At 57.6% G+C, this 130,878-nt stretch overlaps 8 protein-coding genes across 21 annotated transcripts; 6 read left to right on the top strand and 2 right to left on the bottom strand.

The window, feature by feature from the left end:
* The first annotated feature begins 3,477 nt into the window (after positions 1 to 3,477).
* Positions 3,478 to 15,519, top strand: PELP1 (proline, glutamate and leucine rich protein 1). The gene is made up of 17 exons (XM_029055304.2): positions 3,478 to 3,753; positions 6,327 to 6,391; positions 7,757 to 7,862; positions 8,628 to 8,777; positions 8,988 to 9,059; positions 10,096 to 10,155; positions 10,337 to 10,487; positions 10,643 to 10,772; positions 10,913 to 11,000; positions 11,309 to 11,397; positions 11,946 to 12,062; positions 12,438 to 12,585; positions 12,734 to 12,899; positions 13,133 to 13,188; positions 13,326 to 13,532; positions 13,823 to 15,235; positions 15,383 to 15,519. The coding sequence occupies exons 1-17, from the start codon at positions 3,520 to 3,522 to the stop codon at positions 15,464 to 15,466; spliced, it is 3,336 nt and encodes a 1,111-aa protein (XP_028911137.1). The 5' UTR covers positions 3,478 to 3,519; the 3' UTR covers positions 15,467 to 15,519.
* A 705-nt stretch (positions 15,520 to 16,224) lies between these two features.
* On the top strand, positions 16,225 to 37,916 carry LOC100079469 (polyunsaturated fatty acid lipoxygenase ALOX12-like). Its single transcript, XM_029055565.1, has 14 exons — positions 16,225 to 16,359; positions 18,805 to 19,009; positions 25,106 to 25,187; positions 25,478 to 25,600; positions 25,731 to 25,834; positions 27,359 to 27,519; positions 28,276 to 28,419; positions 29,187 to 29,396; positions 33,339 to 33,425; positions 34,196 to 34,365; positions 34,967 to 35,088; positions 36,538 to 36,638; positions 37,283 to 37,453; positions 37,558 to 37,916. The coding sequence occupies exons 1-14, from the start codon at positions 16,225 to 16,227 to the stop codon at positions 37,735 to 37,737; spliced, it is 1,995 nt and encodes a 664-aa protein (XP_028911398.1). The 3' UTR covers positions 37,738 to 37,916.
* A 1,568-nt stretch (positions 37,917 to 39,484) lies between these two features.
* Positions 39,485 to 42,768, top strand: RNASEK (ribonuclease K). Its single transcript, XM_029055424.2, has 3 exons — positions 39,485 to 39,739; positions 42,002 to 42,081; positions 42,200 to 42,768. The coding sequence occupies exons 1-3, from the start codon at positions 39,662 to 39,664 to the stop codon at positions 42,339 to 42,341; spliced, it is 300 nt and encodes a 99-aa protein (XP_028911257.1). The 5' UTR covers positions 39,485 to 39,661; the 3' UTR covers positions 42,342 to 42,768.
* Positions 42,769 to 45,127: 2,359 nt separating this feature from the next.
* On the top strand, positions 45,128 to 48,559 carry CX5H17orf49 (chromosome X5 C17orf49 homolog). 5 transcript variants are annotated; one of them, XM_029055406.2, is made up of 6 exons: positions 45,128 to 45,236; positions 45,566 to 45,660; positions 46,969 to 47,070; positions 47,628 to 47,803; positions 47,966 to 48,070; positions 48,272 to 48,559. In XM_029055406.2, the coding sequence occupies exons 1-6, from the start codon at positions 45,216 to 45,218 to the stop codon at positions 48,343 to 48,345; spliced, it is 573 nt and encodes a 190-aa protein (XP_028911239.1). In that variant the 5' UTR covers positions 45,128 to 45,215; the 3' UTR covers positions 48,346 to 48,559. The 5 variants fall into 5 exon arrangements, with proteins under 5 accessions (XP_028911239.1, XP_028911242.1, XP_028911238.1 ...); XM_029055405.2 differs by having other exon boundaries at positions 45,140 to 45,254; XM_029055407.2 differs by having other exon boundaries at positions 45,142 to 45,254; positions 48,276 to 48,559.
* Positions 48,560 to 54,832: 6,273 nt separating this feature from the next.
* BCL6B (BCL6B transcription repressor) lies at positions 54,833 to 64,926 on the top strand. Its single transcript, XM_029055349.2, has 8 exons — positions 54,833 to 55,094; positions 55,985 to 56,221; positions 57,100 to 57,444; positions 58,260 to 58,333; positions 59,366 to 59,536; positions 59,667 to 59,797; positions 60,559 to 60,696; positions 62,169 to 64,926. The coding sequence occupies exons 1-8, from the start codon at positions 54,916 to 54,918 to the stop codon at positions 62,286 to 62,288; spliced, it is 1,395 nt and encodes a 464-aa protein (XP_028911182.2). The 5' UTR covers positions 54,833 to 54,915; the 3' UTR covers positions 62,289 to 64,926.
* Positions 64,927 to 71,644: 6,718 nt separating this feature from the next.
* Positions 71,645 to 80,171, top strand: LOC100091925 (monocarboxylate transporter 13-like). Its single transcript, XM_029055350.2, has 4 exons — positions 71,645 to 71,860; positions 72,040 to 72,183; positions 75,384 to 76,127; positions 79,518 to 80,171. Exons 1-4 carry the CDS (start codon positions 71,662 to 71,664, stop codon positions 79,751 to 79,753), a joined length of 1,323 nt encoding a protein of 440 aa, XP_028911183.1. The 5' UTR covers positions 71,645 to 71,661; the 3' UTR covers positions 79,754 to 80,171.
* A 1,969-nt stretch (positions 80,172 to 82,140) lies between these two features.
* ASGR1 (asialoglycoprotein receptor 1) lies at positions 82,141 to 87,779 on the bottom strand. Of its 5 annotated transcripts, none has more exons than XM_029055361.2 (10): positions 87,605 to 87,779; positions 87,268 to 87,366; positions 86,723 to 86,890; positions 86,062 to 86,157; positions 85,654 to 85,749; positions 84,814 to 84,885; positions 84,260 to 84,346; positions 83,797 to 83,948; positions 83,058 to 83,164; positions 82,141 to 82,744 (listed from the first exon to the last, which is right to left on the bottom strand). In XM_029055361.2, the coding sequence occupies exons 2-10, from the start codon at positions 87,332 to 87,334 to the stop codon at positions 82,588 to 82,590; spliced, it is 1,002 nt and encodes a 333-aa protein (XP_028911194.1). In that variant the 5' UTR covers positions 87,335 to 87,366; positions 87,605 to 87,779; the 3' UTR covers positions 82,141 to 82,587. The 5 variants fall into 5 exon arrangements, with proteins under 5 accessions (XP_028911194.1, XP_028911197.1, XP_028911196.1 ...); XM_029055364.2 differs by having other exon boundaries at positions 86,723 to 86,839; positions 87,268 to 87,343; XM_029055363.2 differs by having other exon boundaries at positions 87,609 to 87,779.
* Positions 87,780 to 93,649: 5,870 nt separating this feature from the next.
* On the bottom strand, positions 93,650 to 125,200 carry DLG4 (discs large MAGUK scaffold protein 4). 6 transcript variants are annotated; one of them, XM_029055314.2, is made up of 21 exons: positions 125,181 to 125,200; positions 111,390 to 111,554; positions 106,832 to 106,885; positions 106,617 to 106,667; positions 106,304 to 106,428; positions 105,867 to 106,036; positions 105,031 to 105,167; positions 102,537 to 102,681; positions 102,108 to 102,246; positions 100,999 to 101,155; positions 100,049 to 100,151; positions 99,628 to 99,742; positions 98,272 to 98,448; positions 97,447 to 97,483; positions 97,201 to 97,228; positions 96,955 to 96,993; positions 96,769 to 96,870; positions 96,255 to 96,427; positions 95,825 to 95,934; positions 94,413 to 94,504; positions 93,650 to 94,287 (listed from the first exon to the last, which is right to left on the bottom strand). In XM_029055314.2, exons 4-21 carry the CDS (start codon positions 106,644 to 106,646, stop codon positions 94,181 to 94,183), a joined length of 1,986 nt encoding a protein of 661 aa, XP_028911147.1. In that variant the 5' UTR covers positions 106,647 to 106,667; positions 106,832 to 106,885; positions 111,390 to 111,554; positions 125,181 to 125,200; the 3' UTR covers positions 93,650 to 94,180. The 6 variants fall into 6 exon arrangements, with proteins under 6 accessions (XP_028911147.1, XP_028911149.1, XP_028911150.1 ...); XM_029055316.1 differs by lacking the exon at positions 125,181 to 125,200 and adding an exon at positions 123,570 to 123,671 and having other exon boundaries at positions 96,955 to 97,002; XM_029055317.1 differs by lacking the exon at positions 125,181 to 125,200 and adding an exon at positions 123,570 to 123,671 and having other exon boundaries at positions 96,955 to 97,002; positions 111,489 to 111,554.
* Between the last annotated feature and the right edge of the window lie 5,678 nt (positions 125,201 to 130,878).

Raw genomic sequence — 130,878 nt, 5'->3', positions numbered from 1 at the left:
CCCTTCCCTCCCTCTCCCCTCCTCTTCTCTTTCCTCCTTCCCTCCTCCTCCCCTCAGCCCTCCTTATTTCCCCTCCCTCCTTCCCTCCTCCCTCTTTCCCTCCCTCCCCTCATCCCCAGTTTACCCATTCCTTCCCTGGGTGACCCGGAGGCTGGGGCAGGGTCCCCGTGGGGAGGGGGTTGTGACCTGGTCCCTGGGCAGCCCCTCCACTGTCCATGTGGGGAACACCTTTCCAACATCATTATTATTATTATTATTATCTAGGGGGGAGGGGGTTGAGTCCATGACATTGCCGGGACTACAGAGTCCCAGCCACCCTCGGGTAGCAGTGTTCGCCCAATCCTCCTCTCATTCTCTTTTGCCTCTCTTCCCCTTTCCACCCCCTCCGCACCCTATTTGTGCCTCAGTTATCTCATCTGTAAAGTGGGGATTATGACTGTGAGCCCCACGTAGGACATGGACTCTGTCCAACCTGGTTATCTTGTATCTACCCAAGCACTTAGAACAGTGCCTGGCACATAGTAAGCGCTTAACAGATACTATATAAAACAATTATTAGGGCTGTAGGCTCTTGGGAGAGAAGGGGTTTCTAAAGACCTGCAGCTTGAAGTAATCCCATCTCCCCAGGGTCCTGGAGACCAGCGATCTGCCCGAGGCCTCGGGTGCCCTGGGAAATGTTGTTGACGAGGGCCTCGGATCCAGACGGGTCTGGACAGGAACCCCGACAGAGCCAGCGGGACTTTCCCTCCAGCCTCTCCCTCAGCTTCCTTAGCTTCCAGCCGACGTGGGACAACGTGCCTGGCCGTGAGACAGCTCTGAGGAGGGGTCAGCGGCGGGGTGGACTAGCACCCCATCCCGGCAGCAGAATCGACCCCACCTCCCCCTTCCCAGAATTCATTCAATAGTATTTGTGAGTGCTTCCTGGGCGCAGAGTGCTGCAGTAAACGCTTGGGAGAGTACAATGTAACCACAAACAGACACCTTCCCAGCCCACAATGAGCTCACAGTCACTGGACATTCTTTGGAGTGCATCTGGGAGTAGACTTAACACCGTGGCGATGGGTGCACAGATGAGAGGCAAGGGGCATTCTCCCACACACTCTCATCACCCTGGGTCCCCCTTCTCAATAATAATAATTATTAATAATAACAGTAGCTAATAATAATAATACCACGGTATTTATTAAGTACTTCCCTCTAGACCGTAAACTCACTGTGAGTAGCCAACGCGTCTGTCACATTGCACATGGTAAGCGTTCAGTAAAGACAATTGAATGATTGAATGAGTGAATCAAGTCTACGGGCTGAGCTGATATTGGAAGATTAGAAGCTGGGTCTCCTGACCTCTAGGCCCTGGGGCTTTCCACTAGGCTACACTGCCAGACAATCGTTCAATGGTATGTATTGAGTACTTATCATCTGCAGAACACTGGATAAAGGGCCTGGGAAAGTACAACAGAACTGGTAGACATGACCCCTGCCCTCAGAGAGCTTCCAGTCTATAGTCTACTGCCTCCATCCCCTTAGGATTTATGAATATATCAGTTTTCATAAATACTCCACTTATTTTTCCAACCCCTTATTTATACCAGTTGGAAAAATAATGATAATAACTGTGGCTTTTTTATGGTATTTAATACCTTACTCCATGCCAGGCACTGTACTAAGCACTGGGGTAGACACAAGATAATCAGATTGGACCCAATTCATGTCCCATCTGGGGCTCGTAGTCTCAGTGTGTGCAGAGCACAGTACTGAGCGCTTGGGAGAGAATAATAGAATAATAAACAGGCACATTTGATTTCACAGCCCTAGTTTCACCCTTGAGCCAACTGAAAATGAAGCAGAGTGTAACCAGATTTGTTGGTCTCCACAGTCCTCTTAGACCATCAGTTAGGTGGTTTTCCAGGCTCCCCCATGCCTATTAGTTGGTGGTTTCCCGGCTCCCCTTAGACCATCAGTTTTCTGGTTTCCAGGCCCACCCAATCCCACCTCAGTCCAGGGGTTTCCATATTTCTGACTCTTCTCAGTTTGATGGTGCCCGGCTTTCCCCTAACAAACAATATCTGTGGTATTTGTTAAGCAAGTACTATATGCCAAGCACTAGGGTAGACACAAGATAATCAGATCTGGCACAGTCCCTGTGTCACATGGAGCTCACATTCTAAGGGGAAGAAGAATTTTTTGTTCCCAATCAATCAGTGGTATTCATTGAGCACTTATAAGTGCAGAGCACTGAACTAAACCCTTGGGAGAGAACCTTAGTTTGGGTAATCCCTGCCCACAAGGAACTGAGAGTCTCAAGAGAGAGACAGACATTATAAAGTACAGATATGCACATAAGGGGTTGAGGGGGTGGAGGGTGGGGTGAATATTAAGTACCCAAAGGGTACAGATCCAGAGGGCACAGGTGACTGGAAGGGAGAGGGAGTAGGGTAAACGAGGGCTGAGTCAGGGAAGGTTGCTTGGAAATGTGATTTTATTAAGACTTTGAAGGTGGGGAAAGCAGTAATCTGTTGGGTGTGAAGGGGAAGAGAGTTCCAGGCCAGACCTTAGGTGACAGGTCAGAGGCGAGACTGGTGAGATCGAGGTAGGGTGGCATTAGAGGAGAGAAGTGGGCAGGCTGGGTGGTGGTAGGAGATAAGGCATGGTGATTGAGTGCATTAAAGCAGCATGGCTGAGTGGAAAGAGCCAGGGCTTGGGAGTCAGAGGTCGTGGGTTCTAATCCCGGCTCCGCTGTTTGCCAGCTGTGTCCAGCTGTGTGACTTTGGGGAAGTCACTTCTCTGTGCCTCAGTAACCTCATCTGTAAAATGGGGATTAAAACTGTGAGCCCCACGTGGGACAACCTGGTCACCTTGTATCCCCCAGCGCTTAGAACAGTGCTTTGCACATACTAAGCGCTTAACTAATACCACCATTATTTAAAGACAATGCTGAGGAGTTTCCATTTGATGCAGGGGTGGATGGGCAACGACCGGAGGTTCTTGAGGAGTGGGGAGCTGTGGACCGATGGGGTTTTTTTGGTAGAAAAATGATCCGGGCAGCAGAGTCAAGGATGCACTGACAAGGCGGGATGCGGGGAGGGCAGCGAGGAGGCTGCTGGGAAATGGTCAGGGCTTGGCAACGTGATGGCAGTTTGGATGGAGGGGAAAGAAATGTCGTGAAGCCGTTGCCCCCCATTCCACAGATGAAGAAAACGCGGCCCAGAGAAATGTAATGACTTGCCCCAAGTCGCAGAGCGGGCATGAGGCGGAGTCGGGATTAGAACCCAGGCCCTCCGTCTCCTCCTCAGCGCCACCCCACCTCCTCCTAACTGTGGCGCCTGCGCGCTCGCCCCACGCCCCCCTCAGTGCGCATGCCCCTCCAACCTCTCTCCCCCCGCCCTCGGGTCCTTCCCCGGTGCGCATGCTCCGTGGCGCCGAAGCCCCCCCCCCGGGCGCGCGCCCCCTCCCACGCGGCCCCGTCGCGGCGTGAAGACGTCAGCGCCGTGCGCCAACGGCTGAGGTAGCGAGGGAGAGATGGCGGCGGCAGTGCTGAGCGGAGCTCCCGCGGCGGCCGGGAACGGGACCCCTGCTGGGGGCAGCCCGGGCTCGCGGCTCTGCCAGGTGCTTCTGGACAGTGTGTCGGGGCTGCTGCAGCCGCGGCCCAGCGACACCCCGGCCTCCCCGTCCGGGGCCGGGCCGCCCAAGGCCCCGCTGGTGCCGGGACTCGTGCGTCTGCTGCGCCTGCACGGGACGGTGGGCGGGGCTCAGGTGAGCGCGCGCTGGGGGGCGGGGCCCCTGGAGGGGGCGGGGCCTCGGCGGCCCAACGTAAGGGGCGGAGGGAGAGCGCCCCCCCTCGGGCGATGAGGTCGAAGCGGCTTGTTGAGCGCTTACTATGGGCCAAGCCCTGGTCTAAACCCCGGGCTAGATGCAGTCATATTTATTGAGCGCTTACTATGTGCAGAGCACTGTACTAAGCGCTTGGAATGTACAGCTGGGAAACAGTCCCCTGCCCAATGACGGGCATGGTGTGGAGGATGCAGCCCGGGCCTGGGAGGCAGAAAGTCCTGGGTTCTAATCCCCGCTCCGCCACTTGTCTGCCCTGCGACCTCGGGCAAGTCACTGCTCTGTGCTCCAGGTACCTCATCGGAAAAAATGGGGTTGAAGAGTGCGAGCCCAATGTGGGACAGGGACTGAGTCCGACCTGATCGACTTCCATCTGTGCCCGCGCTTAAAACGGTGCTTGGCATGTAGTAAGCGCTTACCAAGTTCCATAATGAATTTACTAATACAATACTAATAGTTCCTGGCCCACGTGGGGCTCGCACTTTCAATCCCTATTTTATAGATGAAGGGCTGAGGCCCAGAAAAGTGAAGTGACTGGCCCAAGGGCACACATCAGATAAATGGCGGGGCCGGGATTAGAACCCACGACCATCTGACTCCCAGGCCCAGGTTCTATCCACGAGGGCCGCCCTTCCATCCCTTCTCCCCCAAATCAACCTGGTCTCCCTTCCTAGCAAGACAGAGCTTGGGCCCCTGGTTTCCAGGCACAACTCTGCCAATCAGTCAGGCCCTGGGCCTCAGTTACCTCATCTGTAAAATGAGGATTGAGCCTGTGAGCCTTTTATGGGATAGGGACTGTGTCCAAGCTGATTACTTGTATCTGCCCCAGCGTTTAGTACAGTGCTTGGCACAGAGTAAGCACCTAGTAAATACCATTTAAAAAAAGGAACCTGTGGCCTAGAGGGGAAGGCACTTGTCACTTTTAACTTCTCTGTGCCCCAGTTTCCTCATGTGTAAAATGTGGCGATTAAATTTAATCCCCCCAATTTAGACTGTCAGCCCCGTGTGGGACAGGTACTGTGTCAGACCTAATTAGTGTCTACCCCAGTGCTTAGAACAGTGCTTGACTTAGAGTAAGAGCTTATAGAGCGCTAAAAAAAAAAGTACCCCCAAATAAAAGCGTATAGATGGCTGTGTACATAAGTGCTGTAGGAGTCATGTCATCCCTCGAGACCTGTGGTACGGAGAGTGAAGGAAACACCCCCAGTTGTGAGATTCAGCCAGGGAGGGTTGTGGGCCTAGAGAGGTCATATGCCCAAGCAGAGTCTTGCTGGTGTGATCGTACCATCTGGAAACTCCTTGTGGTCAGGGAACACATCTACCGACTCTGTTGTTTTGGATTCTTCCAAGTACTTAGTATAGTGCTTTGCACCCAGTAAGCACTCAAATATAATTGACTATTGAGCACTTACTATATACAGGGCATCATCAGCAATGGTATTTATTGAGCGCTTACTATGCTTCAAGTGCTAGAGAAGATGCAACATTAGCAGATTGGACACAATCCTGGTCCCACAAGGAGTTTACGCTCTCAAAGGGAAGTGAACCGTAATTTTGTCCCCATTTTACAGGTGAGGAAACAGACCCAGGAAAGTGAAATAAACCACCCAAGATCACACAGCAGGCAAATGCCTGAAAGGGGATTAGGATCTAGGCCCCTCTACCATTCAGGCCCGGCCTCTCCCCATCAGGCTTCTGTGAGGTTTATGGAAAGTGATTTGATTTCAGCAGGGCTTTGAAGATGGTGGGGAGAAGGGGAGAGGCGATGGTCAGTCAGATATGAAAGGGGAAGGTGTGAGGAAGGGATTGTGGGCAGAGAGAGTATTGTCCGCCTGCCCCCTTCCTCCCTCACAAGGGCAAAGAAGGGGTGTGAGGGAAAAATCAGGCAACAGATGCCAAAGCCCTGCCCAGCAATCACAGCACTCAGAGAATCAATCGAATTTATTGAGTGTTTACTGTGTGCAGAGCTTACTGTACTAAGCCCTTGGGAGAGGTCAGTACAACAGAGTTGGTAGACACATTCCCTGCCCCCAGAGAGCTTGCAGTCTAGAGGGAGAGAGAGAGACATTAATAGAAATAAATGATGGATGTGGACGTAAGTGCTGTGGGGCTGGGCGGGGGGATGAATAAAGGGAGCAAGTCAGGGCGACGCGAAAGGGAGTGGGAGATGAGGAAAGGCGAGCTTAGTCAGGGAAGACCTCATGGAGGAACCGTGTCTCCAATAAGCCTTGGGCGGGGGGGGCTGGTGATCAGTTGGATGTGATGTCGGGGGGTAGAGGGGAGGTCCCAGGCCAGACGTGGGCGAGGGACGGCGGTGAGGTAGTCGAGATGGAGGTCTAGTAAGTAGGTTGGCATTAGAGGAGCAAAGCGGGCGAGCTGGGCCACAGAGCAGCGAGGGGAGGTAAGAAGGGGCAGGGTGATAGAGTGCCTTAAAGTGGACCGCTGAGGAGAAATGACAGCATCAGCACAGTTGACTCAGGACCTCTCCCTCCCTACAGAACCAGACTGCAGTCGGGACCCTGATCGGCCTCAGCTCCAGCCGGCTCAGCTCCATCAAGACCCGGTAGGTTCTTTCACCCCGCTGGCTGCGGCGATCGAGCGTCCCCTCGGGACCGAGCGCTGGACTGATGGCTGGGGGGGACAGGGCGGCCTTGATCTCGGGGGACCTCTGCCCCTGGAGGGCTCTCAGTCTAGTCCCGGAGTTAGACTCGAGAAGAATTTGCAGGTAGGAGGGAGGAGGAAGAAGGGCGAGAGACGTGAGCGAGTATTTAATCAATCAGTCGTCTTTATCGAGCACTCACCGTGGGCAGAGCACTGAACTGAGCACCGGGGAGAGAAGATATGAGACATGTTCCCTGCCCAGTACCAGCTTACAATCTAGAGGAGCGGGAAGAGACGAGGCAGACGTTCATTTCAGGGCTACCGGTGTACACGTCTACCAACTGTTATATTCCCAAGAGCTTAGTACGGTGCTCCGCACACAGTAAGCGCTTGGTAAATGCCATCGACTGGTTGATAGGTGACACATGGAAGCCTGAAGTAATTGTGGGGGGAGGGGATAGTGAGGTGAGAGATTTATCAGGGAGGGCCTCCTGGAGGCGGTGTGATTCCAGAAGGGCCTTGAAGGTGGGCTAAGCGGCGAGGAGGCCGGGGGGAGTACCAGGCAGGGGGAAGGGAGGGAGCAAGATACCGGGAGTGGGGGCGTGGGGGCGAGGTGGAGAACCATGAGTTCCAGAGAGCAGGTGAGGAGTAGTGAGAGAAGAGAGTGGGAAAGTAGGAAGGAGAAAGCAACTGGAGACCTTTGAGGCCGGTGTGGTCGGGAAGCTTCCGCTTGAGGCGGAGAGAAGTGGGCCGAGCTAGGGAGCAGAGCGCCGTTTTAGAAAGTGACAGCAGGGGAGGGGCGGTCCCCAGAGGGGAGAGCCCGGGAGCAGTCAGGCTGGCCACAGCAAGTGCCAGGTCTGGCACGCCGGCCTGTTTGGCCACAGAGGAAGGAGCCGGAGCCCTGAAGTGCTCCGGAGGAAATCCGGAAGGATTTAGCCCACTGGACCCTGTGGGTGGGGGGTTGGGGGGCAGGGAGTGTTTGGAGTCGAGGAGAACAGGCCGCTTCCCCCGTGGCTTCGGAAGCGGCGGCCATCGTGAAGGCAGGGGCGGGGGGAGGCCCGGAGGCATGGGTTTGGAGCAGAGGGGCCCGAGGGACGTCCACATGGAGGGCCCCGGGTCCCACCTCGGTCTGAGCTGGGAAGGAGAAGGGTTGTGAGGAGGCTGGGGGGGAGGGGGCGGATTTTCTGGCCCAGTGAGGGACGATTAGGAAGGAGAAGCCGCATCCCCTCGTGGGAAGGTGGAGGGCAGAGGCTCGCTCTTCTCAGGAGATGGTGGGAGAAGGGGCTGTCACCCCCTCCTCTCACCTCCCTCCCCGGTCCCCGGGCAGGTTTGAAGGGCTGTGCCTGCTGTCCCTACTGGTGGGAGAGAGCCCCACGGAGGTGTTCCAGCAACACTGCGTGTCCTGGCTCCGAAGCATCCAGCACATCCTACAGGTCCGCCGCCCTCCTGCCCACCTGGAGGATCATGGGGCTTTTCCCTTCGGCCTCACCCCACCCCTTCCGGCAGCGATTGAGCGCACCCCGTCCTCTTCACCTTAGTTGCCCGTCATCCACCGGACCCCCTCCCAGCTGCTGCAGGCCCCACTTTGTTTCTCCCCGTTCCCGGGCCCCCTCCCTCCTCCTTCAGAACGTCACCTGCTCTCCCGGCCCCCCAAACCTGGCCCTCGGTTCCTCGGGGGCCAGACACAGCTGCCCTCTCAGCTCCTGGTGGGCAGGGAATATGTCTGTTATATTGTTTTATTGTCCTCTACCAAGGGCTTAGTACAGTACTCCTCACACGGTAAGCGCTCAATAAATACGATTGACTGGCTGACTAAATGGGGCCCACTGGGAGATACTCAGGGCTCCCCTCCAGAGGGCCCTGGGCCACTCGACTGGGGTCCAACAGGTCAGGAGCCCCCCCTCAGGAGAGAGGCCCAGCTGCTCCACCGCCAGCCTAGCATCACAGACTGTCTGAGCCCAGCCGGGCTGACCGGGCATGGCTTCCAGAAGCTTGGACCCCAAGGGACTCACGAGAGGCTGCCCCTTCCCTGACCTGTCCCCACCCCCTGTGGGACTGGGCAGGGGGCCGGGGGGAAGCGGGAGAGGAGAGGTGTGCTCCTGGGCCCCCACCCCCATGCTCACACGGGCATGCCTCCACACACGCGTGCACACACACACACACACGGATTCTGACACGCAGCCTCCCTGCGTGTTCAGTCCCAGGACCCAGTGCTGACTGTGGAGCTGGCGGTGGCTGTGCTCAAAGACCTGCTGTGCTACTCATCCCAGCTGCCCGAACTGGCCCGTGACATTTCCATGAACCACCTGCCTGGCCTGCTCACCTCCCTGCTCGGCCTCAAGCCTGAGGTAACCGGACGGACCGACAGGCACACACATGTACACACCCAGCACGGCTCGGGGACCAAACAGGGAGGGCGAGATGGCGGGGGCTGGGGCAGGGTCTGAAATAGGAGGATTATGGGGGAGTCGGGGTTGAGGAGGGAAAGGCTTGGGGTGGGGCTCCGCCCCTTCCACCTCTGTGTCATCTCTCCCCCCCCCCCCCCCCCCCCCATGTAGTGTGAGCTGTCAGCGTTGGAGGGCATGAAGGCCTGCATGACCCATTATCCCCGGGCCTGCGGCTCCTTGCGGGTGAGTCGGGGGGCTCCCTGTGGGTGAGTCTGGGAGTGAGATGTGGGAGGGTCCGGACGCTGAGGCCAGAGCTCTTCCTTTTCTTCTCCCCGTTGATCTTCCCTGCCCTGGAGGGATTGACAGGGCAGACGGGGCCACAGCCATCTGGTTGTCCATCGAGCCTCAGCACTAGCCACGCGTCAGGCTGCAGTGGGCCAGGGGCGCGGGGATGGTCCGGAGACCCAAACTTTGATTTCTCATGTGAGCCGCCGGGGCCTGCCTGCCTGCCTCCCTGCCTCCCCGCCGGCTCTCCATCCCCCCACCTCCCCTCCACCACCCATGTCTTCTGGATCTGGAGAGCCACTCCTCCCTCACCTCTGGACTGGCAGGGCCCAGAAAACCCCATGGAGGGCAGCCCCTCCTCCCCCCAGCCTGCTGGCTAACCACCCAGTGACACACAGGAAGTTCTTCCCTCCGACCGCGACCACAGGGCCCCAGAGGCAGCTGGGGACACTCAGTGCAGCGCCTCCTCCTTTCATCCTCCTCCCCCTGAGCCCCGGGAGCCGCACGAAACCACCCGTGGAATGAGTCTCCCCAGAGCCCCCTGGGAACAGAGGGTCGAGCTTGACAGGAGCCGTCCTCAGTGCCTGGCACCCATCTCTGGGGGTGTCTGTAAGCCTCTTGGCATTCCCACTGACTCTGGGGAGCCCGTCCACACCTGGCCTCTGGTGGCGGGGTGACTCCTCCCCTCTGCTCCCTGCCCTGTGAAGGGCTGACTGAAGGACAAGCACGGAGGAGGGCACAAGCCCTCCCCACTCATCCCAGGGGGCTGACCGGATGTGAAGGGGGCGCACACCCGGCCTTGACCTGATAGCGCTGACCGTCACATGGGGAGTCGGGGGGGAGCCCAGTATGCCCCGGAGACCCCAGGGGCAGAGGCCGCGAGACCCACTCGGTCGGATAGCGGCCGCGGTCCCCGCTCCCCACGGGACCCAGGAGCCTTGGGCACTGTCGAAAATGGTGCTCCCTTCATCACCACCTCCCTTCCCCCCATCAGGGCAAGCTGGCCTCCTTCTTCTTGGCCCGTGTGGACACACTGAACCCCCCACTGCAGCAGGTAGCCTTGCCGGGGCCGGGGGTGGAGGGCAGGAGGCCCGTCCTACTCCCCGGGGGGAGGGTGTCCTGGGCTCAGCTCCCTTTTTGCTCCCAGCCTTGTCCATCAGTGCCTGGCACAGAGCTGGAGTGGGCGCCCAGGTTGACGTGCCCGTCTTCCTCCCCCTTCCTCCCGCCCCCGGCAGCTGGCATGTGAATGCTACGCTCGCCTCCCGGCCCTGGGGGCTGGCTTCTCCCAGGGTCTGAAGCACACCGAGAGCTGGGAGCAGGAGCTCCACTGCCTTCTGGCCTCGCTGCACTGCCTGCTGGGGGCGCTGTTCGACGGGGCCGAGCCCGGTACGAGTGAGCCTGAGGCGGGGGCCGCACACGGCGGGGCGGGGGGTCCGGCGGGAGTTGGGGGTGGCCGGACAGAGCGGCGCTAGTTGCCCTGACGATTGTCCCTCCATATGTCTGTCCGTCCGTGTCCCCCGGCCCCTCTCCCCCCGGCCCAGCTCCGCTGCAGTATGAGGGGCCCGGAATGGCGCTGCTGCCGCCACCGGCCGAGACCGCCGAGGCCCACGGGCTCCTACGGCTCTGGCAGCAGTTCTCCGGCCTGGCCCGCTGCCTGGGCCTGCTCCTCAGGTGGGCGAGGGGCCCGGCCCCAAGGGAGGGGGCGGGCCGGGGTGGGGCCTGGGGAGACCGGGAAGGGGGGGTGCTGCTTTCCCCCCTCCCCATTCTGACTTAGCCCCCTCTCCCTGCCACCCTCATCCGCCCCTGGGCAGCTCGGAGTTTGGCGCCCCGGTGTCCATCCCCGTGCAGGACGTACTGGACCTTATCTGCCGGACCCTCAACATCCACAGCAAGAACATTGTGAGTTCAGCCCCCTCTGCCCCCCCCATCCCCAGGGCCAGAGCTCTCTGCCAGGCCCAGGTGGGGCTGGGGGGGTGGTGGGGGCAGGGCAACCACCTTTAGGGAAGCCCCCTGTGGCTCAGAGTCCAGCCCATCCCTCGTTGCTGGACCCTGACCCATCTCCGCTCCTCCTTTGCCCTCTACTCCTTTGGTTGGCCAATGGCTCCCCTCCTTAGGAGGGCTCACTTCCCCCTGCCCTCACCCTGACTCTAGGTCCCCGCTGTCCCCCCGCCGCCCTGACCCCGGGTCCCCGCTCTCTGTCCCCCAAGACGTTTATGGGGGACGGGCCCCTGAAGCTGCTGCTGCTGCCCTGGCTGCACCTGGAGGCCCTGGAGCTGCTTTCCACCCTCATCCTGGCGTGAGTGACGGGGCCATGGCCGGGGTACCCTGGGAGCGGGCGTGGAGGGCACTGGGTGGGGGCGCAGGCTGAGCCGAGGCATTCCTGCCAGCAGCCGACACCGGAGCTCTGGCCGCGGAGGGGTTGGCCGCACCAGCCACTTCCACTGTGGCGTAAGGGGCCCCTCCGGGACTCTGGAAATGGCGCCCATCAATCAGCAGCCCTGTGGCCCATCAGCTGGACGACACCCTCCGGGACGCCCCCCCCCCCCCCCCCCAAAATCCTTCCCCCAGCCCTCGAGCGGGAGGTGGAACTTGAGACCGGGGGCGGGCCAGGAAGCAGGTGGTCAAACTGGGAACTGCCTAATTTCCATCAGTCGATCAGTCAATGGGTGCGATTTATGGAACGCTTAATGTGTGTGCCGGGCACTGGACTAAGCACTTGGGAAAATACAACACAGCAGAGTCCATAGTCGCATTCCCTTCCCATAAGCCCCCTCATAGCTGCCCTCCCCCCCCCACCCAAATCCCCGGGCTCCCCCCCACCCCCCACCTCCCACTCCCCCGCAGGTGCGGCGCTCGGCTGGTGCGGTTCGGCGGGTTGCTCTGTCGCCTTCTTCCCCAGGTCCTCAACGCGTGGAGCCCCGGGCGGGACTGTCTCATCCCGGGCCAGGAGAGACCCTACTGGTGAGGGGACCGGTGGGGGGCACGGGGTGGTGGGGCAGGGAGAGGGGAGGGCGGTCCGAGCCAGACGGGACCATCAGAGCAGGCACAGTCCCTTTCTCGCCCCGGCCTCATAGTCCAGGAAGGAGCCCTGGGAGGCTTGCTCCCATTTCCCAGGTGAGAAAAGCCCAGAGAGGTGCAGCGACCGGTCCAGGGTCCGGTGGACCTGTCTGTCCCACCACCCCCAGCGCAGGCCAGCGGCCGAGCCGGGACCTCTGGTGCTACTTGGTCGCTCTGCCTCTCCGGGAGTGGGGAGCGGAGAGGAGGAGCCGGGGTTGGGGGCGCGGGGACGGCGACCTCCGGCCGTGCCCTGACACGCCCCCTCCCCCCACCCCGTAGCGCCGTGCGGGCCAAGACGTACGCGGTGCTGGAGCTGTGGGTGCAGGTGTGCGGAGCCGGGGCCGGGGTGCTCCAGGGCGGGGCCCAGGCCGACACCTTGCTCTCCCACCTGCTGAGTGACATCGCCCTCCCAGCAGAAGCCCTCAAGGTGACACCCCCTCACCCCCCGCTCACACTCCTGCCCCCTACTCTCCCCCCTCTTCTCCTCACTGCCCCTCCTCTCCTTCCTCTTCCCTGTCCCATTCCCCACCCATCCTCTCCTTCGTTCATCCCTCCCTCCCCCACCGCTTCCACAGCTACGGGCCAGCCGAGGGGTCCCCGACGGTGGGCTGCAGGTGGGAAAGCCCAGTGCCCCCAAGAAGCCGAAGCTGGATGTGGGGGAGGTGGGGGCCGGAGCCGCCCCCATCCACCGTAAAGGGGACGGAAACGCCAACAGCGACGTCTGCACTGCCGCCCTCCGAGGTGCCCGTGGATGGGGAGACCCGGTGGGGGTGGGGTGCAGGGCGCAGAGGCTGACGGGATGGGGGTTGGGGACGGCGGGGGTGAGGCTGAGCCGGGGATGGGGGGGACCAGATGCTGTGCGGTCCGCCTCTGCTTCCAGCCCTCCCTCTCCTGCGTCTGGTCCCTTGGGCGGGGATGGGGGAGGGCGGGGGGCTGTGCCGGGCTCTTCCTGACCACCTCTCACCCCCACACAGCCCTGAGCTGCACCATCCTCATGTGCGGACCTCTCGTCAAGGAGGAGACCCACCGGGTGAGAACCCCGAGGCGGGGCGGGCCGGGAGAGGGGGTGCGGGCCCGTGGGAAGCTCCGGGTAGGTGCGACGGCAGGGATGGGCCCCGGGGGGAGGGGCCCGGGACCGTCTGGCAACCGTATCCCCTCTCCCCGCAGCGTCTCCACGAGCTGGTGCTGCCCCTGTTGATGGGGGCGAGCGAGGCGGGCGGGGGCGGGGGCAACCCCTACACCAGCGCCCTGTGCCGCCGCGAGCTGTTCCGCCTGCTGCTCGCCCTGCTCCTGGCGCCCGCCCCGCGGTGCCCGCCGCCCCTGCACTGCGCCCTGCGCGCCTTCTCCCTTGGACAGAGGGATCCCAACATCCAGGTACCGGCCAGTCCCTCCCCAACCCCCACCCCGATCTTCCCGTCTCTGGGGCTGTGCCCATCTAGCTCGCTATCTGTCCATCTCTGCATCTCTCTGGTCATCCGCATCTCTCCTTTGTGGTCTAGACCCTTGCTCCTTGACCGTTTTTCATCTCATTTCTCTCGTCTCCTGTCCTCCGCCTGGCTCCTCTCCTGTTCTCAGTGCCTCCCTCACCCCCACTCCATCCCCTCGCCCCCCCTTCCCTCAACTAACTGGCTGCCCCCCCCCCCCCCCGGCCCCAATCCCCACAGGTCTCCTCCTTCTGCTCTGAAGCCATCGTCACCTGTGCCGCTCTGGTCCACCCACGGGCCCCCCCGCTCCCTCCTCCCATGCCCCCTGGCTGCCCGGCTCCGACCTCGACCCCGCCCGAGCCTCCCTCGCCCTTCCGGGCGCCCCCCTTCCACCCGGCCCCTCCTCCCGGCCCCCGGGCCCCACCCCCTCCCAGCAACCACCTGGGCCTGGCGCTGCCCGGCCTGGTGTCTGCGCCCCCGCGCCTCCTCCCGGGCCCCGAGAACCACCGCGACGAGCAGCCCCCCGCGGCACCGCCGCCCCCACCCGCCAGTGCCCCCGCCTCGCCCCCCCCGCCTGCTCCCGAAGAGGCCTTCGGGGGCCGCGCCCCCCGCCCTGCCTTCGTCCACTACGAGAAGGAGGAGGCGTCGGACGTGGAGATCTCGCTGGAGAGCGATTCGGACGACAGCGTCGTGATCGTGCCCGAGGGCCTCCTGCTGCTGCCCCCAACCCACCCCGCTTCGCCCGTCGCCCCCCAGCCCGCCACCGCTGCCCCCTCTCCCCCGCCGCCCCCGCCACCGCCCCCCCCGCCGCCGCCGCCCCCGCCTCAGGACGAGCCGGAGGAGCTGGCGCCGGCCACCCCCGGACCCCCACCCCCGCCGGCCCCGGCCTCCCTGCCGGGACCCCCGCAGCTGGTGGCCGAAGGCGCCCCCGGCGGGCTGGAGGAGAACCTGACCATCATCAACATCAACAGCAGCGACGAGGAGGACGAGGATGAGGAGGAAGAGGAGGAAGAAGAGGACGAGGAGGAGGAAGAGGACGAGGAGGAGTTCCCGGAAGAGGAAGAAGAGGAGTACTTGGAGGAGGAGGAGGAGGAAGAGGAGGAGGAAGAGGAGGAGGAAGGGGAAGAGTTCGAAGAGGAGGAAGGGGAGCTGGAGGAGGAGGAGGAGGAAGAAGAGGAGGAGGAGGAGGAAGAGGAGCTGGAGGAGGTGGACTTTGGCTCAGACGCAGGGCCCCCGGTCCCCTCCGCGTCCCCCCCGGCCAAGCCCAGCGCCCCCCCTTCCCCACCCAAGATCCAGCCCGAACCGGGGCTGCTGATGGAGGTGGAGGAGCAGGGCGCCGCGGAGGAGGACGAGGAGGACGAGGAGGACGAAGATGAGGAGGAAGGGCGGGGGCAGCCCGTGGCAGAGGGGAGACCCCCGCCTCCGTCACCCCCCATCCCAGAGGGGCCCGAGGCTCCGCCGGAAGCCAACGGGGAGAAGGAGAGCGGGGTCCCCACCTCCCCGCCGCTCCTCCCCCCGGAGGGGCCGGACCCCGAGCCCCCGGCCCCCACCCTGCCCAGAGAGGACCCCGAGGGAGTGGCGGCCACCGACGAGGCCCTCCCGGAGGATCCCGCGGCCCGGGAGCCGGCGGCCCCTTCCGCCCCCAAGCTGGAGGTGAGGGCAGGGGTCCGGGGGGTCCGGGGAAGAGGGGTTGAGGACCCGGAGAGAGTGAGCGTGCACGTGTCCGGCCTCTCCAGCCACCTCTCCCGAGGCTGCCGCGCGACCCCCCCCCCACTCGCCTTCCGCCTCTCCCCCCCGCAGGAGCCGGACCCCACGGCCGCCATGTTGGCTGACTTCATCGACTGCCCTCCGGATGAGGAGAAGCTGCCAGAACCCAGCTCCTAGCCCCCTCCCCCCACCCCCTCCCCCAATAAAGAGCGTCTCTGTGTCCACCTGGGGCTATGTGTGTGTGTGTCCTTGTCTGTCGGTGTGCTGTGCGTGTCTTCTCTGTGTGTGGCCTTGGCTCCCAGCAGCCCCTGGGGGCGGCGATGTTGGTTCTGGTTGGTTGGCATCTCCCCCCTTGCCTCTGCCTTTGCCCCTGCCCTTCCCGCCCCCCCTCTGCCGTTTCCTCCTGGATTATCTCCCCGGCCGGGCCCTTCCTGGCCCGCCACAGCCCTGCCGCCCTTCCCGCTGCCCGGTCTGGCCCTTGTCTCTTGGGGCCTCCCTCCTAACCTCCTGCCCTCCTGCCCTCCTCCTTCCCCCCTCCCCGAGAGCGTGCTCTCCCATCCCTGGGCCTGCCTGGCCTCCCTGTTGGCCGTGACCCCGTCCCTGGGCCCTGCCGAGCCTGCTTCTCCCCTCGTCCCTCCCCGGCCCCAATGGCCCGTGCCCCCGCCCCCAGCCGCTGCCCGTGCCCGGTCCGCCCGCCCGCCCGCCGCAGGTCTCGGCCCGTCCCGGGGCGCGGCCGGTCGGTCTCGGGGAGGAGACTCGGGAGTGTGGGAACCCCGGGACGGGACGGGCAGGACCGGGGGCCTGAGACGGGGGCGAGCAGGAGCCGGGGGAGGGCGGGGAGGGGGGAGGGGAGGGGCCGGCGGGGGGCGGGGCCGGGCCGTCCCCGGTTTAATCTGCGGGTGCCGGCGCGGAGAAGCGGGGCTCTCGGAGGCGGGATGGGCCGGTATCGGGTCCGCGTGGCCACCGGGGCCGTGACCTTCGCGGGCTCCACCAACCGAGTGTCGGTCTGGCTGGTCGGGGAGCGGGGCGAGGCCGCCCTGGGGCTGCGGCTGCGGCCGACCAGGGGCCAGGTCAGCCGGGGGGGGCACCGGGCCGGGGGGGGCACGGCGGAGGGCCGGCGGGGGGCGGTCCGGCGCCGCGGGACGGGCCACCCCCGCAGCCGGGACGAGGCCACGGCCCGGGGGACCCCCCGCCCAAGCTCCGCGGGGTGGGCGGGGAGGCGGAAAGGTCCCCCCGGGCACCCCGGAGGGCGGTGGGCGAGGGGCCGGAGGGGTGGGGGGCACCCAAGGCCCGAGCTCTACTGGTGGTCCGAGGAGCGGCACCACGAGGAACAGCAGGACTGTGTGCCAAGCACTGTACTAAGCGCTTGGGAGAAGACAATTTAGCAGTAGACACATTCCTGCCCACACCGACCTCACGGACTCGAATCCAGCAGCAGTAGTAGCGGTAATAGGAATGGCTCCCCCACTCCCCCTTCATATCAGACAGACACGACTCTTCTTCTTCAAAACCTTATCGAAAGGCCCATCTCCTCCAAGGAGCCTTCCTGACTAAGCCCCCTTTTCCTCTTCTCCCACTCCCCTCTGGTCGCCCTGACTTGCTCCCTTTATTCTCCCCCGCACCCCACAGCGCTTGGGTTGACATCTGTCATTTATTTATTTCTAGTCATCTCTCTCTCCCCCTCTAGGCCGTAAGCTCCTTTTGGGCCGGGAATGTGTCTGCTTTTGTTATACTGGGCTCTCCCAAGCGCTTAGTACAGTGCTCTGTGCACAGTAAACAATCAATGATGGACGGAGAAGCAGCGTGGCTCAGTGGAAAGAGCACGGGCTTTGGAGTCAGGGCTCATGAGTTCGAATCCCAGCTCTGCCACTTGTCGGCTGTGTGACTGTGGGCAAGTCACTTAACTTCTCTGTGCCTCAGTTCCCTCATCTGTAAAATGGGGATTAAGACTGTGAGCCCCACGTGGGACAACCTGATTCCCCTATGTCTACCCCAGCGCTTAGAACAGTGCTCAGCACATAGTAAGCGCTTAACAAATACCAACATTATTATTATTAGAAGTAGTAGTAGGCGTAATCATAGTAGAAGCAGCAGCAGCAGTGATGGCATCTATTGAGAGTTTAGCAGTTGTAGTAATAATAATTATGGTATTTGTTAAGCGCTTACTATGTGCCAGGCGCTTTAAGCGCTGGTGCAGATACAAGCTAATAAGGTTGGACACAGCCAACAGTAATAGTAGCAGTGATGGTTTTTATTAAGAGCTTTCTCTGTCCAGAGCCCTGAAGACAAGGTACCCCAGGCCAGTCCGTCTGTCCCAGTTTTCCAGCGCGCTAGCTCCGAGGGTTCTTTGCGCTCTACAACCGAGCAGCAGCAGTGTGTGTGTAGGGGGGGTCTTCCTGAAAAGTCACCTCAGGGCAGATCATCCACCCCACCTGAACCCCTTTCCCCCTACCTCCTTTCCCCACCTCGGTCGCAGGGGAGGGATCAACTGGCAGGAGGACGGGGTATACCCGGAGACCGTTATTTAGGGAAGGGGAGAGGGGGTTCGGTCATTCCTTCAATCGTAATTATTGAACACTTCCCATATGCAGACCGCTGTACTGAGCGCTGGGGAGAGCATGATACAACAGTAAACACTGAGCTCACAGTCCAGAGGAGGAGGCAGACGTGAATATGAAGACATAAATGATGGAGATGGACATAAACGCTGTGGGGCCGGGAGAGGGGATGAATAAAGGGACCCAGTCAGGGCGACGCCAAAGGGAGCTGGAGATGAGGAAAGGGAAGGCCTCTTGGAGGAGATGGGCCTTCAGTAGGCCTTTAAGGGGGGTAGTTAATTGTCTGTGGGATATGAGGAGGGAGGGCGATCCAGGCCAGGGGCAGGACTTGGGCGAGAGGTCGGCGGTGAGGTAGACGAGACGGAGGGACAGTGAGAAGGTTGGCATTAGAGGAGCGGAGTGTGTGGGCTGGGTTGGAGTAGGAGAGGAGAGAGGTGAGATAGGAGGGGGCCAAGTCACGGGCTGCTTTAGGGGGACACTCAGCTGAGGGCATCGAGGCAGCACCTTGGACCCTTGCAGCCTGGCTTAATGGTACAAGACCGGGCTTGGGAGTCAGAGGTCGTGGGTTCCAATCCCGACTCCGCCACTTGTCAGCTGTGTGACTTTGGGCAAGTCACTTCACTTCTCTGGGCCTCAGTTCCCTCATCTGTACCCGTTGACCTTGTATCCACCCCAGCGCTTAGAACAGTGATCGGCACATAGTAAGCTCTTAACAAATACCACGATGATGATGATGATGATGATGATGATGATGATTTCCCAGAGTCCGGCTCAGCCGCCGTTCCGGACAGACACCGTCCCCGCGCTTCTCCCCACACCGGATGTCTCTGGGGCCCAGGAGCCCCCTTTCCCAGCCCTTTCCCAGGGCCTCAGGGGCCCGGGGCCTCCAGTCCCGGGGTCCCCTCCCTCCCTCCTTCCCTCCCGCTCCCGGTGATGTCGGGCCCCTCTCCTCCTCAGGTCGAAGATTTTGAATGGGAGACCCCCGGCTCCCTGGGCCCGCTGCTGTTCGTACGCCTGCGCAAGGAGCGCCTCCTGGTGGACGACGCCTGGTTCTGCAACTACGTGTCCGTGTGGGGCCCGGAGGCCGGCCCGGAGGAGGCCACCTTCCCCTGTTACCGATGGGTGTCCGGCGAGGCCGAGCTCAGCCTGCCCGAGGGCACCGGTGAGGCCCCGGGAGCGGAGCGGGGGGAGGGAAGGGAGAGAGGGAAGACAGGATCTTGTACCATTAAGCTAGGGAAGGTCAGGGGAAGTGGAAGGATGGGAAGGTGGGGAAGGTGAGAGGGGTCAGTGGAAGGACTGGAGGATGTGGGGAGGGAGGAGAGGCGTTCTCCATCTCGACCGTCTCCTGCCTCTGGCCTGAAACACCCTTCATATCCGACAAACGATGACTCTCCCCGACTTCAAAGCCTTATTGAAGGCCCATCTCCTCCAAGTGGCCTTCCCTGACTAAGCCCCACTTTCCCCTTCTCCCACTCCCTTCTGAGTCATCTTGACTTGCTCCTTTTATTCATCCCCCCTCCCAGCCCCACAGCACTTATGTCCATCTCTGTCATTTCTTTATTTCTATTCATGTCCGTCTCCCCCTCTTGACTGTAAACTCGTTGCGGGCAGGGAATGTGTCGGTTATATATGATTATATCGTACTCTCCCAAGCGCTTAGTACAGTGCTCTACACTCAGTAAGCACTCAATAAATATGACTCATTGACTGGCTGAGTCCCTAGGATTGGTGACAACGTGGTCTAGTGAAGAGAGCATGGTCCTGAGAGTCAGAAAGACCTGGGATCTAATCCCAGTTCCTTGGGCAAGTCACTTCACTTCTCTGTGCCTCACCTACCTCATCTGTAAAATAGGGATTCAAATTCAACCCTACTCCCTCCTTCTTACACTGTGAGCCTCAGGTGGGACGTGGGACTACGTCCAACCTGATTAGCTGGTATCCTCCTTTGTGCTTAGAACGGGGCTTGGCACTAGTAAGCACTTAACAAGTACCATCAATCAATCAGTCAATCAGTGGGGTGCAGGGAGGGAGCCTGGGGTCAGGAAGGACAGGTAAAGGTAGGCTGAGCCCAGACAAGGTGTGTGTGTGTGTGTGTGGAGGGGGGAGGGAGCAGTTAAAGGAGACTGCGGGGGAAGGAAGGGGCCTTGAGGAAAGGAGGGGGATTGGATTGATTGATGATTGGGGAAGAACTGGGGACCAGTGGTGCTGTGTTGGAGGGCAGGTTAGGGGAGGGTAAAGAGGGCAGGGTGGGTAGATGAAGAGGATAGGGGGAGAGCATGGGCAGGGGTGGGGCGAGAGGGTTGCAGAAGAGCAGAGGGAAGGGTGGGAGTCGGGAGAGGGAGCCAATGGAGAAGACAGGTCATTGGGAACAAGGGAAGACAGGGAGGTGGTTAAGGGTGGGGTAGGTGAAAGGATGCAGGTCATAAGGTGGGGACCAATGAGGGGCAGAATGAGAAGAGGTAGGGGAGGCTGGGGACAAGGGAGTGACAGGGGAGGAGAGGCTGGGGACAAGGGGGAGTGATGGGAAGAAGAGGCAAGTGATTCTGGGGACAAGGGAGAGTGGCAGGTGAGGCTGGGGACAACAGGGAGTGATGGGAACAAGAGGCAGGTGATTCCGAGAACAAAAGGGAGTGACAGGTGAGGCTGGGGACCACAGGGAGGGATGGGAACAAGAGGCAGGTGATTCCGAGAACAAAAGGGAGTGACAGGTGAGGCTGGGGACCACAGGGAGGGATGGAGAGAAGAGGCAGATAAGGGTGGGGACAAAGGGGAGTGACAAGCGAGGCTGGGGACAAGGGGGAGTGTCAGGAGAAGAGACAAGTAAGAGCTGGGGACGATGGGGAGTGATGGGAACAAGAAGCATTCATTCATTCATTCACTGGAGGTGAACCTTCAGTAGGGCTTTGAAGGGGGGAAGTGTAATCGTTTGGTGGATTTGAGGAGGGAGGGTGTTCCAGGCTAGGGGTAGAACTGGGGCCAGGGGTCGACAGTGGGAAAGGCAAGGATGAGACACAGTGAGAAGGTTAGCACCAGAGGAGCAGAATGTGCAGGCTGGGCTCTAGGAGCGAAGGGAGGTGAGGTAGGAGGGGGCAAGGTGATGGAGAGCTTTGAAGCCAAGAGTGAGGAGTTTTTGTTTAATTCGGAGGTTGATAGGCAACCACTGGAGATTTTTGAGGTTGCCCAGAACGTTTCTGTAGAAAGATAATCTGGGCAGCAGAGTGAAGTATGAACTGAAGTGGGGAGAGTCAGGAGGTTGGGAGGCTGAAAGAGGTGATTCTGGAGACCAGGAGAAGTGACAGGTGAGATTGGCGGTAACAGGGAGTGATGGGAACAAAAGGCAGGTAAGGTTGGGGGCAAAGGAGAATAACAGGTGAGGCTGGGGAACACAGGGAGGGATGGGAACAAGAGGCAGGTGAGGCTGGGGACAAAGGGGAGTGACAGGGGAGAAGAGGCAGGTGATTCTGGAGACCAAGGGGAGTGACAGGTGAGGCTGGGGGCAAGGGAAAGTGATGGGGAGGAGAGGCAGGTAAGGGTGGGGACAAAGGGGAGTGTCAGGTGAGGTTGGGGACAACAGGGAGTGAAAGGGGAGGAAACTGGAAGCTCCTTGTGGGCAGAGAATGTGTCTGTTTATTTCTCTAGTGTTCTCTCCCAAACGCTTAGTAGTCCGCTCTGCGCCCAGTGCTCAATAAAAACGATGGACTGAATGAATGAATGAAAGACAAATGAGGGCAGGGGACAGGAGGAAGTAACTTGAGGCTGGGGACAATGGGGAGTGATGGAGAGAAGAGGCAGGTGACTCTGGGGACAAGGGGGAGTGACAGGGGAGGCTGAGGACAAGAAGGAGTGACAGGTGAGGCTGGGAACAAGGGGGAGTGACAACAGAGAAAAGGCAGATGAAGCTGGAGGGTTTCCAAGGCAGCGGAAAAGTGTTGGAGAAATTAAAGATCGCTCCGGATATCGTTTCCTCACTTCTCTTCAACGTTCTCCTCCCCCCGTCACCCCCCTCCCCAGTTTGCCTCCCAACTCATTGTGACTTTTTGGAAGAGAAAGGAACAGTATTGACTTGTACAGACAGAATCAGGAAGAACAGTTTTGTGAAAACTCAAAGAGTCTTAGGGAAATCAATATTGATTCTAGATAAGTGAGACTGTACAAAGCTCATCAACATGAACGGGAAGGGAGAGAAGCAGCATGGGCCTGGGAGTCAGAAGGTCATGGGTTCTAATCCTGGTTCCGCCACATGTCTGCTGTGACTTTAAGCAAGTTGTTTCATTTCTCTGGGTCTCAGTTACCTCATCTGTAAAATGGGGATTGAGGCCCTGAGCCCCATGTGGGACAGGGACTGTGCCCAACCCGATTTGTTTGTATGCACTCCAGGGCTTAGTACAGTGCTTGGCACATAGTAAGTGCATAACAAATACCATAATTATTATTTGAACACAGGCCCTGGCTAAGGAGGGGTGGGAGAAGAGAAAACCATGGAGAAATTCAGTTCTCAAGAAAAATAAAGTTACCAGCAAGTGTGAAGAGAAGGAGTGAGATATAATGGTTAGAGCCCAAGCCTGGGAATCAGGAGACTTGGATTCTCATTCTGGCTCTGCCACTTGCTTGCTGCATGACCTGGGGCAAGTCACTTAACTTTTTTGGTCCCATTTCCCCATCTATGAAAAATGGGGATTCAATACCTGTTCAGCCTCCCCATTAGACTGTGACCCCCAACATAGGATAGTAGTAATAGTAATAGATGCAGCGTGACTTAGTGGAAAGAGACCGGGCTTGGGAGTCAGAGGTCATGGGTTCTAATTCTGGCTCCGCCCCTTGTCAGCTGTGTGAACTTGGTCAAGTCACTTAACTTCTCTATGCCTCAGTTACCTCATCTATAAAATGGGGATTAAGACTGTGACCCCCACATGGGACAATCTGATTACCTTATATCTATCCCAGCACTCAGAACAGTGCTTGGCACAAAGTAAGTGCTTAACAAATACCATTATTATTATTATTATTACTATGTGCTAAGCAGTATACTGAGCACTGAGGTAGATCAAGATCATCAGCTCCTACCTGGGGCTCGCAGTCTAAGTAGGAGGGAGAAGAGGGATTGAAACCCCATTTTACAGATGAGGAAACTGCTGCAAAGAGAACTGAAGGGATTTGCCCAAGGTGATGGTAATGATGTTTATATTTGTTAAGCACTTACTATGTGCCAGGCACTGTACTAATCGCTGGGGTAGACACAAGCTAATCAGGTTAGACACAGTCCCTGACCCACATGGGGCTCCTAATCTTAATCCCTATTTTACAGAGGAGGGAACTGAGGCCCAGAGAAGTGAAGTGACTTGTCTCACAGCATACAAGTGCTGAAGCCAGGATGAGAAACCAAGTTCTTCCAACTCCCAGGCTGGGGCTCTACCCATTAAGCTGCACTGGCCTTCCTAGCCTTCCCTTCCATGACCATTCTGGAATATTGGCCCAGGCTCTCCCAACCCAGGGAGGCTTTGAGCCTGTGGGAATGAGAGCGAGGAAGCGTTTCCCTCTGCTTGTTTGAACCGATCCTACCCCACCCCGTCAGCTTCGGGGGCAGGTGTGTTTGTGTGTGTGTGTGTGTGCGTGTGCGTGTGTGTGTATGTGTGTGTTGTGGGGCGGCGGGGGTGCCACCTCCCGCTGGGAAGGGATTGGGTGTCCGCCCTGCCTCTGCCCGCTGGAACCATCTTGACCTCAATCCCATTCTGGCGGGACCTCCTCCTGGCTCAGGGCTCAGTCTGGACCACCCCCATCCACCCCTGCCACCCCCAGTGGGGGCGGGGAGGGGATCGAGCCAGACCAGGGGGCAGACTGCGGGCGGGGGAGGGGTGGCGCGGGCGAGCGAGTTGGAAAATAGTATTAATAATGGTATTTGTTAAGCGCTTACTATGTGCCAGCACATTTCTCCCCGCTTCTAGACTGTAAGCCCAGTGTGAGCAGGAATTGTCTCTCTTTACTGCCGAATTGTACTTTCCAAGCACCGCACAAAGAGCTCAATTAATACGATTGAATGAATGAGTGAACAAGCAAATTGGGTTGGACACAGTCCCTGTCCCACATGGGGCTCACACTCAATCCCCATTTTATAGATGAGGGAATTGAGACACAGAAGAGTTAAGTGATTGCCCAAAGTCACACAGCAGAAAAGTGGTGGAGACGGGATTAGAACCCATGACCTTCTGACTCTTGGGCCTGGGCTCTGTCCACTACTCCAGGGAAGCAGCATGGCCTAGTGGCTAGAGCCTGGGCTTGGGAGTCAGAGGACCTGGTTCTAGTTCGGGTTTCACCTCTGGTCTGCTGTGGGACCTTGTACAAGACAGTCAGTCAACTGTATTTTTTGAGTGCTTACTGTGTGCAGAGCAAGCGCTTGGGAAAGCACAATATAACAATACACAGACACATTTCCTGCCCACAGTGCATTTTCCTTGTCTATAATTATTATTCACATAATTATTATGTATTATTGTCTATGCCTCAGTTTCCTCATCTGTTAAATTGGGATTTAATACCTGTTCTCCCTCCTACTTGGACTACGAGCCCTATGTAGAACAGGGACTCTGTTCAACCTGATTATCTTGTATCCACCCCAGCTTTTAGAACAGTGCTTGTCACATAGTAAGCACTTAACAAGTACAATGATTAATCAATGTTATTTATTGAGCGCTTAGTATGTTCAAAGCACTGTACTAAGCGCTTGGGAGAATACGATACGACAGAACTAGCGGACATAACAAACTTACAATCTAGATTAATCAGTCAATGCTATTCAGTGCTTCACTGTGTGCAGAGAACTCATTCACTGTACTAAACACTTGGGAGAATGCAATAAAACAGAATTAGTGGACATTACAAATGTACAATCTAGATTAATTAATCAATCAATGTTATTTATTGAATGCTTTACTATATGTGGATCACGGTACTAAGTACTTGGGAGAATACAATGCAGCAGAATTAGTGGACATAAACTTATAGTCTAAATTAATTAATCAATCAGTGCTATTTGAGTGCTTTATTGTGTGCAGAGCACTGTAATAACCAATTAATTGCTTGCTAATTAATTAGGGAAGCAGATGGAGAGAACTGGTTAAGGTGGCAGAGAGGCCAGGTGGGCAGTAGAGAGACAGTGAGGATGGAAATAAAGGTGATATAGATTGGGGGTGTGTGGTGGGCAAGATCCCAGGTGTAACCCTCTCCCCCCGCTACCATCTCCCCCCCGCCCCCATTCCTACAGCCCGGACCAGAGGAGCCGATCCCAGGGGCCTCTTCCACAAGCACCGGGAAATGGAGCTGGAAGAGAGACAGAAGTTGTACCGGTGACACTTCCTCCCTCCTTCCCCCAGCTCAGGACTCACCTGATCTGATCCCTCCCTGCTACCTCCCCCTGAACTCCCCACTACAGCTCCTCACCCAACTCTCCACATCCATTCCCTGGCCTCTGACCCTCACCCCCAGTCCCTCACCCAGCTCTCTGCCCCCCTCAACCTCTCCACCTCCACTTCCTGACCTCTGACTCTAACCCCTCAGCCCCTCACTCAACTCTCTGACCCCCCTCAACCCCCTCCGCTCACTTCTGACCTCTGACCCTCACCCCCCACCCTTTCAGCTGGGCATCGTGGAAGAAGGGGCTGCCGCTGATCGTGAGCGCCACCTCAGAGCGGGACCTGCCAGCCGACGCAAAGTTCCACGAGGAGAAGAGGAGAGACTTCGAGGGTTCGCTGAGGCGGGGGTGAGCCCAGTGGGTTGGGTGGGGGATGGGAGGGTGGGTGCCCCCGGGAGGACCCCGAGGTCAGCGGGGGCCAGGAGAGAGGGGAGCCCGAGTCTGGGACCGGCCCCTCACCGCAACACCGCCCCTCCAGACTGATGGAACTCTCCCTGAAGCGCCTGGTCACCGCCATCAGTTCCTGGAATCATCTGGAAGATTTTAACCGAATCTTCTGGGGGCCCCAAAGTCCCTTGTCTGGTCAGTGACCCCCTTCCTCTCACCACCCTCTACCTCCCCTAATTCCCACCTCTTCAGCCACTAATTCCGCCGCCCACCTAGGCCCAAACACCAGAACCAATCAACCAGTTAATGAGTATTGTTTATGGAACACAGAGCACTGTGCAGAGCACTGTCCTAGGTGCTTTGGAGAACACTGTGGAAAAGCAACATGGTCTAGTGGAAAGAGCCCGGGTTCTGGAGTCAGTGGAGACCTGGGTTCTAATCCCGGCTCTGCCGCCTGCTTGCTGGGTGGCCTTCGGCAATTCACTTCACTTTTCTGGGCCTCAGTTTCCTCATCTGTAAAATGGGGTTTGAATACTCATTCTACTTTCCACTTAGACAGCCCCATGTAGTCCACCCTGTGGCACTTAGGTAAATATATACTTATCTATAATTCTATTTATTGATATTACTGCCTGTTTGCTTGTTTTGATGTTCGTCCCCCTTTTCTAGACTCTAAGGCTGATGTGAACAGGGATTGTCTCTCTTTATTGCTGAATTGCACTTTCCAAATGCTTAGTATAGTGCTCTGCATACAGTAAGTGCTCAATAAATATGCTTGAATGAATAAATGCTTAAAAATACCATTGCTATTATGCATAGTAGCAGTAGATGTGATCTCTGCCCTCAAGAAGCTTACAATCTATGCTAAGTGTGGTATTTTTTAAGTGCTTACTGTATGCCAAGCACTGTACTAACCGCTGGGGTAGATACAAGATTATGAGGTCCCACGTGGGGCTCACAGTCTAAATAGAAGGGAGAACAGGTATTGAATTCCCATTTTGCAGATGAAGGAACTGAGGCACTGTGAAATGACTTGCCCAAGGTCACACAGCAGTTCCATGGCTGATCTGGGATTAGAACCCCGGTTCTCTGACTCCCAGGCCCTTTCCTTTATCAATCAATCATTGGTATTTATTGAACACTTACTATATGCAGAACACTCTGCTAAGCGATCGGGAGAGGTCAATGGAACAGAAATAGTAGATCTGTTCCCTGGCTGTAAGGAACTTACAGCCTAGAGAACTAGGCCATGCTGCTTTTATCTGGTGCAGATCACTGTACTGAACATTTGGCAGAGGAAACTAAAATTGGTATCTGTTTGGGGTTCTGAATTCTCAGCTGCCTGGATTCTAGGGATGGGGGAGGAAATGGGGTAAGGGAGTAAGGAGGCTGGGTCCCCGAGGTGGGCTGGGGGCAAGACCTGGAGGTACCGTGAGTCAGCTCTCTGCTTCCTCCCCCCATTCCTCCTCCTCCTTCTCCTCCCATCTCTCATCCTTTTCCCATCCCTCCTCCCATCCTTTCTCTTCCTCCTCTTACCATCTCTCCTACTCCTACTCCCATCCCTCCTCCCCATCCTGTCTCCTCTTTCCCCTTCCATCTCTCCTCCTCCACCCACCACTTCCTCTCCTCAACCTTCCTCCTCCTCCTTCTCCCATCCTTCCTCCTCCTCTTCCTCCTCACCTTGTCCCCGCCGGCTCTCCCCGTGCTCGTGGTCCCCAGAGCGTGTTCACCAGTCGTGGCAGGAGGACGAGTTCTTCGGTTACCAGTTCCTCAATGGCGCCAACCCTACGCTCCTGAGGCGGTGTGTGCAGCTGCCTTCCCGCCTGGACCTGCCCCCGGGGACCCAGGATCTGAGCCAGACCCTCCACCGGGAGCTCAAGGTTCAACGCCCCCCCCAACCCTGCACACCCCCGCACACCCCTGCAGACCCCCATCCCCTCGCTTTGGCAGATTCCCACCAATGTCACCGAGACTGCCCCGACTCTACCCCTTCTCTGGCCTCCCTCTGCCCAGGATGTCCCCTCACCATCCATCCTGGATCCTCCCCCTGCCCCACCCCGTCCCTCTCCCTACTGGAGTCCTTGATCCACGCCCCTCAACCCGGCTGGGCCCCTGACCTCAGCCCCCGATGATGAGGACCCAGCGTGGCCTAGCGGATGGACCCCAGACCTGGGAGTCAGAAGGTCACGGGTTTAATCCCGGCTCTGCCACATGTCTGCTGTGTGACCTTGAGCAAGTCATTTCCCTTCTCTGGGCCTCTCAGTTCCCTCATCTGTAAAATGGGGATTGAGACTGTGAGCCCCAGGTGGGGCAGGGACTGGGTCCAACCTGATTTGCTTCTGTCCACCCCAGTGGTTTGTGCAGTGTCTGGCACATAATAAGCACTTAACACCACAATTATTGTGATGCTGATAATGACATTTGTTAAGTACTTACTATGTGCTGAGTGCTGTTCTAAGAGGCTGTGACCCTGGCCTCACCCCGGCCCCCTGGGCTGACCCCCCCCAACCCGGCCCCTGCCCCTTTCCCCCACCCCGGGCTGGGACCCTGGGTTGGCCCTGCCCCCCCCCCGGCCGCCCTTGTCCTCTGCCCCTCCTGCCACAGGCCGGAAGGACCCTGATCTTCCCTTTTTGCAGGCTGGGACCCTGTTCGAAGCAGACTTCTCCCTGCTGGACGGGATCGAGCCCAACGTGATCAGTGGCCGGCGGCAGCACCTGGCCGCCCCGCTCGTACTAATGCGGTTGGGACCGTCCGGGGGCCTGCTCCCCCTGGCTATCCAGGTAACCCGGAATTCCGAGGCCTGGAGAACCCCTCGCCCAGAGCCCTCTGCCCCCACCCCCCTTATTCCCGGGAGCTCTCAATCCTCCTCTGGCATTTCCTGAATGCTTACTATATGCGGAGCTCTCGGGAGAGGACATTATAACAGAGTTAGCCGAAATAACGATCTTACAGTCTCATGGGGGGATACAGATGTTAATATAAACATAAATATAAACAAATCAATTACGGATATGGATATAAGGACTGCATAGGTACCTAATCAATCTACCTGTCAATGATATTTTTTGAGCAGCATGGCATAGTGGGAAGAGCACAGGCCTGGGAGTCAGCTAATCCCAGCTGAGCCCCTTGTCTGCTGTGTGACCTTGGACAATTCATGTTACTCCTCTGTGCCTCAGTTCCTTCTGTGAGCTCGTTGTGGACAGGGAATGTGTCTGTTGTTATAGCATACTCTCCCAAGCATTTAGTGCAGTGTTTTGCACACAGTAAATGCTCAATAAATATGATTGAATGAATGAATAAAAAGGGGATCGAGACTGTGAGCCCCACGTAGGACGGGGACTGTGTCCAACCCAATTTGCTTGTGTCTACCCCAGCGCTTTATACAGTGCCTGGCACATAGCAAGCGCTTAACGAATACCAGAAGTATTATTACTGAGCGCTTACTATGTGCAGAGCACTGTACTCCAGCAGAATCAGCAGACACGGTGGCCACAGCCCCCTCCTTCTCACCCTCGCCCCCTCCCCGACTTCTCTTCCCCCCCAGCTGCAGCTGCCTCGGCCCGGGTCACCGCCCCCTCCGGTTTTCCTGCCGTCTGACCCTCCCCTGGCTTGGCTCCTGGCCAAGGCCTGGGTCCGCAGCGCCGACTTCCAGCTGCACCAGCTGCAGGCTCACCTGCTCAGGACACACCTGGTGGCCGAGGTCCTCGCAGTCTCTACCCTCAGGCGGCTGCCAGCTCTACACCCTGTCTACAAGGTACCCACCCCGGGCCAGGCACTGTACTGATGGTATTTGTTAAGCAATGGTATTTGTTAAGCACTTACTCTGTGCCAGGCACTGTACTAAGCGCTGGGGTGGATACAAGCAAATAAGGTTATTTGGACTCAGTCTATGTCCCATGTGGGCCATTTTACCTGTGAGGTAACTGAGGCCCAGAGAAGTGAAGAGACTTGCCCAAGATCATACAGCAGACAAGTAGAGGAGCTGGGACTGGAACCCATGACCTTCTGACTCCCAGGCCTATGCTCTATCCACTACGCCATGCTAAGCCCTGGAATAGATGCAAGATAATCTGTTTGGAAGCTTGACCCTGAGAAGAATAATAATAATAATTAATAATAATTATGGTATTTGTTAAGCACTTACTTTGTGCCAGTCACTGTTCTAAGCGCTGGGGTGGATGCAAGCAAATCGTGTTGGACACAGTCCCCGACCCACACGGGGCTCACAGGATACAAGCAAATTGGATCGGACACAGTCTCTGTCCTGTGTGGGACTCACAGTCTCAATCCTCATTTTACAGATGAGGTAACTGAGGCACATAGTAGTGAAGTGACTTGCCCAAGGCCACACAGCAGACAAGTGGTGGAGCCAGGATTGTGATATTTGTTAAGTGCTTCTTTCCATAACTTGTATCTACCTCAGCGCTTAGAACAGTGCTCGGCACATACTAAGCACTTAAGTTCTGTCATTATTATTATTATATTATTGTTATTATTATGTTAAGGGCTTACTATGTTCCAGGCACTGTATTAAGCCCTGGGGTAAGTACAAGATCTTGGAGGTTTGGCCCAAGAATAATAATTGTAGTATTTGTTAAGCGTTTATTATGTGCCAGGAACTGTACTAAGGGCTGGGGTAGATACAGATAATCAGTTTGGAGGTTTGGCCCAAGAATAATAACTGTAGTATTTGTTAAGCGCTTTCTATGTGCCAGACACTGTACTAAGAGCTGGGGTAGATACAAGATAATCAGCTTGGAAGTTTGGCCCAAGAATAATAATTGTAGTGTTTGTTAAGCGCTTACTATGTGCCAAGAACTGTACTAAGCCTTGAGGTAGATACAAGATAATGAGCTTGGAGGTTTGGCTAAGAATAATAATTGTAGTATTTGTTAAGCAAATGGTATGGTATGTTTATGGTATTTGTTAAGCGCTTTTCTTTATGGTACTTATTAAAAGCTTACTATATGCCAGACATTCATTCATTCAGTGCAGTCGTATTTATTGAGCACTTACTGAGTGGAGAGCACTGTACTAAGTGCTTGGGAGAGTCCAACAGAACAATAAGCAGACACATTCCCTGCCCACAATGAGCTTACAGTCTAGAGGGTGAGACAGACATTAATAGAAATTGATAAATTACAGAAACGGACATAAGTGCTGTGGGGCTGGGAAGTACAGTACTAAGGGTGGGGAAGATACAAGATAATATATATTTTAAAGGCATTAGTTAAGTACTTATTATGTGTCAGGTACTGTAGTAAGCGCTGGAGTAGATGCAAGATACTTAATTTGGACACAGTTCATGTCCCACATGGGGTTCACAGTCTTAATTCTCATTTTGCAGATGAGGTAACTGAGGTACAGAGCATCAATCAATCATCAGTATTCACTGAGCACTTACTATGTGCAGAGCACTGAACTAAGCACTTGGGAGAGTGCAACTCAACAATATAACAGACACATTCCCTGCCCACAACGAGAGAAGCGAAGTGACTTGCCCAAGGTCACACAGCGGACAAGTGGCAGAGCCGGGAAGAGATCCCAGGTCCTCTGACTCCCAGCCCCGGGCTCTTTCCACTAGGCCACACCACTTCTCCAGCTCCACTCCAGCTTTGCACTGGTCTCCACCCCACTGCTCACGCCCTTCCCCCATCACGCCAAACTCCTTCAAATCCACCGGGCCTTTTCAGAAAACTTTCCGGTCTAAGAAAGGTTTTGTGACTAATCCAGACCTCCCTGGTGTTGTCATCCCCTGTGATTAGCTGTCTGTTTATTCTATTTATGAAACCGCTTACCTTGGCTTTTCGTAATGGTAACTCTTGGACTTTTGAAATCTGGGTCTGTCTTGCCTTCCCCATTAGACCGTAAGCTCCTCGAGGATAGAGGACGAATTTCTTGCCTCGATTGTAGAGAAGCGTTGTGGCCGAGCGGAGAGAGCCGGGACCTGGGAATCAGGAGATCTGGGTTCTAATCCCGGCTCTGCCCCATGTCTGCTGTGTGATTTTGGGCAAGTCGTTTCATGTCTCTGGACCTCGATCAATCAATCATATTTACTGAGTGCTTACTGTGTACAGACCACTGTACTAAGTGCTTGGGAGAGGACAGTATAAAAGATTTGGTAAGCCCACAACGAGCTGACGGTCTAGAGGGGGAGACAGACATTAATATTAATAAATTATGGATGTGGACATAAGTGTTATGGGGCTGAGGGAGAGGTGAATAAAGGGAGCAAATCCAGGTGCGAGGCGATGCTGAAGGGAGTGGGAGAAGAGGAAATGAGGGCTTAGTCTGGGAAGGCCCCTTGGAAAAGTTGTGCTTTTAATAAGGCTTTGAAGGTGGGGAGAGTGATCGTCTGACAGATATGAAGAGGGAGGGCGTTCCAGGCCAGAGGGTGGAGGCGAGATAGACGAGGTTGAGGTACAATGAGTAGGTTGGCTTTAGAGGAGCAAAGAGGACGGGCTGGGTAACTAGGAGAGTAGTGAGGTGAAGTCGGAGGGGGCAAGGCGATTGAGAGCTTAAAAGTCGATGGGGAAGAGTTTGTTAGATGTGGAGGTGGATGGGCAAACGCTGGGGGTTCTTGAGGAGTGGGGAGATTTTTTGTAGAAAAATGATCCATCTCCTCATCTGTAAAATGGGGGTTCTGCTTGAGAAGCAGTGTGGCTCAGTGGAAAGAGCACGGGCTTGGGAGTCGGAGGTCATGGGTTCGAATCCCGGCTCTGCCACTTGGCAGCTGTGTGACTGTGGACAAGTCACATAACTTCTCGGTACCTCAGTTACCTCATCTGGCAAATGGGGATTAAAATGACTGTGAGCCTCTCGTGGGACAACCCGATTACCCTGTATCTACCCCAGCACTTAGAACAGTGCTCTGCACATAGTAAGCGCTTAACAAAAACCAACATTATTATTATTATTATTGTTCTCCCTCTCCCTTAGAATGGGAGTCCCGTGAGGGACAGGGACTGAGTCCTAACCGACTACCCAGTGTTCACCCCAGGGTTCAGCACATAGTAAGTACATTCCGTCCCCCGCCCCCCAGCCCCACAGCACTTATGTCCATATCTGTAATATATTTATTTCTATGAATGTCTATCTTCTTCCCTACACACTAAGTTTGTTGTGGGCAGGGAATATAACTGTTCTATTGTTCCATTGTACTCTCCCAAGCGCTCAGTGGAGTGCTCTGCACACGGTAAGCAGCATGGTGTGAGAAGCAGTGTGGAGAAGTGGGTAGAGCCTGGGCCTGGGAGTCAGAAGGTCCGGGCTTAGTACAGTGCTCCACACACAGTAAGTGCTCAATAAGTACAATTGAATGAATGGGTTCTAATCCCGGCTGTGCCATTTGTCTGTTGTGTGACCTTGGGCAGGTCACTTCATTTCTCTGTGCTTCAGTTACCACATTTTTTAAATGGGGATTGAGACTCTGAGACCCACGTGGGACAGGGACCGTGTTGAACCCAATTTACTTGTATCCACGCCAGTGCTTGTACAGTGTCTGGCACAAAGCCAAATACCATTATTATTATCTTTATTGTTATTCCGATTAGCCATCAATAAATGACTGACAACTAATTATTGTATTTATTATCGATTCTGAGACTATTATTATTGTTATTATTGTTACCAATCAATAAATACAATTGACTGACTGACAACTAATTATTGTTCTTATTATCGATGCTGTCATTCCCAGCTCTTGGCTCCTCACATGCGCTACACCCTGGAGATCAACACTCGGGCCCGAAGCCAGCTCATCGCCGATGGGGGAGTCTTTGATCGGGTAGGGGAGAGATGGGGCCTATAGAGCAGGTTCCCCCAGCGGGTCCCCTCATCTCCCCAGGGAAGAAGCATTCTTTTTTTCACTCTGAATCCTCTGCCCCACCTCTGTCCCTCCAAAACCAATACCCTGTGGGACCACAGAACCCAACTGATAGATCAATCAGTGGTATTTTTATCTGCAAACCCTGTAGGACCTAGACTCTAAGGTCATTATGGGCAGGGGACATTTCTGCCGATTCTGTTGTTTTGTACTCTCCCAACTGCTTGGTACAGTGCTCTGCATATAGTAAGTGCTCAGTAGATACCATTGGTTGATATTTATTGAGCGCTGAGCACTGGATTAAGCGTTTGGAAGGAGTGCAACAGAGGAAGTAGTCATGACCCTGGCCTTGAGGAGCTTTAAATCTAGTGGGGGAGACAGACACTAAAACAATGATAATAATTGTATTTGTTAAGTGCTTACTATGTGTCAGGCGCTGTACTAAGTGCTGGGTAGATATAAGGAACTGGGTAGGACACAGTCTCTGTCCCACGTGGGGCTTACAGTCTCAATTGCCATTTTATAGATGAGGGAACTGAGGCACAGGGAAATAAAGTGATTTGTCCAAGGTCAAAGAGCAGACAAGTGGCAGAGCTGGGATTAGAACCCATGACCTTCTGACTCCCAGGCCCGGGCTCTAGCCACTTTGCCACGCTGCTTCCCCGGGGCTGCTCTCCACCTCCACCTGACGCACCCCCTTCCTCTCCCTCCTTCCCTCCGGTCCACCCCAGGTGGTGGGCACAGGGGGCGGCGGGCACGTGGAGCTCATCCGTCGGGCCTTTCAGAAGCTCACCATGTCCTCGCTCTGCCCGCCCGAGGACCTGGCCGCCCGAGGGCTCCTGGGCCTGCCCTCGGCCTTCTATGCTCAAGATGCCCTGCGCCTCTGGGGAATCATTGGAAGGTGAGATCTCCTGACACAGAGGAGACCCCCGGGGGGCGAGGGTGGGGGTGAGGGCAGGAGGGGGCTGCGGCTTGGTCTGTGGTGGCGGGGAGGGAGGAGAAGATGGGGAGGGGCAGATGGGGCGAGGGGCAGAGAGGGAGGTGAGGAGGAGGAGATGAAGGGGAAGGGCAGATGGGAAGGAGATGAAGGGTAGGGGGGGGATGGGGAAGGGCATATGAGGAGGGGAGATGAAGGGGAGGGGGACATGAGAAGGGGGAGATGAAGGGGAGAGGCACACGAGGTGGGGAAGATGAAGGGAAGGGGAAGGGCACATGAGGGGGAGGCAAGGGGGTGGGGCTGAGGAGGGAAGAGGGGAAGGGGCACAAGAGGAGGGGGAAATGAGGGGGCGAGGGGGCCGACAGGGAGGGGCACACGATTAGGGTCGGGGGGGAGATGGGGGAGGAGAGGGAGCGAGGGATGGAGAGGGGGTGAGAGCCAGAGGGAAGGGAGTGGGGGGAGATGGGGGATGTGGTGGCGGGAGGAGGGGGATGGATGGGGAAGGGCGCTCCTCCCTGCTTGGCCTCATGTCGGCCCGTGTCGACCCGTGTCCCCGGCGGGGCAGGTACGTGTCGGGCCTGGTGGGGCTGCACTACGCCGAGGACCAGGCGGTGCAAGGGGACCCCGAGCTGCAGAGCTGGATCCGCGAGGTCACCGACATCGGCCTCGGCGGGGCCCACGATCGGGGTGAGAGACGCCCCGCATCCCCACCTCAGCTCCCCCACCCCCGCTCCCCCTTCCCGCTCATCTTTCCTGCTCCCCCTCTAGACTGTCACCTTGTTCTGGGCGGGAAACGTGTCCCTTACACTGTTCAGTTGGACTGTAAGCCCGCCAAACGGCAGGGACTGGCTCTATCTGTTGCCGACTTGTTCATCCCAAGCGCTTAGTACAGTGCTCTGCACATAGTAAGCGCTCAATAAATACTATTGAATGAATGAATGAACTCTCCCAAGTGCTCTGCACACAGTAAGTGTTCAATAAATACCACTGAATTGAATGAATGACACATCTCTCCCACTGCCCTGCTTGCTCCCCCCTCCCACTCATCTCTCTTCATCTCTCCTTTCCCCTCGACTCGTCTCTCCCGATTCCCCCTCTCTCTCATCTCTCTGTCTGCTGTGTAACCTTGAGCAAATCACTTTACTTCCCTATGCCTCCTCCCTCATCTGTAAACTGGGGATTGAGCCCAATGTGGGACAGGGACGGTATCCAACCCAATTTGCTCGTATCCACCCTAGCACTCAGTACAGTGCCTGGCACAAAATAAGCACTTAACAAAACCCACAATTATTATTATTATTATCTTCTCTCCCCCTGCCACCTCTGGCTTCCCGCTCAACACACTTCTGTGTCACCTAATGGGAGAGAAAATTTGGAAGGGAGATGGCAGGTGTCCCCACTAGCGTGTCTTGGCTCCAGGCAGCATTATTCAAATCAAAGACGAAAGCCTTATTTGAGTCGACCAAAAACTAATCAGACTTTTTTAAATGAATGGTAGTGGTTAATCACTTACTATGTGCCAGGCACTGTACTAAGTGCTGGAGTAGATATAAGATAATGAGGTGTGTCACAGTCTCTGTCCCACCTGAGGCTCACTATCTTAATCCCCATTTTAAGGATGAGAAACAGAGGCCCAGGAAGTGAAGTGACTTGCCCAAAGCCACAATACACACTTAAAGTGGAGCTGGGATTAGAACCCAGGTCCTCTGGCTCCCAGGCCTGGGTTCTATCCACTAGGCCACATGGCCTCTGCCATTATAATAACCTATTAATAGAAATATTCATATTTATTAACTATGAATGTCTTATTAAGAAGATTAGGGAGCCCTTGACGATGTCCTGAAAGTCTACCCGCCTAAAGCTTCTGGGAGAAATTTGGATCTAGCCACCTCAGGTTGGGGGTCGGGGGGCAGTGGAGGGGGGTGCTTGGGGAGCGGGGATCTGGTCCCTGCCCCAATACAAACCTTCCACCTGGGCTTCAGAGACCTCGCCTCTCCCCCAGTCCCCTCATGGATTCCATCTCTGTCACTGTTTCTCTGTCTCTCTGCCATTTTCTGTCCCCCATCCATGGAGTGGAACAGCAGCTCCCTCAGAGTCTAACCCTGATCCCGGTCCCCTGCCCCCCATTCCCTGCAGGGTTCCCCGTCTCATTCCAGACCAAGGCTGCCCTCTGCCGCTTCCTCACCATGTGTGTGTTCACCTGCACCGCCCAGCACTCGGCCATCAACCAGGGCCAGGTGAGAGGGGCCAGGCTGGGAGGCCAGGACCCCTGGGAGGGAAAGAGAGAGCTGGCCTTGGTTCATTCCATCAGTAGATGGTATTGATTGACCGCTGATGGTAGTAGTAATAGTATTTATTAAGTGCTTACAGTGCTCCTCACGTAGTATCAGTCAATTGTATCTATTAAGTGCTCACTGTGTGCAGAGCACTGTATTAAAGTCTTGGGAAAGTGCACTATGACAGTATGATACAGAGGGTTGGTAGACAGGTTCCCTGCCCATGATGAGCTTACAGTCTACTGTGCTAAGCACTGGGAGAAATTACACAGGAATTAAACACGGTCCCTGTCTATCATGGGGTTCATAGTCTGTGTGCAAGAAGCACTGTACTAACTGATGGGAGGAAATACACAAGAATTAAACATAATCCCTGTCTCTCATGGGGTACACAATCTGTGTGCAAGAGCACTGTACTAAGTGCTTGGGAGAGAACAATAGAGTAAGCAGACATGACCTGTATCCTGGAGGAGCTGACAGTGCAGTGGGGAGACAGGCGAGGGGGAGTACCTGGAGGGAGGGGAGGTCCGAAGCGGGGAAAACGGACGCTTGGGTTCAGGAACCTGAGGGTTTGTCTCCTCCCCACCCCTGGCTTCTCCCTCAAGCTGGACTGGTATGCCTGGGTCCCTAACGCCCCCTGCACCATGCGGTTGCCCCCGCCAACCTGTAAGGAGGCAGTGACCATGGAAACGGTGATGGGTACTCTGCCCGACGTCCGTCAGGCCTGTCTGCAGATGACCATCGCCTGGCACCTGGGCCGGCCACAGCCGGACATGGTGAGGGGAGGCCGAGGGGTGGGGAGGGTGGCGGGCTGGGGGGCCGTGCGGGAGCCTAGGTTCCAGGGGGTCTGAGTTTCCCTGTGTTACTGCTCCCTGGTCAGGTACCCCTGGGCCACCATGAAGAGCGGTTTTTCTCCGGCCCGGGCCCGGAGGCGGTGTTGACCCAGTTCCGGAAGGCGCTGGGCTTGCTGGAGAAGGAGATCGAGGCCCGGAACGCAGACCTGCCTCTGCCCTACGACTACCTGCGGCCCAGTCGTGTGGAGAACAGCATCACCATCTGAGGCCCAAGACCACCCCCTTCCCACCCCTCACCCCCTATTCTCTGAACCCCTTTCCTCTCGGGACTGATTCCTGGGCTCCGGCCCGCTGCCCAAATGGTCTCCTGGTAGCTCGGGCCTGGGAATCAGAAAGACCTGGGTTCTCATCCAGCTCTGCCACTTGTCTGCCGGGTGACCTTGGACTAGTCACTTCACCTCTCGGTGCCCCTGCACCCTTTTGCAAAATGGGGGTTAAGACCGTGAGCCCCATTTGGGACAGGGACTGGATCCAATCTGATTATGATTGTATTTACCCCAGATCTTAGTACGGTTCCTGGCACCCAGTAAGTGTGTAACAAATACCACAGTTATTATTATTATTATTGCGGTCCCTTCTCTTCCAGGCATCTGCTGATCGGAAAGCGAAAGTGCCACCCCGCCCTCTGGGGTTCCCTGGCCTTCCAGCTAAAGCTCCCCATCCCATTTGGGCACAGCCTTGTTTCGGAAGCCCCTCCCCACCCCACCCTACTCTGAAATACCTCCCGTGGGGGTGGGGAGTCAATTTCCCCAATGAGACCCACCCCCAGCCCCGGCTCCACATCTACACCTCTAGCCCCTTTAATTTCAAACTCATATTAAAGCCTTTTCCTCCACTAATGCGTGGGCTGCTGTTTGAAGAACATCACAGGCAGAGGATGTATCAGTCAGTCATATTTATTGAGCACTTACCGTGGGCAGAGCACTGTTCTAAGCGCTAAGGAGAGTACGATAAAACAATAAACAGACAAATTCCCTGCCCCAACGATGTTACAGTCTAGACACATCTGTCAACTCTGTTGGACTGGACTCTCCCCAAGCGCTTAGTCCAGTGTTCTGCACATAGTAAGTGTTTGATAAATACCACCGATTGAGGGAGAGGTGACTGACTAGAAGTGATGGTGAAGTCCCCATTAGGGCTCCAAGGGGGTAGAAAGAAGCATCGCGGCCTAGTGGAAAGAGCATGGGGCTGGGAGTCTGAGGACCCGAGTTCTAATACCGACTCCACCACTTGTCTGCTGTGGCCTTGGGCAAGTCACTTTAATTTCTCCGTGTCTCAGTTTCTTCTTCTGTAAAATGGGGATGAAGACGGTAAGCCCTCTGTGGGTTAGGGACCATGTCCAACCCGATGATGTGGCATCTACCTCAGTGCTTAGTACATAGTAGCTGCTTAGCAAACACCACAGTTATTATTAGACTGTAAACTCGTTATGGGCAGGGAACTGGTCTACTAATCCTATTATCTGGTACCAGCACTTAGTACCGTGCCTGATACGGGGTAAGTGCTTAGCAAACACCACATTATTAGACCGTAAACTCGTTATGGGCAGGGAATGTGTCTGCTAATCCTGCTACCTGGCACCCAGCGCTTAGGACAGTGCCAGGGCACATAGGAAGCGCTTAGCAAATACCATCGTCGGTATGGTGACTCTCTCAAGCGCTAAGTACAGCGCTCCACACCTAGGGATCGACCGACTGCCAACCGCCACACCACAGGAAACGAGAAGAGCAGTTCCTCTTCTTCCTCACAAGAAGGTGGGGCGCAGCGCTTCCGCCCTTCCCCGTCACGTGACGCGGGCGGACCACGTGACCGGGCGGCGGGCCGTACCAAATCAGCCGGGGGAAGGGGACAGTCCCCGCCGTCCTTCACCTCCGTTGGAGGATCCCGGACTCCCCGTAGGGCGGGTGAAGGGACGGGGCGTCAGGCGGCGGCGGGAGGTGGTGGGAGTCCGGCTCGTTCGCGGGCTTTTTTGGTCCGTCCCCGTCTCCCCCCCTTCTTCTCCGTGGGGCGGCCCGAGTGGGCGTGGCCCCGCGCGCTGGCCACGCCCCCTCGCCCTCCTCCCTCCGCGACTTCGGACCGTCCGCTCCGCTGCCCCCCTCGACCCCGGCCCGGCCCGGCCCGGTCCGGTCCATGGCGTCCCTCCTGTGCTGCGGGCCCAAGCTGGCCGCCTGCGGCATCGTCCTCAGCGCCTGGGGGGTCATCATGCTGGTAAAAGGGGACGGGGAGCTGGGGGCGAGGGAGTCGAAGGGGCCCGGGAGGAGGAGGAGGAGGAGGAGGAGGAGGAGGAGGTGGAGGAGGTCCTGTGCGGGTGGGCTCTCCTGTCCCCCTCAATAATAAAAGTAATTCCGCTTCCTACGAGCCAGGCACTGTCCTGCCTAGGGACCAGAACACGCACCGGGGAGGCAAGAGGTCCTGGGTTCTAATCCCGGCTCCGCCACTTGTCTACTATCTGACTTCACTTCCTTGGGCCTCAGTTCCCTCATCTGTAAAATGGGGATTCGACGGCGAGCCCCACGGGGGACAGGGACAGTGTCCAACCTGATTAACCAGCGCTCAGAACAGTGCTTGACACACAGTAAGCGCTTAGCAAATACCATCATTATTAGGACTAAGCGCTGGGCGGGATGCAAGGTGATGGGGTTGGAGGCATTCCCTGGCTCTGCTTCTCTTCATCGTCATCATCCGCGGTTTTTCCCGAGGGCTTACTCTATGCAGAGCACTGTGCTAAGCACCTGGGAGAGTCCAATACGATGGAATGGGCAGACCGGAGTGGGGGGATGGGTGCAAACGAGAGGAAGTTGGTGTGTTCCCCGTCCCGTGATGGTGACTCCCCTGGGGGCCCGAGGCGGGTGGGTGGGGTGGGTAGTTCCTCCAACCCCCCAAGGGAGAGGGAGCTGGGGGAAGCTGAGAAGGCAGTGTGGTTTTATGGAAAGAGCTCCAGCCTTGGAGTCTGAGGACCTGGGTTCTAATTCTGGCTCCCCCATTTGTGTGCTGCGTGACCTTGGGCAAATCACTTCACTTCTCTGTGCCCAGGTTTCCCTAAACCATAAAATGGGTATTAAGACTGTGAGCCCCATGTGAGACATGGACTGTGCCCAACCTGAGGAGCTTGGATATACCCCAGTAATTAGTACAGTCCTGGCACATAGTAAGCACTTGACAAATACCATTTAAAAAAAAAAAGGAAAAAAATGGGGAAGCTGGTGTCCTACTTCTGTCTTCTCTGTCACCTTTCTGCCACTTCACTGTGACCTTCTGGGTGCGAAGGGGTCCAATCTGGCCCGGGCCAGCCCCAGCCCTCTTGTTTTGGAAACAGCAAGGTGGGGCAGAGGGAACAGGAGCAGGGTGGGGCAGTGGGTGGTGTCTACCAACTCTGCCGCATTGTCTTCTCCCAGGCCCTGAATGCGGGGCTCTGCACAACACACAGTGTGTGCTCAATAAATACCACTGAATGATGGATTTGGGGGTCCCGGGGTGGGCAGGATCCGGTTAGGAGGGAGAGGAGGAGATCTGGGAGTCAGAAGGACCTGGGTTTTAATCCCAGCTCTGCCAAGTAATAATAATAATTATGGTATTTATTAAGTGCTTAGTATATACATACCAGGCACTGTATTAAGCTTGTATCCACTGGGGTGGATACAAGTAAATCGGATTGGACACAGTCCCTGTCCCAAATGGGGCTCACAGTCGCAATCCCTGTTTTATAGATGAGGTAACTGAGACCCAGAGAAGTGAAGTGACGTGCCCAAGGTCACACAGCAGACTAATGGCAGAGCCAGGACTAGAAACTAAGCGCTCAATAAATACTATTGAATGAATGAATGACCACCTGACACCCATGCCGGGGCTCTATCCACTACACCATGCTGCTTAGTAATAATGATGGTGATGCTGATTGTGTTATTTGCAAAGCACTTACTATGTGCTGGGGTAGATACAAGATAATGGGGTTGGACAACAGTCCCTGTCCCACGTGGGACTCATAGTTTTAACCCCTTTTCCAGATGAGGAAACTGAAGCACAGAAAAATTAAGTGATTTGCCCAAGGTCACACAGCAGACTGTGAACCCCCTGTGGAACAGGGACTGTGATCAACCTGATTATCTTGTACCTCCCCTAGCATTTAGAGCATAGTAAGTGCTTAACCAATATCATTGTTAATACTAGTGGAAAGAGCCCAGGCCTGGGAGCCAGAGGACATGGGTTCTATTTCCAACTCTGCTATGTGTCTGCTGTGTGACCTTGGGCAAGTCACTTCTTCTATGGGCCTCGGTTCCCTTGACTGTATGGTGGGGATTAAGACTGTGAGCCCCAAGTGGAGCAGGGACTGTGTCCAACCTGATTATCTTGTGTCTACCCCAGCACTTAAAAAAATGCTTGACACATAGTAAGCACTTAAATACCGCTATTATTATTTTTATCTGGGGGGCTGAGACCTGTCACCCCCCGCCCCCGTTTCTCCTCTCCCAGGTCCTGCTCGGGATTTTCTTCAACGTGCACTCGGCCGTCCTTATCGAGGACGTACCCTTCACGGAGAGTGACTTCCATGAGTGAGTCGGGGGCCGCCTCATTGAGGCTGGGTAGAGGGGTGATGGGGAGGGCTGGTGGCTTGGGAACCCCTCCCTCACACTCCCTCCCCTCACCCTCCCTCCCCCCGCCCCGCTCCAGGCCCAACCCTCAGAAGATCTACGATCTCTATGAGCAAGTGAGCTACAACTGCTTCATCGCCGCTGGCCTCTACCTCGTGCTGGGTGGCTTCTCCTTCTGCCAGGTCCGACTCAACAAGCGCAAGGAATATATGGTCCGTTAGGAGGCAGGGGCCGGCCCCCACCCCCTTCCCCGGGCGCCAAACCTTTCCCCCCTCATTATTTAAAGACACGCACCCACCCCATCTTCACCCTCAGTTTCAGCCGTAGAGACCCGGGTTGGCTGGAAGCCGGAGGCCAGAAGACCCCTCCTCCTCACCCACCCCTGGATTATCCTGTTTTTCCCCCGCCCATCTCCACCCCGTCTCCACCCCACCACTAAACCAACCTTGCATCTAGCTGGATCCTGTAGAGGAGGACACGAGGCCCAGAGGAGCACACACCCCGTCCCGTTCTCTCTCCCCCATGACTCCCACCCCCTGCCTCAAAACAAAAACAGAAATCTTTGGGTGATGTGAAGGGACCTTGGCCTTTCTCCCCCATCTCCGGATACAAGGCCCTAATAAAATGGAGCTGTGCTATTGCTTGTGACTTGTGTGACACAGGGATGGATTGGGTGACAGACTGGCGGGAGGAGGGGAGCGGAACGGATCGAGGAGGCAGTAACCTGCCCGGCCTAGCAGAAAGAGCCCGGCCCTGGCAGGGTTTTGTTTTTTATAGTGTTTGTTAAATGCTTATTATGTGTCAAACGCTGTTCAAAGCGCTGGGGTTGGTACAAGTTAATTAGGTTGGACCTAGTCCCTGTCCTGTATGGGGCTCACAATCTAAGTAGGAGGGAGAACGGGTAGCCTCATTTTACGGTTGAGGAAACTGAGGCCCAGAAAAGTTAAGTGACTTGCCCTCAATCACACAGCAAGCAAGTGGGCAGAGCTGGGATTAGAATTCAGTTCCTTCGGACTCCCAGGCCCGGGCTTTCTCTCGGTTAGGCCATGCTGGGTTCTCATTCCGGCTTTGCCACATGCCTGCGGTGGGACCCTGTGTAAGGCACTTAACCGTTCTGTGCTTCAGTTTCCTCACCCATAAAGTGGGGCTTAGATGGCTGTTCTCCCTTTCCCTTAGACTAGGATTTCCATGTGGGATGGGAAACTTGTCCAATCTGCTTATGTAGTATCTACCAGCGCTTAGTACAGTGCTGGGCACATAGTAAGTACTCAGTCAATCATAATGAATGCTTAGTGTGTGCCAAGCACTGTACCAACTGCCTGGGAGAGGACAACACAACAATATATTAGACACATTCCCTTGCCCACAGTGAGGTTGCAGTCTAGAGGGGGAGAGAGACATTAATATACATAAAATTATAGATATGGACATAAGAGTTGGGCTGGGGGTGGGGGTGAATAAAGGGAGCAAGTCTGGGCCATGTAGCAAAGAGTAGAAGGAATGAGAGCTTACGTAGGGAAGGCCGCTGAACAAATGCCACAGATATTACAGGACAGTGAACAAAAAGGTGGTTCTTAAGGGCTGGATCCTCACTGCCCTGTTCTCCTTGGGTCTGATAGATTTTTAAGCTCCTTGAAGGTAGCAATCCTGTCTAATTCCATTGCACCCAGCACAGTGCTTTCTATCAACCTATCAACCAATCTATGGTATTTATTGAGAATTTGCCATGGGCAAAGTACTGTACTAAGCTCTTAGGAGGATCCAATACAACAGAGTTGGTCGATGTGTTCCCCGTCCAAAGGGATCTTACAGTATAGAGGGAAAGACAGACAATATAAATACATAAATGATGACTTTGGACATATGTTCTCTGGGATGAACCCAGGATGATGCAGAAGGGAGTGAAAAGAAGAGGAAATGAGAAATCCTCTCCCCTCAAGGAACTTGCCATCTAAAGGGAAAGTGAACACCTGTAAATTGTCTAATAGCTTTCAGCGAGAGTGACAAAACAGACAAGTGAATAAATCAGTGTTTTTACATGTGGTAATCATTCAGCCAAACTCATCTTCCCACTGAAACCTTGGCCTCCCCGACTTTCCCATCGCTGTGAACAGCACCGCCATCCTCCCTGTCTTACAAGTCCATAACTTTGGTATTATCCTCTACTCACCTTTCTCATCCAACTCACGTATTCAAAATAAGCCCACTGCCCAAGGCCTTAGTACCGTGCTCTACACACAGTGAGTGCTCCATAAATAGGATTGATTGATTCAAAACCTTATTAATATAACACTTCCTCCAAGAGGCCTTTCCCGATTAAGCCCTGTTTTTCCATCCTCTAGTTCTGTGTCATCTACGCACTTGGATTTGTGACCTTTGGACATTTAATATTCACTCCACCCGTAACCCCACAGCACTTAATGTCCATAGCCTGAAATTATATCTTATAAATTATTTCTTTTAACATCTACCTCGCCTCTATGAGCAAGGAAGGTGTCTGCTAATTCTGTTGTATCGTACCCTTCCAAAAACGTAGTACAGTGCTTTGCACATAGTAAGTGCTCAATGAATATCCCTAATTGACTGGCTTGGTCTGGGCTCCCCAGGGACCTGGGCCCAGCCTCTGGATGTCATTGGGTCAGTCGGTCAGTGGTATTTATTGAGCGTTTCCTGTGTGCGGAGCGCTGTACTAAGCGCTTGGGAGAGGACACCACAATAAGCAAACGGATTTTCCAGTCTGCTGCAGGTGGCGGGGAGGGGCAACCCCTCCTTCCCCTCGCCCCCAGCCTCCTCACAGCGCTTCGGAAGGGGCGACGACCCGCGCCGGACACGGACCGCTCGCCAGCCTTGAGGCGAGGCCGACTGGCGGCCCTTCCCGTCGTGCCTCACGGCAGCGCGGGGGCGGGGCCTGGGAGAGGGCGGGAGGGGAGAGCCAATCAAACGTGGGCAGAGGGCGCGGGCGGGAGGGGGCGGGGCCGTCCGGCGCGCGGATTGGCCACGGGGGTGGAGGCGGGACTTCCGGCGGCAGGGGAGCCGGCCTGCTGCGGCTCGGTGGCCAAGGCGCCCGCGGCCGTGGCTCCGGGTCGCGTGGGGCCATGACGTCAGCGTCCACCAAGGTGCCCCCCGTCCCCCGGGTACAGCGCACCCTCGGGACAGGGCGGGAGGGGAGGGAGGGATGGAGGGAGGGGCGGGGGGGGGGAGGTGCCGGTGGCGGCCAACAGCCCGCCCCGGCTGGGGCTGGGACGCCGGAGCCCCGGTTACCCCCCTCTCGCTGGGGGCGGGCCCCCGGCTATTCCGCTCTCCGGTGGGGAGGGGGCTGCGGACTAGGAGCCGCAGGGAGTGGAGGGGGGAAGGGCTCGTGCCGGGGCCCGGACGACGCACGCATGTGGGGGCGGGTGAAGGGGGTCTCCTCGGTTATAGCGATGGTCGCCCCGCTGTGCCGCAGGTCGGGGAGATCTTCTCCGCGGCCGGGGCCGCCTTCACGAAGCTCGGGGAGCTCACTATGCAGCTGCACCCGGTGGCCGACTCCTCCCCCGCGGGGTACGTCTCCCCACCTTCCACTGCCCTCCTGCCTCCTCTCCTTCAGCTCTTTATCTCTCCCTCCTCCTCCTCCTCCTTTTTTTATGATATTTGTTAAGCGCTTCTCTTTTTTATGGTATTTGCTAAGCGCTTAGTACAGTGCCTGGCACCAAGTAAGCGCCTAACAAATACCATCATTATCCTTATAGAGTACTTCTCTTTTTTATGGTATTTGTTTAACGTTTCTTCTCCTCTGGGTTTTTAAAAAAAAAAAAACACACACCCGGTATTAAGCGTTTACTAGGTGCCAGGCACTGCATTAAGCGCTGGCATACGTACAGAACAATCAGGTTGGACACAGTCCTTGCCCACATGGGGCTCACACTCTTAATCCCCTTTTTACAGATGAGGTAACTGAGGCACAGAGAAGCAAAGTGACTTGCCCAGGGTCGCACAGCTGACAAGTGGCGGACCCGGGATTAGAACTCGAGCCTTTCTGACTCCCAGGCCCAAAGCTCTATCCAGTAGGGCATGCTGCTTCACCTCCTCCTCCCCTTTTCCTCCTCCCATCCATCACATGCCTTCCACTCCCCTCCGATAAGGGTCTTGGCCCACCAGGGGTGGTTGACACACGGATGATTTGTTCGCCTGTTGTTTTCCTGCACTCTTTCCATGGATTGAGGTCGCGTTTTGGCCCCGGTGGCTCCCAGGCTGTTACTGGGGAGAGATGGGTAGGGAAAGAAGGGAAAGACTCTGAGATTGTTTAGGTGGGATCTCGCAACTCTACCTAAACCCTCCCCCAGCTGGTTGGCTCCAGAGCCCTCATTGTTGTGTACAAAGAATCTTCCCACCTTATTAGAGGGTCTCTTGGAACTCTTCTAGGAGGGGAGGGTCCCATCGGGCCGTCTGTGGCCGGGGTCTCCAAGGGATTGTGGTTCCGTCTCCTGCGGGATTGTACCTGGGAGCTTTTTCGGTCATTGTTCCCAGTGGTGATGGTTCCTGTTCTCCAGATTTATGTAATCAACCAATCAATCAATCAGCGGTATTTATTGAGCACTTACTGTGTGCAGAGCACTAGACGTAGTCCTTGGGAGAAGACAACACAACCCAGTTGGTAGACAGGTTCCCTCCCCACAGGGGGCTAACAGAGAGGTTCTCCAGGGGTTCTAATCGCGGGTCCGCCACTTGTTTATGGAGGGTCTCCAAAGGGGAAATCGCCTTCGGCCTCAGACTCTGGGTGGGTCGAGAAGGGAGGGGAGGGGTGTAGGGGGGCCACAGGGTGATTTCCCCCCCACCCTTCCTCTTCCCCGACCCTCCCACCCCTGGCAGTGCGAAGTGGACAGAGACAGAGATCGAGATGCTGAGAACCGCGGTGAAACGCTTCGGGGACGATCTGAATCACATCAGCTGTGTCATCAAGGACCGGACTGTGTGAGGGGTGGGGGTCCCCAGGAGAGGGGGTTGGCACAGGCGCCTCCTCCCGTCTTCTCCCCACTCCTCCGCTCCTCTACCTGGTCTTTGAAGGGATCTGTCCCCTTCCCGTGCCCCCCCCCTTACTTCCAGTTCATGGGGTCCCCCCGCACCCCCCAGCCTTTCCTGTGGCAGCAGGGTGTAGGTCGGGGTTCAGCGCCCCCAATTATGGTAAACTTCCTCCAATGGATTAGATGAGGGGGCTTTTTGACCCAGCGGGGGGGGGGGGGGGGGATTCTGCTTGTTGTTCTGGCTTGCGGGGGGGGGGGGGGGGGGGCGGGGCGGACGGACGACGACGTGCGTGTGTTTTTCTTCCAGGCCAGGTGGGCGGGAACCTTCTATGCATTTTTCCTCAGGCATCCCCCATGTGGGCATGGGGCTCCTCAGACCCCCTCCCCTCCCCCAACTTCTCGTAAGACTTCCTGGAATGTTTGAGTAGGGGGTGTCCCATGGCTTATTATAGGGGCCCCTCCAAACCCCGCCTCCCACTCCTGACCCCCGCCCGTCCCCTCTCGCAGAGCTCAGATCAAGGCCACTGTGAAGCGGAAAGTCTATGAAGACTCGGGGCTGCCCCTCCCGGCCGAGTCCCCCAAGAAAGGGCCCAAGAAGGGGGTGTCCGGGGGGAGCCTGGCCGCCCCACAGCCGGCTGCCAGCCACCCGGAGGGGACCGTGCTGAAGAAGCAGAAGGCAGCAGGTGAGGAGCCGGGTGGGGGTCCGCCACTGGGGCCGATTCTTGCTGCTCCGAGCTCGGAGAGGGGGATGCTGCAAAGACGGCTCTCGCTCTCTGAACTGGGGTGAAGGGGGGTGGGCCGCAGGGTGGGTGACTCCCCGCTCCCCATTCCCTCCTCCGGCTCAGATGTGACCCTCAGTGCACTGAATGACTCAGACGCCAACAGCGACCTGGTGGACATCGAGGGGTTGGGAGAAACCCCACCGGCCAAGAAGCTCAATTTTGATCAGGGTACGACCCTCCTCCCCTGCCCTCCTCGGGGACCCAGGCATCCCGCTCTCCACCCCCGCCTGGATTGGAAAAGGGAGGGCTTTTTGTGTGTTAGTGGGGGCTGGGCTGCCGGGAAGACCCTCAGAACCCAGCCCACACCGGGTGGGGAGGGGGCGCTGGCGAACCCACCCTGTTGCCCCCGACGATCTCTTCCTGGTCCAGACAGCCTGACCCTGGAATCCGGCCTTCTCATGACCTCCACGGATCGCCCCTCCACACTCCCGCTGACTGGCTGACCTCTGACCCGAAGCCCAACCTCCAGCTTCTCCCCCGACCTTGGCAGACTTCTCAGACTGCTCGGCTGCGAGGACCCCCCGGGAAGGGTGTCGGGGGTGGGGTCGTTGCCCCGGGACCCCACGGCCGGGCACCTCCCCCCAACCCTCCCCCGCCCCCCCAATGCTGACCAGATTTTTTTTTATACGGACCGGAATAAATGTTTCTCTCATCTCAGCTTCAGTGTGGTGACATGTGACCTGTCCGCCCAGGATCAGCTCTCCCTCCCCACCTCCTGCGGACCCCCCCGGATCCCGGTGCGAGGGGTCCCCCGCTGCTCGCACCGCCCCGCCTGGGGCAGCACAACGAATACTGGCCAGGGTCCAAACCCCACGAGGGCCAATATTTCTGTGCTGCTAGAGGCGGGGCGGCCCCGGCCGGGGGTGGGGGGCTGTTTCCCTGGCAGGGGTGGGGCCGTCCCGGCCCACCCCCACGCGCTGCCTCCCCCGCCCTCGCTCTAACAACACAGCGTGGTTTGGACGCGGCCGCATCGCCGTACAAACCACGGTGTGCTGCTGGGGCGGGGGCGGGACCGGGGGGTCGGCGGGGATGGGCGGGGGGACCCCGACGACAGAGGCGGGCGGATCGGGGGCCTACCTGAGGCACGAGATGGACGGGGGCAGGGGGGTGACCTGAAGAAGGTCTCCTAGCCCAGGGCGACCTCAGCCCTGGCCCCGCCGGCCGAGAGACTGGGGGCAAAGAGGCGAGGTGCCCCCCCCCCGGGGGGGCCAGGGCCGTGGGGGGCAGAGAGCCCAGCCCCTATCCCCAGGTTGGGGGGCTGGGGTCCCTCGAGGGGAGAGGCGGAGGGGAAGGTGCTCAGTCAATGCTACCTCCCCCCTCCCCGTCTCCTCAGGCCCGGGGCCTCAGCAGCCCCACAAGATGGAGGCTGGGCACAGGAAATGGAGGCCTGGGGGCGGGGGGACGATGACGAGGGATGACCCAGGTCCGGGGGGTACCCTGGACGGGAGACCTTGGTGATCCGGGGCTGAGAGCGGGCCTCTCTCCCTCCCCCCTTCACCCCCTACGGCACCCTGACCCTTCCTTCCCCAACTCAGCCTCCACTCACCTCTGGGACCATCCCAGCTCCTGCACTGAGCCCCCCTCCTCCAAGTCCTGGCCCCCCCGTAAGCGTCCGCCTTCCCCCGCCCCTCCAGCCGCCCCAGCCCCCACCATCCCCCCTATCTCCCCGCCCTGTCCCGGCCCCCACTTCATCCCGCCCTGACACTTGGCTCCCGCCATCCCCCCACCGCTCCCAGTCCGGGTCTCCTCAGTCACCCCGCCCCTGTACCTAAATCCCCCCTAATCTGTTCGGTTCCCCCCCCCCCACCATCCTCTCTCAACTTCGGCCCCCCTCGGCCATCCCGCCCCTACCCCGGGTCCTTCCGTCCCCGCCACGGCCCAATCTATCCTCGGCCTCCTCGACCGTTCTGTCCCCGGACCCAAGTGCCGCCATCCCTCGGCGCCCCCCACCCCTCCGGCCCCCCTCGGCCATTCCAGCCCCCTGCCGACCTCTCCCTACGCTGACCCCTGCCAACCGCTCAGGCCCCAGCCTCCCCTCCTGCCATCCCTCCACCGCCCCGCTCCTCCAGTCCCCGTGGGCCGCCCGCCCTCGGCCTGGTCACCCCCCAGGCCCTGGTCACGCAAGCCCCCTCCTCTACTCCGACCCCTCTGGGCCCCCGCTTCCCCCCGACCATCACCAAGACCCCTCTCCACTCTGCCGCCCTGTCAGCCGTTCCACCGCCCTCTCCGCGAGAGCCAGGAGCCCCGGCTCCCCCTCAGGCCCCAAGAATCTTGTCTCCCCGCCACCTGGACCGTGGCGGCTCCGACCGGGACCCGTTGGCTCTCGCCTTGCAGGCCCCGGCCCCCGGGGCGCCACGCGAGCCTCCCCTCCCGGCCGCTCCCCACACACATACACACACCACACACACATCCACACACACGCTCCGGCCCCTCCCTGACCCGGCCTCCTTCTCCCCTCTCCTCTCAGACCTCCTCTGAGGGGACCCAGGCCCCGATCTCATCTGGTCACCGATCACAATTCAAACCCCCGGGGTCAAAAACAGCCCCCCGAGAGTCAGAATTCGCTTCCACGCCTGCCGCCACCCAGGCCGGGAGAAATCAAAGATGGCGCAGGCAGCTCGTTGCCCTCCCTCGGGCCAGGGGGCTCCGGCCCCACCTCCGAGGAGCCTTCGGGACCCCCGGCCGCCCCCTCTCCACCCTCCGGTCGGCACCCCACTCTTTCCCTGACCCCTCGGTGCTCTAAGACAGTCAGAAAAGTTGTGGTGGGGCGGACGGGGGGGGGGAGGACGAGGCGGGGGGTCCGCAAGGAAGACCACGACCCCCACACGCATCCCCGCATCGCCCCCCGACACAGACACACACCTCTGGTCCAGACCCAGGGGTTCGGTAGGCCGGGATGGCTCCAAAGGGTCACCCGGAAATACAGGGCCCCGAGCTGCCCATCCCCCTGCCCCCCATCTCTGGAACTGGGGGGTGAGCAGAAGAGTGGAGTGGGCGCCCTGTCCCCTCCCGGCCCACCCCGACTTCTCCTGGGGGGTCCCCAACCCCTCTGCCCCCCAACTAGGCCCTCAAAGTAGTTATCTCCGCCGTCCCCCCCTTTGCCCCCACTTACCTCAGCCACTCCCCCCCAGGTCCTGGCCGCCCCCCCCCAACGGAGGGGAGCCGATTCTGGGGGGCAGCCCCCCCAAATCCTCAGTCTCAGGGGTCCCGGAGGCCGAGGACCCCGGCCCCCATCCCAGCCCGTCCCATCTCTGGCCTCTTCTGCCCCCCTCGGGCTGGCCCGGGGTGGGGGGTGTGTCTGGGGGGGATGCCCGGGGGGTGCCCTCGAGGGTGGTCCCCGGGGCACCCCCGGCCGTCGGGCCTGCCCGCGCCCCCCCGCCCCAGCCCCTCGGACCCCCCGGCCGGGGCAGCCGTCTCCTCCGAAGGCGGGAGACGCGGCTCCACACTCTCCAGCCCCGTTCTCCCAACGCTACATTCCTCACCCCACCTAGCGGGGGCCCCGGCCCCCCAAAAAATCCCCAAAAATTCCAGGGGGGCCGGGGGACGCCTCCGAGCCTGCCTGCCGAGTCTGGGGTCCGCCGGGCCCCCCGTTCCCGCGGGAAAATTCCAGCACTCTGCTGCCTCCCGCCAGCCCGTCCCTGTCCCGGTGCCAATTCCGGCTCGGCTCTGCTCACAGCGCGGTCTCCCCCCCACCCCACCCCCCCGCCCCTCCCGGACCCGCGGACCCCCACCCCCCCACCCTCACCCCCACCCCCCGCCCGACACCCTCCCCCTCCCCCCCGCCCGGCCGAGCCCACCCCCACCCCCGGGGACCCAGGCGGACCAGGCCCCCTCCCCCGCCGCCGGGCCCCACGGAGCGGCGGCTCTCGGTGTGCGGAAGGCAGGGTGGGCGTCCGACGCTGAATCTGCCATTGCTGATGCACAGGCTGCCTTACCCGGGGGGGGGGGCGGCGGGGGGCTTGGGGAAGGGGGACCCAGAAGACCCGCCCTCCCAGCCCCTCTCAAAGGGCTGGGCATCCTCCCTTCTCTCAGCTCTCCCCCCCAAAAATTCTTCCCTTTAGGATCCAGGGGCCCTGCAGCCCCCCGCCCCCCCGCCCCCCCCAAACCACACACACACACACTCCCCTGAGTCAGGCCTAGGTGGTCCCAGGGAAATGTGGGGGGATGGACGGACCAGGACCACTCCCCAAGACCCCAAACACTCACAGCCTTCCCGGTGCCCAGTTCCCTTCTCCCACCTGCCCCCTCCAAGCCCCCGAGTCGACCCCTCCTTTCTGTGTAGGGGGTAGGCCCAATCCCTCCTGTGGTTTGGGCCTCACAGGGTGGGATGGGAGAAGGTGAAGGCTGCTCCTCTTCTCCACGGCCCCCACCCCAACCCCAGCACCCCCTCCCCGCCCTCCCCTGGCTCAACCCTCTCCAGCCAGCCCTTCCCGGGGTGGGGGAACATTTGGGAATTCTAGAAGCCAAAGGCCTAGTGCCCCCCCTTCACCAGAAGTCTACCTTGCCCAAATCCAGGCCAGTGAGGGCGCCTGAAATTGGGTGAGGGTCTGGGGAGACACCTCCCTCCAAACCTACCCACCTGTTCAAGTCTCTCCTGGGGGAGGCCCCCTTCCTGAACCCCCTGCTGCCTGGAGCAATTTGGGGTTCCTAGAATGGGTGGAAAGAGAGGGGACAAGGGAGGGGATCTGGGACCCCAGTACTCCCAAACTGAACTCGATGCCCCCACACAACATGGCCTAGGATCCAACCTCTGGAACCCCCCAGAAAACTATCCCTCAAGCCCCCTATACCGTCCCATGGCCCAGAGCCCCCTATGGGGTTACCCCAAAACTATATATCAGCTCATCCTCTTCAAATGGGCTTTCTGAAGCCTGTTCCTGGGGCACCCCAAGACCTGAGCTTCTCTGGCATCTCACATTAGACCTTGCCCCTTTGAACTCCAGGGCCCCCCACAAACAAGCACCCCAAACCTGGAACTGCTTAGCTCCTCTTGGCCTCAGTCCTGACGTCTCAACGGGACTGCCTTGGCGACCCTCCCCAAACCCCTTCACCTTTCACAAACCCCCTAACGTGGCCTCCGATGTGGCCCTCCGTCCCCGAGTCTGGGTCCCCTCGAACCAGGGCCAGATTCCCTTCCCCGAAGCCAGCCGCCCCTCCCGCTCATCCCCAGCCACAGCCTCCTGTCACAAAAGCACCTTTCTCAAGTGGCCTTGGACCCGTCTATTTCCCAGGCACCCCAACAGAGTGACAGCCTCCAACCCACTGCTTGCCCATGCACCTCAAGAAGCGACCCCTCCCCCAACCACTCTGCTTGTCCCCAGCCCCGAGGGCCTCAGGCATGACCTTGGGCCCCTGCAATCACACACCTCCCTTTCCCAAAGCGCGGTCAAACCCCAAAGTAACACGGCCTGGGCAGCAAGTTCCCGGGAACCTCTGCACCCCCAAACCAGTGGGGCCCCTAAACCTTCCAAACGCACTCGACCCAAGAACTCTATGAACTCCAATTTGAGGGAGCGAACCCACATACTCACGGCTGTGACCCCCACTACTGACCCCCCTCCCCAAGAAGAAAACAGAACGGGGTGGGCGGCAGGGGGGCAAAGTCGCATGGGTCCCTGAGGGAGGGTGGGGAACCTGGAGGTGCCGGCTGCCTGGGTCCCTTGAGGGGGAGATGCAGGGGATGGGGGAGAGGAGAGCCGGGAAGGTGGGGGGCGCGGGGCGCCTGGGTTCTTCCCGCCTCTGCCCTCTGCAGAGCGAGCCAGTATCGCGTCACTCCACCGCCACCTCGCGGCCAGAGTCCGCCACCGCAGAGGCAGACGGGGCGAGCCGGAACCAAGACTCGAGCCCCCCCCTCCACCGCAGCCCCCTCCCCCGTCAACCCCCTCCCCCACCCGCCCCCACCGCAGCCTCTGGCCCTTCAAGGACCTGCAGATGCAGCTCCAAGGTGGCAGGCGTTGGGGGGTGGCCGGGCGTCGCCCCGATCTCCGAGGGGCACAGGGCGAGGGGGAGTGGAAGGCTGGGAGTTTGGCGGGCGGGGGTGCCGGACGCCTGGGTCTCCGGGGCCTCTGTCCCTCCCCCAGCGGGGGGTTCCCCAGCCACCCAGGCGGGGGGGGGTGTGGGGGGGGTGAGGGGGCAGGGGAGGGCCAAACAGCTGTGGCTCCGGCTAGGCCCGGGACAATGGCAGGAAATGGCCTAGAAATCACATCCGGGCCTGGCCTGTCCCAAGCACCCCCCCCCCACCCCCGCACCACCACTACCGCCACCGACCTTCCACCGCTCCCCCATACTCACCCCCGCCCGCACACACCGATCCCTGGGAAGGTGATCTGGGGGCGTCTGATCTCCCCCCGGGGCCCTTCCTCCTTGACCCTGACCTCTCACTCCCCACGAACCCCCGGGGCCTCACCCTCTGGGCAGTTCCAGCTGCCTGAACCCCAAATCACGAGCTGCGTGCGGGGAGGTTGGAGTCGAGATGGGAGGACCCATCTCGTCGCCCTCGCCCTGCCTCTGGCCCCCCGGCCCCTAGCCCCCACTCCCTTCAGGGATCCAGGCGGCCTACCCCATCCCTTCCCGCCCGTCACCCCCACTTAGCTCCCCTCCTCCCAGTCACCCCAAAACTGCCCTAGGACCCCACTCCCCTCCCCCGAGCCACATCCCCGTCCCCCACACAGCTAGGGAGCCGGTGGGGGGCGGGGGGGAGGCAGGAAGGATGCCGACCCAGGCGTCCGGCCTTCCCGCCCCCTCCTTCCCCATCCCGACTTTATAAAGGAGCCGGGATCTCCAGCACGGACAGACTCCTCCCCCGCCCCCCCATGAGAGGAGAAGCCCAGGCCCCTGCTGGACAGGGGTGAGAGCTGGGGGCTTCACAGAGGAGGGCGGGGAGGGGGCTTCTGGGGCCGAGGGGGAGAAGGGCCCTGGGGAAGGGGGCAGCTCGGGCCTGACTTTCCACCCGCCCCCACCCCAGCCCTTCCCAGCCTCCCGGGTCTTCCCCGGGGTCCCCCCAGGGTGCGGGCATGGGGTCGGTGGAGGCCCTGGGGGGCAGCGGGGGTTCCGTCCGCGAGTTCACGCGCCACGCGGCCGACGTGCTGCTCAACCTGAACGAGCTGCGGCTGCGGGGGACGCTCACCGATGTCACCCTGCTGGTGGCTGGACGCCCGCTCCGCGCACACAAGGCCGTGCTCACTGCCTGCAGGTGCGGGGTCCCCGAGGGCTGGGCAGGAGAGAGGTGGGTGGGCGGGAGGCCTGGGTGGCTTGGAGCAGAGGGGCAGAATTGTGTAGGAGACAGTACAGAGAAGCTTGGACCTAGAGAGCCAGGGATCCAGGGAGGCCAAGATCAAGGTGGCAGGGAGCCAGGGAGGCCCGCGACCATGTTGGCAGGGAGCCAGGGAAGCCCAGGACCAGGGTGGCAGGGAACCAGGGAAGCCCAGGACCGGGGTGGCAGGAAGACATGGAAGCTCAAGACCAGAGGGGCAGGAAGGCCCAGGACTGGTTATCAGAAGGTAGTACGGCATGGAGGGCAAGAAGGAATAGAAGCCTGCCATCAGGGCAGTTTGGAAGCACAGTGTCTGGGGAGACAGAATGGCAGAGAAGCTTGGGACCAGGGCGGCTGGGATGGCGGAGTACCAGGGTGGCAGGGAGGCCCGGGACTGGGTGGGTGAGAGGGCATAGATTGGCCTAGGACCAGGAAGGCAGAGAAGAATGGAAGCCACCTGGGGGGGAGGGTGGTTGGGGGGGGGGGGAGAGAGAGAAACAGAGAGGCCCTGCCGAGGCAGAGGCAAGGGGGATAGGGTGCATTGGGAATTAGGGGCCTGGGGAGAAGCGTGGGGGCTACAGGAAACTGAGTTAGTGGGCAGAGCTAACGGGAAGGGAGAGCTGGTGGCCACCTAGCCCGCGCTTCCCAGGCAAACACTGTCCGGAGCTGGGCAGGATGAGTGGGCAGGGCTCAGCTGGCACCAATGGGAGGAGTTTCGGGGTGGGGAGGAGGGTGTCAAGGGATCGACCCCCTCCTATCTCCTTTCTCCTGGCGGGGCGGGGGACAGAGGATCGACGCCTTCCTTTCTGCTTTCTCTCCGCGGGCGGCAGCGGCTTCTTCTACTCGATTTTCCGGGAGCGGCGGGGCATCGTTGGCGGGGTTGGCGGGGTGGACGTGCTGTCCCTGCCGGGCGGGGCGGAGGCAGGTGGGTTCGCCCCGCTGTTGGACTTCATGTACACGTCGCGCCTCCGGCTCTCCCTGGCCACCGCCCCGGCCGTGCTGGCCGCCGCCACTTACCTGCAGATGGACCACGTGGTCCAGGCCTGTCATCGCTTCCTCCAGGCCAGGTGAGCCAGGGAGACTGGAGGGGGGCAGGGGCTGGGGGTCCCCCCAACCTGAGAATAATTAATAATAATAATAATAATAGTGGTATTTGTTAAGTGCTTACGCTGTGCCAGGCACTGTACTAAAGCGCTGGGGTGGGTACAAGCAAATTGGATGGAACATAATCCCTGTCCCACTTGGGGCTCATGGTCTCAATCCCTATTTTACAGATGAGAGAACTGAGGCCCAGAGAAATGAAGTGACTCGCCAAGGTCACACAGCAGACAAGTGGTAGAGCCATGATTAGAACCCATGACCTTCTGAATCCCAGGCCCTGGGCTCTGTACATTATACCGTGCTGTATATAACTGTGTATATATCTGGAATTTATTTATTTATTTCTATTAATGTCTGTCTCCCCCTCTAGACTGTGAGCTCGCTGTGGGAAGGAATGTGCCTGTTTGTTTTTATATTGTATTGTCCTAAGCGTTTAGTACAGTAAGCGCTCAATAAGTACAATTGAAAGAGGGAGGTAGACGACGAGGAAGACAGCACCCTGGGAAGCAGCGAGGCTTAGTGCAGTGAACCCGGGGCCTGAGAGTCAGAAGGTCATGGGTTCTAATCCCAGCTCTGTCACTTGTCTGCTGTGAACCGTTGGGTGAATCACTTCACTTCTCTGGGCCTCAATTCCCTCATCTGTCCCTCATGGGAGCCCCGGTGGGACAGGGACTGTGTCTAACCCAATTTACCTTGTATTATCCGATTTACCCAGCACTTAGAACAGTGCTTGACATACGATAAGCACTTAACCAGTACCATTATTATTATTATTATTGTTATTGTCATCCTCTCTCTCTCCCCCTCCCTCTCATTCTCTCTGTTTCTCTTTACTCTGGCTCAGCTATGAGCCAGGGACCGTCTCCTTGAGACCCCCCGGGGCCGAGCCCCCTGCCCGTCCACCCCCCGGCAGCCCCCGCTGCTCCGAGGGGCACCCGGACCCCCCGACGGAGTCCCGCAGCTGTGGCCGCGCCCCACCCGATCCCCCCAGCCCCGACCCCAAGGCCTGCAACTGGAAGAAGTACAAGTTCATCGTGCTCAACTCTCGGGCCTCCCAGGGCCGGAACCGCCTGGGGGAAGATGGGGCGGCCGCAGAGCAGAGACCCCCGGTCCAGCCCCCCAGCGGGGACGAGGCCTCGGGGAGCAGCGGGGAGGAGGGGCCCGGAGCTGGCCCCAGCCCCCAGCAAAGGTAGGAGGGCAGGGCTAGGTAGGAGGGCAGGGTTGGTGCAACTCCGTACCCATTCATTCATTCACTCAGTCATATTTATTGAGTACTCACTGTGTGCAGAACATTGACCTAAGCACTTTAGAGGGTCCACGAGAACAATAAATAAACACATTCCCTGTCCACAACAAACTAATAGTCTAGTCAGGCATTAACATAAATAGATAAATAAATGACAAATATGGACATAAGTGCTATGGGGCTGGGATGGGGAATAATAAAGGGAGCAAATCAGGGCAATGCAGAGGGAGAGTGAGAAGATCAAAGGAGGGCTTAGTCAGGGAAGGCTTCTTGGAGGAGATGGACCACTTAAGCACTTAATAAATAGCACAATTATCAGGACAGCTAAAGCCAAGGAGGGAGATGCGGCCTGAAAAGCGGTGCTTGGGGCGAGGCCTGGGAGGGGGTGGGCGAGCCTAACCGACCACAAAAGGGCTGTGGCCTAGAAACAGCGTGGCAGGAGATTTATGGCTTTAAGGGGAGGGGGCTCACTTCGGGGGAGAAGGGGAGGCAAAAGCATTATACAGGCCTTAGGTCTGATGTGGGATGGAGGGGGTGGGGCTTACGTCATGGGGACAGGGCTAACGGATTTGGCCTTTACTCTGCCCGGGGAGGGCAGCGGATGGGCTCTTCAATTTAGGGAGTCCCGCCTCAATCAATCACTCAGTGGTATTTATTGAGCACTTATTACGTGCAGAGCACTGTACTAAGCGCTTGAGAGAATCCAAGATAACTGGACTAGCAGACGTAACAAGCCTCCCCCCCTCGCTTCTCTGCAGGCTGTCCCCGGCCCCCCACCTGCTGCTAGGACACCCAGGAAATGGGGCACCCGGATCCCCCCGCCCACAGTCAGGTGAGCCGCACCTCCATTACCAAGCGCTTAGTACAGTGCTCTGCCTGAGTTATTGGCAGGAGTTGCCTAGGGAGGCACCCATTCTGAGCAAGCAGGCAGGCGGGAGGGTCCCCGGATCCCCTCACCCGAGGGGTGACAACAGGGGAGATGTGTAGTCAGTCATCAATCATCTTTATTGAGCGCTTACTGTGTGTGAAGCACTGGACTAAGTGCTTGGGAGAGGACAGTATAACAGACACTTTCCCTGCCCACAGGGGGCTTACATTCTAGAGGGGGAGATAGACATTAATAAAAATAAATAAACGACAAATGTGCTGTGGGTCAGGGAGGGGGGATGAGTAAAGAAGCAAGTCAGGAAGTCACAGAAGGAAGTGGGAGAAGAGGAAAGGAGGGCTTAATCAGGGAAGGCGTCTTGGGGGAGATGGGCCTTCAAGAAAGCTTTGAAGCAGGGAGAGTCATTGTCTGTCGGATATGAGGAGGAAAGAAGGGAGGTGGCAAGTGTTTTGATAAGGTGCGAAGGAATATGTTCTGCGCAGGAACGGGAGAGAAAAGAGAAAAAGGGTGGGAGGCCGGGAGGAAACCCTTGCCCTCTGTCCCTGCCCTTGCCTTGGTCACCGGTTTCAGTTCTTTAGCAGGGGGTGGGTGGAGCAAGAAGCCCTGGGCCTTAGTTGGTGGTTGGGGGAGATTGGTCCCTCTGGGGTTGGTGTTCTAGAGGAACCCCTAACCTCCGTCCCCCAATTCTGGCCTCCCCAACCCTGACGATGATCTACAGGAGAAGCAGCATGGTGTAGTGGCAAGAGCACGGGCCTGGGAGTCAGAAGGTCATGGGTTTTAATCCCAACTCTGCCACTGGACAAGTCACTTTACTTCTCTGTACCTCAGTTACCTTATTTGTAAAATGGGGATAGAGATTGTGAACACCATGTGGGACAGGGACTCTGTCCAACCTGATTTGCTTATATCTACCCCAGCGCTTAGTACAGTGCCTGGCACATAGTAAGCGTTTAACAAATGCCATCATTATTATTACAGGGAGTGGCCTCTTCAGCTGCCACGACTGTGAGCTGCCCTGCCCGGAGGAGGGTGGGGCGGGGGGTGTGGGACCCCCGGCCTCGGCGGAGGACAAGCCCTACAAGTGCCAGCTGTGCCGCTCCGCTTTCCGCTATAAGGGCAACCTGGCCAGCCACCGGGCGGTGCACACAGGTACGGGCCAAATGGGTTGGGGTGTGCTACCGGGGACTCTGGCACCCAGGAAGGGGCATTTTTCGGGTTGGTCCTCGTCACTCCATGCCCCCCCCAGCCCCTGCTGTGTGTCCCCCTTTCTCTCTCTCAGGAGAGAAGCCCTACCACTGCTCCATCTGCGGGGCACAGTTTAACCGCCCGGCCAACCTCAAAACGCACAGCCGCATCCACTCCGGGGAGAAACCCTACAAGTGCGACACCTGTGGCTCCCGCTTTGTGCAGGTATAGCTCCGCCAGCCGGGGGGGTGGGCGAGGGGCATGTAGGGGGAGTGCGGGGCAGGGAGGATGAGGGGGTCGGGGCTGGGGGGAGGAGGAAGAAGAGGGGGCAGGTGGAGGCGGGGCCTGGCCCTGAGGGGAGGAAGAAGAGTGAAGGGGCGGGGGCTGGCATCAGGGAGAGGAGGAGGGGGCATGAGGCCTAGTGAGAGGAGGAGGAGGGGGCATGAAGCCCGGTGTGAGGAGGAGGAGGGGGCATGAGGACTGGCACGAGGAGGAGGACGAGGTGGGGGCACGAGGCCTGGCACGAGGAGGAGGGGGCACGACACCTGGCGCGAGGAGGAGGAGGAAGAGGAGGGGCACGAAGCCTGGCTCGAGGAGGAGGAGGGGAGGTAGCCTGGCGCTGGGGGAGGAGGAAGAGGAGAAGGGGACGGGGCTCGGGGTGGTGGTGGGAGGAAGAAGAGGGGCCTGGTGCCATTGGGAGGAGGAGAGGAGGGCCTCCTGGGGCTGATGGAGCAGGGAGGCAGGACGTCTCTTCTGCCGCTGTTCCTCTATAAATATGATTTATTGGTATGGGCGGGTGGGGCGCTTCTGAGAAGGAATGGCGGCGTTAGACGATGCCGGGGAGGCGATTCCGGTGGCTCCTTCGAAGGAAAGTCCCCCGGGTGAGGCTGTGAGGGCGGGGCAGGAATCCCCGCCCCCCCCGGATGACGTCATCCAGCTGGGAGGGGGCGGGGCCGTCTCAGCCCCCGGCCGCCGCCGTCCTGCAGGTGGCGCACCTGCGGGCTCACGTGCTCATCCACACCGGGGAGAAGCCCTACCCCTGCCCCACCTGCGGCACGCGCTTCCGACACCTGCAGACCCTCAAGAGCCACGTGCGGATCCACACCGGCGAGAAGCCCTACCACGTGGGTACCGGCGGGGCGGGCCCCAAGCTTCCCCCTTAATAATAATGTTGGTATTTGCCGAGCACTGTTCTAAGCGCTGGGGTAGACAGAGGGGAATCAGGTTGTCCCACGCGGGGCTCACAGTACTAATCCCCATTTTACAGATGAGGTAACTGAGGCACCGAGAAGTTAAGTGACTTGCCCAAAGTCACACAGCTGACAAGTGGCCGAGACGGGATTCGAACCCATGACCTCTGACTCCAAAGCCCGGGCTCTTTCCATTGAGCCACCAGAGTGTGGGAGAATTAGAGAAGCAGCATGGTACAGTGGAAAGAGCCCAGGCTTGGGAGTCAGAGTTCATGGGTTCGAATCCCGGCTCCGCCGCTTGCCAGCTGTGTGACTTTGGGCAAGTCACTTAACTTCTCTGTGCCTCAGTTACCTCATCTGTAAAATGGGGATTAAAACTGTGAGCCCCACGTGGGACAACCTGATCACCTTGTATCCCCCAGCGCTTAGAACAGTGCTTTGCACATAGTAAGCACTTAACAAATGCAAGACAAGTCTGTTCATGTGTATATATATATATGGATTTTTTTAATGGTATTCGTTAGGCACTGTACTAAGCACTAGGTGAGATACAACATAATCAGGTTGGAACAACCTAATCAGGTTGAACACAGTCCAGGTCCCACATGGGGCTCATCCTTTCCATCCCCATTTTACAGGTGAGGTAGCGGAGGCAGAGAAGTAAAGCGACTTCCCCGAGGTCACACAGCAGACAGGTGGCCAAGTCCTGTCAATCGTATTTATGAAGGAAGGGTTTACTGTGTGCAGAACGCTTTTTTAAAATGGCATTTGTTAAGCACATACTATGTGCCAGGCACCGTACCAAGCACGGGGGTGGATCCAAGCTAAGCGGATTGGACACGGTCCCTGTCTCACATGGGGTTTGCAGTCTTAGTCCCCATTCTACGGATGAGGGAATTGAGTACCAGAGATGAGCCGCATGGTATAGGGGCTGGAGCACGGGCCTGGAAGTCAGAAGGTTATGGGTTCTAATTCCGCCACCGCCACTTGTCTGCTGGGTGATCTTGGGCAAGTCACTTCATTTCTCTGGGCCTCAGCGACCTTATCTGTAAAATGGGGATCGAGACTGGGAACCCCACGTGGGACAGGGACTGTGTCCAACCCGATTTGCTTGTCGTGCCCCCCCCCCAGCACTAAGTTCAGTGCCTGGCATATAGTAAGCACTTAACAAATACCACAGTTATTATTATCATTAAGTGAAGTGACTTGCTCAAGGTCACCCAGCAGACAGGTGGCAGAGCCCAATCAATTGCTATTTATTGAGGGCTCACCAACCAGTCAATTGTATTTATTGAGGGCTCACTCTGTGCAGAGCATGGTGCTAAGATCTTGGGAGAGTACAATATTGGGAGGCATTATCCCTGCCCAACGCCAGATCATTTCTTCCTCCCGCTTCTCCTGTCCAGTGCGAGCCATGTGACCTGCACTTCCGCCACAAGAGCCAACTGCGCCTCCACCTGCGACAGAAGCACGGGGCCGCCACCAACACCAAGATCCGCTACCACGTCCCGGGGGCCCCCTGCTGAGACCCGGGCCCCTCTGTCCCCATCCACCCCAACCGCCCCCCAACCCTCGCCTTGCCACTGGGGGCTGGATAGGCAGGACCTCTGGGTTCCTGGTGGGGGCTGGGGAGCAGGACCCCGGGGGCCCTGAAGGGAGAGCAGGGGTAACAGACCCAGGCCGGGGGGTCTGCAGCCATTTCGCTGGTCGAAATCTCTCTCTTTCCCTGCACCACTCCTGTTTGAGTGTGCGTTTGTTGGGGGAGGAGGACCCCTGGGTCCCCCAGGAGCTGATGGAGCAGGGAGGAGGCAGGACATCCCTTCTACCACTGCTCCTCTGTAAATATAATTTATTGGGGCCCAGGGCTAGGGAGGACCCTTCCCCATTAGGTTCTTTCCCAACCCCACCCCGGGAGAAGGAGATGGGACATGATGGATGCAGGGATGTGGGGAGACTGCCCGATTTCCCTTCAGCATTCCCTCTCCTCCCTCACCTCCTGCATCCCGCTGGGAAGGGGGTGTGTGGCAGGAAGTGACTTTGCTTTCCATAGGAAATGAGGTCACTGCTCCGCAGGCGGAGCCTACCATCAGCCCATACTACCACCCGGCTTGGAAGAGAAGTCTCTTTCGAAGTCAGTTTCTTCTTTTAATGTCTTGACCCCTGCTGCCTGGCAGGCTCTAGCAGCTACTTTAGAAGAGGTCTGGAACCTCTTGTGTTCTAGAGTCGGGTGGGGCCAGATCTGGAAAACCGCTCCTAAGGAGGGTCTAGAACTGGATCTGTGATCTATCCTGTTTTAAAAGGCTAGGTGCTCTTGAGAAGAGAAGAATGCTTCCAAACAGGTCTGAGACTCTGAAAGTGACTTAGGTCCCTTCATAGAAGGACTGTACAGGTTCTAGGACTCCATGGCCTGTAGGAGTTGGTTGTGGAAGACTTACGGGGGACCCCTGAGCCCCTCACTTCTTATAGTACTGGCCTGGCCTTGGATGGGAGAACCTAGCTTCTCCCAGATTCTTCCTTAATTGGGGAACCAGGTCTGGTAACCTTTGGGGTTTTAGCACTAAGTCAGTCTCCTCTCTGGTATTTTAGAATGTTGCGAGTCCCAGAATACTTAAAAATCGGATCAAGGCTCCCCTCTAAAGGAGGGTCTAAATCAACACCCCCCCCACCCCCCCGGGCATTTTAGAGCAAGCCCTCTGGGATTCTGGAACTCTGACTCTTGCTTTTTTATTTTATTTTATTTTAATTTTTTTCTCTTAAAAATATCCTTCCAGAAAGACTTGACCTCTCATGTGGGCTAGCCCCAAGTTTGGAGTCTGTCTTGCTGTAGAATCGGGTCTGAGACCCTCTCTTTCGTTCTAGAAGTCTTTGGCACTTGGATACGGTTTTTTGTTCTAGAGAGGGTTCTAGAACAAGTCGTTGATGCCACTCCCTGGTTTTCTGAGAGCTGCTTCCAGTTAGGTGTCTCTGACCCCCCACCGGAGTTCTAGAGATGGGTCTGAGACCCTCTGCAGAGCCCTCATCCCCCCGTTAATGGTTCCAGAGTTAGATCTGGACCTTAAAAATGTTCTGAAAGGGTTATGGATAATCCAAAGGAAAGCCGAAGGACTAGGGAGGAAGGCTCCCTTTCTCATGATTCCAGCCGCCTTTTGGAGGTCCTCGAGGGGAGAGAAATAACCCAGACACCTGACTGGCTGGTGAGAGAATGGACGAGATGAAAGGAAAGGAGTGATTGATTAGTGTTTGTGGATCGGTCAGTTTGAGGATGGCTACGGGACTGAAAGTGATCGAATGCCTGTGACGGGTTTTGCGGAGTGGAGGCCTTATGGTGACTGGTCCATTACAGGAGCAATTGCCGAGGGAGGGTGGCTTATGGCTCATGGACCGGATGGCCGTTCCTGATGGGGATCAGATGGTTGGGAGGGTGGAGTCTAGTTGGACCAGGGGATAATGGGAATTGGTCCATCAGGGTGAGGTTTAGGCTTAGGAGTACTGGGGATGGGAGGAGGGCGCCACAGAATGGACTGTGGGTCTGCTTGCCTGGTGGAAATCCTAGGTTGGGTTGAATGGGTTGAGAAGAGGCCTCTTTTCTGATAGGCAAAGGAGGCAGAGGACTAGGGTGGGTGTCACTGTTGCTGCTCCCAAAAGGTGGAGGACCAGATTTGGGGTTCATTCGCAATGGGTGGGGGGTGGGGGGGTGGATCAATCGCCAGGCTGGGACCTCTGCGCCCCCCCACCCCAACCCCTGGGATTACAAGTTCCCAGTTTGAGATCCTGGTTCCAGGAGAGAGACATTCTACCTGCCCTGTTTTCTTCTTCCCACCCCCACCCCACCCTAGGAAATTTGAGTAAGCAGGATTTCCCCTCCTATGCTGTTCCTTCCCAACCCTGGGGTGATGAGGCTCACTAAGCATCACCCCGAAAGAGAGAAGACCACGTGATGCGGGGAAGACCTAGGAAAATGGTATAGGAGAAGTGTTCACTCTGGGGTGTCAGAGGAAGGTGGATGGGGTAAGAGCTAAAACTGATTGGAGATGAAAGTGGAGTGTATGCAAGAATATGAGGGGTGTGTGCCTGTGTGTGTCTGTGTATCTAGAGGGGAGAGCAATCAGCCTGCTCAGCTGTAACCACACTCTGCCCAGCTGTAATAAAGAAGCTCAATGGTCATTGGTGTCCGCTCATGTGTTAGAGACCTGGGATCTGGGAAAGTGGACACCTGAGTTTTCTTCTGGTTCCAAGACCTTCCTGCCGACCCCCCACCTTCCCCGGTCATGCTCCAACTCCTCCACTTCTCTTCCCCCTTCCCCCCACGTCTGATTCCAGGCAGTGACTGCCCCTCCAGAGCCCTAGATCATGCTCTGCTCTCCCAGCCCCCCACCCCTCCCTCGCCTTCCGGCTCATTGTCCCGGGAACCAAAGAACCTGTGATGTCACAAGGCTCTCCCGGAGCCACCTGCATCCGGTCCTCATGAAGTCATTTCCTGTCCAGGGAGGAGACCAAGCAGTGCTGGTTTGACCTGGTGGTGCGAGGGAGGGAGAGGCTACATCTTTTTACCAGCTGGGGTGGGCACGATGCTGGGGACAGGGCCAGCAGAGTGGCGGGGAACCAGAATCAATCGATCAATGCTATTTATTGAGTGCCGTCTGGGTGGGGAGCACTGGACTAAGCCCTTGGGAGAGTCATCATAATTGTGGTATTTGTTAAGTGCTAATTGCCAGGTGCTGTTCTAAGCACCGGGGTAGATATGAGCAAATCAGGTTGGACCCAGTGTATGTCCCACATGGGGCTCACAGTCTTCATCCCTATATTACAGATGAAAGTAGGCTACACAGAATAGGTAGACATGTTCCCTGCCCACAAGGAGCTTACAGTCTAGAGGGGGAAATGGACATTAATATGGTGTGTTTTTTATGGTATTTGTTAAGCACTTACTATGTGCCAGGGTTTGTACGAAGCGCTAGGTTAGATATATGCTGATCAGGTTGGACTCAGTCCCTGTCGCACATGGGGCTCACAGGCTTCAACTCCATTTTACAGATGAGGGAACTGAGGCACTGAGAAGTGACTCACCCAAGATCACCCAGCAGACAAGTGGTGCAGATGGGCTCAGAACCCAGGCCCTTCTGCCCCCCAGGCCTGGGCTCTTTCCACTAGTCCACGCTGCTTTTCAAAAACCCAGAAACCCTCAGAGGGGCTCTCCCAGGTGCAAGCTTGGATAAATGCGTTTGCCACTCTTTCCGTCCACTCTGCCTTTCCTCCCTACTAGGCTGGAGGAGAAAACTCGAGAGTGCAGATTCTGAAGTGTGGAATGGGGGGAGGCTGGGAGAGAATGGAATGGCCCCCCACCCCACCAGGAAGGGAGCAGAGCTGGGAGAGAACGCTACAGGCTGGTGAACGGGACTCTGGGCTTTGACTACACCTCTGATGTCCGCTTCCACGTGCTTCGTCCAGTGCTCTGCACATAGGAAGTGCTCAATAAATAGGATTGACTGTCTGTGGCCCCGAGGACTGGCTCCCTCAGGCTCCTAGGCTCTGCAAAGAAGAAGGCTCTCTCCCACCCAAATGGAAGGGTGCAGGGTGGAGGATGTTGTAATCAGCCCAGCTCTGCCCTTCCTCTCCCCGGTTATTTTTAAACCCAGTGACTTGTTCATTGGCTTCCTGTTGCTGGGAACGGAAGAGGCGGAGGTGGAGCTGGGCACATAGGGTTTGGGGCAGCTGGTCACCAGATTGGACCACTGACTCCCCCAGCCCCACTGGATTCCTCCTGGAACCCCCCAACCCCTACACATTCCATTTTGGGGACCCTAAGCATCTGATCTCACCTGCCTAGACTGTAAGCTCATCGTGGGCAGCTAGTCAATTGTATTTATTGAATGCTTTCTGTATGCAGGGCACTTGAGCCCTGAGAGGACAAGAGAACAATATAACAGCTTTCCTGTGTAATGAGCTTACAGTCTAGAGGGGGAGAGAGTCATCGCCCCCTTCAAAGTCTTATTGAAGGCCCATCTCCTCCAAGAGGCCTTCCCAGACTAAACCCCCCTTTCCTCTTCTCCCACTCCCTTCTCCATCGTCCTGACTTGCTCCTTTCCTCTTTCCCTGCTCCCAGCCCCACAGCACTTATGTCCATATCTGTCATTTTAGTTATTTGTATTGATGTCTGTCTCTCCCCCACACCCCCAGGACTGTAAACTTGTTGTGGGCAGGGAATGTGACTATTGTTGTAGTGTAGTCTCCCAAGCGCACAGTAAGCGCTCGATAAATACGATTGAATGAATGAATAATATAAATAAAATTACAGCTATGGACATAAGTGCTGTGGAGCTGGGAGCAGCTGAACGAATGAAAGGGAGCAAGTCAAAGTGCCGTAGAAGGGAGCGGGAGAGGAGCAGGAAACATAATATAATGATATTTGTTGAGCACTTACTAGGTGTCAAGCACTGTTCTAAGCACTGGGGTAGATAAAGGCTAATCGAGTTAGACACAGTTCTTGTCCCACATGGGACTCACAGTCTTAGCCCCCATTTTACGGATGAGGGAACTAAGGCCCAGTGAAGTGACTTGCCCAAGGTCACACAGCAGACAAGTAGTGGGGCCGGGATTAGAACCTAGGTCCTTCTGACTCCCAGGCCCGGGCCCTATCCACTAGACCACGCTGCTTTTCTCCCAAGCCCTTAGTCCAGTGCTCTGCGCACAGTAAGCGCTCAGTAAATACGACTAACTGATTGCCACCTTCCAGGACCCAGGAGATCTGCTCCCCAGCTCCCTTCGGGAACCCGGGCGTCCTGGCCTCGATTTCCTTTCTCCGGGAGCCCCTGCTTTGTTCCCTCCTCCGTCGCGGTCCAAAGAGGGCAGGAAACAGGTGTGTAGAGGCCTCTCCCGCCTTCCCGCCGGCTCGTCCCCAGGGGCCGATTCAGCGACGGCCCTGCGGGACCCTCCCGGCCCCTCCCGGCCCCTCCCAGCCCCTGCCGCCCACGTGTGGGGCAGGCCTGACCCCTTGTGGATGCGTCCCTCACTGCAACAAGCTACCTCCCGGCCCCTCCGCTTCCCGCCCACCTGCGGCGCAGGGCTGACCCCTTGTGGACGCAGGAGGCATTGCGACAATCCACCTCCAGGTCACTCATTCATTTATTCATTCATTCAATTGTATTTATAGAGCGTTTACTGCGAGCAAGACACTGTACCAAGCGCTTGGAAGAGTACAATATAACAAGAAAGACACATTCTGCCCACAACGAGCTCACAGTCTCCGCCTCCCTCCCACCTGGCCCACGTCCTACCTCTGTCCTGGAACGCCCTCCCTCCTCAAATCTGCCAAACTAGCACATTTCCCCCCTTCAATGCCTTACTGAAAGCCCACCTCCTCCAAGAGGCTTTCCCAGACTGAGCCCCCCTTTTCCTCTGCTCCTCCCCTCCCCATCGCCCCGACTCCTTCCCTCTGTTCTGCCCCTCTCTCCGCTCCACAGCACTTGTGTATATATGTACATATTTATTATTATATTCATTTTCTTAATGATGTGTGTATATCTATATATAATTCTATTTATTTATATTGATGGTATTGATGCCTGTCTACATGTTTTATTTTGTTGTCTGTCTCCCCCCTTCTAGACTGTGAGCCATTGTTGGATAGGGTGTGGCTCAGTGGAAAGAGCCCGGGCTTGGGGATAGGTCATAGGTTCGAATCCCGGCTCTGCCACTTGTCAGCTGTGTGACTGTGGGTAAGTCACTTCACTTATCCGAGCCTCAGTTCCCTCATCTGTAAAATGGGGATGAAGACTGTGAGCCTCACGTGGGACAACCTGATGACCCTGTATTTACCCCAGCGCTTAGAACAGTGCTCTGCACATAGTAATAAGCGCTTAACAAATACCAACATTATTATTATTGTCTCTGTTGCCGAATTGTACTCTCCAAGGGCTTAGTATAGTGCTCTGCACATAGTAAGCAGCATGGCTCAGTGGAAAGAGCGTGGGCTTTGGAGTCAGGGCTCATGAGTTCGAATCCCAGCTCTAACACTTGGCAGCTGTGTGACTGTGGGCAAGTCACTTCACTTCTCTGTGCCTCAGTTCCCTCATCTGTAAAATGGGAATTAAGACTGTGAGCCCCACGTGGGACAACCTGATTCTCCTATGTCTACCCCAGCGCTTAGAACAGTGCTCGGCACATAGTAAGCGCTTAACAAATACCAACATTATTAACAAATACCAACATTATTAAGCGCTCAATAAATACTATTGAATGAATGAATGAAACTGCGGCGCAGGGCTGACCCCTTGTGGACATAGTCGGCACTGTAATAATCCCCTTCCAGGCCTCTCCCTTCCTCTCACCTGTGGCGCAACGCTGACCCCTTGTGGACACAGCTGACACTGCAACAATCCACCTCCCGACCCCACCTCCTTCCTCTCACCGGTGGCGCAGCGCTGGCCCCTTGTGGACACAGCCAGCACTGCAACAATCCACCTCCCGGCCCCACCTCTTTCCTCTCACCTGTGGCGCAGCGCTGACCCCTTGTGGACACAGGCGGAACCGCAACAATCCACCTCCAGGCCCCTCATTCATTCATTCAATTGTATTTATTGAGCGCTTACTGTGTGCAAATCACTGTACCAAACGCTTGGGAGAGTACAATCTAACAAGAAATAGACACATTCCTGCCCACAGCGAGCTCTCTGTCTCCGCCTCCCTCCCACCTGCGGCGCAGCGCTGACCTCTTGTGGACGTAGTCAGAACTGCAATAATCCACCTCCCGGCCCCTCCGCTTTCCTCTCACCTTGGCGCAGCGCTGACCCCTTGCGGACACAGGCGGAACTGCAACAATCTACCTCCAGGCCCCTCATTCATTCATTCAATTGTATTTATTGAGCGCTTACTGTGTGCAAAACACTGTACCAAACGCTTGGGAGAGTACAATCTAACAAGAAATAGACACATTCCTGCCCACGACGAGCTCACAGTCTCCGCCTCCCTCCCACCTGCGGCGCAGCGCTGACCCCTTGTGGACACAGCCGGCACTGCAACAACCCACCTCCAGGCCCCACCTCTTTCCTCTCACCTGTGGCGTAGCGCTGACCCCTTGTGGACACAGACAGAACTGCAACAATCCACCTCCAGGCCCCTCATTCATTCATCCATTCAACTGTATTTATTGAGCGCTTACTGTGTGCAAAGCACTGTACCAAACGCTTGGGAGAGTACAATCTAACAAGAAATAGACACATTCCTGCCCACGACGAGCTCACAGTCTCCGCCTCCCTCCCACCTGCGGCGCAGCGCTGACCCCTTGTGGACACAGCCGGCACTGCAACAACCCACCTCCAGGCCCCTCATTCATTCATCCATTCAACTGTATTTATTGAGCGCTTACTGTGTGCAAAGCACTGTACCAAACGCTTGGGAGAGTACAATCTAACAAGAAATAGACACATTCCTGCCCACGACGAGCTCACAGTCTCCGCCTCCCACCTGCGGCGCAGCGCTGACCCCTTGTGGACACAGCCGGCACTGCAACAACCCACCTCCAGGCCCCACCTCTTTCCTCTCACCTGTGGCGCAGCGCTGACCCCTTGTGGACACAGACGGAACTGCAACAACCCACCTCCAGGCCCCTCATTCATTCATCCATTCAGTTGTGTTTATTGAGCGCTTACTGTGTGCAAAGCACTGTACCAAGCGCTTGGGAGAGTACAATCTAACAAGAAACAGACACATTCCTGAGTCCAACGAACTCACAGTCTCCATCTCCTGTCTACCTGTGGCGCAGGGCTGACCCCTTGTGGACACAGCCGGCTCTGCACTAATCCACCCCCAGGCCCTTCCTCTTCCCGCCTACCTGTGGCGCAGCGCTGACCCCTTGTGGATGTAGTCGGCATTGCAAAAAGTGGGACTGGGAAAAAGATTCCCCACCGTCGAGTGGTGCACCGTCGTTTCACCTCCCCCCTCCCTTCACTCTGCGTAGGTGGACCCCTGCCCTTTGTTTGTGGGTTTCCTTTAATGGTATTTGTTAAGCGTTTACTAAATTCCAGGCATAAACCTGGGGCAGGGACACAGTTCCCTTGTTCGGTGGATCCCGCCCTCTGGTTGGAAAGACCTCGCCCCCTCAGAATGCTCCTTATCTTATAATAATGATTAAAAAAAAATGGTGGTATTTGTTAGGCGCTTAGTATGTGCAAAGCACTGTTCTAAGCGCTGGGGGGGGATACAAGGTGATCAGGTTGTCCCCCGTGGGGCTCAGAGTCTTCATCCCCATTTGACAGATGAGGGAACTGAGGCCCAGAGAAGTGAGGCGACTTGCCCAAAGCCACACAGCTGGCAAGCGGCGGAGCCCTCTGACTCCCGAGCCCGGGCTCTTTCCACTGAGCCACGCTGCTTCTCTGTAAAACCGGGGTATCTGTTAAGCGCCAGTATGTGCCAGGCACCGGCCTAAGCGCTGGAGGAGATGCAAAGTAATCGGGTTGGACGGAATCCCCGTCCCACGGCGTTAGCCCCCATTGCCTTGCCGCCCTCCCTGGCGGGGGTGGAGGGCGGGGAGCTCCGGGGGGGAGGGGGCGCGGCCTGCCTCCTCGCCCCCCCTCCCCTCTAACCTGGGCGAGCGGAGCCAATGGGAGGGGGCGTGGGAGGGGGCGTGGCTTGGCTCCTGGCCAGGCCGGGGGGGGGAAGCTCGGCCAATCGGGTTGGTCGATGCTCCCTCGGGCCCCGCCCCCTTGTCCTCCTCCCTCCTCCCTCCTCCCTCCTCCGTCGGCGGAATGGCGAGGGCTTCCTGTGTTGTCCTGTCCTGTCCTGTCCTGTCCTGTCCGGCCGCCTCCCCGCCTATACCGCTCCGCCCCCGCCCCCGCCCCGCGGCGCCCCGTGCGGGCCATAGTGGGGGGCCGGTAGCCGGGGCGAGGGCTGCCGGGGGCGGGGATGGCGCTGGCGGCGGAGCCCCCCGACGGGGGCTGGGGGTGGGTGGTGGTGGTGGCCGCCTTCGTGCAGTCCGCCCTGGTGTTCGGCGTCCTGCGCTCCTTCGGGGTCTTCTTCGTGGAGTTCGTGGCGGCCTTCGAGGAGCCCGTCGCCCGGGTCTCCTGGATCGCCTCCATCGGCATCGCCGTGCAGCAGTTCGGCAGTGAGCGGCGGGGGCCGGGCCGGGCCGGGCCGGGGGCGGGGGCGGGGGGACGCCGGGGATCCCACCATCCGGCCCCGCCCGCCCCGGGGACTCCCCTCCCCCCGCGCCCCAAGACGCTCGATGGGGGGGGGGGGGAGAGGGGGCGAGGACCCCTCCCCCACCCGTGCCCCTCCCCCCAGGCCCCGTGGGCAGCGCGTTCAGCACACAGTTCGGCGCCCGGCCCGTGGTGATGGCCGGGGGCGTCCTGGCCGGCCTGGGGATGCTGCTCGCCTCCTTCGCCACCAGCCTCACCCACCTCTACCTCACCATCGGCCTCTTTTCGGGTGAGTCTCCGGCCCCCCTCCTCCTCCTCCTCCTCCTCCTCCTCCTCCTCCTCCTCGTTCATTCATTCGATCCTATTTATCAATTCGGCAGCAGACAGAGACAGCCCCCGTCCAACAACGGGCTCACGGTCCAAACGGGGCAGACAGACGGCAAAGCAAAAAAATAGTCTGGCGCAGACATCGTCGAGATAAATAGAATCGTGGATATATGCGCGTCGTTAACAAAATAAATAGAGTAATAAATAATATATACAAATACGCACAGTGCTGAGGGGAAGGGGGAAGAGCAGAGGGCGGGAGAAGGGGGAATGGGGAGGGGGAGCAGAGGGAAAGGGGGGCTCGGTCTGGGAAGGCCTCCTGGAGGAGGAGGTATGCTCTCAGTAGAGGACTTTAAAGAAGAGAAGAGAGTTTGGCGGAGGTGAGGAGGGAGGGCGTTCCAGTACAGCGGTAGGACGTGGGCCAGGGGTCGACGGTGGGTACGGGCGCCAACGGGGGACTGTGAGGAGGTGAGCGGCGGAGGAGCGGAGTGTCCGGGGTGAGCAGTAGAAAGAGAGAAGGGAGGTGAGGTAGGAGGGGGCAAGGGGATGGAGAGCTTTGAAGCCAAGAGTGAGGAGTTTTTGTTTCATGCGGAAGTTGATAGGCAAAAACTGGAGGTTTTTGAGGAGGGGAGTGACATGCCCAGAGCCTTTCCGTAGGAAGATGATCCGGGCAGCGGAATGAAGAATAGACTGGAGTGGGGAGAGACAGGAGGAAGGGAGATATCAGAGAAGAGGCTGACATAATAATCCCGTCGGGATATTATGAGAGCTTGTACCAGCACGGTAGCGGTCTGGATGGAGAGGAAAGGGCGGATCGTGGCGATATTGTGAAGGAGAGACCGGCAGGTGTCGGTGACGGATCGGACGTGGGGGGTGAATGAGAGAGCGGAGTCGAGGATGACACGGTTGCGGGCCTGTGAGACGGGAAGGACGGTGGTGCCGTCCACAGTGACGGGGAAGTCGGGGAGAGGACAGGGTTTGGGGAGGGGAAGATAAGGAGCTCAGTCTTAGACATGTTGAGTTTTCGGTGGCGGGCGGACATCCAGGACGTCCTGAAGGCAGGAGGCGATGCTAGCCTGGAGGGAGGGGGAGAGAACAGGGGAGGAGATGTAGATTTGGGTGTCATCTGCGTAGAGATGATAGTTGAAGCCGTAGGAGCGAATGAGTTCACCAACCGAGTGAGTATAGCTGGAAGAGGGCCAAGAACTGACCCTTGAGGAACCCCTACAGTTAGTGGATGGGAGGGGGAGGAGGAACCCGTGAAGGAGACCGAGAACGAACGGCCAGAGAGATAAGCGGACAACCGGGAGAGGACGGAGTCCGTGAAACCAACGTGAGGTAAAGTGTGGAGGAGAAGGGGTTGGTCGACAGTGTCAAAGGCAGCCGAGAGGTCGAGGAGGATTAGGATAGAGTAGGAGCCGTTGGATTTGGGAAGAAGGGGTTCAGTGGTGACCTTTGAGAGGGCAGTTTCGGTGGAGTGGAGGGGACGGAAGCCAGATTGGAGGGGGTCCAGGAGAGAGTTGGAGTTGAGGAATTCAAGGCAGTGAGTGTAGATGACTCGTTCTAGGATTTTGGAAAGGAAGGGTAGGAGGGAGATAAGACGATAATTGGAAGGGGAAGTGGAGTCAAGAGACCTCCTCCTCTTCCCTGCTTCCTCCTCCTCCTTCTCCTCCTCCTCCTTCCTGCGTCCCTACCGAGAGCTCACCTCCTCCAGGAGACCTTCCCAGAGTGAGCCCTCCCTTTCAGCGTGGCTCAGTGGAAAGAGCCTGGGCTTCGGAGTTAGAGGTCATGGGTTCTACTCCCGGCTCTGCCACTTGTCAGCTGTGTGACTGTGGGCAAGTCACTTAACTTCTCTGTGCCTCACTTACCTCATCTGTAAAATGGGGATTAACTGTGAGCCTCACGTGGGACAACTGATTACCTGTATCTCCCCCAGCGCTTAGAACAGTGCTCTGCACATAGTAAGCACTTTAACAAATACCAACACCAACCAACCTTTCCTTCTGCTCCTCCTCCCCTCCCCATCGCCCTTACTCCTTCCCTCTGCTTAACCCCTTTCCCCGCCCCACAGCACTGGTGTATATTTGTACATACATATTCATTATTCTATTTATTTTATTAATGACGTGTGCATACCTATAATTCTATTTATCTCTTTTGATGGTATTGACGCCTATTTACTTGTTATGTTTTGTTGTCTGTCTCCCCCTTCTAGACTGTGAGCCCTTTGTTGTGTAAGGATGGTCTCTATCTGTTGCCGAATTGTACTTTCCAAGCACTTAGTATAGTGCTCTGCACACAGAAAGCGCTCAATAAATAAATACGATGGAGTGAATGCTTCCTCCTCCTCACCGTCCTCCCTGTTCCTTCTCCTCCCTGCTTCCTTCTCTTCACACTAAAGGTACGATCAGTAAAGATCAGTCAACCAGGAGTATTTATTGAACACTTATCCTGTGCAGAACCCTGTCCTAAGCGCTGGGCCGGGGGTGGGGGGAAGAGGGGGATGGGACTGTAATACAGTAGAGCCAGTCGAGACCTGCTCTGGCCTCCAGGAGAGGACAGTTTAGCAGATGTCTGGGCCCCTGAACGGGAAGGGGGCAGCAGGGAGAGAAGCGAATGGTGGGAAATTGAGGATCAGGGGCCGGGGGCTGAGTGGGGGAGGGGTGTGTCCAACCAGGCCCTGACCCCAGTCTCTCTCTCCATTACTATCCCTTTCTCCTTCCTCTCGCTCTTTCTCCCCTTCTCTATCTCTTTGTTCGTCCACTCTCTCTGTATCTCTTTGTGCCTCCTCTCTTTCTCCCTCCTCTTTTCCTCTCCCCTCTCTCTTCTTTCTCCCTTCTTTCTTCCCCCTTTCCCTCTCTCTTTCTTTCCCCTTCTCCTTCTATCTCCCCCTTTCCCCTCTGTTATCCCCTCTTTGTCTCCCCCTTTCTTTCTCTTTTCTTCCCCCTTCCCTTTCTCCTCCCTTCTTCTACCTCTCCCTCCTTTCTCTCTCTCTCCCCCTTCCTCTCTTTCTCTCCCCCCCTTCTCTCCCAGTTTCCCCCTTTCTCCCTCCCTCCTTTCTCTCTCTCTCCCCCATTTCTCTCTTTCCTCCTTTCTCTCACTCTCCCCCTTTCTCTCCTTCTCCCCCCCCCCCCTTCTCTCTTTCTCTCTTCGTCCCTCCAGGCTGGGGCTGGGCCCTGATCTTCACCCCATCAGTGGCCTGCGTGTCTCGTTATTTCCGACGCCGACGGTCCCTGGCGACGGGGTTGGCCCTGACGGGCGTGGGCCTCTCGTCTTTTGCTTTCTCCCCGCTGTTTCAGTGGCTGGTGGAGCACTACGCCTGGCGCGGGGCCCTGCTGATCCTGTCGGCCCTGTCCTTCCACTTGGTGGCCTGCGGGGCCCTGCTGCGGCCACTGCGGCTGCCGGAGGACGAGGCCCACGCCGGCCCGCTGGCCCAGTTGACCGCCCTGCTCCGCCACGGGCCCTTCCTCCGCTACGCAGCCGCGCTCACCCTCGTCAACGCCGGCTACTTCGTCCCTTATGTCCACCTGGTGGCCCACGCCCGGGACATGGGCTGGGAGCCCTACCGGGCGGCCCTGCTGGTGTCGGCGGCCGCCGGGGCCGACCTGCTGGGCCGGGTGGTGTCCGGCTACCTGGGAGACCTGGCCCGCTGCCGGGCCTCCCGCCTGCTGGCGCTCTGGACCGCGCTGACCGGCCTCTCCCTGGCTCTGCTGCCCCTGCCCCGCGCAGGTGGCGGGGCCCCATTGGTGGTCCTGGCCGGGGCCTACGGCTTCTTCTCGGGGGCTCTGACCCCCGTGGCCTTCTCGGCGCTGCCCGACCTGGTCGGGGTCGGGCGGGCCTTCAGTTCGCTGGGACTGCTGCAGATGATGGAGAGCGTCGGGGGGCTGCTGGGGGCCCCCCTTTCTGGTGAGAAGGGTGGGTGGGACTTCCCGGGGGGTTGGGGCCAGGGGAACCTGGATACCATCCCCTGGACCCTTGGGCCTGGGCAACCAACCAGGGTGAGGGTGAATCAAACCATCGGTCAGTGATAGTTATTGAGTGCTTTGTGCGTGTGGAGCACTGTATTAGGTGCTTGGGAGAGTCCACTAATACAGAGTCAGTAGACAAGATCCCTGTCTTTAAGGAGCCCTCGGTCAACCAGTGGTATTTGTTGAGTGCTTACTGCTTGCCGAACGCTTGGGAGAGTCCAATTCCACAGACTTGCGATAGCTGTCCTCAAGGAGCCAACAATCCATCGGTGGTATTTACTGAGCGCTTACTAGGTTGCAGAACGCTAGGGAGAGTCCAGTACGGCAGAGTAGGTAGTTACAATGCCTGTCCTCAAGGAGTTTTCAATCAATCAGCTGTAGTTATTGAGCGCTTACTGCCATCATCGTCATCATTAGTGGTACTTATTGAGCATTTACTATGTGCAGAGCACTGTAGCAGGCACTTGGGAGAGGGTTATGCAAGAATTGGTAATAATAATAATTGTGATACTCTTACGTGCTTACTCTGTGCCAGGCTCTGTGCTAAGTTCTGGGGAGGATACAAGCATATCAAGTTGGCGACAGTCCCTGTCCCACATGGGTCTCACAGTCTCCCCATTTTACAGATGAAAAGCAGCGTGGCGCAGTGGAAAGAGCACGGGCTTTGGAGTCAGGGCTCATGAGTTCGAATCCCAGCTCTGCCACTTGTCAGCTGTGTGACTGTGGGCAAGTCACTTAACTTCTCTGTGCCTCAGTTCCCTCATCTGTAAAATGGGGATTAAGACTGTGAGCCCCACGTGGGACAACCTGATTCCCCTGTGTTTACCCCAGCGCTTAGAACAGTGCTCTGCACATAGTAAGCGCTTAACAAATACCAACATTATTATTATTATTATTATTAGATGAGGTAACTGAGGCCCAGAGAAGTAAAGTGACTTGTCCAAGGTCAAATGGCAGACAAATAGTAGACACGATCCCTGCCCTCAAAGAGCTTACATTCAGGCAATGGTGTTGCCTGAGCTCTTACTCCGTGCAGAGCACTGTACTAAGCACTTGGGAGAGTCCAATAGAAGAGTTAAAGACGATGTCTGCCGTCGAGGACCTTATGCCCTAACGGAACTTCCCATCTAGTTGGCGAAGTGGGGATTCCTTGACACCCTGCCTTTACTTTTTCTCTCAGGCACCTTCCTCCGTTCCATTCCATAATAACAGTAAGCATTTATTCTGTGCCAAGTACTGTGCTACACGCTGGGAGAGAGACAAGGCAATCACATTCTCTGTCCCACGAGGAGCTCACAATCTAGACTGTCAGCTCGCTGTGGGCAGGGAATGTCCATTTATTGTTTATTCTCCCAAGCGTTTAGTACAGCGCTCTGCACACAGTAAGCAGTCAATACGATTGAATGAATGAACAAACAGTCTAAGGTAGAGGGAGAAAGAGGTATTGAATCCCCATTTTACAGGTGTGGTGACTGAGGCCCTGAGAAATTAGATAGGGGCCATGCCCAAGGTCACGCGGCGAGCAAGCGGCGGAGCTGAGATTAGAACCCAGGTCCTCGGATCCACTAGGCTGCTCTGCTTCTGCATCTTCCACCCCCAGAGAGGTGCCGATGAAGCCAGGGGCTGCCACCTGCTAGGGTCACTTTCCCTGGGTATGGACCGGCCGGCCTCAGCCCCCTGCCCACCCTCCAACCCCCCGTGCCGCTCCACGAGGGGCCGGGCTGTGCCAGACGTGTGCAGTGGGTGTGCAGAACAGCCTGTCCCCCTCCGCCCAACCTGCTCCCCTAGCCAGTTGGCTTGCTCCAGGGGATCAGAGTTCGCCCGGGAGGAGGGATCAGACCAAGGACCCTGGGTCTGTCAATCATTGTCCGGTGAGGGGGAGGGGAACAGAGAATGGGAGCTGATGTCTGGGTGTCTTAGGGGATTCTGGGATATCCTGCCACCGGCCCGGGGCGGCAGTGCCCGCTCCTCCTCGGACGAGTGGATAGAGAACAAGGGCCTGAGTTCTAATCCCGACTCTGTCGCTTGTCTGCTGTGTGACCTGCGGCAAGTCACTTCACTTCTCTGGTCCTCAGTTACTTCATCTGCAAAGTGGGAATTGAGACTGTGAGCCCGATGTGGGGCAGCGAAAGTATCCAAACCTATTGGCTTGTATCTGCCCCAGTGCTTAGTACAATGTGTGGCACATAGTAAGTGCGTAACCAATACCATGGTTGAGAAACGGAATGGCCTAGTGGATAGAACCCTGGATTGGGAGTCACAAGGACCTGGGTTCTAATTCCGGCTCCCCAACTTGTCTGTTGTTTGACCTTGAGCAAATCACTACGCTCCTCTGGGCCTCAGTTTCCTCATCTGTAAAATGGGGATAAAGACTGAGCCCTTTGTGGGACATTGTGACCAACCTGATTAGCTTGTATCTACCCCAGCTTGTATCTTGTATCGCTTAGTACAGTGTCTGGCATGTAGTAAGTGCTTAAAAATATTACTATTTAAAAGAAAGAAAAGGTGGGGAGTTTGGGATGGTGCTATGGGGGCTTGGCTCTTGGCAGGAGATTGACAGGGGGAGGACTTCATTCGTGTATTCAGTTGTATATATTAAGTACTTTCCGTATGAAGAACACTGTTCATTCATTCTTTCAATTCATTCAGTCGTATTTATTGAGCCCTCACTGTGTGCAGAGCACTGTACTAAGTGCTTGGAAAGTACAATTCGGCAACGAGCTCACAGTCTAGAAGGGGGGAGACAGACAAAAAACAAAGCAAGCAAACAGATATCAATAGCATTAATATAAATAAATAGAATTATAGGTATATGCACATCATTAAGAAAATAAATAGAATAATAAGTATGTACATGTATACACAAGTGCTATGGGGTGAGGGTTAGAGCAGAGGGAGGGAGTCGGGGCAACGGGAAGGGGAGGAGGAGCAGAGGAAAAGGGGGGGCTTAGTCTGTTCTAAGTACCTGGGAAAGTACAGTACAATAATAAGACACATTCCCTGCCCATAGTGAGTTTACAGTCTAAATGGGAGACAGACATTAAATAAATTACAGATAGGAACGTAGTGCTGTGGGGTTGGGAGGGGCCGTGAATAAAGGAAGCGAGTCAGGGCAACACAAAAGAGAGTGGGAGAAAAGGAAAGGAGGGCTGAGTCAGGGAAGCCCTCTTGGCAGCTGTGTCCGCTGGAGTTGGCGTGACCCCCGTGGGCTGGCATTGGTCCCAGGGTGGCTCGATCCTGGGCCTGTGTGGCACACGGGGCCTGCTGCCATCTGGTTGGATGTTCTATCCCCGATGGCCCCACCTCTGTCTCTGTCTCCTGGTTCTAGGCTTCCTCCGTGACCAGACAGGAAACTTCACAGCTTCGTTCATGGTGGCCGGAGGCTTCCTCCTTGCCGGCAGCGCCATCCTCCTCACCCTGCCTGACTTCTTCTCCTGCTCGGCCCCCCGGAACGCCCCCGCCGTGGATGGGGACCCCATGGCCACCACCACGGATGGCGCTCGGGCCTCTCTGCCGTCGGGCTGCGCTGGGGAGGAGGGGCGGCCCGGGGAAGAACAGGGCTAGGGCTCGGACACCTGGCTCTGTCCCCAGGGGTTGAATTGGGTGTCTCCCCCACTTGTCCTTCCCTGATCCTGAGACCACTTCTGGGGTGCCCGCCCCCACCGGGAAGAGGCTGAAGTGGACAGGCTCCAAGCATGATGGTGCCGATGGGCAAGGGAGGCCCCCCCAGGACTCCAGCTTGTGTCCCTTCTCTCCACTGCCCTGACTTCCCTCATGTCCACGATCCGTGCCTTAGGCGAACGTGTGCATCTGCTCTGTTCTGTTCTCTGCTGCAGGCTGGTACAGGGCAGGGAGCAGAGGTCACAGGGTACAGGCCTTTGGGTTCCACCCAGGTGAAGGGGAGATCGGACGCCTCCCCAGGGGCCAGTGTGGACTGAGTCCTGCACCGGTGCCCTAATTATAATAATAATAGTAATAATAATTGTGGTATTCGTCAAGTGCTTTCTATATGCCAAGCACTGTTCTAAGTACTGGGGTAGATACAAGGTAATCAGGTCGGACACAGTCCCTGTCCCACGTAGGGCTCGCAGTCTTGATCCTCGTTTTACAGATGTGAGAACTGAGGTACAGAGGAGTGGCTTGCCCAAGATCACACAGCAGACATGTGGTGGAGCTGAGATTAGAACCTCTGACTTCCGGGCCCGTGCTCTCTCCGCTAGGCCATGCTGCTTCTCTGCTTCTCTTCTGTTTCTGCCTTGGTTAATGATGGTGAGGATGATGATGGTATTTAAGTGCTTATTATGTGTGGAGAACTGTTCTAAGCATTGAGGTAGATCCAAGCGAATCAGGTTGGACACAGTCCCTGCCCACCCAGATGGCAGCTGCCTCCCCCCTCCTCCAGCCTGCCCTGAGCCATCTTGGCGTCCCATCCCCACCCCCCTGCCTGTCTGGGAACTGGGCCCCTTCCTGGGAACTTCCTGACCACTGTTGGGATCAGAGAGCAACCCCAGCTCGTTGCAGTACACTGGGGCATTGGAGCCTCCCTGGGTCTGGGTGGTGTGGGGGTGCAGGGCGGTGAGGGATCCCCAGGGGCTCGGCCCGTGTCAGCCTCCCGCCGCCTCCGCCCCCGTGGGGACCAGAGCCCATCACGTGCCCAGGTGGGGCAAGGAACTGAGGCCAGGGGATGGAAGAGCCGGTCTGAGGTGGGGGACAGGGATCACAGGGTCTGGGGCAGGGAAGAGTGGAAGGAAGGGTAAGGGCCCTGTGGGAGAGGGGGCAAACCAGGTGGCCTGAGAGGATGAAGGACCTTCAGACAGCAAAGGCAGTAGTGAAGTCACCTGTGATGTTCTGGAGCTAGCTGTTTTGGGGAGGGGGACAGGCTTGGGGAATTCCATGGGGGTGGGGGGCAGGGGTGGACCCCAGTCCTCACCAGGCAGCTACAGGCTCAGTAGCCCTCAACCAACTGATGGCATTTATTGAGCATTTACTGTGGACTGAGCACTAGCTAGCACTTGGAAGAAAACAGTACAGTAGTTGGTACACGCAATCTCTGCCCACAGGGAGTTTACAGTCTAGAGGGGGAGATAAGATCCTTTAGACTGTAATCACGTTGTGGGCAGGGAATGTCTGTTTACCATTCTGTTGGACTCTCCCAAGGGCTTAGTACAGTGGCTCTGCACCCAATAAGCACTCAATAAATACGATTGAATGAATGGCAAGCTAAGGACATGGACGTAAACTGCGGTGAGGCTGGAGATGGGGTGAATATCAAGTTCTTAAGGGGTTCAGATCCAAGTGCAGAGGTGACAGAGCAGGAGCGAGGGAGAAGATGTGATTTTAAGGGGATTTTGAAGGTAGGGAGAGCAGGAGTCCGTCACGTACGAAGGGGGAAGAAGTTGATGGTGAGTTGGGAGCACAGTGAGTATGTTGGTGTGAGAGGAGCTGAGGGGTGCAGGCCTGGGGAGGAAGGGGTGGCTTCCCAGGGGCTGATTGGAGTTGTAGTTTTTCCATAAATGATGGCATAATTGGCATCTCTGAAAGGGACTGGGGAGTAGGGGCTGTGCCTCTAGAAATGTTGCCTCTAGAAACCAACTTTCTCCGTAATTCAGGTGTCCCGTCTCTCTTTCTACCCCAACTAGTTCTGCTGTGAACCAAACCCTGTACTAAGTAAGCGCTGTGGTAAATGCACAGGTCAGACGCCGACCTGGAACCCGTCTAAAGCGGGAGGAAGAACAGGTATAGCATCCCCATTTTACCTATGAGGAAACAGAGGAGTTAAGTGACTTGCCCAAATTCTCACAGCAGGCAGGGGGCATGCTTCACCTCCCATCCCTCTGTCCGAATTGCCTCCCCATTCCACCTTCCGTCCCTCCCCCTACTCCAGCCCCCTTCTCCTCCTCAAGTTCCCTCCCCCCAATTTCTTCTCCCCCTCCCCATTCACACGTGGAGGGTTGGAAGGCAATTAGCTTTAATGGCTCTTCACTGCCCGGCTCCCCCAGCCTCCTCCTCTCCTCTCTCACCACCCCCCGGTGCCCTGGGGGGGGGAGCTAATGTGGGGGGGCAAGGTTGAAGGGAGAGAGGGACCCTGTCTCCGGAGGAGGAGGGGGCTGAGGCGTAGCGAGAGGGAGTGAGGGCAGACCTGGGGAGAAGAAATGGGGAGGTGGGGGGCGTCTGGCGTTTTCCTTCCCTGGAGGTCTTTTACAGACGCCCGCCTGCGCACTCGGGAGGAGGAGAAGGGGCTGGTCCTGAGGTGGGAACGACCCCGAGAAGCCTCCAGGCCCCGGGATTGGGAAGGATCTAAGAAGGCTCCGAGGAGATGCCGTCAGGTTCCACGTGTTCCAGGGCAGCCGAAGGGTCAGGGCGGGGGCCGGGGGTGGGGAGGGGTCGGCCTCGGACTCTTAGGCATACTTGCTGAGCTCTATCTCGCACACCCAGCGGTAAAGGCGGCTGCAGTGGTCGTCGTTCCATAAGCCGTCGGAGAGGAGGTGGGCGCAGTCTTCGCCGCCCCCAAGGCCGTGTCCGTAGTAATCGTCCGGCTGACCGGGACCCCAGTTCCTGGGGAGGACAGCGGCGGGCCGGGGTGATGGCCTCCCCCTCCCCACGGGCTGCCCTGGGGACCCCCGCCCCCGAGCCAAGGCCGAAGCAGCCCCTGGGCCTGCCAGGGGCACGCCTGGGTCTGGCATGGAGCAGAGTAAGGAGGGGTTTGCCCTGGCAGACTTCCTTCATCCACTTCCCCGACCCCACCACAACCTGGCTGTTCGCCAGAAGCCTCTGGGGCTGCAGGAGGAGTCGAGGTGGGAGCCGAAGCCCGAGATAACTGGTGGAAGGCCCCAGGGTCGGGGGGCTGGGGAGGGGGCGGGAGACTCACTTGGGGGTTTTATTGTAGTCGGTGTCATCCACCCACTTCCACTTGCCGTCCGAGTCCGTGAGTCCGATCCACATCAAGGCGGGTATGGTTAAGTGCTGGATAAATTTCTGACCAGGGGCCCGAGAGGGTTCAGTTCACCGGCCTGCCCTTCCCCGCCAGCCCCATTCCCTCCCCCGCCCTCTTCCCTGTCCTCCCCAGATCCTCCTCCATCCCCTCCTCTGCCTTCCTCTCTCTCCTCCAGACTGTAAACTCGTTGTGGTTCGGGAGTGTATCTTATATTGTTGTAGTGTACTCTCCCAAGCGCTTAGTCCAGTACTTTGCATACAGTAAGCGCTCAATAGATACGATTGCCTGACTGACTTTCTTCCTCCATCCCTCCTTCCTCCTTCTCCTTTCCCTTCCCTTCTCCCTCTCCTCTAGACTGTACACCCGCTGTGGGTCGAGAATGTGTCGATTATATTGTTCTAGGGTACTCTCCCAAGGGCTTAGTCCAGCACTGTGCACACAGTAAGCACTCAATAAATACGATAGGCTGACTTTCCTCCTCCATCCCTCCCTTCTTCCTTCTCCTCCATTCCCTCCCCTCCTCTCTGATCTTCCCCATCCCCTCCTTCTTCATCCCTCCCCTCCTCTCTCTCCTCCCCTGCTCTTCCCCGGCCTCCTCCCTCTCCTCATCCCTGTCCATCCCCTGTCCTGCCCTCCTCCTTGTCCTCCCGCATCCCCTCTCCCCTCTCTGCACCTGTTCGTCCTGGGAGTTGATGACCACGAGGTGGGAATTCTCCGTCTGGCAGAACTGCTTGGCGTCGCTCCAGCTCTTGCTCACCCGGGAGGTCCAGTAGCAGCTGCCACTGTGCTCGGTCCAGTTCGGGGGACAGCAGGTGCCCTTGGAGCCTGGGAAGAAAGAGGGAAGGAGGGAGGGGCGCATGTCGGGGGGTGGAGGGGGATCGAGGTCGGCTGTCAGCAGAGCGGTGGGGCTCGGGGCGGGGTGGGAGGGCCTCGGAGAGGGCGTGCGGCCTTGGGAAACGGGAGGGACGGGATGGGAGGGTCTGGGCTGAGATTTGGGAGAGGGGTTGAGGAGGGACGGGATACAGCCTGGGAGTCTGGGCTGAGATTTTTTCGGAGGGAAGTAAGGGATCTGAGCTGAGATTCGGGGTACGGGGGTGGGGTGAGGCCCCCCCTTCCCACGTTGTCCCCTCGCTGACTGTTGTCCTTCAATTCCGTGATCTGACACTGGACGGTCCTCAGGTCCGCCAGGAACCGCTGGATGTGGAGCTGGAATCTGGAACGTTCTGGTCCCAGGGAAGACGGTAGGAAAGATAAAGACGGTCAAACACAGGCAAACCTTCCTTCACTGGGGCCTAGGGGCAGGGTGAGCCCCCGGGGCTCCCTAGAGTCAGCCCTTCATCTCAGCTGGGAAGTCCCTCCTAAAGTCTAACCCCCATCCCGCCTGCTGCAGCCAACCCCCGCCTCCTCCACCCTCCTTCCTAAGGCTTGTCTTCCACTCCAAGCCTTCCTGCCCTCTCTTCTGACTCTGAGACCGGATGTGACCCCCCCCCACCCCCCAATCCCTGCCCTGGAGACTCCCTCAATCCCTCAGGCAATCAATTGTATTTATTGAGCGTTTTCTGGGTGCAGAGCACTGTACTAAGCGTTTGGGAGGGTATACTATAACAGAGGTGGTAGACAAATTCCCGCCCCATAAGGAGTTTATGGTCTACAGTCTCACTCCCCCTAATCTGCCTATCCAGTTTCTCACCTTCTTCCATAATCCGTGTCTGCTCCTGGAGTTTGGACTCTAATGATTTTACCTGTCCATCCAGACTGTGCCCTGCAGGAGAGAGGGGAGAGGATTTAGGGTCCCAGGTGTGCTATCCCCAACACCTCCCCCCATCTTTGTTCAATCAATCAAAAGTATTCAGCGCTTATTGGGTGCAGAGGACTGTACTAAGCCCTTAAGAGAACATCATTATTATTATTATTATATTTGGTAAGCACTTACTGTGTGCCAAACACTGTTTTAATCCCTGGGTTAGATACAAGTTAATCGGCTCGGACACGGTTATGTATTGGTAATCAGTCAGTTAGTCAACGGTATTTATTGAGCGCTAACACTGTGCAGAACCCTGTACTGAAAACTTGGGAGAACATTATTATTATATTTGTTATATACTTACTATGTGCCAAGCACTGTCCTAAGTGCTAGGGTAGGTGCAAGTTGATCATGTGGGTCACAGTATGATGTTGGTAATCGATTGGTGGCATTTATTGAGTGCTTACGGTGTGTGGAGCACTATACTAAGCACTTCAGAGAGTACAATATAACTGAGAGTTGGTAGACCCATTCCCTGCCCACGATGATCTTACAGTCTACAGGGGGACACAATCCTTGTCCTTGTCGAGAGTTTCTGCCCTTCCCCTCCCACCCTCTCCTGGCTCTGACTTGCCCTTCAATCGTATTCATTGAGCGCTTACTGTGTGCAGAGCACTGTACTAAGCGCTTGGGAGAGTACAACAATCAACAGACACAATCCCTGCCCACAACGAGCTGACAGTCTCTTCTCGGGGTGTCTGCCGCCCGACCCCTTGCCCCTCTCACCTGCGGCACTCAGTGTGTTGAGCTCAGTCCCCAAGCCGAGGTTGGAGCTGGTCGTGTTCTTGCTCAGCTCCCTCAATTCCTGCCATAGCTTGGAATCTGGGGGCACAGGGCAAGGACACGCTGGACTCCCCCAACGCCACTGCCTGGGCCCTGGGTTCCCACCCCTCCCATCCTGTGCCCCTCTGTGCCCTTCTCCTCCTTCCTTAACCTGCCTTGTTTCCCGTTTCCTCCTTCCCTGTCCCCTCCTTCCCCCTCCCTCTAATCTTCCCAAAGTTCCCCTCTTCCCCCCCCTTCCCCTTTTTTCTCCCTCTCTCCTCCTCTTCCTTCTCTTCCCTCCTCTTCTCCTCTGCGGCCTCTCCTCCGGGCTCCGGGCATCCTGCCCGCCATCCGCCCCCTTGCCCCTCTCACCTGCGGCACTCAGTGTGTGGAGCTCAGTCCCCAAGCCGTGGTTGGAGGTGGTCATGTTCTCCCTCAGCTCCCTCAATTCCTGCCATAGCCTGGAATCTGAGGGCACAGGACATGGACACGCTGGACCCCCCCAACGCCACCATCTGGGCCCTGGGCTCCCTCCGAACCCTTCTCATCCCTCTTTAACCTGCCTTGTTTCCCAGTTCCTCCTTCTCTGCCCTTCTCCTTTTCCCGCTCACTTCTCTTTCCTTCCTCCTCCCTCTTCTCCATCTTCCCTCTAATCTTCCCCATTCTCCCCTCTCTCTCCTCTCCTCTTTCTTCTCCCCCTCCTCTCCTTTTCCTCCTCCCCTCCTCTCCCCTCTTTTCTCCCCTTCCCCTTCTTCCTCCTCCCCTCCTCTTTTTTCTCCCGCTCCTCCCCTCTCCTTTCTTTCCCTCTCCTCTTCCACTCGCCCCTCTTCCTCCCCCGCCCCCCTTCTTCTTTCTTCTCCCTTCTCCCCTCTCTGCCTCCTGTCCTTCCCCTTCTCTTCTGCTCTTCTCCTCTCCCTTCTCCTCTGGCTGCCCCCTCTCCTTCTCCTCCTCTCCCCTTTCCCTTCTTTCCCGGCCCGCGGCCTCCTCTGGCTCTCCGCTCTCCCGTTGGCCACTTTCGGCCCCGGTCACTCACTCTGGCTTCCCACGGCGGTCAGGACCACGGCCAGGATGGCAGTCAGCCCCAGGGCGACCAGGGCCAGGCGCCAGGGAGGGCAGAGCTGCTGCAAGAAGGAGCGCTGCGGGGAGAGCCCTGAGCGGGCCGGGGAACCGGAGAACCCAGACAGTCCCTCTCCATTCATCCCTGGATAGAGACGGGAGGGGGAAGGGGAGGGAAGGGGTCCCCTTCTACTTTCCAAGACCCCTGCGGGAGGAGTGATCCCCAGGGTGCTCGGGGGGAGCAGAGGTGGGTGACTGAGGAAACTCCAGGGAAGCAGGTGCGGGGAAGACAGGGGCTCGGAAATAGGATGGGGGAGACACTATAATGATAATAATAACGGTATTTAAGCGCTTATTATGTGCCAAGCACTGTTCTCAGCGCTGACTATGCCTCTCCTCCGCTCTGAGGCCTCTGAGACTCTGTCTCCCTGGGGATCTGGGGTGGCTCCCCCTCGCTCTCCACCTTCCCTGCTCCCCCTCCTCTTCCTCTCCCTCTCCCTGTCCCCCCGCTAGCTCCATCACCTCTTCCGATTGGCTCTCCGTTCTCCTCCGTATCCAGACACTGTAGATCTTCATAGTCTTTGGTCATCCTGGGAGACTTTGAGGGGATGAGGGGCACCCCTGGGTCAGAGGGTCTCCTCAGTCCCACATCGACTCCACCTACCCCGACACCACCGCCCCCTCCAACTCATGCCCGCAGGGACTCAGACATCCTGACCCCAGATAACCTGTCTGCCTCCTCTCCCACCTTCCTCAGACCCCCTCCCGCCAGAATCCTGCCCACAGTCCCCAGTCCAAGACCTACCTATAACCCCTCCTCCAAGACCCCCTCAACCACCCAGGACCCCCTCCCCATTACCTGCCTTCTCTCCCTCCAAGTCCCTGGGAGGTAGAAAATCCGGGTCCCCCGAGGACCCCCTGCCCCCACCTAGTGGGGGGTCACAGGAAACGGGGTACGGAAGGGGCAATCTCTAGGCCCAGTGTCCGTCGGTGTCCAGCCGAGAGCCGAATGACCCTCCAGCCCCCCGCTGGACCTGGACTTTGGAAAGTAAATAGAAATTGGAATCAAAATCCAGAGGATCAAAGACCAGAGTAGTGGCGGGGGGGATGGAGGAGGAGGAGCCCTCCGCCCTCTGAGACCCACCCCCACCCCCCACCACTTCCCCATTTCAAAGGTTCTGCAGAATTGTTGATTTGACAGGATTTTGCACTTGGATTTGTACCACCCCACCCTCAACCCCACGACACTAACATACAGCTCCGTCATTCATTCTCATTTCTGCCTCCCCCTTTAGATTGTCAGCTGGCCATGGGCAGGGCACTTGACCACCAGCTGTGTTATACTGGGCTCTCCCAATCCTTTAGTACAGTGCTCTGTGCACAGTAAGAGCTCAGTTTACACGATTGATTGAAGGCAGGGAATGGGTCCTGCTAACTCTATTATAGCGTACTCTCCCAAGCGTTTAGTACAATGCTCTGTGCTCGATAAATACCATTGATTGATTAATTTTTTTTTACCCCTACAATCCAGGCAGCCGCTGACCCTATCCTGCCTGGACCCAGGCTTCCGATTCCCTAGTCCATTTTCCCCACACCTGCTCCCCTCAGGAGTCCTCGGGGACCTACCTCTGTTCCCCCCAGAGCACTGGGACTTGCCCCCCCACTTCCAGCCTCACTCCTCCTGCAGCTCCCTCGGACAGTAATTGGGGGCCTGGGGTTCAGTCTTTCTGTAATAAACCCTTCCTTCTGGGTAAGACTTCAACACCCAGCCCCCCTCTTACACTGTGAGTCCCCCCCCCCCCCATCAGGAACCAATATTGCTCTACTTTTTTATGGTATTTAAGTATTTACTATGTACTGGACATTGTACTAAGCACTGGGTAGATGCAAGCTAATCTGTTCTAATGGGGATTACATCTGTAAGCCCTATGTGGGACATGGAATGTGTCCAACCTGATTACTTTTTAATCTATCCCAGAACTTAGAACAGTCCCTGGCACATAGTAAGCACTTAACAAATGCCCCCCCCCCCCCAAAAACCCAAAACCCCAAGTCCCTGCCTCATAAGGGGCTCACAGTTTTAATCCCTGTTTTACATATGAGGTAAACTGAAACCCAGAGAAATGAAGTGACTTGCCCAAGGTCACAGTAGGCAAGTGTCAGAGCTGGGTTTAGAACCCAGGTCCTTCTGACTACCAGACCTGTGCTGTATCCATTAGGCCACACAGCTTCTCTACTCTCTATTTCATTATATCCCATTTTAGCTCAGTGCCTTGAACCCAGTAAGGGCTCGGTAAAGATTTCTTTGACCCTGCTAGTCTGTAAACCCAGTGGGGAGATTTCTTTGACCCTGCTAGTCTGTAAACCCAGTGGGGATGGGGATCATTATTATTATTATGGTATTCGTTTAGCGCTTACTATGTGCCAAGTACTGTTCTCAGCACTGGGGACGATACGAGGTAATCAGATTGTTCCAGTTGGGGCTCACAGTGGAAGGAGCACAGGTTTGGGAGTCAGAGGACACGAGTTCTAATCCCAGCTCTGCCACTTGTCTGCTGTGTGACCTTGGGCAAGCCGCCCAACTTCTCTGTGCCTTAATGACCTCATCTGTGAAATGGGAATTAAGACTGTGAGCCCCATGTGGGACAACCTGATTACTTTGCATCTACCCCAGCGCTTAGAACAGTGCTTGGCACATAGTAAGTACTTAACAAATACCATAATTATTACTAATCCTCATTTTACAGATGAGGTAACTGAGGCCCAGAGAAGTTAAGCAGCTTGCCCAAGGTCACACAGCAGACAAAGTGAGACCATCTTCTAGACTGTGAGCCTGCTGTGGGCAGGGATTGTCTCTATTTGTTGCTGAACTGTATTTCCCAAGTGCTTAGTACAGTGCTCTGCACATAGTAAGCGCTCAATAAATACGATTGAGTGAATGAACGAAGCGGTCGATCTGTGATTAGAACCCACGTCCTCTGACTCCCAAGCCCGTGCTCTTTTCACTAAGCCAAATAAACCTTTAAGGGACAAGTCAGAAAAACAAGTGAAGAGCCCCCCTCTCCAGGAGTTGACTTCATAAATGGCATCCCCGCGGCCGACGTGCAACCCCTGCAACTTGCCAACTGGCATTCAAGGCAAACCGGTGGGCAGCGGCTCCCACTCTTCAAGAGCCCCAGACAGGGCCAGCAGCTGAGAAGTTTCCAAGGCAGAGGCGGGCGGGCGAACTCGGCAAGGAATCCCGGAGTGCTCGCCACCTCTCTCGGGAGCTGCACGTCGGGAGGGAAATGCAGCTGCTCCCGTGGTGATATTAAGGATATCACATCGCAGTCTGCTGCGGGAGCTGGGGGGCCATTTTACCCTTGATCGAAGAGCTCTGGAGGTCTGGCCAAACGCCGCCAAGAATCCCCGACCCCCGAAGGCGACATTGCTCCCATTGCTCTGCTGCTGCGTCTACCACCTCTATCGTACTCTGCCAAGTGCTTAGTCCGGTGTCCTTCACACAGTCTTGTCTTATGCTGTGGAGTTGTCTCCAACCCATAGAGACTCCATGCTCACCCCACTCTCCCAGAATGTCCCACCTCCATCTGCAATTGTTCTGGGAGTGTATCCATAGAGTTTTCTTGGGAATAATACAAAAGCAGCATGTCTTAGTGGAAAAAGCCTGGGCTTGGGAGTCAGAGATCATGGGTTCTAATCCCGGCTCCGCCACTTGTCAGCTGAGTGACATTGGAGAAGTCACTTAACTTCTCTGGGCCTCAGTTACCTCATCTGTAAAATGGGGATTGAGACTGTGAGCCCCATGTGGGACAACCTGATTTCCCTGTATCTACCCCATTGCTTAGAACAGTGCTGGGCACATAGGAAAGTGCTTAACAAATATCATCATCATCATCAAGTGCTTTACCATTGCCTTCTGTGAGGAAAACACAATAGGGGCTCAATAAATACTATTGATTCTATACAGAAGCAGTGTGGTCTAATGGATAGAGCATGGACCTGGGAGTCAGAAAGTAATGGGTTCTAATCCCGCCCTCACCACTTGTCTGCGTGACCTTGGGCAAATCACTCAACTTCCTGTTCCTCAGTTACCTCATCTGTAAAATGGGGACTGAGACTGTGAGCCCTATGTGGGATAGGGACTGCATCCTACCCGATTTACTGTATCCAACCCCAGACTGCCTGGCACATATTATCGTGCTTTCCCAAAAGCTTAGTCCAGTGCCCTGTACACAGTAGGGACTCAATAAATACCATCGATTGATTGGGAGAGTACTATAGATTAAGTACTAGAGAAGCAGCATGGCTTAATGGAAAGAGCACAGGCTTGAGAGTCAGAAGGCCCTGAGTTCTAATTCCAGCTTGGCCACTTGTCTGCTGTGTGATCTTGAGCGAGTCTCTTTGCTTTTCTGTGTCTCAGTGACCTCATCTGTAAAATGGGGATTAAGACTATGTGCCGCACGTAGTACACTGACTGTATTCTACCTGATTAGCTTCTATCTACCCCAGTGCTTAGTACAATGCCTGGCACATTGTAAGCACTTAATACCATTAAAAAAAGCAAGTAGACTAATTGAAATATCTATTCTGGGCTCCCCATGGTGGGGCAGGGTAGGTCGGGGTCTGCTCCCCCACAGAGCCCTACCTAACTCATCCATCCTTCAACTGGCTGTGGGTAGGGAGTGTGTTCTATTGTTCTCTCCCAAGCGCTTAGTACAGTGCTCTGCACACAGTAATTGCTCGATAAATATAATTGACTATCTGCTGCTAACCTTTGACAGCTAACCACTAGGGTACCAGTATGGCGTAGTGGATAGAACCTGGGCCTGGGGGTCAGAAGTTCACGGGTTCTAAGCCCAGCTCTGTAACTTGCCTGCTGTTTGAGCTTGGGCAAGTGACTTCATTTCTCAGGGCCTCAGTTCCCTCCTCTGTAAAATGGGGACTGAGACTGTGAGCACCATTGTGGGACAGGGACTGTGTCCAAACTGATATTCTTGTATTCAACCTAGTGCTTAGCACAGTGCCTGGCACATAGCAAGAGCTTAACAAATACCATTATTACAACGCTGGAGGCACTCCCTTCCTTGGGGCCCCCACCCCTGCCCTCTTCCCCCTGAACCTCCTCGATCCCTTCTGAACCCTGGTGGGCCTCCAGACTGATCCCCGCTCCCCACTTACTTCCCCCACTTACTTCCCGTGCTGTGTACTTGGGCAAGAGAGACTCTGTGGATCATGTTGAGTCCAAGTGCTTAGTACAGTGCTCTGCACACAGTAAGCGCTCAATAAATACAATTGAATGAATGAATGAATGGTGGGTGTGGGGGGGTGTGTTGGGGGGGGGTCCAATGTAGGGCAGGGGGCCATGGTTCAGTTGCACCCCAGTCTGGGCTGGCTTTCCTATTCCCCCTCCTGCTCCTGCTGGTTCCCAGCTCTCCCTCCTTAGGGGGTGGAGCAAGGGGCTTCAGTACTACTTCTACATATGATTTTCATCCGCCTCAGCATGACAAATCTGCTCTTCCCCCTCCTACTTCACCTCGTTGACCCCCCCACTCCAACCCAGCCCACACACCTTGCTCCTCTAACACCAACCTACTCACTGTACCTCTGTCTCCTCTATCTCGTCGCCGACCCCCTCCCCTATATCCTCCCACTGTCCTGGATTGCCCCCCTCCTCATATCCGACAGACCACCATTCTCTCCTCGTTGTGGACATGGAATGTCAGTTTATTGTTGCATTGTACTCTCCCAAGAGCTTAGTACAGTGCTCTGCACACAGTAAGCGCTCAATACTACTGAATGAATCCCATCTCTCCAAGAGGCCTTCTGCTACTACGCTCTCATTTCCGTAATTCCCTCTCCCTTCTACTTCGTCTCTGCACTTGGATCTGTCCCCTTTAACCACTTGATATTCAACCCACCCTCAGCCCCACAGCCTTTATATTCATAATCTGTAATTTCTTTTAATGTCTGCTTCTCCCTCTAGACCATAAACCTCTTGTGGGCAGGGACTGTGGCCAACCTGATTAACTTATGCCTAACCTCAGTGCGTAGAACAGAGCTCGACACAATGGAAGTACTTAAGAAAGACCATTAATAATAACCAATTCTGGTACACTGTAGTCTCCCAAGCGTAGTACTTTGCTCAGCGTACTAGGACAGTACTCTGCATACAGTAAGGGCTCAATAAATATCATTGATTGATCCTTAAGGGGAGGTTGGGGACAGGGCAGAAGGTGGAAGAAACAGTGGGGGGCTCAATACAGAAAGGTGTGGGGGGGCCTTGGAGGATCCCGAGGGGAGGCATTTGGGGGTATCAGGAGGAAAGGCGGGGAGCCCTAGGGAGGAGACAGTGGGGGGATTTTGGAGGAGGTAATGAGGGAGTCCCCTGGGAGAGAGGGAGTGGGGGGTCGTGGGGAAGGTAGGGGTGCCCTAAGGTGGGGGCAGTAGGGTACTGTGGCGGGGGTGGGGGAGAGTAGCAGTGGGGACCATGGGTAAATTCTTTCCTGAGGCTGTTGGTCCTGGATCTGACACAAAACCATGAGACTGAAGCCCAGGGTGATCCCACCCCCCTCTCCCCACAGTCACACCCCTCCACCATCTCCTTTTGTGAGGGGTTGTCTCCGAGGCCTATGTGTCACTGAGGCAGGAGAGGAGGTACAGGAGAGGCAGCAGGGTCAAGAGGAGCCCCCGCCTCCCTTCCAAAATAACCACGCCACACGCACAACTTCAAGTCTCCGTCTCTTCATCTCGCTCTCTCCAAAAAAAAATAAATCGCAGAAGGCGGTAGCGCTTTGAGATCTCCCCCCCCCACCCACTCCCCGCATGTGTCCCCCACCCGCCCTCCACCCCCATGGCCGTCCCCCCCACCCCTCCCCCCCAACCCAAAACGTCCCAGAAAAAAAGCCACATTTAAACCTTCGAGTCATGCAACTGGCAAGAAAAAACATGAGGGAGAACAAACCCGAAGAGAAATGAAACTGAGAAGGCGGGGGGAACGGGGTGGGGGGGACGGGATGGGGACGGGCGGGGGGTGGAAACAGAAAGAAACTGAGAGAATGGGGCAGGAGAAGAGAATGGGGCCCCTCGCCCAGCGCCCCCCCAATCCTCTGTCCAAAATTCTGGCCCTCTGACCTGGCGGAGCCCCCGGTGGAGTTGGGGAGGGGGCTGCGCGGGCCCAGTCCGCGGTGGAGGGGGAGGGGGATCGGGGGAAGGTTAGGCCAGGGACCCGGGGCGGGGGGCGGGGGGCCAGGCGCCTCGCTCTCCGGTGCTCCCAGCTCCGCTGTGCTCCTAGGACCCAGGCGTCCTGCCGAGCCAGCTGCTCCAGAGGCAGGGGTCCCCTGGACCGGAGGGAGAGCCCCCTAGGCTCTCAGGTAAAGGGAGGGGAGGGGGAAATAAATAAGGGAGGGGGCGGGGGCGAGTCCAGGCTTCGGGGAAATCAGAGTCTCTCTCGGGCAGGAACCCAAATGTAAGGGCCGGAGAGTTCCTCGATGATGCGCTTGACTTTGTGGTAGATTTCCTCGAAGCTCTCGCCCTCCACGATGGCTGCCCGTGGTGGTGGTGGTGGTGGTGGAGGAGGAGGAAGAAACAGGAGGAGGAAGGTGGTGAGGACCCAGTTATCTGGGCCCCCCAAGTTCTCCCTCCCGCATCCCACCGAGCACCCACCACACCTGAGAAACACTCTGTGAACTCTTGCTCCAGCTTGGTGGCTCTGTCGAAGGCTTTGCGGGCTTGTTCCTCTGTTACCCGCTTGTTAATTTCTCTGAGGTGGGGAAGGGAGAGGGAGGTCAGGGAAGCTTTGGAGGTGGGGGAGGGGTTTCACCACCCCCTTCCCAGGGCCTGCCTGCATCCGTGTGGACCAGACAAGACTACGATTCTGAGGCCTCTCTGCCTCCTCCAGCCAGGCCTCACCGAGTGATCCCCCAGCTCCCCAAGGGGGTCGATCTTTTCAGTCAGTTGGGGCGATTGATTAAGCGCCGGCTGTGTGCAGAGCACTGTATTAAGTGCCTGGGAGAGGGCATTAGAATAAGCAGACCCGATCCCTGCCCTCGAGGAATTTATAATCAATCTGGTGGAGAAGTCAGCAGATAAAATACAGGTAGGGGAAGTAACCGCGTATAAGGATCTGGATATTAAGTACTGCGGAAGTAGGGGGTAGGGTGAGTACATAATGATAATGATAGGGATAATAACGACGATGATAATAATAATAGTACTTGTTAAGTGCTCTTTGTGTGCCAAGCACTGTACTAAGTGGTGAAGCAGATACAAGATGATCAGGTCGGATACAGTCCCTGTCCCTCAAAGAGCTCAGTCTTCGTACAGGGGAGAATGGGTAATTAATCCCCATTTTTCAGATGAAGAAACTGAGGCACAGAGTAATAATAATAATAATGTTGGTATTTGTTAAGCGCTTACTGTGTGCCGAGCACTGTTCTAAGCGCTGGGGTAGACACAGGGGAATCAGGTTGTCCCACGTGGGGCTCACAGTCTTAATCCCCATTTTACAGATGAGGGAACTGAGGCACAGAGAAGTTAAGTGACTTGCCCACAGTCACACAGCCGACAAGTGGCAGAGCTGGGTTTCGAACTCATGAGCCCTGACTCCAAAGCCCGTGCTCTTTCCACTGAGCCACGCTGCTTCTCCAGAGTAGTGATGCGGCTTGCCCAGGGTCACACAGCAGGCAAGTGGCAACGACGGGATTAGAACCCAGGTCCTCTGACTCCCAGGCCCGAGCTCTTTCCCGAGTGCTTGGGGTGGGGTACAAACTCAAGTGTTTGGGTGTTAGTACTGGGGGAAATGAGATGGGGAGATGATAAGTCAGTCAAGGAAAACTTCCCGGCGGAGATGTGATTTTAATCGGGTTTTGGGGATAGGGAGATCTTCAGGATACGGAGGGCGGGCACGTAGCCAGAGTAGACGGCGAGGGGCGCCCCCTAGCGAGGCCTTCGCCTCTCCCGCCGGAACTACAACTCCCATCAGCCCCTGGGGCCGACACCTCCCTAGGGCGGGCGTCCGGCTGCCGCGGGGGCCGCTGGGAATTGGAGTCCCCTCGGCGGCGGGGCGGGGCGGGGTACTCACAGAACGTTCTCCAGGGACTTGGGCCGGATGAAGATGGCGATGGGGTGCAGGTGGGCCGCCTGCAGGCGCCGCACGGCGTTAGCGGAGACGTCCAGGATGCAGTGCTTCCCCTGCGTCAGGCGCCGGGGGCGGGGCCGGGCAGAGAGGCAGGGCAGGATAGCGGGGACGGGAAAGGGCAGGACGGCCGATGGGGAGAGGAGGAGGAGGAGCAGGCCGGACAGGTGAAGGAGGAGGAGGAAGAGAAGGAGGGCCGATCGCAAGGAGGAGAGGGAGAGGTCGAAAGCGGGGCAGAGATGGAGCCCCAGGGCCAGCCGGGGGCGAGACACAGACAGAGAAAGAGAAAGAAGGCGCGAGTTAGAGGGCGGCGGCGGCGGCGGCGGCGGCGGTCAGGAGAGGGCGCCCTGGCGTCCGGGTTGGGGCCGGCCCCTACCTGCTCGGCCACCTCGCGCACGGATTGGACGCTGGTCCCGTACAGGTGGCTGTTGTACTGGCCCGCCTCGATGAACTTGTGGGCCTGGATGTCCTTCTCCATCTTCTCCCGCGAGGCCACAAAGTGGTAGTCCCGCCCGTCCACCTCGTACTCCCGCTTGGGGCGCGTTGTGTCTGTCGGGGTGCCCCCAAACAAAGCCCCCCCACCCCCCGACGGCGCCTGGGTCACGGCAAGGGGAGGGGCTGCAAAAGGCCTACAACTCCCAGAAGCCCCCGAGGGCAGAAGCGGCTCTATACCTAGGATGGCAGCGCCCCGGGGGCTGATGGGAGATGTAGTCCGAAGCCCTGACCTCCCCTTTCCCGCCCTCACGCTCTCCCCCCCCCCCCCCCCCACCCCGGCAGCAGGGAGACCGACGACTCCCAGAAGCCCTCGGGAGAGCTGGGAGTCCGTCCCGGGGGATGATGGGAGTTGAGATGTGGCCCTCACCAGCCCCCACGGGCCCTCCGGGACTCACGGGGGACGCAGGAGCCGAATTTGTCGGGGAACTCGGAGAGGAGGTCATCGTTGGCACGGTCCTTGGTGGGGCCCAGGATGATGATGGGACGGGCGTAGTGCACTGGGGAGAGAAAGGGGGCCGATCAGGGGGGTCGGGAGGGCTCGGGGCGGGTGGGACACGATGGAGGGGGCGGCGGGGGCTCACCTTCCATCTGCGTCACCGTTTCGTAGCTCAGGACTGAGTCTTCTCGCCCTAGGAAGGGAGTGTAGTCAGGAAGGGCTCTGTGGCCACCCCGCCCCAACCCTCGGCAGACCCCAGGTCCCTCCCTGTCTGTTTATGGTTGTATTGTAGTCTCCCGAGCCCTTAGTACAGCGCTTTGCACACAGTAAGCGCTCAATAAATGATTGATTGAATGAATGAATGAATGAACCTCCAGGTGCACACACCCACCTTGAGATCCTGAACTTGAGCCCCAGTCCTGAAAGGACAGAGAACAAGTGACATCACCCCAGGCTCCTCCCTACTCCCAGGCTCTGCCCCCCAGATCCCCCTCCCCCATCATCTCCCTTGTCCCAAACTCCATCCCCCACCCCCTACCCTGGGTCCCCATTTCTCACAAGCCTGGATCCCTCAGTGCGGGAATCCCACCCCTCCTGGCTGACCTCACTCCCTGGGCTCCATCCCCTCCCCACTCACCTTGGCCTTCAATCTTGACCATTCTCGTCGCTCCACCCTGCAGGGAGAGAAGGAAGGATGGGGAGGTTCAGAATCTTTTCTCAGCCCGGCCCTCCCGTCCCCCAGCCCCCAAACCTGCCCCTCCACCTCCCACCCCACAGCCCCCCCCCCCCCCAGGTGGGAGGCTGGGCCCTGCGACTTGCAGGAGCCCCTGGGACGCCAGCCTCTCCCTTCTTCTCTGGGACCAGTGGCAACTCTCCAGTCTGCCCTACCCCAACCCCGTGATGACCCCTCCATCCAGTCCCAGGTAGCAGAGAAATTGCTAACGTCTAGATGGTTCTGTAACTTCTCCATAGGAGCGAGGTGGGTCAGTCCAAGGGCTGAAAAAAGTAGTCATCCCTCTCGGTTGCTCCTCCACTCCCCCTTTTTTCTAGTCCCCGAGTACCCCCTGAGAAGAATTATGATTTCCAGAAGACCCTGGGGCAACCCCTCCACCTCCTGGAAAAAGATCTAGCCCAGAGGTTGCTGGGAGTCTTGCTCCCCAGTTTCCTTTGGTGGTCTCAAGGCAAGCGGAATGAGAAAATCACTGATCCCAAACCCGCTTCTCCCAGTTCTGCTTCCCTCAGGGACCGGCCCCTGAGAGAAGCCAACAACGACAACTCTCAGAAGTCCTTGAGCCAACACACTTCTGGTCCAAAGGGACTGGATCTCACCACCTCCCTGTGCCCTCTCCTGCAGCACCGTGGGTGGGCTTGGGGCCGGGGAAGAGATAGCCAACCCACCCAGACTTGGTACCCAAGAACTGTAATTCCCAGTAACCCCCGGGGTTATCCACTGTCCCCTCACCGCCGCTTGCTTGGGATGAAGCCGATGTCGTCGCTCTCGCTGTCGGGTTGGACCCGCCGCGCCTGCCACCATTCTTCGTCGCTGGCGTCAATCACGTGCAGGACGTCGCCAAAGCGGAAGCTCAGGGCCTGGCTCAGGAAGCCGCAGTCCTTGGTCTTGTCGTAGTCAAACAGAGCCCTGGGGGGGGGGGGTTGTCATGGGGATGGGGGAGAGTCTCAGCCCCTTCCTCTCCGTCCATTTCTGGTCAGATTCCTCCCCCCACTGGGGCTCCATTCCTCTTGACCCACCCGCTCACCTCTCCCTCAACCCTTCAACGCTCACTCCCCTCAGAGACCACGGGGCCCCTCGGCCCCCAGCCCTTGGCTCTCTGCCCCACCCCCAGCAGCTCTTGGCGGGTCGGACGGGGACTGGGGAGGCATTCATTCATTCATTCGATCATATTTATTGAGCGCTTACTGTGTGCAGAGCACTGAACGAAGCGCTTGGGAGGTTACTGTGTAACAATAAACAGACACGTTCCCTGCTCACAATGAGAGCAGAGGAAGACCCGGGGGAGTGAAAAAGAACGAGAGCAGAGTGAGGCCCAAAGCCAGAGGGGATGAGAGGAGGGGCAGCGTGGTTTAGTGGAGAGAGCATGGGCCTGGGAGTCAGTGACAGGGTGGCCCAGTGGGAAGAGCGAGGGGCTGGGAGGGAGGGGACCTGGGTTCTAATCCTAGCTTGACCACTTGCGTGCTGTGTGGCCTTGGGCAAGTCACTTAACTTCTCTGGGCCTCAGTTTCCTCATCTGTAAAATGGGGATGAAATACCTGTTCTCCCTATTACACTGTGAGCACTGTGGGGGATGAGGACTGTGCCTGAGCTAATTATCTTGGATGTATCCTGGTGGCACGTGGCACAGCACTTGGCCCATGGTAGGTGCTTAATAAATGCCACTGTAGTTGTTATTATTATTACTGGGGATCCTGACCTGGGCCCTAGGGTTTTAATGGGGATGGGTGGGGAAGACTTAGGGCGGGGAGACCGACCTTGGGCGTGGGATGGGAGGGTGGGAGAACGTGCCCATAAGAGCAGGGGTGGGGGTTCTGCCGAGGGGAGGTGGTGCTGCGAGGACCGACTGATTGGTACCATTTCAGGAGACTGAGGAAAAACTGGCTGAGGGGGCTGGGGGAGAGACGGAGGGTGCTGGGGTGAAGCTGAGGGATCTGGGAGCGGCTGAAGGGCTGTGGGGACGGTTAAGGGGCTGGGGAGAGGCTGAAGGATTGGGGAGAGGCTGAGGGGCTATGGGAGAGGCTGAGGGGCTGTGAAGAGGCTGAGGGCTGTGGGAAAATAGGGGACGGGAGTGTCAGGGGAACTGACCGGATGTAGAAGCCACGCTTGGGATTGCTGCGCAGCGAGGCTGTTCCCGAGCCCAGGCTGCTGTTCATCAGCTGCTCCCGCAGGTCATGGATCTTGGCCTCGAAGCGGCTGTACTCTGGGGAGGGGGCCGAGGGAGGGGGATGAGTCCCCTAGTGTCGTTTCCCTCCCACCTCCAGCTCCCTCATTCCCAGCTCCCCAGACTCCCACAGCTCCCTGCCCCCGCCCTGGCCCCTTCATTCCTTCTCTCTCCCTTTCTCTATGAGCCAATTTCCTAGTGAGTGACCCCTTGGGCTTCTGGGCTGCTCTGACCCCCCAGATCCTCTGCTGACTTGCTTGGGCCCACCATCCTTCGCTTCCCAACCCCGGAATGGAGCTAAGGGCTCTTCTGCCCGCCGCCCACCTCCCCAGCACCCCCCATTACCTTCTGGCTTGTACTGGGCGATGATGGTGACGGTTTGGCCGGCGTTCTTCAAGGCGATGGCCGCCTGCTCGTGAGTGGCGTTTCGGAGATCGACGCCGTTCACCTGGGGAGGCCGGGAGCGTTGGTGGGGGTGGGGGGAGCAGGGACCAGCCGGCTGGGGACAGGGCATTCTGGAAAGCTGGTGGCTCCGGGCAAGGGGATGGTGGCAGCAGGGGCCCACTGGGCCTTACTGAGGTCACATCTCCTCAGAGAGGCCTTCCTCAATTAAACCCTCATTTCCCGGCTCCCTCTCCCTTCTGCGTCGCCATCTATGTACTTTGGGTCTCTGGCATTCGCCACATCCTCAGCCCCTCAGCACTTATGTCCATATCTATAAATTCTTTATATTCACATCTGTCTCCCGCTCTAGACTATAAGTTCGTTGTGGGCAAAGGGCGTCTAATCAACTCTGCTGCATTGTCTCTCCCAAGTTTAGTCCAAAGCTCTGCACCCAGAAAGCACTCAATAAATGCCATCGATTAATGGTCAGTCTCCCCCCGCTGGACTGTAAAATTGTTATGGGCAGGGAACACGTTACCAGCTCTGTCGAATCGTCCTCTCCCGAGCGCTCGGTCCAGTGCTCTGCACACTGTAAGCGCTCAATAAATCCCATTGATTAATGTCTCTCGTCCCCCTCTACACTGTAAGCTTGCTGTGGGCAGGGAACATGTCTACCGGCTTTGTCATTTCATCCTCTTCAAGCAGAAAGCGCTCAATGAATCCCATTGATTAATATCTGTCTTCCTCTCTGGACGGTAAGGTTGTTGTGGGCAGGGAATGTGTCTACCAGCTCTGTATAATCATCCTCTCCCAATTGCTCGGTCCAATGCTCTGCTCTCAGTGAGCACTCAATAAATCCCATTGCTGCTGCGCCCCCCCCCGGCGCCTCCCGGGGCCGGGTTTCCCCTCACCGAGAGGATCTGGTCGCCCTTGCGTAGCTCCCCGCTCAGGTCAGCCGGGCCCCCGGCCAGGATGAAGGAGATGAAGATGCCCTCGCCGTCCTCGCCGCCCACGATGTTGAAGCCGAGGCCCGTGGAGCCCCGGTGGATCACGATACGGCGTGGTTCCCTGCCGGGGGAGACCGAGTCACGACCTGCAGCCGGAGCCGTCCCCGACCCCTCCCTCCTTTGTCATTTATCTATTTCATTATTTTTTGAGGTGTTGGTTAAGTATCCACCCGAGCGCTTGGTACAGCGCCTGGCAGATAGTGCTTAACAAATTCCACAATTACTATTATGTGCCAGGCACCGTAAGCTCATTGTGGGCAAGGAATGTGTCTGTTTATTGTTATATTGTACTATCTCAAGCATTTGGTATAGTGCTCTACCCACATTAAACACTCAATAAATATGATTGACTGACTGAATACTAAGTGCTGGGGTAGAGACAAGCTAATCAAGTTGGACGCAGTCCCTGTCCCATGTGGGACTCCCACGCTTAATCCCTTTTTTACAGAAGAGGGAACGGAGGCATGAAAAAGTGAGGTGATTTTCCCAACATCCCATGGCAGACAAGTGGCGGAACTGGGATTAGAACCCAGATCCTACTCTCGCCTGGTCTATATTGCAGCTGACTTCTCATCCACATCCTGCCTCTGACCTGGAACACCCTCTCTCCTCACATGCGACAGACGATTACTCTCCCCCTATTCAAAGCCTTATTGAGGGTCCATATCCTCCAAGAAGCCCTCCCTGACTAAGCCCTCCTTTCCTCTTCTCCCGTTCCCTTCTGCGTCCCCCTGACCAGCTCCCTTTATTCATCCTCCTCTCCCAGCCCCACAGCACTTATTTCCATTTATTTATTTATTTCTATTCATGTCCGTCTCCCCCTCTAGACTGTCAGCTCGTCGTGGGCAGGGAACATGTCTGTTGTATTATTCTATAGTCCTCTCCCAAGCACCTAGTCCAGTGCTCTGCACACAGTAAGCGCTCAATGAATATGATTGACTGGCTCCCTAAAGGCCCCGCCGTTGCCTCCCTCCTCCCCAAAGGACCCAGGCACCCCCATCCCCAGCGGGTACCTGGGGATGTCCTCTTCGCCCAGCAGCTCCTTGGAGATGGGGGAATAGTGTCGGGGCGAGGTGGGCGTCAGGGCCTGGGGGTAGTCCGGCCCTAGGTAGCTGCTGTGCCCCATCTCGTTGTCCAGATGCTGGGAGTACGCTGTGGGGGGTGGCGGGGGGAGAGCGGGGAGGGGGAGGGGGTGCCGGTGGGTGGTGGGTGGGAGAGACCCGGACCCCAGGGCGGGGGTGTGGGGGCAGTTTGGCGGAGGAGGTCCCATCTAGCGGGGGCAATGCGGGCACTAAGGAAGGGAGGACTTGGGGAAGAGGCCCCGGGCGTACTAGTGGGGTGAGGTCTGCGGGGGCGGGGGGGTGAGGAGGAGGCAGGGGAGACCCTGACAGGGAAGAGGGCAGGGGAGGACCAGCGGGAGGGGGTGGGGAAGGGGCTCTCACAGGTGGTGAGGTCCGGCGGGGCGTAGGCATCGCCCAGGTAGGCATTGCTGGGCTTAGCCACCTTCAGGTAGACGACGTCGTACGTGTTCTTCAGTGCAGCCACCGCGTCCTCGTGCATCACGTCCTCCAGGCCCACGCTGTTCACCTGCCCGACGGACGGAAGGACGGAGGGACGGTGGGCGGGGGCCGGGCTGGGACGTACCCTCGGGGACGGGGACGTTGCCACGGCAGAGGGGTCAGCGTGGGTGGCCCATGGCGGAGGAACCATGGTGGATGGAGCCGGGGTGGACGGGGTATGGCAGAGGAGTTATGGTGGCCTTCCCAGACGAAACCCCACTTTTCCTCATCTCCCGCTCCCTTCTGTGTGGCCCTGACTTGCTCCCTTTGCTCTTCCCCCCGTTTCCAGCCCCACAGCACTTATGTCCATAGCTGTCATTTTATTTATTTGTATTGATGTCTGTCTCCCCTGCTCTAGACTGTGAGCTTGTTGTGGGCTGGGAATGTCACTGTTTATTGTTGTACGGTACTTTCTCAAGTGCTTAGTCCAGTGCTCTGCACATGGTAAGCGTTTAATAAATACGATTGAATGAATGAACGCTTGCCACATAGTGAGTGCTTAATGGATACCACTATTATTCTTATTTTTGTGGGGTTAGAGACAAGGGAGAGGGGGATTAGAGATAGCCAGCAGACCCCAGCTCTCCCCAGTCAATCCGTCAAACAATCAATGGTATTTATTGAGCCCTTACTGTGAGCAGAGCACTGTACTAATAATAATTATGTTATTCGTTAAGCACTTATGACGTGCCAAGCACTGTTTTAAGCACTGGGGTAGATACAAGGTAATCAGGTTGTCCCACCTGGGGCTCACAATCTTAATCCCCACTGAACCTATGAGGTAACTGAGGCACAGAGAAGTTCAGTGGCTTGCCCAAGGTCACAAAACAGGGTTAGAAACCACGTCCTCTGACTCCCAAGCCCTCGCTCTTTCCACTAAGCCACGCCGCTTGCTTGGAAGAGGACAACAAAAGAGAGTTGGTAGATTTGTTCCCTCCCCACGACGAGCTTAGAGTCTAGAGGGGGAGACAGACCTTACTATGAATGAACAGCTGATGGATATGGACCTAAGTGCCGAGGGGCTGAGGGAACGGGGCGAGTAAAGGGAGTAAATCTCAGTGCACGGGTGACGCAGAAGAGAGTGGGAGAAGAGGAAATAAGGGCTTAGTTGGAGAAAGCCTCTTGGAAAAGAAGTGCTTTTAATAAGGCTCTGAAGGTGGGGAGAGGATTGGTCTGGCGGATACGAAAAGGGAGGGCTTTCCAGGCCAGAGGGAGGGTGTAGGCGAGGGGCCGGCGGCGAGATAGATGAGATGGAGGTACAGTGAGTAGGTTGGCATTAGAGGAGCGAAGTGTGCTGGCTGGGTTGTAGTAGGGTTGTAGTAGCAGGGAGGTGAGGTAGGAGGGGAGGAGGAGATGGTAAGGAGTTTCTGTTTGATGTTTCTCCCCACCTTCAAGGACCTTCTGAAATCACTCCCCCTCCGAGAGGTTTCCCCAATCCACCCCCAGTTCTCCGGCTACCACCACGTCAATCTGACGCCCCACACCTACGGCCCCGATTAGACTGTAAGCCCGTCGATTAGACTGTAAGCCCGTCAAACGGCAGGGACTGTATCTGTTGCCGACTTGTTCATCCCAAGCGCTTAGTACAGTGCTCTGCACATAGTAAGTGCTCAATAAATACTATTGAATGAATGAATGTCCACACCCTGCGCCATTCCCCTACCATTTAACGTCTGCCTCCCCCTCTAGACTGTAAGCTCCTCAAGGGCAGGGACCGTGCCTGCCATCTTCATCAGTGGCATTTATGGAGCACCTCCTGTGTGCGGACCACTATACTAAGCACAGTCCAACAGAGCTGGTAGACAGACAAGCAGCGTGGCTCCGTGGATAGACCTGGGCCCGGGAGTCAAAAGAGCCCGGGTTCTGATTCCGCTCCACCACTTGTCGGCTGTGTGACCTTGGGTGAGTCATGTCACTTCTCTGTGCCTCCATTACCTCATCTGTAAAGTGGGGATGAAGTGGGGACTGTGAGCTCCAGTCGGGACAGGGACTGTGTCTTACGCGATTTGTTTGTATTCACTCCAGCACTTTGTACGGTGCTTGGTACGGAGGAAGTGCTTAACAAATACCATGATTATTATTACTATTATTAAGGGTTCCCTGCCCGCAAAGAGCTACCAATTCTGTTGGATTGGACTCTCCCAAATGCTTAGGACAGTGCACCACACAGACTAAGCGCTTAAATCAACACCACTGATGGATTGACTAATCCTCTATCGTACTCTCCCAGGTGCTTGGTCACAGCCCACAGAAAGCGCTCAGTAAATGACGTGGACGGATGGATTGGCGTGATGCGGGATGGGGGTGAGGGTGGGACACCCCCTCCCCCCGGCGCCCCCTCCCACCTACGTGCCCCCAGCCCCGCCCCCACACTCACAGCCAGGATCTTGTCCCCGATCTGCAGTCGCCCGTCCTTGTGGGCGGCCCCGCCCTCAATGATCTTGGTGACGTAGATGCTGTTGTCCCCGGGGATGTGCTGGTTGCCCACGCCGCCCGCGATGCTGAACCCCAGGCCTGGGAGGGCATATAATAATGGTATTTATTAAGCGGTTTCTATGTGCTGGCACTGTGCTAAGCGCCGGGGTGGATACAAGCAAATTGGGTTGGATACAGTCCCTGTCTCACGTGGGGCTCCCGGTCTCGATCCCCATTTTACAGATGAGGGAACTGAAGCCAAGAGGAGTGAAGCTACTTATCCAATGTCACCCAGCAGACAAGTGGCAGAGCTGGGATTAGAATCATTAGAACCTATGACCCATGACCCATGATCTTCTGACTCCCAGGCCCAGGCCCATGCTCTAGCCACTATACCACGCTGGGAGGACGGGTGGGGGAGAGGGAACAAGGGGTAGAACAGAGGCTGATGCGACCAGGTTGGGGGTGGCGGGCACGGGGGAGAGGCCCGGGCCGGCAGGGCAGAGACAGAGGAGGGAGGAGTGAGGGCCTGCGTCTGCAGAGGGTGGGGCCGGAGGGGGGAGTCAGGGCTGAGGGAGAGGTGAGGGCCGATGGAGGGGCGGAGGCGATGGAGAGGGGTGGGTGATGGAAGGGCATGGCCAAAGGAGGGCAGGATAGAGAAAGAAGTAGATGGAGGGAAGGGTGCCAATGGAGGGGGGGAGGTGTCAAGCGGAGGGGCACGGCCAAGAGAGAGGCAGGGCAGGTGGAGGGGCAGGGCCTAGGGAGAGGCCAGTGGAGCGACAGGGCTGGGGCCGCTACCTTTGGGTCCCTTGATGAGCTTGATCTCCATAAGCTTCTCTGCCGGTGGTTTCCGGCGCATGACGTAGAGGCGGACGATGGAGCCAGCCTCCTTCAGGGCCTCCACCGCCGCCGAGTGGGTCACCTCCCGCACGTCCACCTCGTTCACGAACAGGATGCTGTCGTTCACCCTGGGGGGGCGGGGGGGAAGGACATCGGTGGAGCCGGAGAGTCCCAGGTCTGCCCTCTTGGCTCTGCCCCTTTCCCGTGCTTCCCATGCACCGGGCCTCAGCTCTTTTTTCAAATGGCCCTTGTGGAGCCACCCCCCCAGGTTGAAGGGCAGAACGCCAAGGGCTCAGAAGGGTGCCCACCACCAGCAGCGGCTGGTCGCCCGCTCCCCACCGACCATCCCCGTCTGCCTTTCCCAAACCAGGCCCCGGGCCCCCAGGGCCCCTCACCTTAGCCGGCCGTCCTGGGCCGCAGCCCCTCCGGGGATGATCTTGGTGATGAAGATGGAGGGGTCGTCGCCGATGTGGGGGTTGTCGGTGCCCCCCGCGATGCTGAAGCCCAGGCCGGAATTCCCCTGGAGGGGGGACAATGTCGTCGGACACCTCGTCTCTTCTAGGCCTTCCGCCCCAGACCGAGCCCCAGGACCGGAGGATGGGGACCCCCAACGAAAGGGAGGGGCGGGCGGGAGGGCACCCCCTCCAATGGGAAAGGGGGCAGGGAACTGTGGGGATGGGCATAAGGGTACAGTGATCGCTCACTCACCCGTTCCAGGGTGATCTCTTCATACTCCATCTCTCCCTCCGTCCCATTCACCTGCGCTCACACCACCGAAACCAGAGACCCTCAGTGAGACCCCCAGGGGGGTGGGGCCGCCGCCTGCAGTTCCCCTCCCAAAACCCGAAAACCCCTGCCCCCCTCCCTGTCAGTTCCCCCTAGCAGACCCCGATGGGGAGACCCCCACCCCTTCAGTCACTCACATATCCCGGGGCTTCAAGGGTGTCCGTGTTGACAATCACGGGGGGAGAGTTGGCCTGAGGAGGAGAGAAGGAGGAGTCCGCTGGAGCCTCAGAGGGAGCCAGCCCTGTCCCTCCTCAGGGTTCTGCCCCTCTCCTGTCCCCAAATCCCTCCCCTCCTCTTCCAACCCAGGTGTCCTGCCCCCTTCCCGACCCCTCCCCCTGCCCTCCCAGCTCTCCCCTGCCACCCGCCCCCCCACCCCCGCTCACCCCCAAACCTCCAATCCCCTCGGGGACTCGGGTGGCCTAATTAGCCGTCAGTTTGGGACGATGGGATCTTGGGGCAAATGGTGGGGAAGCAGAGTAGGCCCAATTCCCCGAGGAGGGGGCTTCTGAGAGAGAGAGAGCTACTATCCTGCCTCCCCTTGCCCAGGGAGGACGATTGAGATCGGTGGGGGTGGGGGCCGGGGTACGAGAAGGACAGCCCAGTGTGTGTTTGAAATCTAGAGAGGGAGAAAGCCAGACACAGAGGGGATGAGCAGATGGTGTACGGGGTGGGGGGGAGGGGAAAGGAGGAGGGACTGTAAAGGGAGGGGGCCTTATCACCGGATGTAACGCGGTGGGTGTTACACGCCTCACACGCGCTGAGTACACACGGGGCCCTGTGTCCATCCCCCGACCCCCCTCCGCCCTCCCACCTGCCTCTCCCCCTCCCCACACCCGAGCCCCACCTCCCCCCAGCCCACTACCCCGGTTCCCTGAGGGGACCCGGGAACCCCGCTCCCCGGTCCTCCGCCTCCTCCCTGGGTCCCCTCCCCTCCTGGGTCCCAGGAGTCCGGGTTTCCTCCCAATCCCCGCCCCCCAACCCCGGATCCTCCATCCCGCCCCCTCGTCCGTCGCCCTTGCTGCTTAGCAACGGTAACCAGGGCCACGCCAGGGGAGGCCCGGTCGCCACAGCAACGGCGGATGGGGGGGTGGGGGGGGTGGGGGGAGACCCTCGTCTCCCAGGAGGCCACGCGGGGACCCCGCACGGCCCCGCCCACCCGGGCCCGAGGCCCCGCCCCCTCCGCGGTTAACGCGAGGGGACCGCCGCCGCCGTCAATCATCCCGGGAGCGCATCTCTCCCCCTCCCCCCGCCTCACCACTCCGGGAGGGGGACGGGGACGGAGCGGCATCCGGGTCCTCTTTCCCGCCCCGCTTTCCGCCCCCAGCCCCTACCGTGGCGCGCGCCCCCTACTCTCCCGCTAAAAAAAAAAAGAAAAGAAAAAAAAGAAAAAAGGATAAAGGGGGGAGGAGGCCGGGGCCGTGACGTCACGCCCCGGGAATTGGGGGCGGGGGAGGGGAGGCGGAGGGGCGGGGCTCGGTTGTCATGGCACCGATTCCCTGCGTTGGGCCGGGACGACGGCTCCCCCGGTTGCCGGGGAACGGAAGCCGGGTCGACGGTCGCCCCGGCAACGGATAGAGGGAAGCCGTTGGCGGAAGGGACCGGAAGCGCTCCTCCTCCTTCTCCTCTCCCCGAGGTCCTTCCCCCTGGGCCCCCCCCCCACCGCCCGCCCTCTGCAGCCCCCCGCTTCCCCGCCCCCTCAATCCGCATATCCTCCATCAGCCTTCATTCCCTAATCCCCAGCCCCTCGGTCCTTTACCTGTCTCCCCCACCAACCGCCCCCCATAATTTCCTCCCTCAGGATCCCATCCTCTCCTGACACCACATCCTGCAACTCTCTCCTGTTCCCCGGAACCCCTAACCATCTTCCGATCCCACCCTCATCTCCTGACCCTTATCTCCTATTCCCCACGGTGTCCCATCTCAACCCCAGACTTCCAACCCCGACCTTCTCTCCCCTAAATCCTGACCTACGAACCCCCTCCATTCCCCGAATCCAAACCCAACTCCCGGCCTGTCCCACAATTTCCCTCCTCGCCTCCCTATCCCACTCCCTACCTCCTCCCCCGGCCCCAGCCGGGTCCCCCCCGGCCCCCAACTCTCTTTTCTCATCATCTCACCTCTCCAACCTTTCCCGCCTCTCCAATCCCTCCCATTTCTTCTCTCCCCCAGCTCCCCGTCTCCATCAAGTCTCATTTCCCCAATCTCTGCTCTCTCCCCAGTTCCCCACGTGTCTCCCCAAATCCACCGAGTTGCACTGGGCCACTCATCCCCACCTCCTCTTGCCTTCCCATCCCTCTGAGCTCCCAATTCTTCCTCCCCATTCTCCATCTTTTCCCTCCTGGTCGCTTTATCCTCCCAGTCCCTCTGGCCTTTGTCCCCTGCCCACCTCTCATGTTCAGGCCTCTGCTGTGTATATATATCTATGAGTCTATTTATCTTGATGATATTGACGCCAGACTACTTGTTTCTGTTTCGTTTTGTTGTCTGTCTCTCCCCTATAGACTGTGAGCCCGTAGTTGGGCAGGGATTCTTTCTATCTGTTGCCGAATTGTACATTCCAAATGCTTAGTACAGTGCTGTGCACATAGTAAGTGCTCAGTAAATATGATTGAGTGAATGAATGAATGCTCCCTCTTCTACTTTTTAAAAATCGTATTTGTTAAGCGCTATGTGCCAGGCACCGCACTGAGTGCTGGGGTAGATCCGAGCTAATCAGGTTGGACACGGTCCCTTTCCCACATGGGACTGACAGTCTTATCTTCACTTTACAGTTAAGGGAACTGAGGCCCAGAGAAGTGAAGTGTGTGGCCCAGGCTCACACAGCAGATAAGTGGCTTAGAAGCCAGATCCTTCTGATGCGCCGGCCCATGCTCTATCCACTGGGCCATGCTGCTACTCTTTCTATCGCCTTCCCTCCAGTCCCCCCCATCCTCCATCTATAACCTAAACATCTTCATCTCCCTGCTAAGCTCCCGAGCTCTTCCGGCCACCCCTACCCCCTGACTCTGACCTTCTATCTCTTCCTAACCCCCACTCCCAGGTAACCCACTCCCCGCAATTCCCAGTGCTCCCTCTCTGGATCCCCAGTACCCCTATAACCGCCTCTCTTCTGGCCCCCTCCCCCGATCCTGCTCCAGGTACCAGTTTTCCCACTCTGTCTTTCTCCTCAGTCCCATCTCCTGGCTCTTCCAGCCTTCCCGTCTGGGTCTCCCTGCCCCTGAACTCGCTTCTCCCCGCCCTTAACCCCCACCTAGACCCTGTAGCTTCCAGGACCAGCCTTCTGCCCTCTCCCCGGGCCCCCAGCACCCGGTCCGAGGCATCCCTCGCCCCCGGGCCCCGGCCTCACTTTTTCTCAGGCCTCGCTTCCCCACCCCCTCCCGCCCGGCCCCCGGTACCGGCCGCCGGCTCCGCGCCCGTCGCACGTTGCTCAAGAACCTTCTGCCCATCTTCTTGGCGTACCACACGGACACCAGCATCCTCCCTGGCCCGCCCGGACCCCCGGGCACACCCCTTCCCCCCCAGCTGCGGCCTGACCCGGTCCCCAGCCTCTCCCCCCCACCGACCCCCCCACCCGAGGGGGAGAGAGGGCTGGGGTATGGGGGTGGGGGGCGAAGACGGGGAAGGGCCCGTCAGCTAGGGGAGGGGGCTGAGGGCCAGGGCGGGGGAGGGGTTGAGGGCAAAGAAAAGGGAAACGGTGGGGGTCGGGAGGAGGAATGGGGTGACTGGGATGGTAGGAGAGGGGAAGGGGAGGAAAAAGGAGGGAATGACGGGGAGAAGGGGGAGGGAGCCGAGGAAGGGAAAAAGAGGAGAGGGTGGAAAGGCCGGGGAAGAGGAGAGGGGCGGGGAGACGGACAGGTTTCGAGCCCCCCGCCCCCGAAGCCCCCCAGGGGCCGGGATCCGGGGGGCGGCGGCCGGCCGGCGGCCGGGCAGATGGGCGCTGCGGCGGCTGAGAGTCCGGGAGCCGGCAAGCCTGGGGATGGGGGGGAGGAGGGAGGGAGGGAGGGAAAGCGGGAGGGGGGGGAGGAGGAGGAGGAGGAGGAGGAGGAGGAGGAGGAGGAGGAGGAGGAGTGCGTGGGAGGGAGGGAGGGAGAGAGACAGAGACAGAGACAGAGACAGCAGCCAGAGCCGAAGCTGCGGAGGGACGGCGGGGCCTGGATGGTGGGGGGACAGAGAGAGCGAGAGAGAGAGAAAGCATGAATGAAGGAGAGTCCGGGAGGGAGGGGGAGTGGGGAGAGACAGACGCCCACACGCAGAGACGGAGAGACACACGGATCGGGAGAGACGCGGAGAGAGCCGCTGGGGCCAGGGAAACGTCAGCGGGAGAAGCCCGGGAGCAAAGTTGGCCGCGGGCCCCGGGGCTCGGCCCGGCGGGACAGGGAGCCGCGGGGGGCGTTATTGGGGGTGGCGGGGGGCCCCCCCCCAACGGCCCCTGAACCCCCAACGTGTACCCCTCGCACACACACCTTGCACCTCAGTCCTCCCCCCGCCCCGCCCATCGCCGACTCCCGCAGCCCCCGGCGGTCAGTCGGTCTGGTGTCTCGGGGGGTGTCTCTGTCTGTCTGGGGGTGGGGGGTGGGGTGGGGTGGGTGCCTGTGTCTCCCCCCTACCGGCCCGCGGGGGCGGCGCTGCAGGCGGCCGCGGGTCCTCCGGCGGGGGGCGGGGGTCGCGGGGGGGGCGGGGCCCGGGCCCTCCTACCTTGAGGGGGGAGACGTGGGCGTGGCCCACCACCCCGTGGACGGCCTCGAGGTGAGACAAGTTCTTCTCGGAGACGTGGACCAGCTCGGGGGCGTTTACCTGGTTGGGGAGGTGGGCGGGGCTGTGCTCCAGAGGCGGCGTGTCTTCATCTTGGTAGCGGTATTTCTGGGGAGGGGGCGTGGGGAGGGGCGGGGACAGGTCAGGGCCGGAGGGGAGGGGACCCGGGAGTCCGACTCCATCCCCACCCCCCCGAACCCCGACCTGCCGGGACGCCCCCCGCCCCGCCAGATTTCTCAGCCCCCCGCTACCTGGCACCCGCAGCGCAGCGAGAGGGAGCTGCGGGAGCACGAGGCCCGGCATTGGCAGAGCAGAGGCGGCGGCCCCATCCCCTCCCCGCTCGCCCTCCGCCCCTCGCCCCCTCCCCTCCCCTCCCCTGCCGGGGGCCCGAGGAACCCAGGCGTCCGGCGGCCTGCGGAGCGAGCCCCGGGAAACTGGTCCCTTTCCCCATCCCCTCCCTCCCTCCCCCCCGCCTCGGTCCGGCCGCGGGATGGCTAAGCTGAGGATTTCCGGGAGAGGATTGGGGAGAGGTTGGGGGCCCGGAGGGGGGGATGGCTGGGGGGCGGAGACGCCTAGGTCCAATCGAGGAGCGGGGCTTGGATGGGGGGGGGGGGATGTCCGCGGGCGCTGACCTGGGGCGGGGCGGGGGGCTCCGGGGTCCAGTTCGTTGGGGGGAGAGGAGGGCTGGGGTCCGCGGATACCTCGGGGAGCTGGGGATCCGGGGCCTGGTGGGGGTTGGGGGCGGGAAGGGGGCCGGCATGGGGAGGGGTCTCCGGCACGGAGAGAGCCTCTCGCTGCCCGCCGGGGCTCCCCGACCCCTGGCTGGGTCCGCCCCTCAGCCCATCTGCTCCTTAGGCGCCCCCCCCCGACCCCCACCCCCCCCCAGCGCTGTCCAGGGGCCAGACGGCGACGGAAAATAGGATTATCTGGCGGGGGGGAGGAAGGAAGGAAGAAGGGGAGATTAGAGGGCCGGGGGGCGCGCGGGGAGGGGGCTGGGGGTCCCGCTGGCTGCTCCAGATGGGCAGCTCCATCCAGAGGCGGGACCCTTCCCTCCCCCGGGCCCTCCTGCAGGCCCCCCTCCCCGACCCCCCCTTCAGGGTCGTGTAGGGTCATGTACCCCGGATCTCCCCCCTCCCCCCCGCCCAGCTCCTCTCCCCCTACTCCGTGCCCCGCGCCCGCTCCCCCCACCCCACTCCCGGAGTCTCCAGGACGTTCTCCTGCATCTCCCATTTGCCCCCCCCCAAAACCCAGGACCCCCCCTTGCCACTCCCCACCGAAAACATTTCTTCATCCCAAATCCTCTCCCCCCGGACTTCCCTCTGGGACAGGGAGACGAAGGGATTAAAAAAGAGAGGCGGATGGGCGGGGGGGTGGGGGGGGCCGACGACGATCCCGTAGTAATTTGAGGGTGCGGAGCAGAAGGTGTTTGGGGAAGGAGGGAGGAGCCGGGGGAGGAGCTTTAATTTCACACCACCCCTTCCCCCCCACCGAGAGACCTACCAGCTGTTGATGTCGAGGGGCTGGAGTGAAGTGCGAACCCCCAAAATGGGGGCCGCCGCGGGGAGGAAAAAGGGGCGATGGGGGGATCCCCTCTCTTCGCCCAGGCCTTCACCCATAGGGAAGCTTCCAGGCCCGGCGATGCTGAGCCCTCCCTCAGGGGATCTAGGATAGCAGCCTCCTCCCCCCGCAAATGCCAGGGTCCCATGATGGGGGGGCAAGGGAGAGACCCGGACCACGAACCCCACATGTTCCTGTGACCCGCACCCCCAAATCTCCCCCGGGCCTGACATTGGCTGCAGTTTCCTTAGCCTTGCAACAGACGTAGGCCACCCCCAAAAGTTGTGGGGCTGGATGGAAAAGAGGGGCGGGGGGAGAGAAAGTCTCTCCTGGTATCCCGGTCCGGGTCGGGGGCCCCTCGTGGGAGGCCAGGTCCGGGTGTTGCACCCCAGAAATGTGGGGGTGCCAAAGAGGAAAGGTGGGGGTGAAGCAACGAGGACATCACCCTCCTTGGCCTCCGTGGATTCCGGGGCTCCCCTAACCCCCAGCCCGGGGTATGGACTCCCCAGAAAGTTTCTCGGGGAGGAGGGGGTGTGCCCCCAAAGTGTTGAGGTGCAGTGGAGGAGAGGCTAAAGGGGGAGAAAGGCTTTCTCCGGGGGATCCCCCACCCCTGAAGCCGTGGCCTGGAGTCCCCTAGGCTTTCCTGCTGACCCCCTCCTCCTCCTCCTCCACCTCCCCAGTTACTGGGGGCTCGGGGTGAGGAAAACAAGAGGCGGGGGGAGCCCCGGGGAGACGCGGCCTCCCCGCCATCTGTCCCGGGGGAGGGGAAGGAGGAGGAGGATGCATTCGGGGGGAGGGGGCTCCCCGATGTCCTCTAGACCCCCCCAGCCGCGAGGGGAGAGGGAGGGAGAGAGTCGCAGTTTGGGTGCTTTGGGTCGGGGGTGGGGGGGGGGCGGGAAAGGCGGGGGGAGTCTGGGGGGGGTCTGGGGGGGGTGTCGGGGGGGAGGGTCTGGGGGGGTCGGGGGGAGGCGGAGTCGTGGCACCTACCACACAGAGACACATGGAGGCGAATCTGCTCCGGGCCGCCGCCGTCATGGGGGGGTGGGGAAGGAAGGGGGAGGGAGCGGGAAAGGGGTGAGCGTTATATCGGGGGGCCCCGGGGTTGGGGGGGGAGGGGCGGGGGCTGCGGCGGCGGCGAGAGGAGGCTGCGGCCGAAGGGGGGGCGGGGGGGGGAGCCGAGGCTGCGCAGTGCGGGCGAGCGTCATGGGGGGGGCGGGAGAGGTGGGAGGGGGGGACATGGGGAGCCCCCTATTTCCCACGACCGTGGCCCCCCAATACTCTCCCGTGCTCCCCCAATCTCCCAACCCCCCCCAAAAAACTCCTAGTGATTTCCTCAAACCCCCCCCCAACCAGTCCAACCTCTATCCCTCTTTCCCCCCCAAGGAAAAAAGCGAAGCCCCCCGACCACGCTAAGCCTCCCCTCCCCCCGCCCAGGCCCCCCTCGAATACCGCCCCGACCCCGCCGCCCCAATCCAGCTCGGCCCGGGAGCTCCAAACCCATCAGAACCAGCGCCCCCCCACAATCCGCCCCTCCAGAACCCCATCCCTTCACCCCTTCTCTCGGGGGCATTTACTGAGCGTCTTCTCAAAGCGCAGCCTCTGGCCTCCGGTCCCACACCAGCCCCCTCAAAATCCATCGGGTCCCGTCCCCCACAAGATAATTCAGCCCTGCCCTCCAGATCTCCCTGAAACCGATCTTTCCTTCCAGACCCCCCACCTCCCCACCCGAATCCGGGCCTGCTCCTCCATCCCCGCAAACGGGTCTCCAAATTCAGACGCCAGACCCACTAAATCCTGGCTGGCACCTGCTTTCCCCCCCCACCCCAGGCCCCTCTCCAGCCCCCTCCCCACCTCATCGTTTCGGGGACCCCTCCCCGGGCCTCGCTCTCCCACCCTCCCATGAGCCACCCCCTCCCCAGCTCCCCCAATTCCACACCGACTGCTCTAACTCCTTCAACCCCATCTGCTTCCAGGGCAGGTTCTGATCTCCTCCTGCATTTCCCAGCGGCCCCCGCCTCAAATCAGCTCACCTCCCCAAATGGCAGTGCCTATATCCGCCCCTTGGAGCCCTCCCTTCTCCTCAAAATTCAAAGCCTCCTTAAATCTGCCACCTGCCCCCCCTTAAACCTGCCACCTACCCCCCAATCTAAACAAACAACCCATTGCCCACCGCACCCCGAAATTCCAAGTCCTCCGCTCATGTACTGCTCCCCGAGTAACACTACCTAAAGAAATCTCTGGTCCCCCTTCTTCTCCCATCTCCCCTCAATCCCAACGTTAAGGACAACCCTTAACCCTTAACTCTGTTCCCACACCCCTTGTGGTCCCTTCCCAACTAGTAACCATCCCCTAAACTCTAGGTTTGCGTCAGAGTCCTTCATGACTGGCCAAAGACATGGAGCCCCCGCTTCCAATCTAAAGGTGCCCCTCAAATCTATGAGATTCCACCTGCCCAGGCTGAGTCTTCTTGACTTTCTCCTCCCTTCCCCCACCCCTCGGGATCCCTGGCTCTCTGACTCTGTCATTTCCAGTTGTTCAACCCTCATTCCCTCTACTTTTCCCAAGCTTTCAAGGCCAAGTCTCCAGGTCCCCCTACATTCCAGGATGCCCCCTCCCACACAAACACAAATGATGGGGCCCAAGTTCCATTCCCTGAGCTGCCTGCAGTACGCTTACCGAATCAGAGACCGTCCGGTTAAGCACACGACCCTAAATTCCTTGCATCACTCCATCTCCGCTCCCCACAATCAATCAGTGCTATTTATTGAGTGCTTATTGTGTGCCCAGGCGCTTAACAGCCAAAGGCTAAGACCTGTCTTGCTTGGAGCACCCCAAACTCCCGGGCCCTTAAAGATCATTCATTTATTCATTCAATTATATTTATTGAACGCTTCCTGGGTGCAGACCACTGTACTAAGCTCTTGGAAGAGTCCGGTATAACAATATAGCAGACACATTCCCTGTCCACAACGAGCTTACAGCCTAGAAGTCAAAATCCTGAGGTTCGGTCCCAGGAAAGCAACCCGTGTCCACTAAACTGGGGGGCTGGATGGGTTAGTGGGGGGCAGCTACTGGGAGAGTTTGGTTTTAAGGGCATGGCTAGGGTCGGGGAGCACTGCTGGCGCATCGCTACTGGTGCTCCACATGTGGCAGACCTCAGCATGTGGGTACTGAGCACTTAGCACCGTGTTCTGCACACAGTAGGCACTCAATAAATAGCAGTGATTGATTGAGGGGAGCAGAGAGGAGATGATGCAGGGAATTTGGGGTCATTTGCTTAACCGGTCTGCCCCTGATTCAGTCAGGGTACTGCAGGATGTTAACATCAGAGAGGCTGGAGATAATGGGGAGTAAATTATGGGGACCTGGAGGATATCGGGGAGTTAATATTGGGGCCTGGAGTCATTGGGGAGTTAATACTGAGGGTATGGAGGGTGCTAGGAAGTTACTACTGAGGATCTTTATGGGAGCACCGTCGCCTAATGGGAAGAGCACGGGCCTGGGAGACAGAGGACCTGGGTTCTAATTCCGGCTCTGCTACTTGTCTGCTGTGTGACCTTGAGCAAATCACTTAGTTGGCGATCTGTGGTCCACACCACTCTGTGCCTCGGTTACCTCATCTGTAAAAGGGGGCTAGAGACTGTAAGTCCCCTTAGTCCCATTACTGAGTGAGTACCCCAGGGCTTAGTAAAGTGCCTGGCACATAGTAAGCGCCCAACAAATACCATTATAATCCTGGGGACTTGGAGGCATTGGGGAGTTAATGCTGGAGACACTGGGGAGCCTGGAACTCCCTCCCTCTTTACATATACCAGATCTTCACTCTCCCCCCGCTTCAAAGTCGTATTAACTCTGCCACTTGTCAGGTGTGTGACCCTGGGCAAGTCATTTTACTTCTCTGTGCCTCAGTTACTTCATCTGTAAAATGGGGATTGAGACTGTGAGCCCCAAATGGGACAGGGACTGTGTCCAATTTGATTTGCTTGTATCCACCCCAGCGCTTAGTACATTGCCTAGCATATACTAAGCACTTAACAAATACCATTGGTATTATTATTGTCACATCTCCTGCAACAGGCCTTCCCCGACTGAGCAGTCTTTTCCCCGGTAGGCTCTCCCCTCTGTATCACTGTCTATGCACTTGAATTTGTGAACTTTGGGTATTTGATATTTGCCCTATACATATCTATAAATTGTATATTATAAATTATTTATTTATACTAATGTCTGTCTCCCCCTCTAGATTGTAAACTCGTCGTGGGCAGGGAACGCCTCTACCAGCTCTGTTGTATTGACTCCCACCAAGCGCTTAGTGCAGTGCTCTGCACACAGTAAGCACTCAATAAATACCATTGATGATGATGATGATGACTGCGGAATAAATGTGGGAGGCGTGGTGGGTACTAGGAAGTTAATACTGGAAGGTTCTCTAGACTGTAAGCTCATTGTAGGCAGGGACTGTGTCTGTTATATTGTTTTGCTGTACTTTCCTGTTTTGCTGCGCTTAGTACAGTGCTCTGCACACAGTAAGCACTCAGTAAATATGATTCATCGATTAATACTGGGGACCTGGAAATTATGGGGGAGTTAATACTGCAGCATGGAAGATTTGGGGAAGTAATATTGAGGAACTAGAAGATTCACGGGGAATCTAAGGATATTCGGGAGTTAATACCGCAGGCTGGAGAATATTATGGAGTAATACTGTGGCCTGGAGAACGTTGGAGAGTTAATACTGGGGGCCTAGATAATCTAGGAATCTGTGGGGATATTGGGGAGTTAAACCCGGGGGCAGTTGGGTCCTGGGACATTAATGCCAGGGAGATGGGAGATATTACAACAACAATAACTGTAAGAATAATAATTACAGTAAAAGCAATGGTAGCTATTATTCTTCTCGGACTTCCAGGCAACAGTAAATATCGGGGATGGCTAGATAGGGCTGTATTAAGGGGTTGTTCGTACCAGAGCGATTCAGCCATACAAGATTTTAAATCTCCAAAGGACCTCGCCCCAACCAGCCCCCTCTCACCAACTCTGCCCCACTGGCTCCCGCCTGACCCCTTGCTCGGGTCAGCTTAGGTCCTCCCAGCCCTCTGGACCAAATGCCCCTAAAGGGAGATCCCCAAATAATCTCCCAAGGCCCAACGAAACGGTCCCAGGAGCATCCTAAGCAACAGGGCAGCCCCGGGGGGAACCTGATACTACGCTCCCTGATATCCAGATGGCTCAGGAGGCCCCCGCTTGGGGATGTGTTGGAGGGGGTGTGGGGGGGGGGGGTGCATCCCTGGAGACGCCACCAGGGGGCGCCAGCACACCCAATTCTTCCCCCCCTCCTCCGTTTTCAGTTTGCCCGTCACCTAGCAACGCAGCCTTCACGGCCTTTGGAGTTGCCAGGGCAACCGTCTCCCATGGACACGGGGGCTGCCGGGGACTAGGACGGACCCTCCATTTTAGGGGACCCAGGCGTCCCGCCCCGTAGCCGGCCTCCCGCCCCCGGCCTCCCGTTCCCCCGACCCCTGGCCTCCCCCAATTCCCTCCCCGCGGCGTCCGAGCGCCACGGCGCCCCCCCAGACCGGTCCCGCCCCCCTCCCCCTTCGGGGCCCCGCCCCCCAGCCCTCGGGCCCCTCCTAGTGGCGGCACGAGCCCCGGAGGGCGCGCGCACGCGCGCTGGCCCCGCCTCGTTCCCGAGTCCGGCCCCGCCCACCTCCCCCGGAGGCCCCGCCCACTGCCCCCGTTGCCCTTCGCCACGGCGCCTCGGCCAATGAGCGCCTCCCGCCGGCCGGCCAGGCCCCGCCCCCAGCGTGCTGGCGTCGCCCTATGAGGACGACCGGGGCAGGGTTAACCCCTTTCCCGCCGGCGTTCCTGCCGGTTCCCTCCGCCCCCCCCCCCCCCCCCCGGGCCCCGCGCTCCGTCACCCCCCCCCCCCCCCCCCCCCCGTCACCACCTCACCGGCCCCGCCCCCGGGCTTCACCACGCAGCCTGAGTCGTCGCCGGTTGCCATGGCAACGGAGGGAGCGCGGGGCGAGACTGAGAGGCCCTGAGTGTGGATGGGGTGGGGGGCGGGGGCGGTGAGGGAGACTGAGAGACACGGGGACCCAGGCAGAGATGATATGGAGGCAGTCGGAGCGGGGCAGAGATAGAGAGACGGGGAGGACTCAGAAAGAGAAATGGGGACCCGGGCAGAGCCATGGAGACACACAGGGTGAGGCAGAGACAGACAGGGACAGACCCTGGGAGAAACAGCTCTAAAGGCTAAGAGAGAAATGGAGACCCTGAGAGAGAAAGGGAGGCCCTGGCAGGGATATGAAGGCACCCAGAGAGACGCAGGGACGGAGAGCCTTGGGGACCCAGAGATATGGCGGCACTCGGGGACAGACATGAGGACCCAGAAAGAGAAATGGGGACCCAGGCCGAGATATGCAGACACGCAGAGTGAGGCAGAGACTGAGAGAAATGGGGACCCAGGCAGAGACATGGAGGCACAGAGACACAAAAAGAGTCAGAGACCGAGACAGACCCCGAGAGAAACAGCTCTGAAGAGTCAGAGACCCGAGATCACAGGGAGACTGAGATGCAAAGACATCGACACCCACAGGCAGAGACAGAGACCAGAGCGAGAGATCAAGAGACCCCCGAGACGCGGAAAGAGCCACAGAGACATTGCGGGACTCGGATGCCAAGATGTATAGACATGGGACGAGGCCCACAGAGACGGCAAGTCCCAAATGCGAGATGCAGAAACACAAAAGCAGAGGGCACAGGGAGGAAGAGAAAAATAGAAGCGGCCATGGAAAAAGAGAGAGAGAGAGAGAGAGGAGAGAGAGAGAGATAGCGCCGGGGAGAGTGGGTGGTGGTGAGAAAGGAGCTGGAGGCTGGAGTCACTCTAGGGGAGCCTAGGGCTGAGGACAGGAGGCGGCATCCCTCTCCTTCCACACTCCGTGGTCCCACAGAGGGAGCAGAGATGCCCTCTTCCCCTCCCACCTCCTCCCCAGCACTGTCCTGCCTTCGCAGCTCCCAAGCGCTTAGTACAGTGCTCTGCACACAGTAAGCACTCAATAAACACGACTGACTGGCTTTGCAGCTGACCCAAGGGAAATCGACTACAATTCCCACCAGCCTCCCGGGGGGTCCCGGGATCTCCCGGGAACAAAAAAAGGTCACTGCTCCCCTCCCCCCAAGAGCTGGGGGAGGGATGAGAGGTGGGGAGAGCCTAGCCCCCCTTCTCCCCTCGCCCTCAATCTTCCGGCTGCCTCAGCTCCTATTCCCACCTCCCAATCAATCAATCAATCAACTGCATTTATTGAGCGCTTACTCTATAGGGAGGACTGCCAGGCTCAAGGCCTTTCCTTCTCTCAGCCCCCCTCCTCTATTGAGGAATCCCCTGATCCAAGGGTCCTCCCCAGCAATTAACTTTTCCCCTACCTCTCGATCCCAGCTCAGCTCCCGAGACTCAGTCTCCCCCTTGACTCTTTGGGCTCAGAACCGAGGGGTCCTTGGTTGCTGCAACCTCAGCAGAGAGAGAAGGGGGGGGTGTGTGCGTGGGTTTGCATGTGTGTGTGTTCCTCTAGACTGTAAGCTCGTTGTGGGCCAGAAGTGTGTCCACCATCTCTGCTGTACTGGACTCTCCTAAGCGCTTAGTACAGTGCTCTACACCCAGTAAGCGCTTAATAAATATGACTGATTGATTGAGTGGGAAGGTGGGGGGTTGCCCCAACCAGCCAAGGGGAACTGGGGATTGAGTAATAATAATAATAATGTTGGTATTTGTTAAGCGCTTACTATGTGCCGAGCACTGTTCTAAGCGCTGGGGTAGACATAGGGGAATCAGGTTGTCCCACGTGGGGCTCACAGTCTTAATCCCCATTTTACAGATGAGGGAACTGAGGCACAGAGAAGTGAAGTGACTTGCCCACAGTCACACAGCCGACAAGTGGCAGAGCTGGGATTCGAACTCATGAGCCCTGACTCCAAAGCCCGTGCTCTTTCCACTGAGCCACGCTGAGTAATCACAGGTGATTTGGCAAATCAGTACTCGGATCTCTAGATTGTAAGCTCCTTGTGGGCAGGGAATGTGCCCGTGTATTGTTATACTGTACTCTCCCAAGCACTTAGTACAGTGCTCTTTGCTCACAGTAAATGCTCAATAAATATGATCGAATTAATGAATATCTCCTCAGGTCCCTGCCGGTCCTCCCTGCTTCTACACACACACACACACACACACACACAAACCCTCCCCCCGGCCACCACTTCTCTCTGCTGAGGCTGGGTTGCTCTGAGCAGAGTCAGGGGGGAAACTGAGTCCGGGGAGCTGGGCAGAGCATGGCCATGTTCATGGAAATGGGCCTGCCATCCACAGCCTTGCCAGGAGCCTTGCCCACTGTCTCCGGCACACCTGGTGGACTCCTCCGCAGGTCTGTCTTCCCTTCTAGACCGTAAGCTCATTACGGGCAGTGAATATGTCTAATTCTGTTGCATTGTACTCTCCCAAGTGCTTAGTACAGTGCTCTACACATACTAAGCGCTCAATACATACCAGCGATTGATTGACTGATCGATTGGGGGCTGTGGTGGGGCTAGCCTGATGGCTTCATGTGTGATCGGTTGCAGATGTCAGTCAGTCAGTGGTATTTATTGAGTGCTACTGTATGCAGAGGACTGTACTAAGCGCTTGGGGGTGTCCAATACAACCATATAAGATATAGGTCTGCATCTTGGATTGCCTCCTCCACCTTCCTCCTCAGGCCTTGGGCCACCCCCAGCCCTGCAGTTCGGCCCCCTCTCCATCCCCAGCCCCTTCCTCTCTCTCCTAAACAGGCCACGGGCCGCCCTGAAGACTCTGCTGGGGGTCACTGAGGGGCCGCGGAGTCTGGACGGGGGAAACAGAGATGGGGCCCAGAGACACACAGAGAGAAACAGAAAGAGATGGAGATTAAGAGACACACACACAGAGGCAGAGGCAGGGCCTGAGGGAAAAATGGGGTTCTGAGCCTCAAGAACGGAAACCATCAAATGGGAATCCAAAGCCACATTCACACATACACACACACACGACCACACCACACATGTACGCATGTCGGTCTGTGTCATGGAATTTGCACGGCCTAGCCTTGCTGCACCCCCTCACCCCAGCTCCCACTAAATATAACCCCTTCCCCACCTCATCCTGTGACTCACTCTGACCCCGCCTCCCTCAGCCCCCCACTTCCTGTCCCATTCCCCAGAGCCGTCACCCCCCTCCCCAGCTGCTAGCCCAGCCCCCCCCCCACTTTCTTCACCCAGGTGCCCTGTTTCCCACCCCCCTACCCGGTCCACTGGGGACCCAGGCGCCCTCCCTCCCACTCCCAGAATTCTGGGTCCTGCTCCCACCCTACTGACCCCGTTCCTTTTTGGGGACCCAGAGCCCATGTGCCCTATGCCAGAGGCTTAGGCCGGTCTTCTGCCCCCCAGCCTTGACCCCGACTTCCCTTCCACCAACCCTCGCCGTCCCCATCTCCTCCTCCGCCACCCACCACCTGGCCACATCCTCTTCTCCTCCCCTCCATCCTAGATCCCGAATGCTGACCCAGAGCCCTCCCTCTCCGGTCTGGGGGAAACCCCCCCCCCCCTCCAGACCAGGCAGACCCCTGAAATTCACTGGGCAAGGTGGGAGGGCAGGCCCGGGGTGAGAAAGAACCGGGAGTTCCATCTTGCATCTGGAGTTCTCCCATCCATCCATCCATCCATCCATCCATCCATCCATCCATCCATCCATCCATCCATCCATCCATCCCACCATAGATCCATCCGTCCGTCTATCCGTTCATCCATCCATCCATCCATCCATCCACCCCTCCCTCCGCCTGGGGCAGGGGCAGCGGGGGCGGTAGGAGGCAGGGGAACGGGGAGGGGGGGCTCTGAGGAGGGGGACCCTCTCTCAGCCACCCACCCACCCCTTCCACCTACCCTTTCCGGCTTCCGCCAACCCCCTCCCACTTCCTCGCCCCCCCCAAGGCCGGCTGACCCTCTCCTTCCCCCCCAAAGGTTCCCCCTCTAATCTTCACACCCACATCGCCTCTGCCTCTCTCCCTTCCCCCCCCTCCGCCGGTCTCTGGGTGAATCCCCCCCAAAATAACCGTGTGCCTCCAAAATGGAACCGGGCCCTCAGGAGGCAACAGGCCTAAGCAGAACCAGCTGGATGCCCCCCCCCGAAACCGGCAGCCCCCCTCTCCAGAGCCACCATCTGCCACACTAGCTCTGAACCCCTCAAATCCACGTCCGGTCCCCCCGGGCCTCCCCAGCCGCAGGCCCACACCGGCCTGCACCCCAAACCCGGTGTGGCCCCCGAAATGTCCATGGCGCCCCGAGGACCGCGTCTGCCCCCCCCCCGCAAGGCACTGAAAGGGGGTCTCAAAGAAGGCCTGCTACCACGGTCCCTCCAAACCGGCTCTGAACCTCAAAATCAGAGGCGGGGGGGCCTCCGAAACCGCACCCGACTCCCCCAGTCCCCAGTAGACGCCCCCAGCTCTGGGTCCCCCTCCCCCAAAACGTCCTCCCCCCTCTCCCCCCAGCTCGCCCCCCTACCTTCGTGGTCACGATACAGAGACAGTCCATCGTGCGGGGGGGCGGCGCGGCGGCGGATGGGGGGGGCCGGCTTCATCGGGGTCTCTCCCCCCCTCCCCCCCTCCGCACCCCACTTCTGGAGGGGGGCCGGGGCGGGGGGAGGGCGAGGGAGCGGTGAGGGGGCGGGGGTGGAGACCGGGGGTCGGGGGGGAGGACGGGAAGGTGTCTGGGGGGGGTCGGGGGTCTCAGGAGGGCGGGGGGCGCCGGCGGGGCCGAGCCCCGGGGACGGGGGGCTGGGGCATGAGATGGATGGGGGGGGGCGAGGTAGAGGAGGAGGGGGAGGTGGGGAGGGGGGAGGGGGCGGGAAGGGGGGTGGGGAGGGGGTTGCCCCGACCAGCCGAGGGGAATTGGGGAGGGGGTCGGAGGCGGCCGAGGGAGCGGCGGCGGCCGAGAGAGCGAGAGGCAGAGACGGAGGGATGGGAAAAGAGGGGAGGGGGAGGAGGGGAGGGGAGGAGGAGGAGAGGAGGAGGGAGAGAAAGAAGAGAAGGGAGGGGGGAGGGAGGGAGGAGAGAGAGATGGGGGGTGGGCTTAACTCCTTCCCTACCGGGGGAGGGGGAGTGAGCCAGGGAGCCGGTCCCCAGCGACGGACTCGGGCGCAGGCCAGAGGGGTCGGTCCTCACACCCCGAGAGACAGAGACCCCCACCCGGGCGGAGCCGGAGACCACCAGGGAGACAGCAACCGAGAAACGGACCGAGACGGAGATTGATGGAGAGATACACCGTGCCCCCCCCCGCCCCCCAACAGCATCACCACCGCAGCTAAGGGGGGAGAGGAAGAAGGGGGTGCTAGACATCTTGGAGGGGGTTGCTCTGAGGAGGGTTCTCCCAGGCCTTGGGAGGGCAGGACACCTGGGTCCCGGAGGAGAGCAATAGGAAGTGTGATTAAGTCTCAGCCCCATCCCTGCCGGGGCTGAAGAACCAGGTCACAATCATGCAAGGAGAGGGAGGGATGGAGGGCGGGTGAGGGGAGGGGACGGTAGGTCGGAGGAGGAAACTGAGGCAGGGACAGACCAAAGAAAGGCTTTCTGACCGTCCCGCCAAGTCCCCATCAGACCTCGGGGGTCCTCAGCCCCCTCCTCCGCAACCTCCAGCCCAGCCCCAGTTACCAGTGTCCCTGGTGAGAGGGGGAGAGGAATCCAGGCCTGGACACCCCCCACCCCCCATAATGATAATTAATAATAATAATTCTGGTACTCATTAAGTGCTTACCGCATGCCGAGCACTGTACTAAGTGATACAAGATCATCTGGTCCCGCAGCCTTAGTTGAAGGAGGAGCTGGGATTGAATCCCCATTTTGCAGTGGGAAGAGGCCCAGTGAAATGAAGTGACTTGCCCAACGTACCACAGCAGACAAGTGGCAGAGCCGGGATTAGAACCCTAGTCCTCCTGACTCCCGGGCCCGGACTCTCTCCACTAGACTGGGAGCCCAATGTGGGACAGGGACAGTATCCAACCCCATTTGCTCGTAACCCCCCGGGGGCTCGGAACAGCATTCGGCACACAGTAAACGCTTAAGAAGTATCACAAGTTTTATCATTATTCGGCCACACTGCTTCAACCCCAAATTCTACCTGTTTCCCAGTTGGAGGGGTTGGTGGACCATCTGAAAGTGCAGCTTCATAATACTCCTGGATATCTGGAAATAAGTAAATGCCCACCTGTCACCCTCTCTGTTTCCCTCCCACGTCCCTCCACCTCTTGCCCACATCCTGCCTCTGACCTGGAAAACGCTTCCTCTTCATACCCGACCGACAATTATTTCTTTTAATGCCTGTCTCCCCCTCTAGACTGTAAGGCTGTTGTGGGCAGGGGATGTGTCTGTTTATTGTTTTATTGTACTCTGCCAAGCACTTAGTACAGTGCTCTGCACACAGAAAGCCCTCAGTAAATATGAATGACTAACTGCCTGACAATGACTCTCCCCACCTTCAAGGCCTCACTGAAGGCCCATCTCCTTCAAGAGACCTTCCCTGCCTAAGCCCTCCTTTCCTCTTCTCCCACCTCCTTCTGCATCGCCCTGGTTTGCTCCCTTTATTCATCCCCCCCTCCCAGCCCCACACCACTTATGTCCACATCTGCCATGTATTTATTTCTATTCATCTCTATCTCCCCCTCTGGACTGTAAGCTCATTGTGGGCAGGGAATGTTTCTGTTACACTGATATACTGTACTCTCCTAAGTACTCCTGGTGTACTCTCCTAAGTGCTTAGTCCAGTGCTCTCCACACAGTAAGCACTCAATAAATACGATTGACTGAATGACTTCCAGGAGTCCCTGTCCCCCACCTTCCCACCTCCCCCCAGCCCAAGCCTACAGACCTCTGGGTTCTCAAGCACCTTCAATCAGTCCATCTATTGTATTTACTGAGCACTTACTGTGTGCAGAGCACTGGACTAAGTGCTTGAGAGAGTATAATACAACTGAATTGATAGACACGTTCCCTGCCCACAAGGAGGTTACAGTCTAGAGGGAGAGACAGATATTGCTATAAATAAATAAGAAAATAACCGATATGGACATAAGAGCTGTGGGGCTGAGGGAGCGGGGTAAATAAAGGGAGCAAATCCAAATGCAAGGGTGACATAGAAGGAGTGGAAGAAAATGAAATAAGGGTTCAGTCAGGGAAGGCCTCTTGGAAGAGACACACTTTTAACAAGGCTTTGAAGGTAAGGAGAGTGATAGTCGGATAGGAAGAGGGAGGGCAGTAATTAATTTATTCATATGAAAGTCTGTCGCCCTCTCTAGACTGTAAGCTTGTTGTGGGCAGGGAGTGCGTTATATTGTATTCTCCCAAGAGCTAATTGCTCTGTACACAGGAAGCACTCAATAAATGCGATTGATCAAGGGCATTCCAGGCCAGAGGCAGGATGTGGGCGAGAGGTTGGTGGCAAGAGAGACGAGATGGAGGTAGAGTTCCTCAGCGGCCCCCGTGAAATCCACAGTACCTGGCTGAGGCAGGATATCGTACTCTCCCAAGCACTTAATGTAGTGCTCTGCACGTAGTAAGAGCTCAATAAATACGTTTGAATGAATGAAATATTCACTCCACTCACCCAGCAGGGCCTGGAAGAGGTCACTGTTTAGCACGGCGAGGAGGCGGGAGGCGGAGGTCACGAACAAGGGGTCCAGAAGGGGTGAAGCCCCCAGGAGGCTCAGGGCCGCCTGGGCATCTGGGGGGCAATGGAGACACAGAGATGGAGGGTCTGGGCCAGGCGGGCTCAGAGTCGGGGCCCCCCCGGAGACGGAGGGAAGAAACAGGCCGAGAGGCGAAGAGGAGCGTGAGTCCGGAGGAAGAAGGGGAGAGCCACAGACGGATAGAGTGAGGGGGGTGAGGGAACAGGGTGGACATGAAGCCATGAAAGGGGAACAGAAAACTTCCCCAAAACCATCTACCCCATCCCTACACCCCCTCGGCTCCCCAATATCCTCTCCCTCAAATCCGCCTAAACTTCCGGACCTAATGGCCCCCCTCCCCCGGCCCCAGCCCCTCACGTCCCTCTGTTCTCTGGTCCTCTGCTATTGCCCATCTCCTGCACCTCAACTCCCTCATTCCCAAATTCCTAGAACTCAAGCCCAGGCCCCCAGCAGCCCCTCCGCAACCCCAGCTTCTCACCTCTCTTTCTCCCTGGCATAGCTGGCGCCTCTGGAGCGTTAATCTCTAATCTCTCCCTGACCAGCCGGGTCCTTAGCTGCCTTCCCAGCTTCCCCCACCTGTCCCGCCCCCACCCCATCTTTGCAGGCCAGAGCTGGAAGGGGGGTGTAATCCGGGTGCCCCAAGCCCCACCCCCTTCCCCAGATTAGGTCTCAGGGCGGGGAGCGGGGAGAGAAGAGAGTCGGGTGTGGGTGGGCTGCAGGGGGTTTCATTGTCTCTCTCTCCCCCTGAGGTCAGACAGAGAAGAGGCAGGCAGAGAAGTGGCAGTAAGAGGGATTCAGGTTAGAGGTCAGGGGGAAGGGGGAAGGCCTGGGCCCTTCAGACAGGAGGCAAAAGGCAAAAGTCCCAAGAGGTCTGTGTGTGAGGGGGGAATCTTGTTTAGGGGGAATCCTGGGCTGGTTCCAGGGGATGCCTCTGGACAATTGGCTGGATCCTGCTGCCAGACACAGGTTGGGCCAGGATGGAGAAAGTAATAATAATAATTGTGGTATTAGTTAAGTGCTTACTCTGCGCCAGGCACTGTACTAAGCGCTGGGGTGAATACGAGCAAGTTGGATTGGACATAGTCCTTGTTCCAAGTGGGGCTCACAGTCTCAATCCCTATTTTCCAGATGAGGGAACTGAGGAGTAAAGTGAGTTACCCAAGGTCACACAGCAGACAAGTGGTGGAGCAGGGATTAGAACCCATGGCCAGGCCCGGGCTCTTCCCACTAGGCCTTGCTCCTTCTTGAGATTTGATAAGCTACCTCTTTAGATGTAAACTCATTATGGGTAGGAAATGCAGCTGCTAATTCTGATGTATTGTACTCTCCCAACCACTTAGTACAGTGCTCTGCACATAGTAAGTGCTCAATAAATACAATTGATTGATTGATTGACCGTCCAACTCCCCAGGCTGGGACTCTATCCATTATGGCAGGTACTGGTAGGGAGGGAAAATGTTGGGGGCCTTGAGTCCGGTACTGCAGTGGGAGGGATGTGGGTGAGACTTTGGTGGGGGCCTCTGGGCCTCCAGGCACTGAGTCACCAGGGTGGAAGCAGGTGGGGGAAACTCTCCACATCTTGGGAAGTTCCTTCTAAAGTTTAACCGTCCTCCCTCCTGCTGCAACTCTTCACTGTTTGGTCTCTTCCAACCCCAAGTGGGCCAGCAAAGGCAGAAGGGCCTTCTAGGGGTGGAGGTGGTCGAGGGGTACCAGAGGAGCCTTTTCACTGTCTCCCACCTCTGCAACATGGGGATTCAATATGTTTTCCTCATCTTACATAGACTGTGGGACCTGTGAGGTTGTATCTAACCCAGCCCTTAGTACAGTGCTTGGCACATAGCAAACATATGGTAGGAAGAGAAGCACTGAGGTCCAGTGGATAGAACACAGGCCTCCAAGTCAGAATGACCGGGGTTTTAATCCCAGTTCCACCACTTGTCTGCTGTGTGACTTCGGACCAGTCATTTAACCTCTCTGTGCCTCAATTCTCTCATCTGTAAAATGGGGATTAAGACTGTAAACCCCGTGTGGGACAGGGATTGTGTCCAATCCGATTAGCTCGTATCTACCCCAGCACTGAGTGCAGTACCTGGCGCATACTAAGCACTTAAATAGAAAGTGGAAAGGCCCAGGGCTTGGGAGTCAGAGGACCTGGGTTCTAATTCTGTCTCTGCCACTTCCCCTCTGTGTGCCCTTGGGTAAGTTACTTCACTGATCTGTGCCTCATTTACCTCATCTGGAAAATGGGCCTTCAAAAATCTTACTTAGACTGTGAGCCCATGTGGGACAGGAACTGGGTCCAACCTGATGAACGTGTATCTACCCCAGCACTTAAAACAGTGCTTGACACATAGTAGCAGTGTGGCCTCATGGATGCAGCACGGGCCAGGGAGTCAGAAGGACCTGGGTTCTAACTCTGGCTCCGCCGCATATCTACTGTGTGACCTTGGGCAAATCCCTTACCTTCTCTGTGCCGCCGTTCGCTCATCTGTAAAATGCGGATTAAGACTGTGAGTCCAATGTGGGGCAGGGATTGCGTCCAACCTGATTTGCTTGTATCCATCCCAGTGCTCAGTACAGTACCTGGTACAGAGTAAATATTTAACAAATACTAGTAACAAGAACAAGGAATACCACAATTGCTATGATTACAGTAAGTGCTTAACCAATGCCAGAAGAATAATAATAACAGTAATATCAAAACATCAACAATGATGATAATAATATGATTAAGAACAACTAATAATGATATTGATAATAGTAGCAACAACACATAACAAAATATCAGCAATGACTTTCATTCATTCATTCACTCGTATTTATTGAGCACTTACTATATGCAAAGCACTGTAGTAAGCACTTGGGAGAGTATGGCACCAGAACAGACACATTCCCTACCCACAATAAGCTCACAGTCCAGAGGGGGAGAGAGACATTAATAGACATAAATAAAAACAGGTATTTATACACATGCACTTTGACAAAGATAATATTATCAACAATAACCAATAATAATAATGATAGTAATAACAACAATATAATATCAACAAAACGATAATAACCTTATCAATAACAAGTATGAATCATTATAGTAATAGCAACTGTAATAAGATAATAATATCATTAATAACAAGTGGTAATAATAAAAATAATGACAACTGTAACAACAAAATTGGCTCACTATTGGTTTCAAAGCTCTCCATCACCTTGCCCCTTTGTACCTCACCTCTTCTCTCCTTCTCCATCACAGTCCGCACACTCCGCTCCTCTGGTGCTGCTCACCTTCTCCCTGGTCCTCCATCTCGCCCGTCCCGCCGTCGACCCCCAGCCCACATCCTACCTCTGCCCTGGACGCCCTCCCTCCTCAAATCTGCCAAATGATTACACTTGCCCCTTTCAAAGCCCTACTGAAGGCTCACCTCCACCAAGAGGCCACTAAGCCCCTCTTTTCCTCAGCTCCCCCTCCCCTCCCTGTCACCCTGACTAGCTCTCTTTGCTCTACTCTCCCCGCCCCACGGCACTTATGTAGATATGTAGAGAAGCAGCGTGGCTCAGTGGAAAGAGCCTGGGCTTCGGAGTCAGAGGTCATGGGTTCGACTTCCGGCTCTGCCACTCGTCAGCTGTGTGACTGTGGGCAAGTCACTTCACTTCTCTGGGCCTCAGTTACCTCATCTGTAAAATGGGGATTAACTGTGAGCCTCACGTGGGACGACCTGGTTACCCTGTATCTCCCCCAGCGCTTAGAACAGTGCTCTGCAAATAGTAAGCGCTTAACAAATACCAACATTAATACATATCTATAAATCTACTTATATATATTGATGTCTGTTTACTTGTTTTGATGGGTATATATCTGTAATTCTATTTATTTATACCGATGCCCATTTACTTGTTTTGATATCTGCCTCCCCCCTTCTAGACTGTAAGCCCGGTATGGGCAGGGATTGTCTCTCTTTATTGCTGCATTATACATTCCAAGCGCTCAGTACAGTGCTCTGCACACTGTAAGTGCTCAATAAATACAAATGAATGAATGAATCAACCAATCAATCACAACTACTAATTGTTAACAACTAGATCTGTTGATCTTGCCCAGTGCTTAGAATAGTGCTTGGCACAAATGAAGCGCTCAAC

Source organism: Ornithorhynchus anatinus, chromosome X5 (assembly GCF_004115215.2).
Source record: "Ornithorhynchus anatinus isolate Pmale09 chromosome X5, mOrnAna1.pri.v4, whole genome shotgun sequence".
NCBI classification, from domain to species: Eukaryota; Metazoa; Chordata; class Mammalia; order Monotremata; family Ornithorhynchidae; genus Ornithorhynchus; species Ornithorhynchus anatinus.
This window is presented reverse-complemented; position numbering and strand designations above follow the sequence as displayed.

What these genes read in the sequence shown, in the direction of transcription:
- PELP1 (XM_029055304.2), top strand. Translation starts at nt 3,520, where the DNA reads ATGGCGGCGGCAGTGCTGAGCGGAGCTCCCGCGGCGGCCGGGAACGGG. An exon ending in CTCAGCTCCATCAAGACCCG is followed by an intron (nt 6,392 to 7,756) that starts GTAGGTTCTTTC and finishes GTCCCCGGGCAG; the next exon opens with GTTTGAAGGGCTGTGCCTGC. An exon ending in ACATCCACAGCAAGAACATT is followed by an intron (nt 11,001 to 11,308) that starts GTGAGTTCAGCC and finishes CTGTCCCCCAAG; the next exon opens with ACGTTTATGGGGGACGGGCC.
- LOC100079469 (XM_029055565.1), top strand. Translation starts at nt 16,225, where the DNA reads ATGGGCCGGTATCGGGTCCGCGTGGCCACCGGGGCCGTGACCTTCGCG. An exon ending in CTCTACACCCTGTCTACAAG is followed by an intron (nt 29,397 to 33,338) that starts GTACCCACCCCG and finishes TGTCATTCCCAG; the next exon opens with CTCTTGGCTCCTCACATGCG. An exon ending in CGGCCATCAACCAGGGCCAG is followed by an intron (nt 36,639 to 37,282) that starts GTGAGAGGGGCC and finishes TTCTCCCTCAAG; the next exon opens with CTGGACTGGTATGCCTGGGT.
- RNASEK (XM_029055424.2), top strand. Translation starts at nt 39,662, where the DNA reads ATGGCGTCCCTCCTGTGCTGCGGGCCCAAGCTGGCCGCCTGCGGCATC. An exon ending in CCTGGGGGGTCATCATGCTG is followed by an intron (nt 39,740 to 42,001) that starts GTAAAAGGGGAC and finishes CTCCTCTCCCAG; the next exon opens with GTCCTGCTCGGGATTTTCTT. An exon ending in ACGGAGAGTGACTTCCATGA is followed by an intron (nt 42,082 to 42,199) that starts GTGAGTCGGGGG and finishes GCCCCGCTCCAG; the next exon opens with GCCCAACCCTCAGAAGATCT.
- CX5H17orf49 (XM_029055405.2), top strand. Translation starts at nt 45,216, where the DNA reads ATGACGTCAGCGTCCACCAAGGTGCCCCCCGTCCCCCGG. An exon ending in GTCATCAAGGACCGGACTGT is followed by an intron (nt 47,071 to 47,627) that starts GTGAGGGGTGGG and finishes CCCCTCTCGCAG; the next exon opens with AGCTCAGATCAAGGCCACTG. An exon ending in GAAGCTCAATTTTGATCAGG is followed by an intron (nt 48,071 to 48,271) that starts GTACGACCCTCC and finishes TTCCTGGTCCAG; the next exon opens with ACAGCCTGACCCTGGAATCC.
- BCL6B (XM_029055349.2), top strand. Translation starts at nt 54,916, where the DNA reads ATGGGGTCGGTGGAGGCCCTGGGGGGCAGCGGGGGTTCCGTCCGCGAG. An exon ending in GGCCCCAGCCCCCAGCAAAG is followed by an intron (nt 57,445 to 58,259) that starts GTAGGAGGGCAG and finishes GCTTCTCTGCAG; the next exon opens with GCTGTCCCCGGCCCCCCACC. An exon ending in GTGGCTCCCGCTTTGTGCAG is followed by an intron (nt 59,798 to 60,558) that starts GTATAGCTCCGC and finishes GCCGTCCTGCAG; the next exon opens with GTGGCGCACCTGCGGGCTCA.
- LOC100091925 (XM_029055350.2), top strand. Translation starts at nt 71,662, where the DNA reads ATGGCGCTGGCGGCGGAGCCCCCCGACGGGGGCTGGGGGTGGGTGGTG. An exon ending in CGCCGTGCAGCAGTTCGGCA is followed by an intron (nt 71,861 to 72,039) that starts GTGAGCGGCGGG and finishes CCCTCCCCCCAG; the next exon opens with GCCCCGTGGGCAGCGCGTTC. An exon ending in GCTGGGGGCCCCCCTTTCTG is followed by an intron (nt 76,128 to 79,517) that starts GTGAGAAGGGTG and finishes TCCTGGTTCTAG; the next exon opens with GCTTCCTCCGTGACCAGACA.
- ASGR1 (XM_029055361.2), bottom strand. Translation starts at nt 87,334, where the DNA reads ATGACCAAAGACTATGAAGATCTACAGTGTCTGGATACGGAGGAGAAC. An exon ending in CGGAGAGCCAATCGGAAGAG is followed by an intron (nt 86,891 to 87,267) that starts GTGATGGAGCTA and finishes GTCTCTATCCAG; the next exon opens with GGATGAATGGAGAGGGACTG. An exon ending in CCACACACTGAGTGCCGCAG is followed by an intron (nt 85,750 to 86,061) that starts GTGAGAGGGGCA and finishes CTGTGCCCCCAG; the next exon opens with ATTCCAAGCTATGGCAGGAA.
- DLG4 (XM_029055316.1), bottom strand. Translation starts at nt 123,599, where the DNA reads ATGGACTGTCTCTGTATCGTGACCACGAAG. An exon ending in CCCACGTCTCCCCCCTCAAG is followed by an intron (nt 106,886 to 111,389) that starts GTAGGAGGGCCC and finishes TCTCCTCCTCAG; the next exon opens with GCCAACTCTCCCCCCGTGAT. An exon ending in TCGGGGACAAGATCCTGGCT is followed by an intron (nt 102,682 to 105,030) that starts GTGAGTGTGGGG and finishes TCCGTCGGGCAG; the next exon opens with GTGAACAGCGTGGGCCTGGA.